Source organism: Aegilops tauschii, chromosome 4, assembly GCF_002575655.3.
Source record: "Aegilops tauschii subsp. strangulata cultivar AL8/78 chromosome 4, Aet v6.0, whole genome shotgun sequence".
NCBI lineage: Eukaryota > Viridiplantae > Streptophyta > Magnoliopsida > Poales > Poaceae > Aegilops > Aegilops tauschii.
Genome location: NC_053038.3, coordinates 76,502,376 through 76,646,554, shown reverse-complemented (window position 1 = coordinate 76,646,554; position 144,179 = coordinate 76,502,376). Strand labels below are relative to the sequence as shown.

Genomic DNA, 144,179 nt, shown 5'->3' with positions numbered 1-144,179 from the left:
CAAAGGACGACCTCGACCCGTTCACTGGAGAAGACTGGGGAGAGGGGGCGCTAGGAGCCAAAGCCTTCCAAGAACCAACGGAGAACCACAATGATAACGCCGGCAGTGGCAACTACAGGGTACCGCTAGTCTCCCAGGAACAGGCTTATGCTAACCATGGACTACAGATGAATCAGGTTGCAGCGTCGATCGACGACCCAGGCACGGCGACATCCGCCCCAACAAGGGAGACACGCTGGGGGCCACCGAGAGGGAGCCAGGAGCAAGGCCCCTCCCCGCGGCGCGCGACGCCTGACGACACCCGGAGGTAGGCCCTTTGCCGGGGAGGCCTCAACAACCTTTCCCCCAGCAGAGGACCTATGGTCGCCGAGGGAACCGCTGGCGTCCTCTTTCCCTCCTCTGTGTCGTCCTGGACCGGTCGGCTCAGAGGAGGTCAAGAGTGGCGCAAGGCGGGGCCCTTGTCTGGCGATATGAAGCAAGGCCGGTACCTGTGAAGAAGGCCCAGTGCCTGTGAAGCTCGCCGCCCGTGACACTCTCACGTAATAATTAGTTGGGGCTGTACACGCCCCGGAGTCTCAGGGGTGCCGGCCTCAGGCCCTGGGGCTCCCTCCCACGCCTAGTGGCAGCACTTAGCTCCGCGCTGGTGAGAAGACTTGAAGACCAGAAGACTAGACTAGGTGCCGGACTCGGCCTTTTGCTTTGGGTCTCTCTTTCTGTAGCTTTGCTTTCTGAATTTGGATTTGAGTTGAAGCTGAGTTTTTATCGATGCGCGCGGGGGGGGGGGGCTTTTCTCGTTTGAGCAATTTCTTGCCTTCTGGATCTCATTTTGTTTGGGACTCATGTCCGTCGCCTTTCCCCCACGAGCTCCTCGCGAACGGGACTGCGCGAAGCACGCGCACGCTCTACAACTGGCGCTCACCTCACGTGGGGCCCCTTCCAACGGGGCGACGAGCTCCCCAAGGTTCTCAGGAACTCGACAAATCGCAGCCCAGCTCAAAGCTGGCGCTGACTAAGGTAAACCAAGACAGAAAACTCGCATCAGGATTCACAAGTTCACGGGGACACAAACTCACATCGCATGGAAAAGTAAAAACTGCAGTTTGCTTACATGAGGGGCTCCCCCTCTCAAAATGCTCTCACAAGTTTTTCAAGGGCCACGCCCGAGTTTGTGCGCAGGGTGAAATGATAGGAGAACAAGGGATCAGCCAGAAATGTCGCTCGCCGCGCCACCCGTGGATGCGTCACTCGCGTCGTCATCGTCTTCATCGGCATTGTCGCCGCCATCGGCGACGCCCCCGACGCCGTCGTCAACCACGTCGCCTTCGTCTGCGGCGACCACCACCGCGTCGTCCTCGGAAGTGAAGGCCCTCACCAACGTGTCCACATTGTCCTCAACCCAACGCGCTAGGTCGCCTCGGACGGCCGTGGGTACGGGGGCGATGGCAGCGTCAAAATCAAAGTTAGGGTCGGCATTCAGGAGGTGGCTGAAGACGCGGGAGAAAGCGCGCTCGAGCAAGCCACGACCCCTTTCCTCCACGAGCTGGCGAGCTCTGGCAGATCGGGCCTCCAGGCGCGTCACCACCTCGGTGAAGAAGGTCAGGTGGCTGACATAGTCATTCGAGTGAGGGGCCGGCGCCTCGACGTCGCAGATATGGCCCAGGGCGATATTGGCCCTGTTCCGGAGATCCTGAAGCATAGGGTTATGCTCGCGCTCCAGTGTGCGTCGCTGAAGCACGTCTTCCGTGTTCTGCCTCGCGATGGCCTCAGCGTCATCAACCCGCCTTCGGAGGGAACACAGCTCGGCGTGGGCGGAGGCCAAGTCCGCCTGCGCCGTGACCAGGGCGGCGGCCGTGGCTTCCGCGCGCCTCTCAGCCTCGTCCAACCAGGGCCTGAGGGCAGCGGCCCTGCCCTCGTCCTCCACGCCCGCGAGCTTCAGCTTCAGGTCGTACCTGCCCTCCAGGTCCGCGCGAACCTCGGTCACCCGGCGGTTCACCTCCTCCTCAACTCCAGCCTCGCGAGCCCCAATGGCGTCTTCTGCTTGGGCCACTTGACGCTCCCTCGTCTCTAGTTGCTCGAGCTCGCGGCTACGCTCCATGGCCTGTAGGGCCAGTGCCTCCTCACGCTTCCGGACCTCCTCTTGCTCCACGGGCGTCCCCCTCAGCGATGCAAGAGCGGCCCTGCGCACCTCCACTTGCTGCTCAAGAGACGCGCTCCAGGCCTGGAGCTCCCACGCGCGCTTCTCCACAGCCTCACGGCGGCGATCAGCCTCGCGAGCCTCTTCCAAGGCTCGAGAGCGGGCTTCGTGGGAAACCTTGAGAGATGCCTCGGCCTTCGCGTTCTCAAAGTCACGCTGATAGCGGCCGAGGTTGATGGCCACCTTCAGCTTGCGCCGCTCCTCCGCCAGCCGGAGACCTTCAGCCTCAAGACGCGAATCAACACTCGCGAGTTCTTCACCAAGTTGGCTCATCACATTCATCGCCTCCTGGAAGAGCTCATGGCGAACCATGCTCCGCCCGCGCTCAAGCTCGAACGCCCGGCCTTCTTCGTCCTCCACCTCGGGGGCTGCGGGCGGGGCGCCAAGCGGTGCGCCACCCCTCGGCAGGGGGCTGGGGGCTGGCGCCACACCTGACACCAGCTCGTCCTCGCGAGAAGCCCAAGCCGGCTGGGGCTCGTTGCTCGAAGAGGAGCCGAAGATCGAAGCCAACAAGTTGCCGTCAAAGACCAGCGAAGGAGTCTTGGGCACGCCTGCCAAGCTCCACGCCAGACCAAGGGGGAGGAGCGACGAGGCCGCAGGTTCAGCGCGCCAGGAAGGAAGGAGTGCCCCTTCATCCAACCCTGCTCCAGGGGCAACCAGCGGACTCGGAGCGCTCGAGGCCGGCGGAAGAGTTAAGGAAGAAGGAGGCCGTTTCTCAGGAGACTCAGCAGCCTCAGTGGAAGGAGCCCTGAAAGACTGGCGTCAGAAGAAGAAAGTAGCACACAGAGAGCCACAGCGGTACAATACTTACACGTCAACGGCGATGTACTTCCTCCGCTTCAGCGGTCCAAAGATGCTGCTGCCGCTAGGGGATCCCTTCCTCTTGCGGAGCTCTTCGAAGTCCACACAAAGGCGACCGAAGCGCTGGACGTGACGGCCGGTGCGCAGCAGGGCGGAAGAAGAGCTCTGAAGAATATCTCCAGGGGTGCCCGGTTGCGGCGAACAGTCGGGCACTGTTTCACCACGACCTCCCGAGGCTCCTGGGGCCTTGGCCTCGGGAGTCGCATACAGCGTCTCCTCAGCAACCGACGCCTCAGGAGGGGAGTGGCAGGCTCCTGAGGACGATGCCCCAGGATCACCACTCGACACGTGCTCCTCAGCACTCGAGCTGCCGGCCTCCGCCTGAGCTCGCCCACCTGCACCGTCACTTGGGGCGAGCTCAGCATCAGGGACAAGGAAGGGAACCACGACGACGGGGTTCTCACGAGGCCCCTCCGGGCCGATCGGCCGCGGCCCCCATTCATCGAAGAGAGGCATGTCCTTTACAAATTCATCCTTATTCTTGCAGCGGTACAACAAACAGTTCTTCCCAGGCAGTTCGGCCGGCAGAAAGACACCCGTCAGGACCTTGAGCACTATTCGCCGTGTCCCGAGGAGGAGCCCGGACTCCTGAAACCTCATGTGGTCCTGGCTGCTGAGCAAGGTCCACATTGGGCGAGAATGGCGCTGAAGTGGAGCAACCCGGCGTTGGACGAATTCCTTCACCACCATCGGTACAGTCATGCCGCGATCCTTCAACAACCTCAACCTGAGCCAGATGCGGGCAAGGCAGGGGCTCGCGAGCCGCTGATGGCTCCAGCCGGAGTTAGGAACAGCGGGCCCCGACGGATCCTGAAGCAGAAGACTGAGCACACCGGCATCAACGAACACCCATCGTGTCTGGAATTCGCTCATGGATGAAGGAAGCTGGAAATCGATCCCCTCGCCCGCCGTCGCAGCCACGGCCTGGAAGCTCACACCCCGAGCATTGCTGAGGGTCGGCCAGATGCAATGAGAAGAAGTGACGGAGGAGAGCCATCGAAGGAGCGATGCCCACCATGGCTTCGCACACGAAGGCGAAGACAGCAAGAAGAGTCATAGACTGAGGGTCGAGATGCAGCATGTGGATCTGATAATGCTCAAGCACAACACTAAAGAAGGCGGATAGGGGAGGAATCAGGCCAGCCCAGAGGGCATCTATGAAGATTGGGACCTCGGTGGCCGTCTGAGCCGTGCGAGTGCGAGACGCGGGCCAAGCCACCGTCTCCCCCCACTCATTGAAGCTGGAAGCAAGCATCGGGCGCACCTTGTCCATGGCCTCGTCGTTGAGCACCCGAGACCGGCCGAGCGCCGGCGCAAAGGACGGAGGCGCAGCTGGAAGAGACAGAGGACTCTTCCCCTTCTCGGCTTGTTTTGGCGCCATGGCGATGGAGCAGGCGGAGCGCAAGTCAGATTGGAGAAGAGAAGCAGAGCCACAAGGAAGCAGGGGAATTGGGAAAGCAAGGCGCAGGAGGCGGAGGAATAAATGTGTAGGCCGCAGGGGCCGCAGAGCAAGGCGGATTCAAAGGCAGCATGGGGAAGCGGAGACGCCCACGTCCAATCAACCGCCACGCGTCAACCGAGGGCGCAGGCTTTTCGGGCCCGTGGTGCTCCGAACTTGACCCTTGGCTTCGCCGCGAAGCCAAGCCCGAGGGCACCTTGGGCCCGGGGGCTACTGTCGGCGTTCTGGGAACGGGGTTCCCCAGACTTGCCTGCCTGCGGCCCACAGCGTGGCTAAGCAGCAGGCCGTACGGCCCATCTTCGTCAACAAGGCACCCAAGACCCTCGCGAGGGTCCAAGCCTCGCGAGGCGGACGACGCAAGACCTCCTCTGGAGTGGCCTAGCCAAACAGGCTCACGAGGAGTGGAGATATCAAGGCGAGGCAAACCTCATGAGGCTTTCGTGACGTGAGCCATGACGAACGGTACCAGGCGGGCGCCAACGCGCGCAGCGTCCCTATTTCCTCTTTGGTGCTAAGGAGGCCAGCGCGGGCGAAGAGTACCGAGGCATCAGGCAAAGGTTGCCATATTGGTGCAACGCGACCAAGACCAGGAGGACACTAAGGCGGAGGTCATCGTGGAGCCCAAGACGGCGTCACCCTAGAGCTTTTCGCACGCGAAGACCGCTTTTGTCAGGATAGCTTGTAGTAGCTGTCCCCCTTCAAATTTGCCCGCCGTTGTTGGCTCCCTTCCCGTTCGATATTTGGGAAGAGGACCAGGGCCTCTATAAATAGGACTAGCCACCACAGTAGGAGGCAACTGATCCCGGACTAGTTCAGATCATCCTCAACTACACAAGCACAAGAACACCTCAACCTCAGGAGGCTGTTCTTCCCTTGTATTGTTCATCATCAGCCAAAGAGGCAATCCACCACCACCACACTGGAGTAGGGTATTACACCACAACGGTGGCCCGAACCAGTATAAACCCCGTGTCTCTCTGTGTTGCAAGTTCGTTGAGTTCGCCCGCAAGATCTTAGCGAGCTAGAGCGTAGATCGGTAGGAGGGAGAGACTTCGCACGCACCCCAGTGTTCGAACCTTAAGGGTTTGCCGGAACCCCACATTCGACAGGGACTTCAGAGCCCGGCCCGGGGACTGCAGCAGTTGGCCCGGGGACTTCGTCGACTCAGCCAGCGGCAGCGGACTCCAACCCGCCGCCTCCCGGCCCAACCGCCCTCGTGCAAGTAGCAGTCTTAGCAATCGAAGAAATTGCAGTGCCTTCATGGGCCAAGCCCATCCTCAACTTCCTGGCGAACAAAGAGCTGTCGACTGATAAGATCTCGGCCCGGCAAGTGCAACGCCGAGCAGCAGCTTACACCATAGTCAACAAAGAGCTTGTAAGGCGCAGTGTCACTGGTGTCTAACAGCGCTGCGTGGAGCTGGAGCAAGGCCAAGCAATCCTCAAAGATATTCATCAAGGCGAGTGTGGTCACCATGTGGCTTCAAGAGCACTCGTGGCCAAGGCTTTCCGCCACGGTTTTTTCTGGTCCAGAAATGCAAAGGGTGCCAGAAGTTCCGCTCACAGCCACACCAGCCGGCTTCTGCACTCAAGACTATCCCCATTGCCTGGCCATTTGCCGTCTGGGGCCTGGACATGGTGGGACCATTCAAGACGGCGCGCGACGGCATGACTCATATGCTTGTCACAGTGGACAAGTTCAAAAAGTGGATAGAAGCAAAGCCAATTAAAAAATTGAATGGTCCGACTGCTGTGACTTTCATCTCCGACATCACCATCTGGTACGGCATACCACACAGCATCATCACCGACAATGGCACGAACTTTGCCAAAGGTGCCTTGGCCCGTTTTTGTGCGACGCAGGGCATCCGACTGGACTTAGCATCCGTTGCCCACCCGCAGTCAAACGGCCAAGTGGAGCATGCAAACGGCCTCATTTTGTCCGGCATCAAGCCCCGACTGGTCGAGCCTCTGGAGCGTTCGGCCGGCTGCTGGCTCGACGAGCTGCCGGCCGTCCTCTGGAGCCTGCGCACAACTCCGAAAAAGTCAACCGGCTTCACGCCTTTCTTCCTCGTCTACGGTGCCAAAGCCGTCATCCCGACGGACATAGAATTTGACTCCCCTCGAGTCACCATGTACACCAAAGAGGAGGCAGAAGAAGCACGACAAGACAGCGTCGATCTGCTGGAAGAGGGCCGGCTGTTGGCACTCAGCCAGTCCACCATCTACCAGCAGAACCTGCGCCGATACTACAACCGAAAGGTCAAGCCAAGATCCTTCCAAGAGGGAGACCTTGTGCTCCGGCTGATCCAGCAAACAGCCGGCCAGCACAAGCTCTCGGCACCTTGGGAAGGCCCCTTCATCATCAGCAAGGTGTTGGGCAATGACTCCTACTACCTGATCGATGCTCAGAAGCCTCGAGCACGCAAAAGAGACGACTCCGGCAAGGAGACGGAGCGACCTTGGAATGCGAACCTCCTCCGAAGGTTTTACAGTTGATGCAGTATGTACCACGTCAACTTTTGTATTAAGTACGAAAACTCCGGGTCCCCCGAGAAGAGCTCGGGGACTGCCCTCTTTTATCTATATGATAACTATTACGCCTGTCATCTGTGTTATTTCATTTGTCCGTCTGGCACCGGGTTCGACCAGTCGACCCGGGGAATCGCCGCCTTGTACTATGTAGTGCTTCCTATAGCCGGACAAGTAATGCATTGGCACTCAAGCTTTCAGAAAGGGTGCCTGCATGAAAAATGGCTAAGGACCCAAAGCATTCACGTAGTCCAAGCCGACTTTCCACTTCGCCGACCGGCTGCTGAGTAGCCGGTCGGCCGGCTTCTACTTAACTTGCTAGAAAACTCTAAACCGGCTAAGTACTTGCCTCCCTAAAGTGGCTAAGTACTTGACCCAGCCACTGTCCGCAGAGCGGCTGTTTGGCTGGCAAGACGACAACCAAGGGAAGGCGGCAAAGGCAAAAAGCCAAAAGAGCAGAAAGCAAGGAAAGATGGAACTCGGCAAATATATTTACACACCAAAAGGCCCTTGGCCGACATTCAACATAAGTCTGAAATACACCCCGCGGGTGGAATTGTGCGAGATTAACAAAGTTTGTCGAGACTGATAGACAGGTAAAAACAAAGATAAACTGGCGGCCTAGGGAGCAGCAGACGGCTTCGGTGGAGCGGAGGAGTCGGTGGTGCCGGTTGGTGGAGCGGCCGGCTGGTCAGTCGCCGCTTGGTCGCCTTTAGTAGCAGCCGGCTCGCTCGGGCGTGGCTCGTTGCTGGAGGCGTGGTCGAGCTGAGGCTGGTCGTCCACTCCGACCTCTGGCGCCTCCTCTTAACCTTCCTCCTCCTCGTCTTCTTCCTCGCCGCTGGAGTTGATCACCTCGGCCGAGTCCTCACCATCCTCCGGGTTCAGCCCGAACCATTCTGGTGGCGCCTCGGCGCCGTTCTCGGCCCACTCCGGGATGAAGACGCTGGTGTTGGTGTACTCGGCGATTGCTGTCGCGCGCTAGACAAGGTCATCCTCTACTGCCACCAGCTCCTCCTGGGCCTCCTGCCGAAACATGGTCAACTGGGCTAGATTTAGCCCAGGGTACCACGCCTTGACAAACTCCAAGGCCCGGTGCGCTCCAGCTCGGGCCAAGGAGCCCTTCCAGGCCTAAAGACGGTCGGCCACCACCTCCAGCCAGTCGGCAGTCCGACTAGGAGTGCGCGGTGCCGGCATGTCCGGCCACAGGGCGGAGATCGCCTGGGCGCCGACACGCTGAAGACGGCACAATATCCGGTGAGTCGGCCGAAGATGGGCCTCGATGCTTAGGAGCTGCTCGCTAAGGGCCCGGGGGCATTGGCAGCAATCTGCGCACCTTCCGCCCTCCGTCCTTCGCGATCAGCTTCGATGGCCTGATTGGCGGCGTCAGAATGACCAGGGAAGAAGTCTGCCAAAACAGAAAGCAAAGAGCCAAAGTTAGAGACAAGAGGCCGGCTCGGTCAACAGCCGGCAGCTCAAAGAAGGAAAAAAGAGGGAAGCTCACTATCAACTATGTCTTCAATCTCGCCAAAGCCGGCAGTCAGCATCGCCTCCTTGTCAGTCCAGGTGGAGCGTTCGGTCGCGAACTTAGCAAGGAGGCCGGTCTCCTTATCCCCCGCCTCCTTCCGGGCCTTCGTTAGAAGCTCTGCCTATTCCGCCAGTTGCGTGACCAGGAAGACACGCTCTTCGACTAGCATGTTTCATTCCGCTTCTTTGGCACACAACGCGGTGTTGGCTTCACCCAGCTGCTGCTGAAGGGTGGTGTTGGCTTCTGCGAAAGTAGAAAAAGAAAAAGGCGTTAGTAACCAACAGAGAAGAAGTGCAGTTGCCGGGGAGATCCGGCCCGACTGCTCAGCACTCGGCCCGAATCTCGGGGACTACAGCCCGCGGGTGCGCCAGCGCGCCCCCGCGGAGAAAGTGAGAACAGTTGCCGGGGAGATCCGGCCCGACTGCTCAGCAGTCGGTCCGAATCTCGGGGACTACAGCCCGCGGGTGCGCCGGCGCGCCCCCGCAGAGAAGAAAAACAAGACTTACGTCGGCTCTCCGACAAGTCGGCGGCCCGTTGGGCTAGCTCCTGGACTTTGGAGTTGAAGACGGTCGCACGAAGGTTGTGATAATCCTGCGATGAAGATATCAGATAACGTTAGTGCTTGGAGCTTGCTAGTTAAAAGTTTCGAGCCACCTGCTCAGCAGCCGGCCCGAAACTCGGGGACTACACGCAGTGGGTGCGCTGGCGCGCCCCCACGGAGAAGCATAAAAGTCAAAAAGCAAGAAGTATACCCGGACGGCTGCTCGCGACTCCAAGAACGCATTGTTGCAATGCTTAAGAGCGACGGCTTCAGCCTGAAGCTTGGCTTGGACGTCTAGGATCTCCGTGTTCAAAGGGCCCATCCCGCCTCCCCGCACCCACCCAGTGGGCGCGGAGCTGGTCGCCTCGGCGTCCGAGATTGAGGAGCTCGCGGCGGCGGTCTCCTGTGGGCGTGGCGCCGAAGCCGCCTTTGCAAGCCGGCGACGCGTAAGGGTGCGGACCTCAGGAGTTGGGTCCGTCGCCATCTCGTCTCCGGCTTGTGGCGCCGGTGGATCAGACGGCTGCTTGTCCCACGCCTCCTCAGAGGGCGGCGGCCGGGGCACGGTCGCGTCCGACATGACGAAATCGCCGCCGTCCCTCTCCATGATCGGGTGCTCGTCGCCAGCTCCCCGAGTCAGCGCCACGAATTCTGGTGGTGGCGGCGCAGAATTCAGGGGGGTGACAAATATCGCCGACTGGCGGCGCGCAGCCTCCTCGGCCTGCTTCTTCGCCGCGGCGGCTGCCTCGGCCTCCGCCAGTTTCTTCAGGGCGGCAGCCTCCGCCTTCTCCGCTTCCACCTTCTCCGGGCGGGCGGCCTCCTGCTCCTCGCGTGCCTCCCGCGCGTTTCGCTCCGTCGCCTCCCGGAGGTCGGCGGCCGGATCGATTCGCCAGGTGGTGGCGGAGGTCTCCGCCGACCCAACGATGGAGGCGGCGGCCAACTTCTCAAGAGAGAGTGGGGCCCTAAGTCAAGAAAACAAAGCAAAGGAAACTCAGAAAGAATCAACAAGGAAAAAAGAAAAATGCGCAGGAGAAGACACTTACGCCGACACCATGGGAGGCACCTTCGGGAGCTTCCGAAATTTGGCCGCCGCAGAGCTCCCGAAATTTGGCCGCCTTTGCGGCGGCCTTCTTCCGCCGGGTTGCGGCAGTCGGGTTCTTGGCCTTCTTCGGCACGCTGCCGAACAAGACGGCGCCTTGCTTGCGTTTCCGCGTGCTGCCTCGAGCAGTCGGCTCGGCGGAGGGGCCCGCGTCTGCCTTGCCCGCGGCTCGTGATGGGCGCGGGTCGTCTTCCTCATCGTCGTCGTCGGGCCAGGTCTCGATGCCGCCTTCCTCGGAGCCTCCGGCTCCATAAACGCCGCCTGTTGCGGTGTCCTCCAAGGCGGCTTCCCCCAAGTCGGGGTCGTCCACGTCGCTCACGGCCCAGTCTGGTGCGTAATCGCCACCCGGCCCCACGACGGCAGCCGTCGCCGGAGACATGTATATCTGCCCCCAAAGTCCGACTGCTCAAGACCGCCAGACGAGATCTAGATGAAGTATTAAAGAAAGGAGAGATTGAAAGACTTACGGCGGGTGGCGGGTCCGCGCGAGAGTACGGCGGCTTGCGAACTGCTAGGACTCCTCTAGCTTGAAGCCGGAGATTTCGTTCACCAAGTTGGCCACCTCGGCAGCCGGCATCGCCTTAGTGCTCAGCCGGCATGGGTCGCGATGCCCACTCATCTGGCTGATCAGGTGAGCCCGGTCTTGGAGCGGGAGCACCCGGCGCACGACGAAGGCAACCAACAAGTCGGTCGCCTTGAGGCCCTCGGTGTTGGTCAGCTCCCGGAGTCGTTGGATGACGCCGGCCCCGTCCGCGGACACCGGCTTCGGCTTGTAGCCCCAGTTGGCCTGAGGCCCAGCCGGCGGGCCAGCTACATAAGCCGGCAGGTTGAGGAAGTCGGCAGCCGTGTCGACGTTCTCCACGTAGAAGTAAGATTGCTGCCACATCTTGACCGACTGTGGCAGCTTGACGGTGGGGAAGGCGTTCTTCGAGGACGTCCGGCGCACCGCGATGAAGGCACCGCACTGCGCAGCCACTGATGACCCACAAGTATAGGGGATCTATCGTAGTCCTTTTGATAAGTAATAGTGTCGAACCCAACCAGGAGCAGAAGGAAATGATAAGCGGTTTTCAGCAAGGTATTCTCTGCAAGCACTGAAATAATAGGTAACAGATAGTTTTGTGATAGGATAATTGGTAATGAGCAACAAGTAACAAAAGTAAATAAAGTGCAGCAAGGTGGGCCAATCCTTTTTTAGCAAAGGACATGCCTGGACAAACCCTTATATAAAGAAAAACGCTCCTGAGGAAACATGGGAATTATCATCAAGCTAGTTTTCATCACGTTCATATGATTCGCGTTCGGTACTTTGATAATTTGATATGTGGGTGGACCGGTGCTTGGGTGCTGTCCTTACTTGGACAAGCATCCCACTTATGATTAACCACTATTGCAAGCATCCACAACTACAACAAAAGTATTAAGGTAAACCTAACCATAGCATGAAACATATGGATCCAAATCAGCCCCTTATGAAGCAATGCATAAACTAGGTTTAAGCTTCTGTCACTCTAGCAACCCATCATCTACTTATTACCTCCCAATGCCTTCCTCTAGGCCCAAATAATGGTGAAGTGTTATGTAGTCGACGTTCACATAACACCACTAGAGGATAGACAACATACATCTCATCAAAATATCGAACGAATACCAAATTCACATGACTACTAATAGCAAGACTTCTCCCATGTCCTCAGGAACAAACGTAACTACTCACAAAGCATATTCATGTTCATAATCAGAGGGGTATTAATATGAATAAAGGATCTGAACATATGATCTTCCACCAATAAACCAACTAGCATCAACTACAAGGAGTAATCAACACTACTAGCAACCTACAGGTACCAATCCCAGACTTGGAGACAAGAATTGGATACAAGAGATGAACTAGGGTTTGAGAGGAGATGGTACTAGTGAAGATGTTGATGGAGATTGCCCTCTCCCGATGAGAGGAGCGTTGGTGATGACGATGGCGATGATTTCCCCCTCCCGGAGGGAAGTGTCCCCGGCAGAACAGCTCTGCCGGAGCCCTAGATTGGTTCCGCCAAGGTTCCGCCTCGTGGCGGTGGAGTCTCGTCCCGAAAGGTTGCTTATGATTTTTCTTCAGACGAAAGACTTCATATAGCAGAAGATGGGCACCGGAGGGCCAACAGGGGGCCCACGAGGCAGGGGGCGCGCCCAGGGAGGTAGGGCGCGCCCCCACCCTCGTGGCCAGGTGGGGCCCCCCTGACGTACTTCTTGCGCTCAATATTTTTTATTATTTCGAAAAATAACTTCGTGGAGTTTCAGGACTTTTGGAGTTGTGCAGAATAGGTCTCTAATAATTGCTCCTTTTCCAGCCCAGAATTCCAGCTGCCGGCATTCTCCCTCCTTATGTAAACCTTGTAAAATAAGAGAGAATAAGCATAAGTATTGTGACATAATGTGTAATAACAGCCCATAATGCAATAAATATCGATAAAAGCATGATGCAAAATGGACGTATCAACTCCCCCAAGCTTAGACCTTGCTTGTCCTCAAGCGAAAGCCGATAAAGATAAATATGTCCACATGTTTAGAGGTAGAGGTGTCGATAAAATAAAATACGGACATGAGGGCATCATGATTATTCTCATAACAGCAACATATATGGATATTGTCATATGATTTCTTATGCTCAAGTAACAACCTATTCACAATGCAAAGTATGAATCAGAAACTTTATTGAGAACCAACAAACTATAATCTCAGTCATTGAAGCAATTGCAATTTATCATAACATCAGAAAGAGTCTATGTCAGAGCTTTCTAGCAAGTCCACATACTCAACTATCATTTAGTCTTTCATAATTTCTAACACTCACGCAATACTTGTGGTTACGGAGTTTTAATCGGACACAGAGAAAGATAGGGGCTTATAGTTTCGCCTCCCAACCTTTTACCTCAAGGGTAATGTCAACAATAATAACTCATGCTACCCTACATCCAATTAGGTATATATATCAAGATCTTTCCAACACCTTGTGCTTGCCAAAGGATAAAATGTAAAAAGGAAAGGTGAAGATCACCATGACTCTTGCATAAGGTAGAAGATAATAATAAAAGATAGGCCCTTCGCAGAGGGAAGCAGAGGTTGCCATGCGCTTTCAGGGTTGGATGCACAAAATCTTAATGCGAAAGAACGTCACTTTATATTGCCACTTGTGATATGAACCTTTATTATGCAGTCCGTCGCTTTTATTTCTTCCACATCACAAGATCGTATAAAGCTTATTTCCTCCACACCAATCAATCATACATATTTAGAGAGCAATTTTTATTGCTTGCACCGATGACAACTTACTTGAAGCATCTTACTCAATCCATAGGTAGATATGGTGGACTCTCATGGCAAAATTGGTTTAAGGGTTTTTGGAAGCACAAGTAATATCTCTACTTGGTGCAAAGAATTTGGCTAGCATGAGGGGGAAAGGCAAGCTCAACATGTTGGATGATCCATGACAATGTACTTTATCTCAGATATAAGAAAACATAACCCATTACGTTGTCTTCCTTGTCCAACATCAACTCTTTAGCATGTCATATTTTAATGAGTGCTCCCAATCATAAAAGATGTCCAAGATAGTATATTTATATGTGAAACCTCTCTTTCTATATTACTTCCTATTAATTGCAACGATGACCAAAGCTATGTTTGTCAACTCTCAACAATTTTTAATCATCATACTCTTTCTATGTGAAGTCATTACACTACTAGAAAAAGGTCTACTAATGGCGCACCTAATCTGGCCATTAATGGCGCATTAGTGGTGCGCCATTAGTAGCACGCCATTAGTATATTTTACTAATGGCGCACCACTGGTGCGCCATTAGTATCTGGTATACTAATGGCGCACCCCAGATGCGCCATTAGTATATACAACAGTGCGCCATTAGTATGCCTCCCAGGGGGCCATGTATACCCAGGTGCTTTGGCATACTAATGGCGCACTACAACAGGATGCGCCATTAGTAACTTCGGCATACTAATGGCGCACTGTTTAGTGATGCGCCATTAGTATCCTTTGGCATACTAATGGCGCACTATGATGTGATGCGCCATTAGTATGAATATTAGGTTTTTTTATTTTTTATTTTTCTGTTTTTTACACGGGTTACAAAATGTATAATTGGACAAAATATAGACAGCACACATCAACAACAGATTCATCGAATACAATAGAAGATTAGTCTCTGAATACAATTCATCATTTTAGTCTCCGAATACAATTCATCATATTAGTCTCCGAATTGAAAAGACCGAACAAAGATAGAACATTATATTACAAGTCTCGAGACCGCGAGTTTGTCTTCACATTACAAGTCGATATCGATCATCTAAACTACCATCACATAGAAGAGAGCTGCGGTCATCACGATGAGCATCATCACGATGAAACTCGTCTTCATCCGGTTCCTCCAACGCTCCCTCCCCTCTCCCGCTAGATAGCGGGCGTATCTAGATTCGGCCTCGGCCCTAGTGGCGTACACTTTGTAACTGTTACCGCTGAATCGGTGAACCTGTCTCCGACACTCCTCCCAGTCGTCGTAGACTCCGGGAACCTTACCCTTGTACACGACATACCACGGCATCGCTATGCAGTAGCCAAACGAAACGTTAGTACCAATTCACAGACAATACATGAGCAATATATAAGTATGCAACAGAACGATTAGAAGAGAAAAGCAAGACATTAATAGCATCGATTACATCTAAGTTGAAGGACTCTCGAAACCAAAGAGACATACTACAAGTTCTTTAAAGTTTAATTACAACATGAGCCAATCGATGTTTCAGAACTAGACACAGCATCACTGCTTTCGACTCGACTCAAGGGACCGGAGCGTGGATGAAGCCGCCGTCTATCGTGGGAGTCATGAAACAACAGGCGTTGTTAGCCTGCATTTGTAGGATTGTGTCGATGTCATTGTTGGACGGTTGATTTCTGAGGTAGAACTGCCCCGAGGTACGAAGGACATCTTGATGGATGATTTCCGCAAACTCCGACTGGATGCGAAAGAATTCTTGTCTGATGTCCGCGTCCTGGATTGCCGACACGCTCGCGGCCCAATCTTTGAGTCTACTCGGTAGCAGTAGTTGATGATGGTCCCGTACGATCGCCCGCATGTGATGGATGGCGTAGTAGGCACCCTTCTGACCGCCAGGCGGCTGCTTGACGCAGCAGAACGTCGTATTGTGGGAGAACACGTGCTTGCCGTACTTACGAATAGGCCTGGTGAAGGTGCCTCCAGATTTGACGTAGCTGGGGAGAACATCATCAAGAACCTTCTTGATATTTGTGTAGTCTACGTTCGACTGACGGTTCGGGTCGAAATACGTGGCCATGGAATATTTGGGGCTTAGGAGGATGAGCGTGCAATGTGTGTCACTGCAGAAAACACCGAATGTTAAAAGAAAAACGATCGAAATCTAAGAATTCATATGTTACGGGGCGGTTGAGGGGAGGACTTACTCGGGAAAGTAAGGCACGAGGAAGTTATCCTTATCTTGGTTTGCCAGAATGACGCCTTCGAGGTAAGAACTCGTGACGTGCCGGTCCCCAGTGCTGCCCAAGATCTTGGCACGCATGTAGAAGGGGTGGACTATCATGATGTCCGGGGTCTTGTCGCGAATGATCCGCATCTCCATACTCAGCGAAAATAGCCGAACGAAGGTGTAGTACAGCGGATGAAGGTTCAACATAGCGTGGATGTCATCAAACCGCAGGACGATCGTACCCCCGATGGAGTTATCCACAAAGCCCTTGCCCTCTGGCACCTTGGCCGCGAAAACCGGGTATGCCACATCCTTCTCTCGGAGACGCCGCTTCTCCAAAGAAAGAACACTATCATGCAGACTCCGCATAGCACCGGTTGCAGCATCGAGCATATTTCTCGGTAGCATCGGCCTACCCGCCACATGCACCCTCCTCGAGATATCCGTAGTTGAAGGTGGCCCGTCCTGAGCACGGATCGTACTCGGTGCCGGCTGGCCCGCACCCTTGTTAGTCTTTCTTTTGCGTGCCTTCTTCTTGATCTCCTGTAATGGGACCGAGTTCTGCTCACAGACCGCCTTCTTGAGTGTGTTGGCGCTGATCATATTTGGCACCTCGCCTATCTGAGGCTCGGTGAAGTCGGCAGCTGGAGGCGTCTCCTGAGAGCTGAACTGCAGACGACGCCTGTTGCAACTTGGCTTCTCCGCGGTACCAGCTAGATCGCACACGTCTTTTGTTGGGTTGGGTTCTTGAGAAGGAGGCCCCATGAAGTCGCCACCATCCCCATGATCGGCAAAGTACTGATCGACGTTGGCAAATGTATCGTCGTCGTCGTCGTTCTGATCCTGTGCCATATGCATGTTTGGATCCAATGGCATAGGGATGTCCGGCACCGTTGCGGTGGTCTTGCCATGGGGCCGACTTGGCGCCGGCACGACTGGCGGTGTTGTCTTTGGGGTGGTGTCCCCCGCCCCCAAACGAATCTGGCTCTTCGGCCAAAGCAGGGGCCAGCTCAGGCAGGCGCTGAGGTTCATCACGTCATCATCGTCGGCCCCGATGGGTCGAATCGGAGGTAACACCTCGTCGCAGCCTGGCAGCACCCGAAACAGTTGAACCCTAAACAAGTTGGGTGGCATCTGGGTACCGTGGAACAAGGGGTTGCCCGGTTGAACGATTTTTCCCTTGGCAACATCGACCAACTCGTTGTTCACGAAGTGCGGGAGAGTGCACGGAACGTCGGCGGCGCCCTGCGAAAACATGTAGGGCGTTAGGGATGCCCAGTCAAAGGCAAGGAGATGAAGTCCTCGGCCGAGAGAGGCTTAATTAGTTACCGTGATGATGGCGTCGAGCTCGGCTAATGTCGAGGCACCGCCAACGGCGGGCGTGCAGTTGACGAAGGGGCCGCTTGCTGCAGAGGTGCCGGCCGGCGTACACCCGGGTGCATTAAGCTCCCGTGCCGGCGTCGGAGACACCAATGCCGCCTCCGCCGGAGACACCAATGGCCCCGCCATCACGTTGTGCGAGTTGCTGGCCGTGAAGCTAGGAATCGGGGGCGGCCCCTGTTGGCCGCCCGCAATCCACGCACTAATCCCCTGGATCAAGGTAGGCACAATGGCGGTGATCGTCGCTCCGAGTTGTTGTTGCACTTGCTCTTGGACAATCTCCGGAATCCGCGCCACCTGTGCCCTGAGTTCTTGAACCTCGCGCGCCTGGCTTTCCGAGCTGGTATTTTTCTCCTTTCTCCCAGCAGTGTCATAGTATGACGACCATTTTGTCGACAAGCCTTTGCCGGCCACACGACCAGCTGACGTCGGCTTACTGAGCTTATCCTTGTTCTTCATTACATTCAACGCCCTATTTAGAGTGGTGTCCCAAGGGTTGCTCTTAGTCGACCCCGCGCTACTGCTTTCAGTCGCCTGCGGAAGGAATTTGAACCATTTAGAAATTTGGCTTCATTAATTAGAATGCAACCATATGGAGCTAATTATGAGGGGGTGTATTCCTTACCAGAACAAGATCAAGCGCCCTGGTCTTCGGATCCGTGGTAAGCTCCTTTGTTTTCGGGTCCTTCTTGTACCGGGCCCTGACAAAGTTCCTGGTCTGCTTGTCACCGTATTTATCGAAGAGGGGCGGTAGGCCTTGCTCGGCACGGTCCGCCTCCTCCTTGTCCCATATAGGCTCCGCCACTCTGTAACCGCCGGGACCGAGTGTGTGTTCCCCTAAGTTCAGCTCCCGCATTTCTTTCCCCCACTTACTTGATTCGGAGTTTGCGGTGCTCGAGCAATTGATCTTGAAGTCGTTGTAGTCATCTTCGGTGATCGAAGGATTTTTCTCCTTGATCTTCTCATAACTCTCACCTTTCTCGATCATTCTCTTCACATTGCTTTTCCAAGTAGATAGGGCCTTGCTCATCTTCGTGAGGGCAGCATTGTTCACTTTATTCCCTTTGAGGCTTGTGTTTTCAAATTCAGCGGGGAACTTGTATCGTTCATGCAGCTTCGTGAAGAGGAGGTTGCGCAAATTCCCTCGGTCAGGATGCCTCAGGTTCTCGGTGTTGATCGAGACGGTGCTCCGGAGAATGCACCCGAGCTGAAGCGAGTACCCCTTGACTATTCGTTCGGGCGCCGTTGGATTCCCGTCGGAGTCCACTTCAGTAACTTCCTCCTTGAGGGTGCGGAGCACGGTCGGGCGCCGGTCCTTCCGTTGCCTCTTCGGTTGGCTGCCATTTGTGCGTGCGCCACCATCATCAGTGGTGGCATCCTCGGCGGCACCATCAGTGGTGGCATCAGTGGGGTCATCCTCGGCGGTACCATCAGTGGTCTCAGGATCAGTGGGGAAGGCGGCGTCCTCATACAAGTGAGGTTGTTCCTCCATCTCCTGGGACAGCTTCCAGAATGGCTTGACGCTCGAACCCCCGGCCTCATCGTTGTTGGCCATGTTTCTCTCTAAATAGGAACAAAGTTTGGTCAAAAAGTTGGTTATTGTCAAGGAACAAGATCATGGTCTCATCATTTAGGGTTTGTCGACACCGAGGCATCCTAAAAGCTAAGCTTTTATATTGAGGGTTTTTCGACGCCGAGGCACCCTAAAAGCCTAAGCTTTCATCATTTCGGTTTTTATCGACACCGAGGCACCCTAAAAGCCATGCATTAGTCACAAGTACGCCGGGGCACTTGATCCTACTTAATTACCTACTAAGATACCCCGGCCCATGCATTAGTCACAAGTACCCCATATGTCCTATTTTTAGCAAAGTCATGCTAAAATTCACGGAAAATTTCAGCATGACCTTTGCTGAAAATAGGACATATGGAGTACCCGAATTTGCCGGAACAGAAATTAATCGACATTCTGGCAAACTCAAGGGCCTCTCGGGTGGACAAGGCAAAAAAGGCCTCCATCACAACATGGAAAATACATTGGCATGTGAAGAGGTGAAACAATATATGCATCTCCAAGCAGTATCATATTTGTAATGACTGAAAGTATTTACTTCAGGAAATATTTACTACTGTAGTTTCTGTTACAAACAAAAAAAAGACTGAAGTTTGTCCTAGCTATATTTCAGGATGATTTTTCAGTTGCTCATGCTTTTTACAAATTGTAGCTACTGTTTTTTATACCTAAACAAAATTGCCCTAGCTATATTTGCTACTGTTTTTATACCTAATTTTTTGCTACTGTTTTTTTAATTTGCTACTTTTTTTTTATTTGCTACTGTTTTTATACCTAAACAAAATTTCCCTAGCTATATTTGCTACTGTTGATATATTTTTCTTATGGACTTGGTCAAATTTGAATAAGGACAAAGCTAGAACTTCAATTAATTTGGAATGGAGAGAGTAATCCACAATAGATAAACTGAAGCATACTAAATGAAGACAAGCTCTTGGATGCTACACCTTAGTTTTAGAATAGACAAACAGACACGTTCTAACTTCTAATGGAAAACATGGTTAGATAGATGATTACAAATTGCACATGAAAGAACAGGGGTAAATATTGTTAACAGAAGACAGCCAAACAAATATATTGCTCTTTATGAGGTTATGAGGTTACAGAGTACAAACTTAACTTGAGAATGACAGTGTTCAAAATAGTCAATGAAAAATTCATCAGTACTGAACATAATTAACATAAGTTATTTTGATGGTATATAAGAATATTTATGGAACAAACTTAACATGTCTTAGTTTTGAATTCTCTTAGTGAAAACCTACTTCAGAGCATCAACACATGTCTTAGTGACCTGGTGTTTGTAGTGATTCCATCAGGACTCATGCATAAGCTACTCATAGTGTACAAGCTGATTTCTCAGTTAGTAGCTTCAGTGGTTACAAGGAAGGATGCACCGGCTATGAAATTGTCTCAAGATGCTTTCAAGCAAGCCAATTTCTATTTCCTAATGCATAAATAATTTACTTAGTGCTTACAGGTCATCTTGCCATACTGACAGCAAATTAAATGGGTCGGAGCATATTTTATAATGCACTACAGCAGAAAATTACAACCAAAATCATAACCCCATAGGAAACGGATCACACTCCTTATTGGATGGCTACTAAATCAATGGATATATGAAAGACTAGGGTGATACTTTACATAAGAAGCTCTGGAAATGTTGTATATATACAGGCAACTGCACATAGTGAGCAGCACATGTGACAGGGGTGTGGGGATTGATCTATGATCTCCCCCCTCCCCACCTGCCCCCCCAAACCCATAGCTACACTCGATATTTGCACCCGTAGAGGTCAAGGAATCTGGCTATGCCACCGCTGAGCCGCTATGGTAGTTACTTTCAGTTAACTTGTATACTAGTCGCCAACATATGAAGCATTTTGCCTATGTTCTCATGGTAGGACTCCTCAACTTTTTTGCCAGTTATATTTTTCTTTCTTATAATTATAAGATCACACTATGGTACATATGGTACTTATAGTTGGACATTTTGTTGGCAGGTTTGTCTTGGCATTTTCATTGGGAGCAGGCCCAGTTCCAGGACTTCTTTTGCCTGAGATTTTCCCAAACAAAATTCGGGCCAAAGCTATGGCTCTGTGTATGTCAGTGCATTGGGTAAGAGTTCTATTTTCAGCATGAAGCAACAATTGGTTCAAGCTAAATGTTTTTCATCAGATCAAACGAAATCTGCCAATATGGAAAAAATGCATTTTAAATTTGTACGCTAGTTTGCCATGGGCTTCGGTAGAAAACAACAAAAATGCCTTGGTGTTCAGTAGTGCTCAAATTTGGGTAAACAGTCTAGACATGCACACCCTTTGAATGGAATAGGGAAAACAAACAGACAGACTCACGGGGGCGGTGGTGTGGACGGGGCGACGAGGTGGGGCGACGAGGTCCGGGTGGTGGTGGTGCGACGAGGTCCGGGAGGCGACGAGGTCCGGGTGGTGGTGGTGCTCCGAGGAGACGAGGAGAGCGGCGCCGAGGAGACGAGGACGACGGGGCGGCGGGGCGGCGGCGTCGGGAGAGGAGAGGGCGGCGTCGCGGCGTCGGGGCATCGGGGCGGAGACGAGGATGACGGGGCGGCGTCGAGGCGGCGGGGCAGCGCCGTCGGGAGAGGAAAGGGGAAGGGGATCGAGGGCGAGGGCGAGGGAGAGAGAGGGGATAGGTTTGGGCCGGGGATAGGCGAGGGCGAGGGCACAATACTAATGGCGCACCACCCCTCGGTGCGCCATAAGTACATCCATACTAATGGCGCACCTCACCCTGGTGCGCCATTAGTATTTTTTTTTTCATTTCTGCTCGAGCCAACAGGTTATCTTCCACCTGACATGATCCACACCAAGTTCCCTCTACTAGCTCGACTGGTCAGCATCCTGTTCTCACACCAGGAGGTCCTGGGTTCGATTCCCAGGCTCCACAATTTTTTTTATGCATTTAAAATGCTGTTTGATATTTATTTGTGTTTAAATATGTTCAAACTTGTTTAAATCATAACAGTAATATTTTTTATAAGACAGTAATAATTTTTTAAAAAATATCATCAAACAGTAATGCTGGTGGAGCGGGGGAGGGTGTGCGGGGTGCGGGGGGCCGGTGGACCGGGGGGTGCTCGGCGGCGAGGGGGACCGGATCTGGCGAGGTGGGATAGCGATCGAGATGGAGGGGGATCGAGATCGAGTGTCCATGAAATTTAAAAATATTCATGATAGTTCAAAAAGTGCCCATGAAATACAATCGAGAAATGAAGGCTACGATTTAAATACAATGGATCTTAGCTAGTTATCTGTTCACAATCTTCTTGCCCTTGTTTTTCGCAAATGGAGTTCTTCTGTGGAACGGACGTCCTTTAGGTAGGGTGGTCCTGCTTCTTCTTGTGGTGTATGCTGCTACTTCATCATCGTCGTCATGTTCGATTCTCGGGTCGCCGTACTTGTCGAAGTCTTGCTCATTGGCTACTCCATCCATTCCGATGATCTTCCTTTTGCCTCTCCTCACGACAACACGACTGGGCTTTGACGGGTCGGTAATGAAGAAGCATTGGTCCACTTGGGAAGCCAGTACCCATGGCTCATTTTTCACGGTGACGTTTGCGCCTGCGGTCTTGGATTTGGCTTCGGGTATAACCATGGTGGTGAAATACCGGTCTTCTTTTAGGACGCTCTTGGCCCATCTGACACGGAACATCGGGACCTTCTCTCCAGCGTAGCTCAGCTCCCAGATCTCCTCGATCCTTCCGTAGTATCTGTCCTTGTCGTTACCGGTGTAGGATTCCATCGTTACCCCGGAGTTCTGATAACCATCGCTCTTCATGTCCTTGGCCTCGGTGTAGAATGTGTAGCTGTTGATATCGTACGCCTCATAGGTCATCAGGTTGTGCTCGGCGCCCTGTGACAAGGCGAATATGAGTTGTTCTTCCGCGGAAGAATCCTCATGTAAAGGGTACGACAGAAGCTTCTTCTTGAACCAACGCGTGAAACATGAGTTGTGCTCTTTGAGTATATCTCCGTCCGTCCTCTGTTGGCCTCGGTCATTGTACGTCTTCTTAATAAAGGTTTTGCGCTCTACCACCCAAGGATCGACCACGTCTATGTGTTGTAGCGCGACTAGGTTTGCTCTTTCAAAGTCGGCGAGTCGACCCTCGAAGTCGACATGCATTTCGCGGCGACCCTCACGGTGACCCCATCCAGCGAGCCTGCCGAGGTGCCTGTTGACGGGCAGACCAACGGGGTTCTCGATGCCTAGATAATTCGTGTAGTAGGAGATGCACTCTTCGGTCAGAAAGCCCCTGGCTATGCTTCCCTCTGGACGTGACATGTTGCGAACGTATCCTTTGATGACACCATTCATCCTTTCGAACGGCATCATGCTGTGCAGGAACGTCGGCCCGAGTTGGATGATATCGTCCATGATATGGACCAGATGCACCATAACGTCGAAGAATGCGGGCGGGAAGTACATCTCAAGCTCGCATAGTATCACCACGATCTCTTCCTGTAGCCTTCTGAGTTGCCTCACGCCAACAGACTTCCGAGAGATGACGTCGAAAAAGTTGCATAGGCCAAATAGCGTTTCACGGACGTGCGCGTCCATGATCCCACAGATTGCAACTGGAAGTATCTGCGTCATCAGCACGTGACAGTCGTGAGACTTCATCCCGCTGAACTTCAGCTTCGCTAGGTCTAGGTATCTGCTTATCTTCCCCGCGTAACCGTAAGGAAGTTTTACTCCTACGAGGCAGGTGAAAAACTGCTCGATCTCCTCCTGACTTAGAGTGAAGCACGCGGGAGGGTAGTCATTTCCGGTCTTCTTGGCCTTTTTGCCTTTGCGACGACTTTCCGTGTCCTGCTTCGCCTCATCATCATCATCATCATCATCATCATATATAGCGTGAAGCTCCTGCCTGATGCCCATTGATTTCAAGTCTGCCCTTGCTTTCGGCCCATCTTTGGTCCTCTCTGGCATGTTGAGCAGGGTACCAAGCAGACTCTCGCACACGTTCTTCGTGATATGCATGACATCAAGGCTGTGAGGCACACGGTGGATCTTCCAGTGCGGCAAGTCCCAGAAAACAGACCTCGTTTTCCATACCTTCAGCAGCGGCTCTGGCGCCTTTCGCTTCTTTCCCGGCTCTGGCGCCTTTTGTTTCTTTCCTGGCAGTGGGCAGTCTTTCCAATTTTTCAACAGCTCGTCTATTTCCTCGCCGCTCCTCGTACGCGGGCGTCCTCGGGGTTCGGTTTCACCATCGAATAGATCCTTGCGTTTTCTCCACGGGTCATCGTCGCGAAGCCACCCTCGATGTCCCATGAACACGGTTTTCGAAGACCCGGGATCTCTATCTAGCTGGCGATATGTTGTGTCATCCATGCACCTGACGCATCCAGAAAATCCGTGGACCACCTGCCCCGCGAGATATCCGTAAACGAGATAGTCGTGCACCGTCGTGAGCAGCGCAGCTCTCATAGGGAAATATTCTTTCTCTGCGGCGTCCCACATATTGGCTGGCGTTTTCCACAGCGTGTCAAGCTCCTCTTTCAGCAGCCCCAGATACAGATTGATGTCGTTCCCTGGTTGTTTCGGTCCTTCAATTAGCATACTCATGTGAATGTACTTCCTCTTCATGCACAACCAGGGGGGAAGGTTGTACATCCACACAAACACAGGCCAGGTGCTATGTGTGCTTCTCTGGCTGCCAAACGGATTGACTCCATCAGTGCTCGTGCCCAGCACGATGTTCCTTGGATCGTTCCCAAATTCTAGGTCTTCGAAGTTCAACGCTTGCCACTGGCTCGCATCCTTAGGGTGACTCAGCATCTTGTCTTTTTTATCTATCTCCGGATCATTTGCGTCATCTTCTCGCTTCTTCTCCTCCCTATCCGCGTGCCAACGCAGGAGCTTTGCTACCTTAGGGTCCGCGAAATACCGCTGCAGACGAGGAGTGATCGGAAAGTACCACACCACTTCTCGAGGAGCTTTCTTCCTCTTCTTGTATCGAGTGACGCCGCACACCGGACATATGGTAGACTCCGCGTGCTCGTCCCGATAAATGATGCAATTGTTCATGCACACATGGTATTTCACGTGCGGTAAATCCAGAGGACACACGATTTTCTTCGCCTCCTCCAAACTGGTCGGGCACTTGTTCCCCTTGGGAAGATGTTCGTGCCAGAATGACATGTTCTCGTCGAAGCATGCGTCGGTCATTTTGTGTTTTACCTTCATCTCCAGAGCCATGAGCGTTACTTTCAGGCGGGTATCCTCGGGCCTGCATCCTTCATACAATTGAGTAACCACGTCTAACTCAAGTTGATCCATCTTGGCTTTCTCTCGGGCGGCAGCTCTTGCGTTATTCGTCTGCTTGAGAAGCAGCTCTTGAATATGAGGGTCCTGCACCCAGCCCATCGATGGTCCAGCGTCGTCTGCTCCGCCGGCATCATCATCTTCATGATCATGCCCGTCGTCTGCTCCGGCATCTTCCTCATCATCATGTCCTGCATCTTCTACATGATGACTGTGTACAGCATCACCGTCGTGATCATCTCCTGGGGATTCTTCGTCTTCTCGCCCGCCCGAGCCGCGGTGGTTGTCTTGCTGCCCTTCCTCATTTCTTGCCCGGCCCCCATGGATGACTTCGTAGTCATCTTCATCACCTTGCCACCGATAGCCATCCATGAAACCACGCAAGAGCAGGTGGTCCCGCACCTGCCAGGATTCCGGGTCCGCAATAAGGCTCTTCAGCTTGCATCTTCGACACGGACATCTTATCTCCCTCTCGTTCTTTTGAAGCATCTCGGCCTTCGCGGACCTCAAAAACCTATTCACGATGCCTTCGGTCATCATGCGGACCATGGTCGCCTGCGGGGTAGAGCAAAACGATATTTTAGAACCAAGAAAAAATTTGGCATGACTTTCCCTAAAAATAGGACAAAAAAGAATGCTTAATGCCAAAATTCTCGCCGAAACGGAAATGAATCAACATTCCGGCAAAATATTGGCAACTATCGCATTTCAAATACCGGTACACCTCCAAACACAAACACATATGCAACACCACAAACATATGCAACACCACGAACATACATAGATCTAGCTAGGCCATAAAAAGTGCATGTGCACATTGTTGTAGGGAGAATAACATAAATATAGCTTCCCCCCTTACTTACCTATCAAAACAAGGTAATTTAACCACTTAAATTGAATGAATCTATGGTGGAAATGAGGTGAAAAAGAGGAGGCACCCGAGACAAGGAGGAGGTGGAGAGAATGAAGTGGGGAGAAAGTGAGTGTGGGTAGGAGAGGCTGTCCAAAATATCTTGTTGCTGCCCACATACTAATGGCGCACCAACTCTAAATGCGCCATTAGTAATCCAGGTTACTAATGGCGCACCTTCTGGTGGTGCGCCATTAGTATGTTTGGACAGGCGCACTAGTTAAAAAAAAACTTTTGATACTAATGGCGCACCCTGGGCCAGGTGCGCCATTACTAGTTACAACTAGTAATGGCGCACTGTGTCTGGATGCGCCATTAGTATGTTTGGACAGGCGCACTAGTAAAAAAATTTTTTGATACTAATGGCACACCCTGGGACAGGTGCGCCATTACTAGTTACAACTAGTAATGGCGCACTGTGTCTGGATGCGCCATTAGTATGTTTGGACAGGCGCACTAGTTAAATTTTTTTTTATACTAATGGCGCACCCTGGGCCAGGTGCACCATTAGTATGTTTGGACAGGCGCACTAGTTAAATTTTTTTTTGATACTAATGGCGCACCCTGCGCCTGGTGCGCCATTAGTAGTTTCAACTCTAATGGCGTATCAGAAGGTGGTGCGCCATTAGTATATACTAATGGCGCACCGCTTGTCTGGTGCTCCATTAGTGTCAATCCCATCTATAGCTCTTTTTCTAGTAGTGTTACTCTCAATAAGATCAATATGATCTCTTTATTTCTTTTTATTCTTTCTCTTTTCTATTATTCACTCAAGATCATAGCAAGATAATCAAGCCCTTGACTCAACACTAATCTTTATTATATAGCTCACGGACTCGATTACATAGAGGGATCATAAAGCAAAACTCAAAACCAGATCATACTAAAAACTTTATTCTACTAGATCAAGATGTTACTAAAAAGGATCGAACCGAGAAAAATGGTAAAGATAGAGATGTGATGGTGATACGATATCGGGGCATCTCCCCCAAGCTTGGCAGTTGCCAAGGGGAGTGCCCATACCCATATGATTATGTTTCCTTTTTCGGTGATGGTGTAATATTCTTGGCGATGATGCCCCTCAGGATACGATTCTCCTCCTCGAGCTTATTGACTTGCTCCTTGAGGTCCATTATTTCCTTACGAAGCTTTCCTGTAACGGCTAAAGCTCCTTGCACCCAAGGGTGTTGCATAGCTGCGGGAGAACAAGTGACACTCTTCCTCATATTTTCATAAGAAAGAAATCTAACATTGGAAGGGATAACCGAGTTTGGAATAGCTGAGCTCTGTAGTTCCCCCATCGTGAATCCAGCCCAGAAGCAAGAAGTGACTTCTTGATCCTCCTCCATGGCATCTATCCTCATCAAATCAGCCTCCATCTCTTCTTCCGTTGCTGGCCCAAAGTGGTCAGCATCGCTGTTTGTCCTTGGTCCCGATGCCGGCTGAGACACCCAGCTCTCCCCGACTGACTCTTGAGAAGACATCTTGCTCTAATCTGCAGTAGCAACAACTCGAAACAAGAACAGAAGACAATTGCGTGATACGGTGGTCAAAACCTTTGGGAGATTATATAATGAATTTTTACCGACCAAAATATGTATCATGCAAGAAAACGAAGTCCGGAGAGCACACGAGGTGCTCACGAGGCAGGGAGGCGCGCCCTCCGCCCTCGTGGAGGCCTCGTGTCCTTCCCAGACTGCTTATTATTTTTCTATTTTTCCAAATATTCCAAAACGGAGAAATATTGCCATAAAAATGGTTTTGGAGTCGGTTTACTTACCGTACCACATACCTATTCCTTTTCGGAGTCTGAAACGTTCTGGAAAGTGTCCCTTATGTATTCCTCCGGGGTTACGGTTTCAATAACATTGGTTTCAATATTTATGGGATTACCTGAGATATAATGTTTGATTCTTTGACCGTTCACCACCTTTCGGATTTGTGCCTTCGAAGTTGTTGAATTTTATGGCACCGGAACGATAGACCTCGATAACGTAAGGGCCTTCCCATTTAGAGAGAAGTTTTCCTACAAAAAATCTTAAACGAGACTTGTATAGCAATACATAATCACCTACATTAAACTCACGCTTTTGTATTCTTTTGTCATGCCATCTTTTAACTTTTTCTTTAAACAATTTGGCATTCTCAGAAGCTTGGGTTCTCCATTCATCAAGTGAGCTAAGGTCAAATAACCTCTTCTCACCGGCAAGTTTGAAATCATAGTTGAGCTCTTTAATAGCCCAATAAGCCTTATGTTCTAGTTCGAGAGCTAGTGACATGCTTTTCAAATAACCTCTTCTCACCGGCAAGTTTTCATATGCAGTTCTGTAGGCCCATAATGCATCATCAAGTTTCTTGGACCAATTCTTTCTAGATCTATTGACAGTCTTTTGCAAAATTAATTTGAGCTCTCTGTTGCTCAATTCTACTTGACCACTAGACTGTGGGTGATAAGGAGATGCAATTCTATGATTAACATCATATTTAGCAAGCATTTTACGGAAAGCACCATGAATAAAATGTGAACCACCATCAGTCATTAAATATCTAGGGACTCCAAACCTCGGGAAAATAACTTCTTTAAGCATTTTAATAGAAGTGTTAGGATCAGCACTACTAGTTGGAATAGCTTCTACCCACTTAGTAACGTAATCAACAGCAACTAAAATATGTGTGTATCCATTAGAGGCAGGAAAAGGTCCCATATAATCGAAGCCCCAAACATCAAATGGTTCAATAACAAGTGAATAGTTCATAGGAATTTCTTGACGTCTACTAATATTACCAATTATTTGACATTCATCACAAGACAAGACAAACTTACAGGCATCCTTGAAGAGATTAGGCCAATAAAAACCGGATTGCAATAACTTATGTGCAGTTCTATCTCCAGCGTGGTGTCCTCCATAAGCCTCGGAGTGACACTTGCGTAGGATCTGTTCTTGTTCATGCTCAGGTACACAACATCTAATAACACCGTCTACTCCTTTATAAAGATGTGGGTCATCCCAAAAGTAATGTCTCAAATCATAGAAAAACTTTTTCTTTTGCTGGTATGTGAAACTAGGTGGTATAAATTTAGCAACAATGTAATTAGCATAATCAGCATACCATGGAGCAGTACGAGAAGTATTTATGACATTTAATTGTTCATCAAGAAAGCTATCATCAATAGGTAGTGGGTCATCAAGAACATTTTCTAACCTAGACAAGTTGTCTGCAACGGGGTTCTCAGCTCCCTTTCTATCAATGATATGCAAATCAAATTCTTGTAGTAAGAGAACCCATCTAATAAGTCTAGGTTTAGCATCTTTCTTTTCCATAAGATATTTAATAGCAGCATGATCAGTGTGAATAGTTACTTTAGAATCAACAATATAAGGTCTGAACTTATCACATGCAAATACAACTGCTAAGAATTCTTTTTCAGTAGTAGCATAATTTCTTTGAGCATTGTCTAGAGTTTTGCTAGCATATTGGGTAACATTTAATTTCTTATCAACTCTTTGCCCTAGAACAGCACCTACAACATAATCACTAGCATCACACATAATTTCAAAGGGTAAATTCCAATCAGGTGGCTGAACAATAGGTGCAGAGATCAATGCTTTCTTAAGTATTTCAAATGCTTCTACACACTCATCATCAAATACAAATGGTATATCTTTTTGTAATAAATTAGTCAGAGGCCGAGAAATTTTTGAGAAGTCCTTAATGAACCTCCTATAAAAACCGGCTTGACCAAGGAAACTTCTTATACCTTTGATGTCCTTGGGACATGGCATCTTTTCAATAGCATCAACCTTGGCTTTATCAACTTCAATACCTCTTTCAGAAACTTTATGCCCTAAGACAATACCTTCATTAACCATAAAGTGGCACTTTTCCCAATTTAAGACAAGGTTAGTTTCTTCACATCTCTGCAAAACTCGATCAAGGTTGCTCAAGCAATCATCAAAAGAGGATCCATAGACGGAGAAATCGTCCATGAAAACCTCACAAATCTTTTCACAAAAGTCAGAGAATATAGGCATCATGCATCTTTGAAAGGTAGCAGGTGCATTACATAAACCAAAAGGCATACGTCTATAAGCAAAAGTACCGAAAGGGCAAGTAAAAGTAGTCTTTGATTGATCATTGGCTGACACAGGTATTTGAGAGAAACCAGAATAACCATCTAGAAAGCAAAAATGTGTATGTTTGGATAATCTTTCTAGCATTTGATCGATAAAAGGTAAGGGGTAATGATCTTTTTAGTAGCCTTATTTAATTTGCGGAAATCAATTACCATCCTATAACCTGTAATAATTCTTTGCGGGATCAACTCATCTTTATCATTACGAACGAAGGTAATACCTCCCTTCTTAGGGACACAATGGACAGGACTTACCCACTAACTATCAGCAACGGGATAAATTATATCTGCCTCATGGAGCTTTAGTATTTCTTTTCTTACCACTTCCTTCATCTTATGATTCAGCCGTCATTGGTGATCACGAACTGGTTTGGCATCTTCCTCCAAATTTATTTTATGTTGACATAGAGTGGGACTGATGCCCTTAAGATCATCAAGAGTATATCCAATAGCAGCACGGTGCTTCTTCAGAGTTTTCAATAATCTCTCTTCTTCATGCTCTGAAAGGTTAGCGCTAATAATAACAGGATATATCTTTTTCTCATCAAGATAAGCATATTTAAGAGTATCAGGTAAAGGTTTGAGCTCAAACACGGGATCACCCTTGGGTGGAGGAGGACCCCCTAGGATTTCAACAGGCAAATTGTGTTTCAGGATGGGTTCCTGTTTAAAGAATACTTCATCTATTTCCCTTCTTTCATTCATAAACATATCATTTTCATGGTCTAGCAAATATTGTTCTAAAGGATCACTGGGAGGTACGGCAATAGAAGCAAGACCAATAATTTCATCCTTACTAGGTAATTCCTCTTCACGGTGTTGTCTACTAAATTTAGAGAAATTAAACTCATGAGACATATCACCCAAACCAATAGTAACGACATCATTTTTGCAGTCTATCTTAGCATTAACAGTGTTCAAGAAGGGTCTACCAAATATAATGGGACAAAAGCTATCTTGTGGGGAGCCAACAACAAGAAAATCTGCAGGATATTTAGTTTTCCCACACAAGACTTCAACATCTCTAACAATTCCCATTGGCGAGATAGTATCTCAATTGGCAAGTTTAATTGTAACATCAATATCTTCTAACTTAGCAGGTGCAATATCATGCTTAATTTCTTTGTATAAGTCAATAGGTATTGCACTGGCACTAGCACCCATGTCACATAAGCCATGATAACAATGATCTCCTATTTTAACAGAAATAACAGGCATGCCTACCACAGGTCTATGTTTATCTTTAGCACAAGGTTTGGCAATTCTAGCAGTTTCATCACAGAAATGAATAACACGCCCATCAATATTATCAGACAAGAGATCTTTAACAATAGCAACATTAGGTTCAACTTTGATTTGCTCAGGAGGTGTATAAGTTCTAATATTGCTTTTATGAACCACAGTTGAAGCTTTAGCATGATCCTTTATTCTAACAGGGAAAGGTGGTTTCTCAACATAAGAAGTAGGAACAATAGGATCATTATAAGTGATAGTCTTTTCTTCAACTTTAATAGGTGCAGCTACTTTTACTTCTATAGGAGGATGATATTTAAACCACTTCTCCTTAGGGAGATCAATATGAGCAGCAAAAGATTCACAGAAAGAAGCTACTATCTGAGAGTCAAGTCCATATTTAGTGCTAAATTTATGGAAAACATCGGTATCCATAAAAGATTTAACACAATCAAACTTAGGTGTCATACCTAACTCCTTACCTTCGTCGAGATCCCAATCTTCAGAGTTGCGTTTAATTCTATCCAATAAATCCCATTTGAATTCAATATTCTTCATCATAAAAGAGCCAGCACAAGAAGTATCGAGCATGGTGCGATTGTTATCAGAAAGCCGAGCATAAAAACTTTGAATAATTATTTCTCTTGGAAGCTCATGATTGGAACATGAATATAACATTGATTTAAGCCTCCCCCAAGCTTGAGCGATGCTTTCTCCTTCGCGAGGCCAAAAATTATATATATAATTGCGATCACGATGAACAAGATGCATAGGATAAAATTTCTTATGAAATTCCAATTTCAATAGTTTGTAGTTCCATGATCCCGTATCATCACATAGCCTATACCATGTCAATGCATCTTCCTTCACAGATAAAGGGAAGACCTTCTTCTTAATAAAATCACCGGGTATACCTGCAAGATTAAATAATCCACAAACTTCATCCACATATATTAGGTGCTCATCAGGATGCTTTGTTCCGTCTCCTGCAAAAGGATTAGCTAGCAGTTTTTCTAACATACCCGAAGGAATCTCAAAGTGGACATTTTCATTTTCATTTTCAGTAGGTTCAGTAGGTTGAGGAGCAACTCTTTGCTCTACTGGTCGGGGTGAAGATACCCCGAACAAGCCCCTCAGAGGATTACTTTCCATAGTAACAAGTGATAGTAAATTTTAGCGCACTATATAAATTTTTCCGTACCAAATTCCACCTACCAAAGGCGCTTCACTCCCCGGCAACGGCGCCAGAAAAGAGTCTTGATGACCCACAAGTATAGGGGATCTATCGTAGTCCTTTCGATAAGTAAGAGTGTCGAACCCAACGAGGAGCAGAAGGAAATGATAAGCGGTTTTCAGCAAGGTATTCACTGCAAGCACTGAAATAATAGGTAACAGATAGTTTTGTGATAGGATAATTTGTAACGAGCAACAAGTAACAAAAGTAAATAAAGTGCAGAAAGGTGGCCCAATCCTTTTTGTAGCAAAGGACAAGCCTGGACAAACTCTTATATAAACAAAAACGCTCCCGAGGACACATGGGAATTATCGTCAAGTTAGTTTTCATCACGTTCATATGATTCACGTTCGGTACTTTGATAATTTGATATGTGGGTGGACCGGTGCTTGGGTGCTGTCCTTACTTGGACAAGCATCCCACTTATGATTAACCTCTATTGCAAGCATCCGCAACTACAACAAAAGTATTAAGGTAAACCTAACCATAGCATGAAACATATGGATCCAAATCAGCCCCTTACGAAGCAACGCATAAACTAGGGTTTAAGCTTCTGTCACTCTAGCAAACCATCATCTACTTATTACTTCCCAATGCCTTCCTCCAGGCCCAAATAATGGTGAAGTGTTATGTAGTCGACGTTCACATAACACCACTAGAGGATAGACAACATACATCTCATCAAAATATCGAATGAATACCAAATTCACATGACTACTAATAGCAAGACTTCTCCCATGTCCTCAGGAACAAACGTAACTACTCACAAAGCATATTCATGTTCATAATCAGAGGGGTATTAATATGCATAAAGGATCTGAACATATGATCTTCCACCAAATAAACCAACTAGCATCAACTACAAGGAGTAATCAACACTACTAGCAACCTACAGGTACCAATCCCAGACTTGGAGACAAGAATTGGATACAAGAGATGAACTAGGGTTTGAGAGGAGATGGTACTAGTGTTGCTGCATCACCCATTCCTCTTCAAGGGAAAAGCAACGCATGCTCAAGAGGTAGCAGTGACCCACCCCGGGAAGTGGTGCCAGCAAAGCACACCAAGGACCTGGTTGGGCCTGCGGACACCATCGGCGTGTATCCAACCCCTGGAGTATGAAAAGGGGCCAACACATTAGATATTAATTTGAAGAAACATGAAGGACAAAGGTTAAAAAGAGTAAATGCACTTACTTCTCCCCGTTAGGCTGAATCAACCACCTCTGATCGCGGGTCGCCGGCACGGCCGGAAGCTTCGTACCACCATCCTGGTAGACCTTCTTGCCCTGCTCAACCAGCTCGCCCTCGCTAAAAATATCATCAGACCAGGTCTCCTCGCCATCAGCATGGCCACTAGTCTCCGGAGTCACGTGGGACGAAGACTCGGGGACCGGAGTCTCGTGGGACGAAGACTCTGGGGCCCGAGTCTCGTGGGACGAAGGCTCGGCGACCCGAGGCTCGTTGACCGGAGTCCAAGACGGGTCCAAGTATGACGGGTCCACCTGAGACGGAGCACTCCGGTGGTTCAGAGAATCAGCTGGGGGTGGCGGCGAGGAAGGCACAGCAGCCTTCCTACCTCTCCCGCCACCACGTCCACCTCTAGCTACACCCCTCTTCGTCTACCCCCGACCTCTCCCGACCGAAGAAGGAGCACCCGTCAGTGTCTGCATGCTGTCTACCAGCGCTCTTCGAAGGTGCTGGAGTGGAATAACAGCACCCCTCCTAGCATGCGCCGAGGACGAACGAGGCTCGGAGCGCTCTCGACCCGCGCCCACCATCTGTCAATACCTGCAATGACAAAGAGTAAACGAAACTAGTAAAACATAAACATAATAAAAAAAATTAAGTGTGTATCATCATTATGAACATAATAAAAAATTGAATACCTAATCCTTGAAGGGTCGAGATGGCAAATCCTCGACCCTCGACCCCTTGGCGACCCTCGACCCCTCGACACCTTGATCCTTGAACCCTAGACTCTCGACTCCTTTTCCCCTCGACCCTCCACCTGTCGACACCTCGATCCTCGACCCCTAGACCCTCGACTAATTTTCCCCTCGATCCTCGACCCCTCAACCCCTTTTCCCCTTGACTCTCAACCCCTCGGGACCTCGATCCTCGACCCCTAGACCCTCGACTCCTTTTCCCCTTAATCGTCGACCCCTCGACCACTCGGCGACCCTCTTTTCCCTCGGCGACCCTCGACTGTGTTGTGCTAAAAAACTGTGGTTGGTTTTCTTGTGTGGCATGACTCTCTAAGTGATTGTTGTCTAACTAGCAAGGTGTAGAATGAATGAACACCGATGAGATGAGATTACTACTTAGCATGATGATGTGGTGATGATGCACTCATTTTAGTTTGACACTTTTAACGAAGCTTAGCTTTCTTGAATCATTTCATTCTTGTTATTGTGCTACTGCTGCTATTATTTTTTCCTTTTGTAGAGAAGAGAAGAAAGATGAGTGCAATAATAGGTGTCATGATTATTATTGGCTAGTTAGTGTCTACTGCTACTACAAGTGTTGCTGCTGCTAGTTAAGATGGATGGCCATAATGTTGTATCTAGACTAGAAGGTTTCATCATCATAGGCAAAAGAAAAGAAGAAAAAAAAAGCTAGAGGCCAACAAAACAAAACAAACATGATAGTACTAGTTTCTTCTGAGGAACAAAATTAGTGCAAAGGAGAAGAAGCTAGGTATTGATGAAGCCAAGTTTGTTCCAGGTCATAAGAAATGTTGCTCATTATCAACTCTTGTGATGGTGATATGCTAAAATTACTAGCATCAATGTCGGATTCCTTGCAAGGTGGATGGGGACTTGCGATTCAACATGCTTCTTTAGGGTGTTTTGTTTAAAGAGATAAAAATGCCTTTCTTGTTTTACATTTTTCTGTTTTAAGGTTGCACATGCTTTGATCTACCAGCATTCGATTCAGTGAAACATGGACTCGGTCCCCAAGCCGTATGGTCCAAGACTTGGTGCACTCAGGTTAATGGAAGAATAAAGATGTTCCATGTCAAAAATAAATAAAAGTGCTAGTAGTTTCCATAACTTTGGAGAAGAAATAATGTTACTACATTGATTCATTCATTCATGTTTATAATCAAAGACAAGCCCATTGCCTTGCATCCTCTTTAAGTAGAGTACTGTAGTTGTTAGTCTCGGGCTACATGCAAGTTTGATTTGATGAATCAACAACACTAAACATTCCATACATACACCACCAATCTCAGTCTATCAAACCAAAAAAATACCAAAACAAGCAAACTAGCAGCAACACAATGGCCATCACCATTTACAGCAATGAATAGTAGAAAAAATCTCACCTTGGAGGATGGTCGGAGGGAGGGTGGAGGGGCCGCCGCGGGAAGGGAGGCGGTGGCGCGGCCTGGCTCCAGCGGCGGGGCAGGTGGAGGGGCCACCGTGGGAAGGGTGGCGGCGGCACGGCCTAGCTCCAGTGGTGGGGCGGGTGCAGGGGACGCCACAGGGACACCGTGGCCTGGCTCCAGCGATGGGGCGGGGCGGGTCAGGGCGGGCTCCACGGCCTTGTTCCGGGGGGTGGGGCGGTGGGGCGATGGGGTGGTGGGACGACGGGGCGGCGGTGGGTGGTTGGGGCGATGAGGCGGTGGGGCGACAGGGCAGCGATGGGTGGGGCGACGGGGCGGTCGGGCGACGGGGCGACAAAGGGGTGGGGCGGCAGGGCGGTGTGGCGACGGTGGGTGGGGCAGCGGGGCGGTGGGGCGACGTGGCGGCGGCGGTGGTCGTCGGGGAGGAAAAGGGAGAGAAAGAGAGAGACAGGGCGACGGTGGGGCCATGACCCGTTAGTTAAATTGAACCTTTGCCGTTAGCTGCACCTTTGCCATCCGCCTTCTTGCTCTTTGTCGTCCGCTAGCAGACTGCAAAGAGGGGGGCCATTAGGGTTTACCAGCCAGTGGGCCAACCCCCCTCTTTGTCGTCTGCTAGCAGACGGTAAAGCTTCATTGCCGTCTGCTAGCAGACGACAAAGAGGTGGCTGATGGCAAAGCCATCCTTTGCTGTCAGGCATCTCTTTGCTGTCTGTTTTTTGGTAGCTGACGGCAAAGCAATCCTTTGCCGTCTGCTAGCGGATGGCAAAGAAGTGGTTGACGGCAAATCTTCTAATTCCACTAGTGGTTCTATGTATCTATGTACTTTACATCAAACGATCTCGATCCGTACTGCAAAACGTTGTCTTAACCGGCCATCGGCTTCTGCCTCCCCGACCAATGATCGGGGAGTGTTCCCTACTACGTGACCTGAGGTAAGCAGGAAATCACTTCCGTAACCAGGCAATCCGGCCTTTTGGTACGAACAGAAAAAATGCGTGTGGAGAGTTATGTTATATTACTTTTTTAACTTAAGAAACATCTTCTGAAGAAAAAAGTTCCTCCATGGGTTCCTTTCTTCAGGTTCGTAATGCTAAACGGAGACGTCGTATTCAGATACCAGAAGTAGGAGAATACGAATCGGCGCAGGGGCCGATTCCCCAAGTGTTGCTGACGAGCATGTAAATTAGTATGGTCACCCTCATCGCCGACCCATCATGTTCTTAAGAATGCTAGCTTTCGCCTTCACCAGTCTGAGGTACGTACATGGCTGACCCGGTCATAGCAATCGCAGAGGTGCTCCCTTTACCCCCTAGCCGAACAATCAGGAACGTAGGGGGTAAGCACAGGAGCCAGGCAACCCAGCTTGGCAAAAACATAAGTCAAATCGGTGCATATGATGGATGAAAAAGTATTCGGGAGAATGCAAACACGACAAAGACAATTATGTGCATGGAAAATATATTAATTGGCTGCTTTAAAGGAGCCCCAGGTAAAATTTTGGTAGAACATTTGAAAATCTGCAATACAAAGTGCCTAAACATAGTTTGGTTTATCCGGACAGGGCCCGGGAGATGCTAACTCCCCAAGAGTAAAGACAAGAAATTTACGATGAGAAAAAGGATAATGGACTGATGTGGCCGCACTAGCCATAGAAGCGTCGGAGCCGAGCTGCATTCCAGGGGTTTGGTTCGAGGCGGTCATCGACCGGGTTGCGAATACGATACGCTCCTCCAGCTAATACTTCATCGATTATGAAAGGGCCATCCCATTTGGGTGAGAGTTTGTTCTTTTGCTTCTCAGGGAGACGGAGGTCGAGTTCCGCAACGTTGTTTTGCTTCACCCGAACTTCCTTGCTCTGGTAGCGTCGAGCCTGCTGCTGGTAAAATGTAGAGCGAGCTCGAGCTACATCCCGCTCTTCTTCCAAGGCGTCCAAGTCATCCAGCCGATCCAACTCAGTTTTCTTTTCCTCATACATGCGTACTCGAGGTGCGTCGTGAATAACATCACAAGGGAGGATTGCTTCTGCGCCGTACACCATAAAGAAGGGTGTGTATCCCGTTGATAGGTTGGGGATAATGCGCAGTCCCCATAGTATGGAGTCAAGCTCCTCCACCCAGTGACAAACAGATTGTTTCAAGGGATGGACCACGCAATGTTTTATGCCGCTCATGATTAGTCTGTTTGCCCGCTCAACTTGTCCGTTGGTCTGCGGGTGGTACACCGAAGCGTAGTCGAGCTTGATGCCCATAGTAGCGCACCAGTCGTTGACTTCCTGGGCCGTGAAATTGGATCCATTATCCGTGATGATACTGTGAGGGACACCGTAACAGTGTACCAAGCTGGATATAAAGTCGACAACTGGTCCAGACTTTGCTGAGGTTACTGGCTTTGCTTTAATCCATTTAGTGAATTTATCGACAATAACCAGTAGGTATTTCTTTTTCTTGGTTCCCCCTTTAAGTGGTCCAACCATGTCCAGCCCCCAGACTGCGAAAGGCCAGCTAATTGGTATAGTCCGAAGAGCCGGGGGGCATATGGCTTTGATTTGCAAAAAGCTGGCATCCAACACAATGTTGGACTAAAGTATGGGCGTCCGTGCGGGTAGTGGGCCAGAAAAACCCTACTCTTAAGGCATTGCTTACCAGGGCCCGAGCTGCCGCATGGTGGCCGCCCATGACAGCGTGTATCTTTGCCGACAGTTGTTGCCCCTCTGCTTCCGAAATGCACCGCTGTAGAACTCCGGTAGTTCTTTCTTGTATAGCTCACCCTCGTGGACCTTGTAGGCTTTAGAGCGCTGGATTATGCGTCGTGCCTCGGCCTGATCGTAAGGGAGATCCTGCTGTAGAAGGTAGGCAAGGAAGGGATCAGTCCATGGTACGATTACGGCCATGACCTCGTGAGCCGAGGCGGTTTCATCAACTGTCGAGCCACCGATGATGTCGACGTCTAGCTCAATGGCCGCATGGACGATTTGTTCGGGTCCATTGGTTGCTGCATCTTGATCCCCGTTCGACCACACCACAGATGGCTTAAACAGCCGTTCTAGAAAGGTGTTTTTAGGGGCAGGGTCGCATTTAGCGCCCATACGAGCGAGGATATCCACAGCTTGGTTACTGTCTCTGGAGACATGGTGGGATTCTAACCCTTTGAACCGGGATAATATTCTTAAGACGACATTTCGGTATGCCTCCATTTTTCAGTCTTTGGCGTCAAACTCGCCATTGATTTGGGAGGTGGCGAGGTTGGAATCTCCACGCACCTCGAGCCGCTGAACACCCATTGACGTTGCCATCCGAAGACCATGCAACAGGGCTTCATATTCGGCTGCGTTGTTGGAGTCTGTGTACATTATCTGTAGTACGTACCGGATGGTGTGGCCTGTGGGGGACGTAAGGATTACCCCAGCACCTAGTCCGGCCAACATCTTGGAGCCGTCAAAATACATTGTCCATTGTGAGTACGTACTTTATTCCTGGGGAAGCTCATCTTCCATCGATTCGTCCAGAAAATCGGCCAGTACCTATGACTAGATAGCCCGGTGCGGCTTGTACACAATTTCTAAGGGAAGGAGCTCTATGGCCCATTTGTCTATGTGTCCTGTGGCATCCCTGTTGTTGATTATATCATTGATGGGTACTTCTGATGCAACTATGACCGCGCACTCTTGAAAGTAGTGTTGGAGCTTGCGGGATGCCATAAAAACTGTGTAGGCTATCTTCTAATAGTGCGAATACCTGGATTTGCAAGGGGTGAGCACTTCTGATACATAGTAGACAGGTCTTTGCACTCAGAACTTGTGTCCTTCTGCCTCTCATTCTACCACGAGTAGAACGCTCATGACCTGGTTCATGGCTGAGATGTATAGCAACATTGGTTCGCCTATGCCAGGTGCTGTCAAAATAGGGTTGCCTGCTAGTAGAGTTTTTATCTCCTCTAGTGCGGCAGTTGCCTCATCGGTCCATTCAAAGTTTTTGGTCTTTTTGAGTAATTTATAGAGCGGCAGGGCCTTTTCGCTGAGGCGAGAGATGAAACGACTCAAGGTTGCAACGCAACCGGCCAGCTTCTAGACGTGTTTGAGCTTTGTGGGTATTGCTAGCTGGGACAGTGCTCGGATTTGAGCCGGATCGGCTCCTATCCCTCTATGGGAGACAATGAATCCGAGCAGTTTTCCTGCAGGGACACCAAAAACACATCCGGGTTAAGCCGTATATCATATGTTCTCAAGTTTTCAAAGGTCAAACGGATGTCGTTGACTAACTGGCTGACATGTTTGGTCTTAATGGCCACATCATCCACATATGCTTCAACTGTTTTACCAATTTGGGTTTCCAAGCATGCTTGAATCATGCGCTGATATGTTGCACCTATGTTTTTCAATCCGAAGGGCATTGTGTTGAAGCAGAATGGTCCGTGGGGTGTAATAAACGCGGTTTCTGGTTGATCGAACTCTTTCATTTTCATTTGGTGATACCCCGAGTAGCTAGCATCAAGGAAGCATAAAGAGTCGTGTCCGGCGGTGGCGTCGATGATCTGGTCTATTCGGGCAGAGGAAAGGGATCCTTGGGGCAAGCCTTGTTGAGGTCCTTGAAGTCGACACACAACCGACAGGATTTGTCTTTTTAGGTACCATGGCTAGATTTGCCAGCCACTCGGGATGTTTGATTTCTCTGATGAATCTGGCTTCGATTAATTTAGCTAATTCTTCCCCCATGGCTTGACGCTTGGGTTCAAAAAATCGGCGCAATGTTTGTTTAACAGGCTTGAAGCCCTTAATTATGTTTAGACTGTGCTCAGCCAACTTGCATGAGATTCCTAGCATGTCCGAAGGGTGCCAGGCGAATATGTCCCAATTTTTGTGCAGCGCCTCATCGACCACTAGATCTAGTTGGGTTCCGATGGTTGCTGTTTTTTTAGGGTCCGTCGGATGCACTTGGAACTTGTAGGATCGAAAGTATGTCTAGAGGGGGTGATTAGACTACTTGACCAAATAAAAATCTAGCCTTTTCCCAATTTTAGTTCTTGGCAGATTTTAGCAACTTAGCACAAGTCAAGCAATCAACCTACACATGCAATTCTAAGAGTATAGCAGCGGAATGTAAGACAATTGCATATGAAGGTAAAGGGAGGAGTTTGAGGGAGCAAACGCAATGTTGACACGAAGATTTTTTATCCGTGGTTCCGATAGGTGGTGCTATCGTACATCCACGTTGATGGAGACTTCAACCCACGAAGGGTAACGGTTGCACGAGTCCACGGAGGGCTCCACCCATGAAGGCTCCACGAAGAAGCAACCTTGTCTATCCCACCATGGTCGTCGCCCACGATGGACTTGCCTCACTAGGGTAGATCTTCACGAAGTACGCGATCTCCTTGCCCTTACAAACTCCTTGGTTCAACTCCACAATCTTGACGGAGGCTCACAAGTGACACCTAGCCAATCTAGGAGACACCACTCTCCAAGAACTAACAAATGGTGTGTTGATGATGAACTCCTTGCTCTTGTGCTTCAAATGATAGTCTCCCCAACACTCAACTCTCTCTCACAGGATCTGGATTTGGTGGAAAGAAGATTTGAGTGGAAAGCAACTACTTGGGGAAGGCTAGAGATCAAGATTTATGTGGTTGGAAGGAATATCTTGACCTCAACACAAGTGTAGGTGGTTCTCTCTCAAAAAATATGTGTTGGAAGTGTAGGCATGTTCTAATGGGTCTCTCTCCACGAATGAAGAGTGGGTGGAGGGGTATATATAGCCTCCACACAAAATCTAACCGTTACACACAAATCACCAAACTCGGTGGGACCGATTCAAAGAACTCGGACAGACCGATTTGGTTCATAATGTGACCGTTAGGCATTTCGGTGGGACCGACACGTCAACTCGGTGGGACCGATTTCGTTAGGGTTAGGGCATAACGTAATCTCGGTGAGACCGATTACGCAAACTCGGTGGGACCGATTTTGGTAATAGACTAACAGAGAGTTGGTCAAGCAAATTCGGTGGGACCGATTCGCTCATCTCGGTTGGACCGAAATGTTACGAAAAGGAAACAGAGTGTTTGCATTGCAATCTCGGTGGGACCGATCGCTCATCTCCGTTTGACCAAAAAGTTACGAAGGGAAACAAAGAGATTACAATCCCATCTCGGCGAGACCGAGATCCCTATCGGTGAGACCGAAAAGACTAGGGTTTCTGGCAGTGGCTATGTCAACTGAACTCGGTGGCGCCGGATAGAAAGAATCGGTGGGGCCGAGTTGGACTTTTGGTTCGGGACATATGTGGATGTGAGAAAGTAGTGGAGGGTTTTGGAGCATATCAATAAGAATTTTGAGCAAGAACCTCATTAAGAAACACCTCATCCCTTCTTAATAGTATTGGCTTTTCCTATAGACTCAATGTGATCTTGGATCACTAAAATAGAAAATGTAGAGTCTTGTGCTTTGAGCTTGAGCTAATCTTTTGTCCTTAGCATTTTGAAGGGTCCACTTTCTAATCCATGCCAATCATTGAGCTTTCCTGAAATATTTGTCTTGGAATAGCATTAGCTCAATGAGCTATATGTTGTTAGGAATTACCAAAACCACCCAGGGATAGTTGCACTTTCAGAACTTGACGGTTTCGTCAGCTGGTTTGAAAGATGTAGACTTGGGTCTTTTGCTGAGGGTGACATCATCCCTATCCACTATTGTACGTAGTGTGGTCAACTCCTCGGTTGCGAGAGCCTCGGATAGTGCCTCGAGGGCCAGGGATGCTGTTTTGTTTTTGGCTCAGAGGGCTATGTCCGGGTCACTCGCTATTGTGATCACACCGTTGGGCCCTGGCATTGTGAGTTTTATGTAGCTATAATGGGGTATGGCTTGGAACCTTGAAAATGTGTCATCTATGGAAGGGCACAATGTGGAAAAGTATTTCCTCGGTTCTATAGTTCTCCGGAGTACCGAAAACTACGTCTAGGGTGACTCGTTTGGAGTAGCGCGCCTCTTTGCCGGGGATGATACCCCGAAATGTGGTATAGCTTTGTTCGACTCGAGATTTGTCGAATTGCATTTTGTCGAGGGTATCCTCGTAAATAAGGTTGAGGCCGCTGCCTCCATCCATAAGCACCTTGGTTAGTCTAAAGCCGTCCATGATGGGGTCGAGGACTAGTGCGGCAGGTGCTCGGATGGGGCGGGCCCTTGGTTCATCCTCCTGATCGAAGGTGATTGGGGTGTCCATCCAGGAGCTTGCTAATGTGGCCTGGTGGAATTGGCTGAGCTCTCGAAGGGCTCTTTTCCTCTGATTATTTGAGGAGAAAGTTTCATAGGTAGTTAGGACATTATTGTCACTAAACGAGGGTGTTTCTGATCCTATATTGGGGGATTGAAGGCGGAGGATGGCTTCGCCGCTCTTGGCAACCCCTCTGACAACCCAACAAGCTCGAAGCCTATGAGTTGGATTTGTGTTTAGCAGGGCCAAGTGTATGGGGCATGGTTTATCCAGTAGCTCATCCAGGACTGTTCTGGGTCCGGCGAGGGATCTGTTCCTCTTATCGATGGGTTCGTGTTTGGGCGTCCGCCGTGCATATGCGCACTTTTCCTGAGTTTTACCTGACTGTTCGGCGTGGTTTGAATCCACGCTTATTTGTTGTTCTTGCCAAGTGCTTTCCATGGCATAGTATTTGCATACCAGGTCCGATAGCTCAGTGAAACTTTGCACGTGGCGATGGGCGAGGGCATTCAAAATCCCTTCATCTAGGCAGTTGGACGGGAAGGTCACAATTATGTCTTGGTCACAGTGACTTGTGATTCTTTCTTTTACCAAGAGGAATCTAGCCCAGTAATGGTGGACCGTTTCTCCAGGCTGTTCTTTTATGTACATCGGATCCCAGATGTCCAGAGGTCCCAAATTGTCTGGGAGTACGCGACATGGGGGTGGGTGGGAGAAACTTTTGTAGTGCCCTAGGTTGTATGTCCGGAACTCTAGCGGCGGTATCTGCGATCCCTGAAGCACTTGGCATATTGGATCTGGCATCCGCATTATTAGCGGATGGCGGCAGGGACTCAAAGTCGTGTTTTAGGTCAGAGTTTGGCTCCGGACTCTCTTCGGGATGATCGCCGGGTTCTGGGCTCGACGCTTGCTCATTGATCCGAACATAACTTGTGTTTGAGCTATGGTGATTGCGAAACCTCAGCCAATTCTTCGACGGTGGCAAGGAGGTGCGTGATGGGCAGGGTGTAAATCCCCCTACTGTCGGGCTCGAGCCCAATCCGGTCGCAGACCAAGGATTGGCCGTTGGAGACTCCCATGGCCTGAATCCTACCTTGCAGGTCATTTACGGACGAGAGGTCTGCCGGGTCCATGCTACCCGAATATTCGGGGATGTCCGGCAGTGTGGCCGCTCCGGGGTTGTGTCCGGGCGGTGTTCGGCTAGCGTCTCCCCGATTATTCTGATAGAATCCGGATATAGGGCCAGGTTCCGCATATCATCGGTCTCTATCCTCAAAGTCAAAACATTGGGATTAGCGAGTTTCCTGAGGGGAACTGCTGGCTTAGCTGGAGTAAGATCTTGATACATCTCCATCGTATCTACTTTTCCTAATGCTTTTGCTCTTGTTTTGGACTCGAATTTGCATGATTTGAATGAAACTAACCCGGACTGATGCTGTTTTCAGCATGAAGTACCATGGTGTTATTTTTGTGCAGAAATAAAAGTTCTCGAAATGGAACGAAACTTTTTGGAAAATTATTTCAGAATATATAAAAAATACTGGGACAAAGAACCACCAGAGGGGGTGCACTGGCTGGGCACGATACACCAGGGCGCGCCACACCCCCAGGCGCGCCCTGGTGGGTTGTGGTCACCTCGTGGCCCCCCTGACCCTGATCTCGACTCCATAAATACCTATTTCCAGAGAAAAAATAAGAGAGGAAGTTTTATCGCATTTCACAATACGGAGCCGCCGCTACCTCCTGTTCTTCATCGGGAGGCCAGATCTAGAGTCTGTTTAGGGCTCCGGAGAGGGGGATCTTCGGTCTTCATCATCACCAACCCTCCTTCATCGCCAATTCCATGATAATCCCCATCGGGAGTGAGTAACTCCTTCGTAGGCTCGTTGGTCGGTGAGGAGTTGGATGAGATTCATCATGTAATCGAGTCAGTTTTGTTAGGGCTTGATCCCTACTATCCACTATGTTCTGAGATTGATGTTGCTATGACTTTGCCATGCTTAATGCTTGTCACTAGGGCCCGAGTGGCATGATTTCAGATCTGAACCATTTATGTTATCACCATTATATATATGTTCTTGATCCGATCTTGCTAGTCGGATGCACCCCGGGGTGACAATAATCAAGATACTTTCTGGTGATGACCGTAGTTTGAGGAGTTCATGTATTCGCTATGTGTTAATGCTTTGTTCCGGTTATCTATTCAAAGGAGGCCTTAATATCCCTTAGTTTTCTTATGGACCCCGCTGCCACGGGAGGGTAGGACAAAAGATGTCGTGCAAGTTCTTTTCCACAAGCACATATGACTATTTCCGGAATGCATGCCTACATTATATTTATGAACTGGAGCTAGTTCTGTATCGCCCTAGGTAATGACTGTTATATGATGAATATCATCCAACAAATCCACCGATCCAATGTCTACGAGTTTTTCACATATTGTTCTTGCTAAGTAACTATTGCTTTTGCTACTATTACAACTGCTACAAAATCATTGCTATCATCGTTACCATTACTATTATTGTTACCACTTCTATCAAAACTATCATATTACCATGCGACTAATTATCTTGCTGAAGATATTTAATCTCCAGGTGTGGTTTGATTGACAACTCAACTGCTAGTACTTGCAAATATTATTTGGCTCCCCTTTTGTCGAATCTATAAACTTGGGTTGAATACTCTACCCTCAAAAACGGTTGCGATCCCCTATACTTGTGGGTCATCAAGACCTTTTTCTGGCGCTGTTGCTAGGGAGCATATTGGGCCGAAAAAAAGACACATCCGTGACATTTTGGGCCGAACAAATTTTTTTCTGTCATGTTTATGACAATTATTTGACGATAATTGTGACAAAACCTGTTATCATCATAGATGTGGTGGGCTCCTACTTCTAAGACAAAAATTCGTGACAGAAAATGGGCATTTTGTCCTGGGCGGGCCGAAGACGCAGCTGCATGACATTCTTTGGGCCGTCCATGACGGTAAAAACTGTGGTAGAAGTGAGGGCGAGGAAAATATCGGGGACTTCCCGGTTACGGTGGGTGGTCGGGGCCGAGCGATGCACGGAGGTTTTCGCGTTTCTCTCATACACGTACGCGCGTGTGTGTGAGGCGGTGCGCTCTAACTGAACCCGAGCGAGGCGTTGGGCTCTAACTGAACCTGAGCGATTGCACTAGCTATGTTACTGAACCTGAGCGATCTATCCCTTGCTGTTAACTGAACCCGAGTGATTCGTTTGCTACTGCTGCTAACTGAAGCCGATCGAACCCTGCTGCCTCCTTCCCTTGATGAACAGTGAGCGTTGTTGGGGGGGTTTGGATGAACAGTTCCCAGTGGGCGGTTGGATGAACAGGACCCCGTGGTAGTAGAGGCCATTGCCGCTGGATGAACAGGACCCCGATCGATCGAGCCGGTGGAGGGCTGGATAAACAGGACCCTGTGGAGTGCTGGATGAACAAGACGACCCCGTGGAGGGTTGGTTGAATAGTAGCCGGTGGAGGGCTGGATGAATAGTGGCCCGTGGAGGGGTTGTTGAACAGGACCCCGTGGAGAGGGCTGGTTGAACAGTAGCCGGTGGAGGGGCGGTGGAGGCTGGATGAATAGGAGTCCGTGGATGAACAGTCGCATGTGGAGGCTGGAGGAGGTCGATGGTGGATGAACAGTAGCCCGTGGAGGCTGGAGGAGGTCGACGGTGGAGATAAACAGTATCCCGTGTAGTCCCGTTTTTGCGGTACGCCACACCCCTCCCAATGAACAGGACCCCCGTTTTGACCGTAGCGCTCCAACACAAGTCCGTTTCCTCCGTTTTGCGGTATGCCACACCCCTCCCGATCAACAGGACCCCGTTTCGACCGTAGGAGGTCCAAGAGAAGTCCGTTTCCTCCGTTTTGCGGTACACCAGACCCCTCTCGATGAACAGGATCCCGTTTCAACCGTGGCTGGTCGATCACAAGGCCGTTTCCTCCGTTCTGCGGTACGCCAGGTCTCGTTTCGATCGGCTGTTCCGTCCAAGCCGGTTGGCTCCCGATGAACATGACATATTTCGTTGCCTCCCGATGAACATGACGCATTCCGTTGCCTCCCCATGAACACGACGACGATGCAGTTTCTCCGTTCCGACCCAGCCATGTACATGAGCCCTGGGCGTACGTATGCGCAAGTAGGCATTCGAGACCCCGCCCGTATGTATGTACGTGGCCGTATTTACTTTCTTGCACCCTGGCCGCTGTATGTACGTGTACATGCTACGTGCGCGCCTCTACTACGACACGTGCCCTTCCTTACTCGGCCACGGTTTATCGCTGCAGCCTGCAGACAGATCGATCATATGTATGTACACGTTCGCGACCAGAATGACAACACTACGTATGCTTCGACCAGGTGGGTCCTGACTGTCAGGCACTTCCTTGCGTGCTAAGATGTAACTGGTGGGTCCCAGCAGTTAGGGGGCGAATCATTTTTTTCCCATAATATGGACGCACTTCCTTGCATGCCAGTTGTAGCTCGTGGGTCCCACCAGTCAGGGGGAAACGTTTTTTTGCAAAATACGGTGGCCCGTCCGGTGGGTCCCTGCTGTCAGGTGGAGGAATAATTATTTTCCGCGTAATAGGGAGGCACTTCCTTGCTGTGGCCGTGAACCCAGCTGTCAGCCTCTCCACATACAGTGCTCATCTGACAGAAGTCATTCGTTGACCACATTGACCATGCCGCCCCAAGAGCAAAAAGGACGACGCGGGGCCAGGGAAGACGCGGCAGTGGATGCCCACGCGGAGAGGGGTACGAGGGTTCACTGGTTCGGCTGCGGTGTGAAGCTGTCGTCGCCGCAGAATAACAGGGGGTGTGGGTGAGTAGAGGGATGGCCTGGCCAGCGGTGGGAGTAGTAGGGGGTGGTGAGGCCTCCGCGGCAGCACAGCCGGCCACGGGAGGCAGGAGCAGGCCGCACGACTGGTGCTGCTTTGGGCGGCAGGAGCAAGAAGACCAGAGGTTGAAGAAGAACTACAGCCGTTGGATGGACATTGTACGGTCACTTGAGCTAGAATCGTTCATATTGACTAAGTTTACAAAGCCCTCCGTCTGCGTCAAGTTAGTAGGCCCACAAGTTAGCCTCCCACTATGCTAGGTCCTAGCTAGCAGGGGGAGTATTCATTTATTTGTGCGTAATAAGGTGGCACTTCCTTGCGTGCGAAGATATAGCTGGTGGGTTCGACCTGTCAGCGGCGGGGGGGGGGGGGGACGTTTTTATCGCGAAATACAGAGGCCCTTCCAGTGGGTCCTAGATGTCAGGTGGAGCAATCAAAAAATTTGCGCGTAATAAGGAGGCATTTCCTTGTGTGCGGCCATGGACCCAGGTGTCAGCCTCTCCACGTACAGTCCACGTCCGATGGATGTCGTTTGTTGACCACGTTCACCACGTCGTGCCGAGAGCACAGGGCGGTGGACGACGGCGAGGCCTAGGAAGGGAACGACACGAAGCCGGGGAAGACTCGGCAGTGGTTCCCCACACGGTGGGGAGTACGAGGGTTTACTGGTCTGGCTACCGTCGCCAGAAAATAACAGGAGGTGTGGGTGAGTAGAGGAATGGCCTGGCCAGCAATTGAGTAGGGTGGGGCGGTGCAGCCTGTGCGGCAGCACAGCCGGCCACGGGAGGCGGGAGTAGGCAGTCCCACACCGGCCATGGTTTGGGCGGCTGGAGCAAGAAGATCACATATTGAAGAAGCAGCATGGCCATTGGATTAACATCCAACGGTCACTGCTGCTAGAATCGTTTGTGGACTAAGTTGACAAAGCCTTTTGTACACGTCGACCTAGTAGACCCACAAGTCAGCCTCCAAATCTGTCCCAAACAGCATACAGCCCGAAATTTCAAGCCAGATTCAAATTAATTTAAACACTAAACATACCTTAATTTAAACCCAATGAAATTTTACCCGCACAAAAACAATGTAATTTCAAATATCAAAATCTGAAAGAAAAAGTATTTTGGAACTAATTGCCTGTTTGCTATATTTTTTAATTTTACAGCCGATTTATTATTACTTATAGCCCATTTCTTATTACTTATAGCCCATTTTCTGGGCAAAATGCATCCCTCCTTGTCTTGAAAGATTTCCGGGCCAGCAAGGCGTAGAAAAGCAAGTAGGCCTACATTGGTTATTCTGCAAAAAAACAAAATAGCTGGGCTAGCCATTTTCAGAAAGGAAAAACAATAAACTAGGCTGGTCATGTGCTAAACATATGAAATAAAAGCTTGGGTTAGACAGGCCACAGGACCCGAACAACCCAGTTGATACCCTTCTCAGTCCCGAAAAAACAAAATTACTGCGCGCGCTGCTGGGTCCCTACTGTCATCCTCACCATGTACAATCATCTCCTTATTCCTCTCGGTTGTTGACCATGTTGACAACACCGGAGGGCGGCGCTGCGGCGAGCGAACCAAGGCAGAGGATGATGGTGAGGCCTCAGACGGGAACGGACAGGAGCCAGGGAAGATGCGCAGAGTTTTAGGGTGCGATGTGGACATGATGCGTGCGCGGCAGCTTACCCAGCCGTGGGAGGCAGGAGCAGGCAGCTCGCCGGCACTGGTTTGGCTTTGGTGGCTGGAGGAAGAAGAGACTGAAGAAACACGACAGACGTTGAATGTCAATCCAACGGTCAAGGTTGGCATAATCGTTTGTTGACTAAGCTGACACCAAGTAGCATACTTTTTTATATATAGGGAGAAAAGAAAAACTGGGATCGTTCACCTGATAACATTCCTGAAACTGCGACCGTTCGATCTTGCGTCGCAACTAAAACTGCGAGGAAAATGCGTTCGTCTGCCGTCCTCCTCCCAGGGAACGTTCGCCACATAAGTGACTAGCACCCTTGGTTTTCAACCAAAAGGTCTTGGGTTCGAGTCCCAGGAACTCTCAATTTTGACCTCCTTCCTTCCTCGCAAAAAAAGAAAGAAAATCAAAGACTTGAGAAGGCGTATAGAACAAGCTAGTGTACCAGTAAAGAGACATTGCTGAGTTTTATAAAAAAGAGAGACGTGCTCCTGTAGCTGGTTCAAATCCAAACCTAGAATATGACAATATATGGTGCTATGCTACTTCGCAAGTAATGAAACTGACATATCCAACGTTCGCTTCTCCTCTTCTCTACTTACTCTGCCTAGCATCAGAAGCTCTGGCCGCAGCAACCATGTCCGCTGGCTGCTCGTCCACCTGCTCTTCAGCAAGCAACAACCAGATATGCGCCAAGTCGCCACCCGTACCATTGCCTGTGAGTCTCATCACACCCCCGCCGGCACACGCACCGCAGCCGGTGATGTCTACTACGCAACCATCTTCTAGTAGACGTTGTTGGGCCTCCAAGTGCAGAGGTTTCTAGGACAGTAGCAAATTTCCCTCAAGTGGATGACCTAAGGTTTATCAATCCGTGGGAGGCGTAGGTTGAAGATGGTGTCTCTCAAACAACCCTGCAACCAAATAACAAAGAGTCTCTTGTGTCCCCAACACACCCAATACAATGGTAAATTGTATAGGTGCACTAGTTCGGCAAAGAGATGGTGATACAAGTGCAATATGGATGGTAGATATAGGTTTTTGTAATCTGAAAATATAAAAACAGCAAGGTAACTAATGATAAAAGTGAGCACAAACGGTATTGCAATGCGTTGAAACAAGGCCTAGGGTTCATAATTTCACTAGTGCAAGTTCTCTCAACAATAATAACATAATTGGATCATATAACTATCCCTCAACATGCAACCAAAGAGTCACTCCAAAGTCACTAATAGCGGAGAACAAACGAAGAGATTATGGTAGGGTACGAAACCACCTCAAAGTTATTCTTTCGGATCGATCTATTCAAGAGTTCGTACTAGAATAACACCTTAAGATACACATCAACTAAAACCCTAATGTCACCTAGATACTCCAATGTCACCTCAAGTATCCGTGGGTATGATTATACGATATGCATCACACAATCTCAAATTCATCTATTCAACCAACACATAGAACCTCAAAGAGTGCCCCCAAAGTTTCTACCAGAGAGTCAAGACAAAAACGCGTGCCAAGCCCTATGCATAGGTTCATGGGCGGAATCCGCAAGTTGATCACCAAAACATACATCAAGTGGGTCAATAGAATACCCCATTGTCACCACGGGTATCCCACGCAAGACATACATCAAGTGTTCTCAAATCCTTAAAGACTCAATCCGATAAGATAACTCAAAAGGGGAAACTCAATCCATTACAAGAGAGTAGAGGGGGAGAAAAATCATAAGATCCAACTACAATAGCAAAGCTCGCGATACATCAAGATCGTATCACCTCAAGAACACGAGAGAGAGAGATCAAACACATAGCTACTGGTACATACCCTCAGCCCCGAGGGTGAACTACGTCCTCCTCGTCATGGAGAGCGCCGGGATGATGAAGATGGCCACCGGTGAGGGATCCCCCCTCCGGCAGGGTGCCGGAACAGGGTCCTGATTGGTTTTTGGTGGCTACAGAGGCTTGCGGCGGCGGAACTCCTGATCTATTCTGTTCCCCGATGTTTTTAGGGTATATTGGTATATATAGGAGGAAGAAATACATCAGGGGAGCCACGAGGGGCCCATGAGGGTGGAGGGCGCGCCCGGGGGGGTGGGCGCGCCCCCTGCCTCGTGCCTTTCTCGTTGATCCCTTGACGTGCACTCCAAGTCTCCCGGATTGCTTTCTTTCCAAAAATAACTTTCCCGAAGGTTTCATGCCGTTTGGACTCCGTTTGATATTCCTTTTCTTTGAAACATTGAAACAAGGGAAAAAACATAAACTGGCACTGGGCTCTGGGTCAATAGGTTAGTCCCAAAAGTAATACAAAAGTGCATAATAAAGCCCATAAACATCCAAGACGGATAATATAATAGCATGAATACTTCATAAATTATAGATACGTTGGAGACGTATCAGCCGGTTGCTCATCGCAACCCGCTGCCGTTGGTGTGGTGCCACTGCTGCAAATCACGCAAAGTCATCCGTCGCGTCTCAACCACAATCCTCAACCCTGGTCGAGTCTTCTACAAATGCCCGAATTATGGGGTAATAATATGTTTAAGTGTTGTTCTGCTGCTTTCAGTTGCTAAATTTTTTAATAGTTTGGTTGATGATCTTCCAAGTTGATTCGTGCAGAAAAGGGAAGATTCGTGTGATTTGTATTTCTGGGAAGTTGCTGATGTGGGGGAATGCAACTATGTTGATTATTTGGTTAGCCGAGGAATACCAATACCAGCAGGTTGGGGTGTTGGACAAGTAACTGAAGGAACGACAGAAGAGGAAGATGCGGAGCAGAAGGTTAAAATGCAGTTCCTCTGATCATGGACAAGCAACAGCTGCTGAGCGGCCTTGACAACAATGAGGAGACGAAAGAGCTTGTGAAGATAATGGGCAAAATCGATGTGCTCTGTAGGATGTTTGTCTCTTTATTTGTAGTGTATGTAGCCCTCGTGATGTATTCAGTGGCTATGACATGAGCACTTTGTTGAAACTAGTAATGAATGAATCCTGTGTAGCAGGCTAGGCGTAGTGTTGTGAACATCTAATGATTTCTATTAACGGAAATTGGGGGGTATCCCCTTTTGCTCATAAATAAATAAATAGCAGAGGCCCTTTTGGTAATAAATAAATAAATTAGCAGAGGCCCTGTCGGGTCAGCTTTGTTCCCATTTGAAGACGTCGAGCAAATTGCAGTCCAACAGCAAACTATGTCATCAAATTCAAGTTTCACAGCCAAATATGAGTACAACTAAACAACTATGTCATCATGTTTTAGTCTTCATACAATCACCAAACACAAATCAACATACATAAGAAGTGATGTTCTCACAGCAAAATACTAAACAACATGTTCATCAGGTTTCAGTTGTCATAGCATGCACAATTTCACATTGTAGATAAAAAATGTCTTCTGACAGGCAAATACGACAAAAGAAATCTAATCATCATCCGCAGTAGCAGCGTCAACATCTTCGCCATGTGTATCAGTCTAAATCGTAATTCCCCACAGTGTCATCTTCTTCTTCATCCTCAATGTGCTCGAACGCTGGCTTCTTCTTGATCAACTCTTGTATGTCCACAGCACGATAGGCAATCTTTTCGCCAGTGTCGTTGACGTGATGGTTCTCAAAGATATTAGAAACATCTGTGGAATATTGTACATCAGGAGCACTGTAAGCATCATCTTGTTGTGCAACTTCATTAAACGAATTCCTCTGCTCAAACCTTGGAAATACTCTCCAGTCATCGCTACGTGCAAATTTGTCTTCCAAGAAAATACATGTGTTGCTTGATTTGCCAAAATAAAAAGCCTCGTTGGTCTAGTACGCCGCGTTGACATTGATGGGTTTGAAATAATCATCAGCTCTGGGTTTTGCGATCCTGGAAAACAGGTTATACCAACGACAGCACAACAAAACCACACACCGATGATCCTTGAAACTGGAGATATACTACAACTGAACAATGACTATTATGTTAGCATACATTCCAGTTGTCTCTCTGTCGTACGTATCCATGCTCATGATGGCACTGTTTTGTGTCTTCCTGCCTTCGTCGCGTCCAAGAGTGTTGTAGCGCACATCTCCAACAACGCAAGATTCATAATGTCTTACCCGAGTATCAGGACCCATTGCTAGTGCGTAAAGGGCATCATCAACTACCTGCCCATCCTCCTGCATCTTCTTAACCTATGGTTAGAAAATAGACAAGCTGATCATCTGATGTACTCAATATATTAAAAAAACTGACAGTGCAATTCAAAAGCTTACATGGCTCTTGAACCATTTCGCAAATCCTGCCATAACCAGTTTGTCAATGTTACTTGAATTTTGCGGCAGTAACTCCTTTTTGTAGATGTTGCACAACATTGTGATCGCGTCAAACATCTAAATATATAAGAATGTGCTGCAAGTTTAGTAGATTAATGTATAAGCTGTAGTACTTAGCACTTACTTGATATAAGGTAGTATCTTAGGATAGTTATTCAACACATACCAAACCATTTTGTCCAAATCTTTAGGTTTGTCCTCTTGTCGACTCTTCCCTGTAACTCGAACAGAATAATCGAAAACATTGAGCCCGGGATTGTCTTCACCCACCTCTTTGCTAAGTTGATCAGCTGTTTCAATGTATTTCGAGCAGAATGTCAACGCTTCTATAGTGTAGGCCTCTGCAATGGAACCCTCGGGTCTAGCTCTGTTCCTAACATAGCCCTTGAAAGTGCCTAGCCGCCTTTCAATAGGGTACATCCAGCCATACTGTACTGGACCTCTAAGTAGTGCCTCGTCAGGTAGATGAACAGCCAAATGCACCATCACATCAAAGAAGGCTGGAGGATATATCTTCTCAAGGTCGCATAGGATAGTTGGTATCTTGTCTCTAAGATGCTCCAAAGCATCTACCCTGATATTTCTACTGCAGAGTTCCCTGAAGAATTGTCCCAACTTTGTAACTGCTCTGTATAAGTCAGGGCGGCCCAATCCTCTAAGGATAACAGGTAAAACCCTTTGAAGTAGGATGTGGCAGGCATGAGTTTTCAACCCTTGTACCTTGTTTTCATCTGCATTGACTCTCCTTTCAGGGTTGGAAGCAAATCCATGTGGGAATCTCACACGTGACAGGACCTCGTAAAATTCTTTTCTTCTTACCTTGTCCAAGACGTACACAGCTGGTGCCATATCCCATGGTTTACCTTCATCTTGCACCTGTAAATCCTGTCTGATACCTAGGTGTGTCAAATCAATACTAGATTTTAAGGTATCTTTCGTCTTGCCTTCAATATTAAGAAGTGTGCCGATAATGCTGTCACATATATTTTTCTCGATGTCCATCACATCAGGATTATGCCGCAGATCCAAATTTTTCCAATACTCCAAGTCCCACAAAGTGGACCTGCGGGTAAACAATAATCTCTCTTCTGCCCTGCCACGCTTCCTTTTCCCTCTACCATTACCAGGATGGTTTCCTGGTGTAATATGCCTGACCTTCTCTAATTCCACTTGCAACTCATCGGCGGTGAGCCTCTTTGGCCATCACGATTTTCATGCTTTGCATTGAACACATGTCTTCAGTATTTTGTAGGACGCGGCTTGTCCTTGGCAAGGAAATGGTGGTGTCCAATGTAACAGCTCTTGCTAAGTATTGCGTATGACAGCGGATTCCTGTCACAGCGAACACATGCATTGTAACCATGTGTCGTTCGCCCTGACAAAGCGCCCAAAGCCGGATAATCATGGATGCAGCAAATTATAACAGCACGCAGAAAGAAATCAGCTGGTGGGCTGCTATATAGGTCTCGAGTGAGAACACCCTTCCATAGCTGTTGAAGTTCCTCCACAAGAGGCTCCATGAATAAATAAAAATCCTTTCCAGGACTTTTTGGACCTGGGATGAGGAAGGCCATCATGTAGTTTGATTCTTTGGTGCAGACATTTGGAGGCATGTTGTAAGGCATAACAAGCATTGGCCACATGCTATATGTGGAGCTCTGGTGGCCAAATGGGTTAAATCCATCTGAAGCTAAGCCAAGTCTAATGTTTCTCGGGTCAGCAACAAACTTTTTGTGTTTATCATTGAAGCTTTTCCACTCACTACCATGAGATGGATGGCTCATTACATTCTGATCTCTCTACTCCTGGTTCTTAGAATTCCACAATACATTCTCTCTTTTTTCAGCATCATGTAACAACCTCTGCAATCTTGGTATAATTGGAAGATGTCTCAGAACATTATGAGGAATCCTCTTCACAGCATCGCCATCTTTCCATCTTGATGATTTTCACTTTGGGTATTCACTTAAGTTGGCATAATCCTTCCGGAACTGAACACAATTATTCTCACAAACATGGATCATATCATATCCAATTCCAACTGCATGAAGGAAATTCTTCATTTTACTGTAGGTGTGTGGCAACTCAGACACATCTGGGAAAGATTTGCGAAAAGCAGCCAACATCACATCGAATGATTTGTTGGTCATCCGCTCAGATGTCTTCACGTGTAGAAAGGTGACCATAGCTGAGAATACTGACATCTTATTTCCTGGGGTGACAGCCACGTTGCATTGTTCCAACAAGCGGGCCCACCATTTTTCTTCTGCTGGTGAAAGTTCATGAAATGCACGAGCATTTCGTAGAATTGTTTCAATGTTGGTCAAACTCACTGGCTCCACCACCACCTCCTCCTCCTCCTCCTCTTCCACCCAATCATCAGGCAGAACAAGATGGTGATCTGCTGCTCCCAGGTAGTCAGTAACATTGACGTTCACAGCTTCACCATGATGAATCCACCTAGTATATGTGACCGACATCCCATCCAAGTGTAGATGATTTTGCACAGTTGACTAGGGTCTTGTAACTGAATTCATACAACTACTACACGGGCAGAGCACATCTGATTTTGGACCATCGTACTCAGCACTGATAAAGTTCATTAAGTTTTCAACCCCCCATCGTACTCAGCAGAGAATCTTTGAGCAGAAGTTATCCAAGTCCTGTCCATCTGTTAGACATACAAATTAGTTATTCTACTAGATATTATAGGAAAAACATATATGCTTTTTTATGAAGTCTAGCAAATAATACCTAGGTCGATGTCTAAAGCTATGGCAAGATATTTGGACGAGCAGATCTAAGTAACGAAATATATTTAAAGCTAATTCAGCAAACAGATCTGAGTGCTAAATTATGGCAGGCTGTTTCAGCAGTCAATGAGGCCGAGCACACAGCCATCGAACTATTGAAAGCCGTCGCAGGAACAAAGAACGAGTATAAAACGGTGTAGAGCTATTTCACCTAACAGATTGGCTCCCAGAGACAATGGCAATCTACGTCACAATAAATATATGGCAGGATATTTTAGCAACTAATCAGGCTTGGCATGCCATCTAAGCTAAGCAAATTGAGTGCAGAACAGGGCAAGGAAGCTTCTTAAGCAGAGCATATTGACTATAAACTACTTCGGCAAATAGTGAGATTAACATCGTCTATCAGCTAACATTCAGCGCTACACTGACATGCACAGGGCCTCTGTCCAGAATGCGCGTACCATGGGAGAAGCTGACCTTCATGCGTCTCCACACAAACATCACCAGTGGTGGCGGCGCTGACCGTCGTGCGCCTCCACAAGAACGTCGCCAGCGGTGGCGGCACGGCTAGAGGACGGCAGCCTACGAGAGCGTACTGTGGGAGCGAGAGGGTCACCATGCGTCCCCTCTACGAACCGCGGCGCCGACGTATCGGCGCGATGGGGAGGGCGGCTTTGGCGGAGCGAATGCAGTGGAGGGGGTCGGAGGGAGGGGGTTTGGGAAATATTATTGGCTAGTTGGCCGAAGGGCGGTTGAATTTGGGATTTGGGGGGAATTTTTTTGGGGGGAGGGGATTTCGCGCGGTGGGCGGGCGGAGTTTGGCGCATGGTCGGTTCTCCAAGTGCAGTCCGACGTGTCAGTGAAGAAGCAAGCCGAAGCGTGTTTCGTTTGCGTGAGCCGTGTGCAGGACCAAACATGTGTGGGGTGCAATGCGACCGCGACAGGGGTGCTGTGAGTGTACCGCCTTTTTTTCTTTTAAACTAGGTGCTTCGCCCCCTAAAAAAAACTTGGTGCTTCACGCGATCCATCGATACTACTACTAGTAATCCAGTAATCCCGACTAAAACGGTGTGGCCGGGTCTTTTCCCGCGCGATATGTTGGGAGGTTGGCTTAGTTGGGTTTTTTAGGATGAGTAATGCAACACCTACGTAATACCAGTTACGTAATTATCGTAATGTGAAACGTGTGAGCTATTGATTGTAGATTAGGAGGGAGGAAGGGGCCCACCACCATGAAAATCAGGGAGGAGAGAGAGAGGCAATTTACGTTAACCCTTTCGTAGGTTCCCATAGATGTAGAAAGATGTGAAATGCGTGAATGTGTAGTGGACGTACTATTGGAGTGCCTAAGATAAATTGTGTATATAGACCCTATGTGTTTATTTACTTCGCATGTTAGCTTTCTCTCGGTTCAATAAAAAGTAGAGTTGGTGATGATGGTGTGCCTGCCATCGTGCAATATAGGCCGTCCGATCTATATCTAACGGATAGGAAGGAAACTATGACAATTTACCCGCACTCCTCTCCACATTCGCAGATAAGGCCTTCCCTCGTTCATCCTTTTCTTCCACAAGATCTTGATGTTTCGTGCAACGCACGTGCATCTTGCTAGTACTCCTACAATATACTATATTATTGTGAAAGTTCATATATATATATATATATATATATATATATATATATATACACCGGCCGAGATTAATGCAAACACGGCAGATGTTCATTACATTTCAAACTTTTATAGGACAGAAAAATAAAAGAAACCCGACCCTAAACTTATTCTACGGCGGCGACGGACGTCCTCCATCTGCGATCTCCATGTACGGGAACGGGGTTCATGACCCGTGAAGTGAAGGTGCGGTCTCCGGCGAGGAAGAGTAGAACACAGGAGACGGACCAGCCAGTTGGCACACCATGCCCTGCCGCCTCCCATGCCCTACTCATCCTCGGAGGAGTCCCCGACCTCGGCGGTGCCGAACGACGGACGGCGGCAAGTAGGGCGCGTGGCTGACGGTGCTCCCGTCGTCGGCCGCCAACATGGACACCGCTTGTGTGGTCATGTCCGCGTCCGGCTACGCCGCTATTGCGTCGCGAGCGGTGACTTGAGCGAGCGCGGCGACCTCGAGCTTCATCCCCGAAGACAAGCTCTCCCGCAGAGCGTTCGCGCTCACGGTCATGGCGGATGTGGTGCCAGGTAGCCGGATGATGCGCTATGGTGTGGAGGTTAGCTGGGCATTGCCGCTTTAAGTAGCGCATTCCGGTGAGGCCAAGCGTCCGGGTGCGTCATTAAGTCAACGGAGTTGGTTCCTCAGGAACCGAGCCTCTTAACGACGGCACACGGACGGACGGCATGAATGCGGGCAGCTGGCGCCGATTGGGAATGCAACGCGCGACGACGCGAGGGGCGAGGGTTTTTGGTGTGCTAGGGTAGTCAGCTGCGGTCGTGGCAACGTTGGAGATGACCTTTGCTCACATGCGACCCCACATGTCATTGAGAAAGCAAGATGACCCGGCATGGTCTCAGGTCCTGGGGATGCAGTTGGCCGCGCTACACCACTCGGCGGAGGCGTTGCGGCGCGCGCGCACTTCGGCGCCCCATGCATCCTTGACGAGCCGGGTGTTGATCTGCTGGTCGTGCCACAGTGCTAACGCCACCCACGGCACACTGAAACCGACCGTGTCTAGCGACGATGAGCGTGTCACTCACCGCGGTTGTCGTGTCCAGAGGCGGTGCTGGAGCTACGCCACGTTGGCTGCCCCCACGACCCACATGAACGGTTGCCGGTGGCGAGGAGGTCGTGGGCCAGCTCTCCATTGGACTAGTCTGCGCCATGTCGTCCCGACAGGTGTGCCCCACATGTCGGTTTCCCTGTTTTTCCCGGCCATATTCGAGTGTTAGTGCTCTGCATTGCGACGGTTGCCGGTGGCGAGGAGGTCGTGGGCCAGCTCTCCATTGGACTAGTCTGCGCCATGTCGTCCCGACAGGTGTGCCCCACATGTCGATTTCCCTGTTTTTCCTGGCCATATTCGAGTGTTAGTGCTCTGCATTGCGCATTAGGCGCAGAACAGGTGGTTTTTGTGCCCTGGTTCAAATGTGGTACAGTACCAAGTTGTTACCCTAGCCCCAAGTGTGGTGATTTTGGGTATGGTACCACGCTTTTCCTATTCAAGTAGTGAAGCGTAACACTTGATTAAGTAGCCGGATGGTGTGCTAAATGTAGGTGTCCGACCGTTTGAAAGAATAATTGAGGTGTGCCCGGTCCGTGCGCGCATTTAGGGGTCCAACTTACCATGTTCCGGCAGTAGTAACTATACTAGTCCTTGCGTACTCCCTCTGTTTTTATTTACTCCGCATTTTAGCTTTGCTCAAACTCAAACTTTGTAAACTTTGACAAAGTTTATAGACAGAAATGATAACATATACAATAGCAAATCAATACCATTAGATTCATTATTGAATATAATTTCACATCATATAGATTTGCTATTGTAAATGTTCATATTTCTACTCTTACTAGCAAGATGCCCGTGCGTTGCACGTAACATCAAGATGCATTTGTATGACTAGTTTATCTTGTGAGAGAAAAGGATGAACGAGGGAAGGCCTTATTTGCAAATGTGGAGAGGTGTGTAGGTACCTTTTTGCAAAATTGCCATAGTTTCCTTCCTATCCGTCAGATCTAAATCGGACGGCCTATATTGTAGGATGGCAGGCACACGATCATCACCAACTCTGTTTTTTATAGGAGTCCGTCTGATTTATATCTGACAGATAGGAAAGAAACTATGGTAATTTTGCAAAAAGATACCCACACCCCTCTCCACATTTGTAAATAAGGCCTTCCCTCATTCATCCTTTTCTCCCACAATATAAACTAGGGACAATTGCATTTTTGCCCCTAGTTGGTTGCTACCCACGGGTTTTGCCCTTACTTTTCGAGCTTGCTCAATTTTGCCCTTAATTTTTCTGTCGTGGTCCCTCGAATGCCCTTTGACCATTTGGCCAAAACTTTGAAAATTCATAATTAATTCATATGAACTCAGAAAAATTCAAATAAGATATCAAAATGTTCAGATAAACATTACCTTTATGTGCATATCATTTGCATTCAGGACAAAAGCACCCTTTAAACTACCTGAGGTAATTAATGTTATTAACATTATTAAAAATAAAAAGGTATAAACAATAATTTTTTCATAAGTAAAAATTACATGCAAATGTAGGTGATGTTTCCTGAACATCCTGATATCTTATTTGCATTTTTCTGAGTTCATATCAATTTGTTATGAAGTTTCCAAATAATGGTCAAAGTCGTTAGAACATTCATAACAAGATGATACGAACTCAGAAAAATGCAAATAAGATATCTGGATGTTCAAAAAACATCACCTACATTTGCATGTAATTTTTATTCATGAAAAATATATTGTTTATACCTTTTTATTTTTAATAATGTTAATAACATTAATTACCTCAGGTAGTTTAAAGGGTGCTTTTGTCCTGAATGCAAATGATATGCACATAAAGGTAATGTTTATCTGAACATTTTGGTATCTCATTTGCATTTTTCTGAGTTCATATGAATTAGTAATGAATTTTCAAAGTTTTGGTCAAACGGTCAAAGGGCATTCGAGGGACCACGATGGAAAAAGTAAGGGCAAAACTGAGCAAGCTCGAAAAGTAAGGGCAAAACTCATGGGTAGGAACCAACTAGGGGTAAAAATGCAATTGTCCCTATAAAGTACTCATACAAATGCATCTTGATGTTCCGTGCAACGCACGGGCATCTTGCTAGTGTAGATAAAAAGCAGAGTTGGTGATGATGGTGTGCCTGCCATCCTGCAATATAGGCCGTCCGTTCTATATCTAACGGATAGGAAGGAAACTATGACAATTTACCCGCACTCCTCTCCACATTTGCAGATTAGGCCTTCCCTCGTTCATCCTTTTCTCGCACAAGATCTTGATGTTTCGTGCAACGCACGGGCATCTTGCTAGTTTTCTATAAATTTGGTCAAATTTTATGAAGTTTGACTTCACTCAAACCTAATATGCAGAGTAAATAAAAATAGAGGGAGTATCTTACTCCGTGACCAAGAATGAAGGGAAAACGAGACAACTTATTGTTTATTTGAGCCGTTCAAGTATAATCATGTGGCGTTGCTTATTTATCATTCCTCTCCAACCCTCTTCTCCATCAATCATGTCGCCCTCCGGTCGAGTCCATCCTCCCGCATGCCTCATTTGAACATTCCACCGAGTATCATTCGCATGTGGGCCTAGACCATGCTTGTATTTCCAATGTTGTAATTTGTCTGACATGCATACAAACAAACGGTTCGTTTAAAGTTTCACTTTGCCTCCACTATGTGTCTCTTCCCGTCTTAGTTTTGACATCCCATTCGGTTCATGCCCCGACACATCTTTATGAGATCGATTGATGTTGAGAGATCAATTGCGTGTCGTGCAAGGAGATAAAGGTTTGGTCTGTTTCTATGATAGAAATGACCCGCCGGGGGGGGGGGGGGTTTGTGGGGATCAGAGGGAGTATATTTTATGTTCATAAGCGAGACGAAGGTACTGTACCCACCCTAGTCCTCTTTCAATCGATCTCCAGACCCCGAGATGAAATCGAGAGAGAACGAGTGGGTGCATGTGTGATACCTAAGACGGATTTAAATTTTTGAACCGGTGATCATAGCATCCGCAAATCATATATAAAGGGTATTCAATGTTCGTTTCGCTTTTGAACGTACAATATACTCCCTCCGATCCTTTCTAGTTTACATATATAAGTTTTATGTGTAGTCAAAGTATCTCTACTTTGATCAAACTTACAGAAAAAAGTATCAACATTCGACAACGCCCAATCAATATTGTTAGATTCGTACGTACTCCTAGATTTGTATTCAAACAGAGATGGTTTCCAATTTGTTTCCAACCACGTGGATGTGCTTGTTCTCGCGCATGCTCTTCCTACTAGGATTTCGCCACGTATAGCCAGTCCAATAGTAACATTTTTAAGCTCCCTGTCCAATAGTACTAGTGGAGTACTGACAACATCTATAGTAGAGTATGCAGTGCTCATAGTACTCCCTCCTTCCATTTATATAGGGCCTAAGAGCAAGTACAATAGTGGGCTTATAGCCCGCTTACATGGCACTTTTGCCTAGGTGGAGGAGAGAGATGTGAAAAAGTAAGGGGAGTGAGCTCTCATGCAAGAGCCTAGCTATATACGCATTCCTAGGTAAATACAATAAATATGAAGAACGAGATAGAGAGGAGATGGAAAAAAGTACTAATACAATAGCCAATCTTATTTTTTGCGGGAAATAGCCAACCTTATAGCCCACACTATTGTATGAGTGCATATAGATGATTGCTATAGATGACATGGAAGTTCCTTATAGCCATTGGCTAGCTATATTATTAACCATGCTCTAATGCGTTTTTCAAAACCGCCTTTGACTATTGACAAGATTAATAGTACATGAGATGTATAATGTGAAAATTATATCATTGGAAGCTCCTTTCACATACGAATTTGGCCGTATGCTTTGTGTAAGTTGCATGTCATATATTATTACTCTAACATTTGGTCAAAGTTAGCCTCGAAAAACGCATTAGCCCTGTATAGTAGATGGAAGGAGGGAGTAGTAGTGGAAGTGGATCCTCTGACGTAGGTATCCCTGCCTTACCCTTCCTTTCGGTCACTTACTGGTGGACCCCATGCTTGCTAGGCCTCGCATGTTAGTTACTCAATGGGTTTGGCCACGTCAGGGGATCCTCATCCGTGGTAGTATACTCCCTTGGTTTTTATTTACTCCGCATAAAACAGAGGGAGTGGTAGTATAAGTGACGCGGGCGGGGGAGGGGGAGGGACGTCGGTTTGCTCTCAACTGCGGTCCCACAAGCGAGCGAAAACGCAAGACGAAGCACGTTCCATTAGATGAGCGACGTGGAGGGTCCAGTGTGCCGGGGTGCAACGCGAACGCAACAAGAGTGATGTACGGTCAAAACCGATTGACTGGTCGTCACCGAAACCACTATTCACACCAGAACCTTCGCTGCTCGGCCTACGCCGGCTACTGCCCCAAAAGCACACCTCCTCTCCAGCCCATTCCCCCACCTTTCGATCCCCTAGCCTACATCAAGTGTCCCCTAGTTCGCCGGAAAGCCATGGTCCACCGCAGGATCACGTACTACAAGATGCTGACGACGGAGCGCCGTGCAGAAATCGTGGCGGCGGTCGGCGCCACAGACCTCCGTTCCCGAGCTCGCTTTGTGGCGGGCCAGTCCCCGAGTTCTCTGGAGCCAAGCTACGAGGAGGAGGAAGTCGATGCAATGTTCATAGGTCACGGCGCAGAAGGCCCCCGATGGGTATGAGACGATGGACGTCGACCTCGTGTCGGTGTCCGGGACCCCATGGTGCAGGCGGACCAGTGGTTCAACCTGGCAATACTAAAGGAGGACCGGGAGGCAGAGGCTCAACTCGATGCAGAGCGCGCGCATGCTGCTGCCATCGAGGCTCTCCTCCAGGCGGAACCGGATGTCGTGGATGTGAACCGGGCAGCGGAGACTCAACTTGACGCAGAGCGCGCGGATGCCGCTGCCATCGAGGCCCTCCTGCAGGCGGAACCGGATGTCCTGGACTTGAACCGGGCGGTGGAGGCTCAACTCGGCGCGGAGCGCACGGATGTCGCTGCCATCGAGGCCCTCCTGCAGGTGGAACCGGATGTCCTGGACTTGAACCGGGCGGCGGAGGCTCAACTCGACGCAGAGCGCGTGGATGCCGCTGCCATCGACGCCCTCCTGCAGGCGGAACCGGACGTCCTAGACTTGAACCGGGCGGTGCTCTCGTCCGTGTAGAGCGCCCGCACGCTCCGTGTGAACAAGTAGCTGGAGGCTGAGGACAACCACGGTGCGGAGACACACGTCGGCAGCTACGGCTGGTTCGCACCGGCAGCAAAAGACGACGAGGTCGTCTCGTTCTGCGAGCAGTGATAGTTTTTCTTTATGTTGTTGTTTTTAGGGATCTTTTGCTGTGTAAAAACATATATTGTTATGCTAGTCGTCTGACTTTCATCATTTGGGTCAGTCTACCATTTCAGGCGGTTGGATGAATATCATACGTCTCCTAACCCTTCTTCCTCATCTCTTCTTCTTCCCCAACAGACCACCGCACGGGCCATACGGATCCTCCCCAACATGCGGTTGGATAAACATATTGTCTCTACTCTTATAAAAAACCGAGTTGGTGATGATGGTGTGCCTGCCATCTTGTAATATAGACCGTCCGATCTATATCTGACAGATAGAAAGCAAACTATGACAATTTTACAAAAGATACCCGCACCTCTCTCCACATTTACAGATAAGGCCTTGCCTCGTTCATCCTTATCTCCCACAACCTCATTGCTGAGCAATTAAAAAATGAAGTCTCTGGAACAATCTAGCATGGTGGCCGCTGCCGCCTGCCAGCGCCGTCCATCCCCATGCCTCCTCCCAGTCCGACCACCAGTCACCACCATGCTCCACTCCTCCTCACCTTATCTCTCATCTTTTATTTTTTAGATGCTCGAGATATCATTTTTCCGATAAAATTATCAAGATTTCATTAGTTTTTACACATGGGATTACTCCTGCATGGGTCAATCACAACAGGTGTTCTGTAAAAAAATGCATCTTGATGTTCCCTGCAATGCACGGGCTAGTATGAACAAAAATTATGTGCCAGCGGTAGGATGGCTGAGTTTGGTTTGTTCACATGCGGTACCACGTGTGAGTGAGGGTGCATTCCCTTGGTTGGGTTTGCGGCGTGCAGGAGCGACAGTGTGAGGGTGCGGTGCGACCGCGGCGTGCAGGAGCGACTGTGTGAAGGTGCAATGTGACCGCGAGAGCCGTGCGCAAGTGTAGCTCCTTTTCATTTTGAAAACTTTAGGCAAGCTTGGAAAAAATGTGTGGCGGAGTATGGCAATGCAAGGCCTAGACCCAAACAGGATACAAGTACGTACGTACTAGGAGTACTAGTGTTAAAAAAGAAATGCGGGGTTTTCCTTCGCGGGATTAATCGACACAAATCCTCGTTTGACGTGTCAATTAATGCGTATTTTTTTCTCCAAAGCCCAAAGAGCTAACCATCTCACTCCTCATCGCTTGATTAATGCAGCACCATGCAAACCAACCTTCTCACTTCCGCATGCATGCAAGGGTATATTAATGTCCTTGGTTGCTAGTACGAGGCAAACCCCATCAATTTTGCCTCGATTTGTGTTAGTGGCCTCTTGCGAATTGTTTTGATATACTGGCCTTGTGTACAAAAAAATAGAGGTAGTAACTATTTGTCTTCCTTCCCCATTGCGGTGACGTCGACGATATCTCGAACGTTGTGGTTTGGCGAAGTGCGTTCGACGGAGAACACCATTGAGGGAGACCACGGTAAGTTGTTCGCAAGTGCCGCCTGCAAGACGAGACAACCGCCTTATTTGCATCCAGGAAGTCCATTGAACCAAAGGACGCGTAAATGTACTAGTACTACTAGTACACAATAGCGTCGTCCGTCCAGCTTAGTGCAGTGAGGTGGTTTCACGAAGAAGACGATGGAGAAGCGGAGTCAGCAAAGAGTGAAATGATGGTTGCTTCGTCCGTGCTTTGTGATTTGACGTCTCACTTCTTTGTGATTTGTGATAGAAGGGACAGGGGAGTAGACTCTGTGCTCTATACTGTACATGCGTCCAAGCACGGGAGAAAGAGGAGAGACGTTGCATTTTTCTATTCCTTCAATCAATCAATCAGGGAGCTTCAGTTCCATCTTTTTGGCTTTGGCAGCACCGTCCACAATGGTTTCCATCGATGCTAAAAGCTATTTTCACATTTGGCTACACATTGTGGATGCCCTTAACCGTACCACTTGGTTTTGCTCCTATGTGCTATCTATACAAATCTCAATTATATTGATCTAAAAAATTATAGAATCAAGATTAGTAAAAAGGAGCTGATTTTGCCGCGCGGATGACGGGGGAGGTTTCTTATTTTTAGAGGACGTTGGCCTGACAGTTTGCTAACATGCGGTCCCACGTGTCAGTGCTTTACCAAGCCGATCCGCGTCCCACATGAGGCAGAACAACGACAGAAGCAACACGTGGTTAACTTGAAGAAGATGAGGGAGAAGCAGATTCAGCAACAAGTGAAATGATGGTTGCTTCGTCCCTCCAACTTCTTTTTTAGCATTATTACTTTGTCCATCCAACTTAACTGCGGGAAAGGTGCAGCTTTGTGATTTGACGCCTCACTGCTTATTACTACGTCGGCGCCATGACTGGGGTGCTTCACCCCTGCTGCTCTGCACTGTATTTCGGTATGGCACGTGGACCCGGTAGCTTGATGTCCCACATGTCGGCGAAAGGGACTAGAACATTTATGAAAGCGAGCGCTCCAGTCTTACGACGGAGGAGTACACGACACGGTGGCCCAGGGAACTGTTACTTGTACTGTATAGTACTATAGTACTATAGTTTTGCTGTTTCGCACGATCCATCGATACAAACCCGATTAAACAGGAAAGGGCGGGATTTTTCCCGCACAGTAGATGATACTGGCCATACATTTCAAAGGCAATTTTAATGTATGCAAACTGAATAATTAATTAACAATATGATATCTAGTAAAACTAAAAACAAATATGATTTATTGTGTTAGAGTGTAGTAGTAGTGCTGTATTGCATAGTTGTTAGATGTAACATGCAAGAACGTGCAGAGATGTAGTTTTGGAGGGTCTACGGAGAGAAAATCGTAATACGGTCACCGGACTTCAGAATACGCTCATAACGGTCACTATATATGTTTTGCGGTGATTATACGGTCACTTGCTCACCGTTCAGCATCGGATTGCACTCTATTGGCCGGCCAAATAGTCTGTGTGGCACCATGTTGACTATTTAAATTGACCACATTCCTTGTGGATCCCACCTATCAGTTTGCATAGGAAAAAGGTCAGATAAACACAAATTTACGCAGGCGCTACAAGACTCCAACCCGTGCATGGGAACCACCTGGTTGTGTATGTGTCTGTCAGGGCCTGATGTGTGCGCATGCACGTGTAGGTTGAGCACTTGAGCGTGAGAGTGTGTGTTGGTCGTGTGGTGTGTGCATGCATGCATGCGAGTGAGTGTTGCGTGCGTGCGTGGCTGCATGTGTACGTGTGAGTGTTGCGTGCGTGCGTGGCTGCATGTGTTCGTGTGAGTGTTGCGTGCATGCAGTTCGTGTGCATGCGTGTGTGTGTGTGTGTGTGTATAATAACCACACCAGCTCCTGTGTGTTAAAACAAACGGCTCAACATACCAATACAAGGCCACCTTGTCCACTATGCCCACGGTCATGACTTCGAACCACCGTCCAATATTTTTTTGTTTTTTTCTTTCTTACTAGCAAGATGCCCGTGTGTTGGACGTAACATCAAGATGCATTTGTATGACTAGTTCATCTTGTGAGAGAAAAGGATGAACGAGGGAAGGCCTTATTTGCAAATGTGGAGAGGTGTGTGGGTACCTTTTGCAAAATTGCCATAGTTTCCTTCCTATCCGTCAGATATAAATCGGACGACCTATATTGCAGGATGGCAGGCACACCATCATCACCAACTCGGTTTTTTATAAGAGTGTAGAGTAGATACAAGCTGACAGGTGGGCCCAATGGTAGTGAGATAATGTGATGCAACACTAGATGTGCCACGTGGAGCGTTTAACTGGTCAACTAGTCGTGTCTTGAGCAAATACAGAGCTGTATGGTGAGCCCGTGACTGTATAATAACCACAAAACATAAATGGTGACCGTAATGAGTGGATTCTGAAGTCCAATGTACGTATCATGCTTTTGCTTCAAATACATGATCGTCATTGTATATATCACGAGAGAAAGATGAAACATGCGTGAATGTGCTGGGGGCGTACTTTTAGAGGACGTGGAGATAGTTTGTGTGCGTACGTGAAAGGGGCGTAGAGGGGGTGTATGCGATGGAGAGAGAGATGCTCTTCGTTTCTCTTTATTATTACTAACTTTATATATAGTATAAAAATATAAAAATTCACAGTGCGGAATAAATATCATTGTGGGCACCATGCAATGCAAATTAACGTTGATACTCCTCCCTATAACTTTGTAATCTCCACTCTTATAAAAAACAGAGTTGGTGATGATGGTGTGCCTGCCATCCTACAATATAGGCCGTCCAATTTATATCTGACGGATAGGAAGGAAACTATGGCAATTTTGCGAAAAGATACCCACACCCCTCTCCACATTTGCAAATAAGGACTTCTCTTGTTCATCCTTTTCTCCCACAACTTAAACTACTCATACAAATGCATCTTGATTTTTCGTGCAACGCATGGGAATCTTGCTAGTGTTGTATATATGTAGATATTCTAAAATAATTTTTTGGCCACACTTTATTCAAAAGGAATGTTGTATGCGAAATAAACGTGAAGAGAGGGCTTTTTAGATCAATGGGCTACGTGATGTAACATGTGTGAATGTGTAGTTGATGTATTTGGCAGGGCCTAGAGAGGTATGTGTGTGTATTACGTATTCGAGAGAGGCATGGATAGAGGGCCGGCGGGGGGAAGGAGGGCGTGGGAGAGATAGCACGAAAAATGAGAGAGGTCTAGAGAGAGAGACAAATATGATGTCACGGCGAGAGATTCCCTTGAGTGTGTATATGCAAGGGGGAGGGGATAGAGGCATGAGGAGAATTTTTTTTGTGTGGTGTCTGTGTTGGTATGTGTGTGTGTGAGAAGATAACGAGACCTGGGGGCAGAGGGTGTGTCATCGCGTGAGGTCCGGTGGGCTGAGGTGAGGCCCTTGGTTCGGTTCCGTCCTGCACCATGTTGGTCGGCCCGTGACGCATTTAGGGAGACCCATGGATGACTAGTCATACAAGAAAAAAAAGCAGAATCGTGAAGGACTCTGTGTCCACTGACAAAGCCAGCTAGGATTTGTAACCCTAGGTCCTCGGACTAAGGTAACCCCTTATCTCTGATATTACTATTCATCCAACCTAACTTTAAGGGGCATCCTACATAATGCTCTACTAGAATCATACTCGTCGATTAGGAAGAGAGGTGTGAGACAATGCGTGAGAGAGAGGCCTAAAGATAATGTGCGTACAGGAGACATGTAGGCAGGTCTATGTATATAGAAATGGGTTGATGGGGATTGTGCGTGTGTATGCTTGTGATAGGAAGAGTGCTTGTGATAAAGGTTAGAGAAAGTGGTTACGAGAGGGGGGAGGGTTATATTGAGAGCATGTCTGCGATAAAGACACCTTGGGAGAGAATGTGTGAGCATGTGTGAGAGACCACCGATGGAGAGTGAAACTACACGTAAAAGACTGATGTACACACTGATTAAAGATATACATTGTATCCAAATATTAGGATGAGATCATGATATTTGCAATTCGCGTAAGGAATGGTCATTGATCCATCAGACGTCTAGATTCTATTGAATTTGAGCATGTCAATGTTATCATTCAACATAATTAATCCACGTAGTTAGTATTTTGAACTCCAGACAATGCATCGCTTTAGCAATCGAATATAAACGTGAGTATAGTTCATGTTGTGTGTGTAAAGCACATTATACATACGGAAGTTACACAATGAACATTATAAATAGCTAGCTATGAACTAGCATACATTTGAATTCAACTTAAGGTGGTTTAAAAAATTCGAATTCAACATGAAGTCCATTCAATTATTTGAATTCAATATTATGGCATTTGTAAATCATACCTAAATTATGGGGGCACCAATCTTTGCTCTACTTCCGTACATAATAGCATATATAGTCGTGTACAAAATATATTCAAATTTAGCTCCTCCATTCCAAAATAATCGTAGTTATAGGATTTTCAAGTGTCCAAATTTCAAAAAGAAGCGGATAATTTAATGAGGTTTTCAAACATACAAGGTCAAATTTAAAGTTGTCTATTTAGGTCAATCCTCATAGTTCAAGAGTACTCTAAACGTGAATGCTTCTGTTTAAAAATTTCGAACGAAGCGCCAAAAGAGCCTGTACTCGCCCGAAGCCACGTGAGACTGTTTAGTAGTAGAAGGAAATTACTTTTCTAACTCCGACCCATAAACCTACCGGCCCGACGTCCAAAGGTCTAAAGTAGGGTAGGTTTGTAGCTTCATCTAGACACCACGCAACCGCCTCCGAAAAACATTCATACACAATGGCCGCCTAAGCACACATGCGCGCGGCCGAAATCGCTCCCGCCCACTATTCGGGACACCTGGGATTACCATCCTACCCCCGACCCGCAGTAGGTCTGAAATTGAAGAGGGGGGCAAAGTTTGTACTTTCCCCAAATTTCAAACAAGCACGTCCCATCTATTCAAAAAAGCCGAAAACAAGCGCGTCCCAGACCGAAACATGGTTCTCCCTTAGCTCCCCCCGCCCCCTGTCGGTGTCAAAACCGTCAGATCTCGGGTAGGGGGTCCCGAACTGTGCGTCTTAGGATCAAAGGTAACAGGAGACAGGGACACGATGTTTACCCAGGTTGGGGCCCTCTTAATGGAGGTAATGCCCTACTTCCTGCTTGATTGACTTTGATGAATATAGGGGTTACAAGAGTTGATCTACCTCGAGATCGTAATGGCTAAACCCTAGATGTCTAGCCTGATTGATTATGATTGCCTCTACGGACTAAGCCCTCCGGTTTATATAGACACCGGAGGGGGCTAGGGTTGTAAAGATTTGGTTTACAGAGAGAGAGAGACAGAGGAATCTTCGTATCCGAACGCCAAGCTTGCCTTCCATGCCAAGGAGAGTCCCATCCGGACACGGAGGGAAGCCTTCTATCTTGTATTTTCATGGCCCACCAGTCCGGCCCACGTCACATAGCCCGGACGCCCGGGGACCCCCTAATCCAGGACTCCCTCAGTAGCCCCTGAACCAGGCTTCAATGACGATGTGTCCGGCACGCAGATTGTCTTCGGCATTGCAAGGCGGGTTCCTCCTCCGAACACTTCAAAGTTGTTGATCAACAAGAACTATATCCGGCTCTGCTTAACAGCTACAACCCCCTCCTGCAAGGGTATAATACATAATCAAAGGATCATGTTATGTTTTTTCTGACAGATTTGCTGATGGGACGTTACGTCTAGCCACTTCATTATTTCGAATCATTTTTTGACCTCCCGTTTCGCGTTTCGAGACGCAGCCTTCGGTGACACGTCTTGTCAAAGCAGAGATCATGTCCCTTTATTACGGGATTGTCATCAACACGGGTTTGGGAAACCCAACCATGTTGTTCGCATGACCCCTTGGGAATAGGCGAGCTTTAAGGCTTGTGGGTGACGCTTGATATTCACTGCCCTTATAAGGAGATAAGGATCCACCTTTTTACCCCACGCCTTCTTCTTCCTCAGCCCATCCGCCCCCGAGCTCCAGCGCCCAAGCTTCAATCCTTTCCATCCCCCGCAAACATTCCAGCCATGTCCGGATCTGGAGCGTAGGGTAAATGGATGGCCTCCTCCGTCACAGAGGGGAACATCCAGGAGCTCCGGGAAGCAGGGTACCTAGCCAAGGAAATCGCCCACCGGCTTCCTGCCAAAAAGCAGATCGTCCCCACTCCGGAGCCCAATGAGAGGGTAGTATTCATCCCCCATTTCCTTCGTGGACTAGGATTTCCCTTTCATCCTTTCGTCCGCGGTCTCACGTTTTACTACAGACTAGATTTCCATGATCTAGCCCCGAATTCCTTCCTCAGCATTTTGGCGTTCATCGTTGTATGCGAGGCATTCCTCCGCATCCCCCCCCCCCCCACTTCGGCCTATGGCTCAAGGTTTTCAATGTGAAGCCGAAAGTGGTGGATGGCCAACACGCGGAGTGTGGAGGCGGCATGGTGAGCAAGCTCCCCAATATCACCTGGCCCAAGGGTACCTTTGTGGAGACCGTGAAGGGATGGCAGCAGGAGTGGTTCTATGTCACGGAACCTCGTGACTCCACTTGGGCCGCTCCTTCCGAGTTCAAGTCCGGGGCTCCACTGCGGCTGATATCCTGGCTCAACAAGGGCCTGGACTGGGCGTCATCCGACAAGGTGATGACGCTGCAGAAGCGCGTCAAGAGTATGGTAGACAAGAATACCAGTCTTGCCAGCGTGATCCAGGTAATGCTCTTTCACCAGATTCTCCCCTGCCAACGCCGGACTCAGTATATGTGGGAGTTCGACCCGGCCAGTCCCAAAAGACGTGGCCGAAGACGTCCAAAGACCTCGGCCTCGACTGTACTCACGCAATGACTCCCGTAAGTTTTCTGATAACCTTATTCCGTAAATCCAAGGATCATACTAAGCTTCCTATTCTTCCCACAGGGCTGGACGAAGAAGGCGGAGCGGATTCATTGTCCGGCTCCGCTACCCGAGGACCCAGCCATTCCTCTGTTAACGAGGATGCTGGTCCCGGCGCCGTATCAGGCGCCGGAGAAGAAGGTCAAGAAGAAGAGCAAGGAGGCCAAGGGTGGCCTCCGCCGCAAAGGCACTTCGGACGTAGTGTCCGAAGACACCGAAACTCTCTCTTCGCATGACGAAGATGAAGAGGAGGAAGACAGCAATTCCCCCCTTAAGGGGGGAAACAAGAAGAGGGCGGCTTCCGTAGATCTAGATGCGGAGGCGTCCAAGAAAGGGAGAATCTCCCTTACGGATGATTCCCAGACGGACGCCGATTTCATCCACGAGTGGCGCCCCAGGCCGAAGCCCCTGGCCGGATCGTAAGTATTCAAAGGTACTGTATAACATGTGGTTTTTCGCCTTGTGGTTTTAACATGTTGAATTGCGTGCTGCAGTCCGGCCCGTAACCTTCCCCGGCGATCCTCATATTCTGGGAATTCGCTGGGTCCGCACATGATGGAGACCGAGTCACGTCCGCCCGCCTCCCTCCCCCCACTGCTACGGATAACACAGAGGTATTGTCCCGAAGGACCCTTCCAGGTCAGGGAGAGGTGAGGGAGGCTGCCAAAGGGTGATACCCCTGCTGCCGAGAACATGGGGAAACCGACCCACATGGAGACTGGAGACGGGGGCCATATCGAATTTGGCCCCCAACCAAATATCATTCCGGAGACCCACATGGCTCCGGAATCATATGAGTAGCCTCCTTCAAAAGAAGGGGGCGCCCACTCCACCGGCGACCTCTGTCAATCCGGAGGCGCCAGACACTCTAGTGGGAGCGCTTTAGAGGGCCGCCATTGTGGAAGAACATCGTACCCTTATGGGTACGGTGGTTGAAAAGGTTCGGTCCGCTAAAAGCGGATTGAACGAGGCCTACACTAGCCTTCTAAGAGGCTTTGAGGTATGTGATATAATGCCTTTTAGCTATAGAAGAGGAATGCCTGTGTATAGATAGTAGCCCCTAAGACTCTGTGCGGTGTTCGCAAAGAAAGGCCGAACAGAGGATCTAATAACTCGCGCAAGAGATTAACGTACATATCTATTTGAACAAACAGGCTACGATGTAGGCGTCAGTTTCCCATGCCGCCAAAGCGTCCGAGCTGAGGCGGAAGTTAGAGGCAAAGCAAGGTATGTGATATCAAAACACGTTTGAAATGATATCAGCTCTGATTTGTTATCTGAATGAGTTTTATAATTATGCTCATAGCTGACGCGTCTGAGGTCGAGACCCTCAAGAGCGCGCTTGCCGAAGCCAAGAAGGAGGCGGAGGAGGAACGAGCCGCCCGCCTGAAAAATGAATCAAGGGTGGAGGAAGTCCAGCAAGAGCTCAAGGATGCTATAAGCAAATGTGAGTCCTTAGAGCGCAAGATTTCGGATCAAAATTCCGAACTTGCTAAGGCCCTCCAAAGTACACAGGAGGCCCGAGTTGAAGCCCAAGGCACCCTCCGGGAGATCCAAGAGGCAAAACAGATCGCGGCTGGTAAGGCCTTTAATATGCAGAGCAAATTTGTCAGGAGAATGTACATCTTACTGACCCGGGTTTGGAGTTCTCCAGGAGCGTTTGCGGATCTACCCCGGAGTGTTGCTGACGCTGCGGAGTTCTTCCGAGACGAAGAGGGGAGCTCAACGGAGAAGTTGTTCTGGTCGCAGTACCTTGCACCAGAGCATCCAGTGCCCCTCAGCGATCAGCTGAAACAGTTGACCGAACTGCATAGGATGGCCGGATTGGCGATGAAGGATTTTATAACCCGTCTTTGGCCTACCGAACCCATACCTAGCAGTTACTTCGGGCTCGTGAAGCGGCTGGTCAATGCCTACCCCTGGCTTGATGCCGTAAAGCGGTCGGTCTGTATCGAAGGTGCGCGGGTGGCCTTCACCCCTGTCAAAGTGTAGTGGGCGAAGATGAATGTTGTGAAGCTCGCAATCGATGGACCGCCTGCAGGCAAAGAGCACCGCATGCTGGAGCGGTATTTCGATGATGTCCTGGAGGGATCCCGCATTGTAGAGGGCCAGTGTTTGAAGGACATCATTTTTGAATGAATGTATCCATGTTGTCCAATCTTTGTATTATGAAACAAGGCTTATGTATGATATGTTGCTTGTATTACTTTAAAATGTTTCCTCCTGTGCGGCCGTTTATGGTATCCGAGAGTTGGCCAGTCGTCGGCTTCAGCCCCTATGTAGGTAGTACGAGGGTGTTCAGGATAGCATCTAAACACACTTGACCCAACGACTTGGTCCTTGAAGGAGGTGTTAGTGCGGCGAACCAGGAAATCAGACTATGCGGCCTTATCACTCTCACTTAGCCATAGGAGTTTGACAATGGGAGTGTAGGCACAACCCCTAGTATTATTCGATTATCCGAACTTGGGTGCTGTAAATGCCCGACCCGATGAAGGCCGGTCTGTCGCGTGATGCGTAAAAAATCACAAAACATTTATACTTAGCCACCGAATAGCTGACCAGCTCTTGCCCCATCATGACAGTCAGTTTTTGGCTTTATCAACTGAGGTGTTTACCCGGATGAACCAGACACACAATTGCAGTAGTTCTCCCTTTACTACCTTAGCCGAACAAGCGGAACATAAGGCAGTAACCACAGGAGCCGGGAAACCCAACTATTGACCAAAGACATGATTCGGAGCCGATGCATATAATGCTATATTCGAGATGCCGAATTGTACTATAAAAGTGTTCGGTCTTTATGTTTAAGAAATGTACGTAATGTACGTGGCTCAATAGAGCCCATGGCGATTTAAGTCATACGGAGGTGTACATGACAATCAGACGGACAAAAGGGAAATTCAGATTAAGAAATAAGCCAGTGCCGTATAGGTTGGGCTAGAAACTGTTTCCATTATAGTCTGATTGATACATCAAAACATATTTGTACAAAATAATGCAATAAGCAACAAGACTATTTTACATGCTGAGTACAAGGAAAAGTTGTGTATGGGTCCTGAAAATAGATGAGGTGATCTTGAAAGACCCTTTAGGTACTCTGCCACGTGTCTACGCTGCTTTTCTCCTTGGTGTATTAACCTTCGATAGGATCAATGAGTGGGTTTTCATGATGGGCCCCGAAAAGGGCCCTTGGTAACGTCGAAAGGTGATGTGGTTTGCAAAGAACCTGGAAAAATAAAATATAAGAGGAAAAGGAAATATGAGGGTCCGGATAGGGTCTAGCCGTATTGTGGACTTTATCTTTTACTATGCCTCCATCTTTGCCCATGGTATCTTTAGCGCGTAGTTATGTACGTGTGGTACATATGCCGCAATTCGGTTGGGGCTGAGACGGAGGCCGAATTGCTAATCGAGCTCCGGGCGAGCTAGACTGTCGTGTTGCGGGGTAGTCCGGACTCGTTTAATAGTGTCCGGGGGCTTGTCCGCCGATATAATAGCTGGCTTGATAAGGCTGCCTTGTACCTCCGCTGCCAGGGCCGCGGTGTGCTCCTCAGTACGGAGGGAGCGTTCCATGTTTCCATTGACTGTTATGACACCGCGTGGTCCACGCATCTTGAGTTTGAGATAGGCATAGTGTGGGACCGCATTGAAGCGAGCGAACACGGTTCGTCTGAGCAGTGACTAGTAGCCACTGCGGAAAGGGACGATGTCGAAGATTAAGTCTTCACTTCGGAAGTTGTCCGGCGAACCGAAGACGACCTCCAATGTGAGTGAGCCCGTGCAGCGGGCCTCTACACCAGGTATTACTCCTTTAAAGGTAGTCTTGGTGGGTTTGATTCTTGAAGGATCAATACCCATCTTGCGGACTGTGTCCTGATAGAGCAAGTTAAGGCTGCTGCCGCCGTCCATGAGGACTCGCGTAAGGTGGAATCCATCAATAATTGGGTCGAGGACCAGTGCGGTCGAACCTCCGTGACGGATGCTGGTCGGATGGTCTCTGCGATAGAAAGTGACCAGACAGGCAGACCATGGGTTGAATTTTGGGGCGACTGGCTCTATTGCATAGACGTCCCTTAGCGCGCGCTTGCGCTCCCGCTTGGGGATGTGTGTAACGTATATCATATTCACCGTTTTGACCTCGGGGGGAAATTTGTTATGTCCCCCTGTGTTTGGTGGACGAGGCTCCTCATCGTCGTCCTCGCTGGGCGACCCTTTTTCCCTATGTTCGGCATTTAACTTACCGGCATGTTTAAAGACCCAACAACTTCTATTGGTATGATTGGCAGGCTTGTCGGGGGTGCTGTGAATTTGGCAGGGTCGATCGAGTATTCTGTCCAAGCTAGATGGACCATCTTTGTTTCTTTTGAATGGCCTCTTCCACTGACCGGACTTGGGGCCACTGAATCTGGCGTTGACCGCTATATCTTCGTCATTGTCATTGCTGCTTCGACGCTTGTGCTTGTTGAGTTGGGTACGACCGTTGCCGCTTCTGACTTCGGAAGTGCTAGGGTCGCTGGTACTGTTACTGCTACGAGCTAGCCAGCTATCTTCGCCCGTGCAAAAGAGAGTCATGAGTGCTGTAAGGGCTGCCATGGACTTCAGCTTTTATTGGCCGAGGCGTCGGGCGAGCCATTCGTCTCGGATGCTCTGTTTAAAGGCCGCTAGGGCATCGGCTTCCGGACAGTGGACAATCTGGTTCTTTTTTATTAGGAACCTGGTCCATAATTTCCTGGCCGACTCTCCGGGCTACTGGACTATTTGACTGAGGTCATCGGCATCCGGAGGCCGGATATACGTGCCTTGGAAGTTGTCTCTAAAGGCGTCTTCCATGTCTTCCCAGCTTTCGATAGAGTTTTCTGGGAGGCTGTTTAACCAGTGCCGAGCTGGTCCCTTAAGTTTTAGTGGGAGGTATTTGATGGCATGTAGATCATCACCGCGAGCCATGTGAATGTGGAGAACAAAATCTTTGATCCATACTACAGGATCTGTTGTGCTGTCGTATGATTCGATGTTCACGGGTTTAAACCCTTCTGGGAACTGTTGCTCCATTACCTCATCGGTGAAGCATAGGGGGTGTGCGGTACCTCTGTAGCGGGCCATGTCACGACGTAGTTCGGATGAACTCTATATGCGGTTTTTGGCCCTGGCATGGTTATGCTTGTTGCGCCAGGCTTGATAGCCGTCTTCTTGTGCCGGGGCACGCCCCCGTGATCCGTAGATTGATCTGGTCTGACGGGCTCTATTTTCGAGGTCCTGTCGTAGGTCATAGGTGTATCCCCGAGCTGTTGTTTCTCTGCCTTTACGGCGAGGTGGCACGTGCTAGTGTTCGGCTTGAGTTGCCGTTCTGTCCCGGCCACGTGGAGGTCGGTCAGGTCCTTCAGTAGGGTTACACGCTGGTGGTATGGGCTCCAGCGCCTCATCGTCGAATTGGGGTACCAGCTTGCGCTGCGGGTCACTCTTAGTTGGGGGTTCGAGGCCGTATTCCTCGGCTGCCAGGTGATGTCTACTACACAACCTTCTTCTTGTAGACATTGTTGGGCCTCCAAGTGCAGAGGTTTGTAGGACAGTAGCAAATTTCCCTCAAGTGGATGACCTAAGGTTTATCAATCCGTGGGAGGCGTAGGATGAAGATGGTCTCTCTCAAACAACCCTGCAACCAAATAACAAAGAGTCTCTTGTGTCCCCAACACACCAAATACAATGGTAAATTGTATAGGTGCACTAGTTCGGCGAAGATATGGTAATACAAGTGCAATATGGATGATAGATATGAGTATTTGTAATCTGAAAATATAAAAACAGCAAGGTAGCAAGCGATAAAAGTGAGCGTAAACGGTATTGCAATGCTAGGAAACAAGGCCTAAGGTTCATACTTTCACTAGTGCAAGTTCTCTCAACAATAATAACATAACTTGATCATATAACTATCCCCCAACATGCAACAAAGAGTAACTCCAAAGTCACTAATAGCGGAGAACAAACGAGGAGATTATTGTAGGGTACGAAACCACCTCAAAGTTATCCTTTCTGATCGATCTATTCAAGAGTTTGTACTAGAATAACACCTTAAGATACAAATCAACCAAAACCCTAATGTCACATAGACACTCCAATGTCACCTCAAGTATCCGTGGGTACGATTATACGATATGCATCACACAATCTCAGATTCATCTACTCAACCAACACAAAGTACTTCAAAGTGTGCCCCAAAGTTTCTACCGGAGAGTCAAGACGAAAACGTGTGCCAACCCCTACGGATAAGTTCACAAGGTCACTGAATCCGCAAGTTGACTACCAAAACATAAATCAAGTAGATCACGTGAATATCCCATTGTCACCATAGATAAGCACATGCAAGACATACATCAAGTGTTCTCAAATCCTTAAATACTCAATCCGATAAGATAACTTCAAGGGGAAAACTCAATCCATTACAAGAGAGTAGAGGGGGAGAAACATCATAAGATCCAACTATAATAGCAAAGCTCGCGATACATCAAGATCGTGCCAAATCAAGAACACGAGAGAGAGAGAGAGATCAAACACATAGCTACTGGTACATACCCTCAGCCCCGAGGGTGAACTACTCCCTCCTCGTCATGGAGAGCGACGGGATGATCAAGATGGCCACTGGTGAGGGATCACCCCTCCGGCAGGGCGCCGGAACAGGGTCCCAATTTGTTTTTGGTGGCTACAGAGGCTTGCGGCGGCGGAACTCCCGATCTAGGTTATTTTCTGGAGGTTTCTGTATTTATAGGAATTTTTGGCGTAGATCTCACGTCAGGGGGGTCTCCGAGCCATCCACGAGATAGGGGGGCGCGCCCAGGGGTGTAGGGCGTGCCCCCCACCCTCGTGGGCAGTCCGGGACTCTTCTGACCCAACTCTTTTACTCAGGGGGCTTCTTTTGGTCCATAAAAAATCATCAAAAATTGGCACGTCAATTGGACTCCGTTTGTTATTCCTTTTCTGTAATACTCAAAAACAAGGAAAAAACAGAAACTGGCACAGGGCTCTAGGTTAATAGGTTAGTCCCAAAAATCATATAAAATAGCATATAAATGCATATGAAACATCCAAGGTTGATAATATAATAGAATGGAACAATCAAAAATTATAGATACGTTGGAGATGTATCAAGCATCCCCAAGCTTAATTCCTGCTCGTCCTCGGGTAGGTAAATGATAAAAATAGAATTTTTGATGTGGAATGCTACCTAACATATTTATCAATGTAATCTTCGTTGTTGTAGCAAGAATATTCAGATCCATAAGATTCAAGACAAAAGTTTAATTTTGACATGAAAACAATAATACTTCAAGCATACTGACAAAGCAATCATGTCTTCTCAAAATAACATGGCCAAAGCAAGCTATCCCTACAAAATCATATAGTCTGGCTATGCTCTATCTTCATCACACAAAATATTTAAATAATGCACAACCATGATGACAAGCCAAGCAATTGTTTCATACTTTTGATGTTCTCAAAATTTTTCAATCTTCACGCAATACATGAGCGTGAGCCATGGACATAGCACTATAGGTGGAATAGAATGGTGGTTGTGGAGAAGACAAAAAGGAGAAGATAGTCTCACATCAAATAGGCATATCAACGGGCTATGGAGATGCCCATCAATAGATATTAATGTGAGTGAGTAGGGATTGCCATGCAACGGATGCACTAGAGCTATAAGTGTATGAAAGCTCAACAAAAGAAACTAAGTGGGTGTGCATCTAACTCGCTTGCTCACGAACACCTAGGGCATTTTGAGGAAGCCCATCATTGGAATATACAAGCCAAGTTCTATAATGTAAAATTCCCACTAGTATTTGAAAGTGACAACATAGGAGACTCTCTATCATGAAGATCATGGTGCTACTTTGAAGCACAAGTGTGGTAAAAGGATAGTAACATTGTCCCTTCTCTCCTTTTCTCTTATCTTTTTTTGGGCCTTCTCCCTTTTTTATGGCCTCTTTTTCTCTCTTTTTCCGTCCGGAGTCTCATCCCAAAATTCTAAATTTTGGAATGTTATAATAAATAGATAGATTTGATTGATTTTGTGAAATTGAGTGACATTCGAAACTTTTTGAAAGTTAAATGAGAAGGAATAAAAGGACTTTCCCAAACTTTCATTTTTGCTTTTATGATCTCCAAGAATTCAAATGCTTTTCAACACAAAACCCTGGAGAAAAGATGACATGACTTCTTCCATTTATTTAAATGGCAAGGGGTGTTGAAAATATTTGAATTTCATTTCAAAATATTTCCAATTCTGAAACTTTATGCAACTCAGTGATTTTCACGAGAGAAGATAAAATGACTTCTTCAAATTATATGAAATATGAGTTGGAAGTTAAGAAGATCAAATTCAAAGTCCTTTTGAAATTATTTTCAATTTGGAGTTATTTGGGTTTTATTCAAATTATTTTTCTCCAAAAATAAAATATATGGAAAATAGGGTAACATGATTCCCTACATCAGAAAATTGGAGATAAATAAGTTTGAAATCATTTTGGTTTTTTTAAATGATTTTTTAATAGGGCAGTAGCACTGTTTGAATTATTTGTATTTGTGTGGATTTTATTTAATGCTAGGAAAATGTTCAAGTTGTAGAAAATCTTTTTCTGAAAATTTTCGTATACTATATGCCTATATAATATTTTTATTTATTTCGTTTTTATTATTTTTCTTTCTCTGGAAAAATGTTTAAAAAAACTCTTCGAACAGTGCCAGGCCGAAGCCCAGCACTGCTTTCTCTCTCCTCTCTCACCCCGTCGCCGACTGGGCCAGCCCCGCGCCCGAGCCAGGCCGTGGCCCAACAGCCCGCGCCCGCACCGCCTTCCTCCTCCCGACCGGACTCCGCCTCCCGCACGGCATCGCCGCCGCCGTACGCCGCCCGGATTCCCCTCGCCGTTGTGCCCCTTCCTCGCGCAAGCCGCCGCCCCTCCTCTTTAAATACCGAGGCCCCGGGCCCCAGACCCCCTCTCTCCTCGCCGCCGTCGCATCTCGCCGCAACTGTCGCGTCGCCGCCGCAGATCCCGCAGCCGCCGCTGCAAAGCCGCGCCGCCTCCGCCGCCCCGCGTAGCCACCGCCTGTGCAGCTAGCTGCTGCTACCGTCGCCGCCCGACGCCGCCGTCGCTGCAGTCGCCGGAGCTCGCCTCCGCCGCCGTAACCGCCGCCGCCGACGACCAGCCGGCCGATCCGCCCGAACCGGCCGAACCGGTATAACCCGCCGACCCGATCCAGTTATTTTTTATGGGTTTCGGTTTTCGTTTAAAAAACCCATTTTTTTATTTGGTTAGTTAAACAGTGAGCGTTCGCTAGTTTTGGTTCTGGAGCGAACGAATTCATTAGATTAGGTTCTGTTAGCAAGCGTTCGCTCGATAGATTTTTTCTTTTCTTTTTAATTTCGGCCAGGGACCTATCTGTGATGATTTTATTTACAGATTAGCCCCTCATTTTGAAACAATCACTACTTTTTACTCGTTTATCCAAATCCAACGAAACCAACGCCCACTTCTTCGTTATGATCCCCTCTATCCAGTTAATCAACTTAAACATGTTTTTCAAAGTTTAAAATTTGATTTCAAATAGATTTGAATTTGAATCTTCTTTTGATTGTAACTTGAGTTTCGTAGCTCCGTTTGAGTTGATTCTTTTTGCAAATCGAAGCTCTTGACCTAAACTTTCTGATAAGGCCAAATTCAAATAATTTTGGTACTGTTAGAAATTGTTTTATGATGCAAGAGTTATTTGCTTGGTTTTGATGTTTTTCTGAATCGTCTTCTTCGATCTTTCTGATCTTTTGAGTGATTGCTTATGTGTAGTTACTATTGCTTGCTTACGGTAGATTGACCGGAGTGTGACGAGTAGAACTATCAAGAGTTTTGAGTGCGAATCATCTTCATCAACAGTACATGCAAGTTCACACTTTGATCATATCCCTTTCATACCCAGTTTTTATGCATTAGTTTCACCCTCAAACATTGCATGGTTAGGAATTGATAACATGTGGGTATTGGGAAGTAGTTGATGAGGTAGGAACCTATTGTCCTGCATTCAAACCTTGGGAGTTACTTCTACGTTATGCTTATACTGCTATGTTATGCTCGTAGATGTGGATTGGGTTTGAGTGTATCCATGACAGATGAGAGATTATTATTTAATGGTTAACTTAAGGTGGCTACTTTAATACTCATCTGGGTGGAATGGTTGGGGCACCCTGGAGCACCCAGTGGTTTGCCCGGGCACCTGGAGAACCCAGTGCTTGCCCAAGGGGATCCCGGAGGACCCGTGTGATCACCCTATGGAATGCCACCCAGGCTCAAAGGGATCATAATATTATTCATGCTAGAAACTTCCGTGTGCAGCCACAAGCCATTATGGGCTCTGGCACAGTTGAGTAAGTTGCGTGAGCTCTTGAAGAGGTGGACTAGCAGATGTAGGGGGATTGTAGGTGTAACGGTCTGCCCGGAGTAGAGAGTAAATGCTTCTGAATGATTGTGTCTCGATCATCCGTTTCTCAAACACCATGTAGTGCGAGAAATCCAGCGGAGGAGATCGAGTCTTGTGGGGAAAAGTGCGCAAACCTCTGCAGAGTGTACAAACTAATCATGATTAGCCGTGTCCCCAGTTATGGACATCTTGAGTATCTAGTTCTTGGATTATCATGTGAATCTCATCATCATGTTACTTAATTTAATTTGATTGGGTTAATCACGTTCTTAATTGGGATTGAGTTGGAGGTACCTTCTCAATGTTTAACAACCACCATGATAGTTAAATAAAATTTATTCCTTTGTTGTTGGGAAAAATTGGCTTTTCGCAAAAACTTGATAACCATAGAGCTTTTCCACCAGCCAAATATGCATGTAGTGATAGTTATTATTCATCATTATCCTATGGTGTGAATTTGCCAGTACATTCAATGTACTGACCCTTTGTGGCTGCAACGTCTCATGTTGAAGGATATCTTATGACGAGTAAGTGATACGTTAGGGTTACGATTTCTACACTCAACTTTGCCATTGGTGTTGATGGGAATCCACAACCTTATTGTTACTTCCACTATTTGGATTGAGGTATATTTTACGTTACTTTATACATGTGATTTACCTCTGTTATAAATCCTCGAGTACTGTGTGTGTCAGCATACTGATCCAGGGATGACACTTAAGCACAGAGACATGACCGTCTGAGGTCGGGTCGCTACAAGATGGTATCAGAGCACATGTTGACTGTAGGATGTGGCCCTAGAAACTGGCAAGCCCATAGGAAAGATTTTCCTCTATAACTTCTTTTTTCAAAAGATCCTTTACCTCTCTTCTCCTCTGAGCTTATTCAAATATTCCCTTTTAGTGAGACCATACCCTTTTCCCTTTTGACCACGAAGATTCGACTAATGAGACCACTCCAAGAAATACAAGATATCGGAAAACCAAGACCACTTTGGAATGAAGAGGATTTTACGGAGCATTATAATAATGGAAACTACAACGGTTGAAGACTCCGAAGACTAGGAGAATTTGAAAGCTCTGAAGAATTTCCAGATTGGTATTGGAAGGATACCGTTACGGATTTTGTCAGACTATGGAAACCGTCAATACCCGAGATCAAGGTGTATCGGAGAAAGACTGGAACATGGAGCATTAGAACTCAAAGTTTTGTCAAGGAAACCCGAAGGCAGGAGATATCAACTATGGAATGATAGCTCATGGCAATGACAAGGGAAGAAACACGGCTATCCATGATGTTATCGCCCGCTTATGCTATTGTCACCGTGCTGAGTTAAGCATGCATATGCATGGAAGGATTGGATGGTAGAAGGCTGATGGAGCACCTATCAGCAAGATGAAGTTTTAACCTTAGCCGGTGTATCACCAGGATCTGGACTGTTACATCAAGAAGTTAAGATGGACCTACAAGAAGCAGTATTTGATAAGGAAGCGTTTCGTGAAGAACTCATGATCCAGAAGCTGAAAGTAGCCAAGCTAGAGGAGCAAAACCTTGAGACATCAAAGATTTGTCAGGAATTGAAGGACAGTAGGATCATGGTTCATGCCAAGGATGTTGAAACCCAGAAGTTTGGAACGCAACTCCAGAAATATTAAAGGACGTCACGATAGAATTTGCGACAACAGAGATGATCTGGCAAAAGAACTTGAGAAGGTCAAGCACGATCAGAAGAAGCCATCGGAGACATGAACAAGACTTGAAGAGTTTGATGACTTTGAAGATTTATTGACCCTTAGAGGACCAAACCCCTGTTTTATACCTATGTTAGATGTGACATTTGTGAGCTATCATTTGTTTGATGTTTTCCTGACAACCACAAATAAAATCTGCCTACTTTTGTTTGTATTGTGTGCATCCCTCTCTCTCTTATCCCACCCCAAAACCCATGGACCCAATAGAGGATGAATGGAGATGAACCCATATTTTTATGGACCGATGGATTCAGAACATGGAGGATCACATGGAGAATAACCCTATAGCCGGAAAGGATATGGCCCAGCATGCTCTTCAGTGCTTTGTAAGAGTTGCTGCTACTTGGTGGAGGATGTACCAAACCATCAACGAATGGCAAGGAGTAACCACTTGGAAAGAATTTAAGTTGACTTTGCCAAAGTCTTGGCTTGTGTCCCAGAAATTGAGGCCTTATGGAAAGGATATGAAGAAACCTTGTGCATACAAGCTTCGGTTGGAGATTGTTCCCAAAGGTGTTGTTGCAGCAATGGAAGTTCAGTCTACATTGTTGGGAAAGATCCGTGAAGCTAAGAAGGATGGCAAAGAGATTGCTGAGGTAAAAGAGAGGATGAGCAAAGGAAAGGCCAAAGGTTTTCGTAGGGATGAGAACGACACCTTATGGTTCGAGGACCGTGTATACGTGCCCAATAATGCAAAGATCAGGAAGTTAATACTTCAGGAGGCTCATGACTCACCATACTCGATTCGCCCTGGAAACACCTAAGATGTATTTGGATTTGAAGGAGCATTTCTGGTGGACAGGTATGAAGATGGATATTGCCGAGTACGTAGCAGTATGTGATGTATGTCAGAGAGTGAAAGCAGAGCATCAGAAGCCAGCAGGATTACTACAGCCTATGCCGATACCCGAATGGAAGTGGGATAAGCTTGGCATGGATTTCATTACCGGATTTCCCAGAACCCGATTGGGATATGATTCTATCTGGGTAGTAGTTGATTCGCTTGACCAAAGTGGCTCACTTTATCCCAGTGAAAGCAACATATACAAGTGCGAAGTTGGCCAAGATATATATGACCAGAATCGTATGTCTGGATGGAGTTCCGAGGACCATCGTATCAGATAGAGGAACACAGTTTACCTCAAAGTTTTGGAATCAGCTGCACCAGACTTTGGGTACTAGGCTAGAGTTCAGTACAGCCTTTCATCCGCAGACAGATGGATAGACCGAGAGAGTCAATCAGATTCTGGAGGACATGTTGAGATCGTGTGCACTAGATTATGGATCTAGTAGGGATGATAATCTACCTTACGCGGAGTTCTCATACAACAATAGTTACCAAGCCAGTTTGAAGATGGCCCCTTTTGAAGCTTTGTATGGGAGAAAGAGCTAGACACTGTCGATGTGGGATGAAGTTGGAGACCGTCAGTTGCTTGGACCAAATGTGATCAAGGAGTCAGAAGAGAATGTTAAGTTGATTCGAGAATAGACTGAAGGTAGCTCAGTCTAGGCAGAAGAGTTATGCAGACTCAAAATGCAAGGAGGTAGTCTATGAAATCGGAGACAGAGCATATCTTCGTGTGCCACCTCTGCGAGGAGTTAAACGATTTGGAGTTAAGGAAAAGTTAGCCCCGAGATTTGTAGGACCATACCGAGTTTTGGAGCGTATGAGAGAAGTGGCCTACAAGTTGGAGTTACCCAAAGGACTGTCAGGAGTTCATGATGTGTTTCACGTTTCCCAGTTGAAGAAGTGTCATGCAGAGATGGCCAATATCCCCCCTGTAAGGACGCTTGACCCTGGAAAGGATAATGATGTTCCACGAAGTGGAGTATGGACTACATAAGTATAAGTTTTTATCTCATTATGTGGGATATCCCACGAGGATAAAGAGATGAATTACTATTGGATATAAAGGAGGTATGATGTTGGAAATATGGATCAATGGAAATTCCATGATGAGTCTGAGTAATCATGTCCTAGTTTGGTGCCAATAGAAGGAAGGAAGACAGTACAATTGGATGGATTTAAGAATACTAGGAAGTTGGATGTTGGATTAAGGACCAGTTTCCCCGATGATCAGTTCAAGGTTTACAAGTGATGAGATGGGCCATATCCCACAGGCCCCAGGACCTGCCAAGAAGCAAGCACACTCTTGCTGAAGGAAAAAAAAACCCTGGAAGAAGTTACGATTTTATCGATAGACGATCTATTAGGAGTAACGCAAAACCTGAGAGTTGTGAAGAAACGATAGATGTTTGTTTGGCTTGCAAAATCAATGGATTTATCCGAACCTTGTTCGTTGACAAGAGAAATTCTGCAATGCTTGTGAGGATGACCGAGTGTTAGAATGCGAGATTCGCTAAACCGTATACAAGGTAATGATTTGGGTGCGGGATGGATTGATCACCATACCGACTTACTCTTATTATTCGCCTTGCTATGTGGGATGGTAAATCTGAGTGACTTACCTATAGTAGAGAGACGACGATCAAAACCTTGTTTAAACCGTAGAATGGTATAGCAATTTTCCCTTGTACAAGGCAGCTTTTGCCAAACGTAGGTTATACGGTGAGGATGAACCAGACCCATTTCCTGCAGGAGAAACCATAAATTGATGACCACCATGAGATATCGATAGTTGTTTAGTTTTGGCGCCAGACCCGTCAGCTAAGAAGACCCAATCTCGGAATAACCTTACCAAGTTGAAAGGACAGAAGAATTGCGGTAAAGGTTATGCCACTACCGGAAGAGCCCAGAGAAGGAATTTCCCGGGATATGAGAAGACCGACACTGTCAACAATAAGGATGGAGTATATGAGTTTTGATGGAACCGTAACAATGCTTCTAAGGGTGGTAGCACCCCAGACCCCCTGTGATGATCGATGGATTTTCAGAAGACCCCCAAACCAAACCTACTTCTTGCTAGCCTCTCCGAATCTCGAGGACGAGATTCATTTAAGGGTGGTAGGTTTGTAACATCCCAAAATTCTAAATTTTGGAATGTTATAATAAATAGATAGATTTGATTGATTGTGTGAAATTGAGTGAAATTCGAAACTTTTTGAAAGTTAAATGAGAGGGAATAAAAGGACTTTCCAAAACTTTCATTTTTTGCTTTTATGATCTCCATGAATTCAAATGCTTTTCAACACAAAACCCTGGAGAGAAGATGACATAACTTCTTCCATTTATTTAAATGACAAGGGGTGTTGAAAATATTTGAATTTCATTTGAAAATATTTCCAATTCTGAAACTTTATGCAAGTCAATGATTTTCACAAGAGAAGATAAAATGACTTCTTCAAATTATATGAAATACGAGTTGGAAGTTAAGAGGATCAAATTCAAAGTCCTTTTGAAATTATTTTCAATTTGGAGTTATTTGGGTTTTATTCAAATTATTTTTCTCCAAAAACAAAATATATGGAAAATAGGGTAACATGATTCCCTACATCAGAAAATTGGAGATAAATAAGTTTGAAATCATTTTGGTCTTTTTAAAACGATTTTTTTAATAGGGCAGTAGCACTGTTTGAATTATTTGTATTTGTGTGGATTTTATTTAATGCTAGGAAAATGTTCAAGTTGTAGAAAATCTTTTTCTGAAAATTTTGGTACATTATATGCCTATATAATATTTTTATTTATTTCGTTTTTATTATTTTTCTTTGTCTGGAAAAATGTTTAAAAAAACTCTTCGAACAGTGCCAGGCTGAAGCCCAGCACTGCTCTCTCTCTCCTCTATCTCCCCGTCGCCGACTGGGCCAGCCCAGCGCCCGCACTGCCTTCCTCCTCTCGACCGGACTCCGCCGCCCGCACGTCATCGCCGCCGCTGTACGCCGCACGGATTCCCCTCGCCGCTGTGCCCCTTCCTCACGCAAGCCGCCGCCCCTCCTCTATAAATACCGAGGCCCCGGACCCCCTCTCTCTTCTCTCTCCTCACCGCCGCCGCTTCTCGCCGCAACTGTCGCGCCGCCGCCGCAGATCCCGCCGCCGCCGCTGCAAAGCCGCGCCGCCTTGCCGCGCCTCGCCGCCGCCCCGCGTAGCCACCGCCTGCGCCGCTAGCTGCTGCTACCGTCGCCGCCCGACGCCGCCGTCGCTGCAGTCGCCGGAGCTCGCCGCCGTAACCTCCGTCGCCGACGACCCGCCGGCCGATCCGCCCAAACCGGCCGAACCGGTATAACCCGCCGACCCGATCCGGTTAAATTTTTTTTGGGTTTCGGTTTTCGTTTAAAACAAACCCGTTTTTTATTTGGTTAGTTAAGTAGTGAGCGTTCGCTAGTTTAGGTTCTGGAGCGAACGAATTCATTAGATTAGGTTCTGTTAGAGAGCGTTCGCTCGATAGATTTTTTTCTTTTCTTTTTAATTTCGGCCAGGGATCTATCTGTGATGATTTTATTTACAGATTAGCCCCTGATTCTCAAACGATCACTACTTTTTACTCGTTTATCCAAATCCAACGAAACCAATGCCCACTTCTTCGTTATGATCCCCTCTATCCAGTTAATCAACTTAACCATGTTTTTGAAAGTTTAAAATTTGATTTCAAATAGATTTGAATTTGAATCTTCTTTTGATCGTAACTTGAGTTTCGTAGCTCCGTTTGAGTTGATTCTTTTTGCAAATCGAAGCTCTTGACCTAAACTTTCTGATAAGGCCAAATTCACATAATTTTGGTATTGTTAGAAATTGTTTTATGTTGCAAGAGTTATTTGCTTGGTTTTGATGTTTTTCCGAATCGTCTTCTTCGATCTTTCTGATCTTTTGAGTGATTGCTTATGTGTGGTTACTATTGCTTGCTTACGATAGATTGACCGGAGTGTGACGAGTAGAACTATCAAGAGTTTTGAGTGCGAATCGTCTTCATCAACAGTACAGGCAAGTTCACACTTTGATCATATCCCTTTCATACCCAGTTTTTATGCATTAGTTTCACCCTCAAACATTGCATGGTTAGGAATTGATAACATGTGGGTATTGGGAAGTAGTTGATGAGGTAGGAACCTATTGTCCTGCATTCAAACCTTGGGAGTTACTTCTACGTTATGCTTATACTGCTATGCTATGATCGTAGACGTGGATTGGGTTTGAGTGTATCCATGACAGATGAGAGATTATTATTTAATGGTTAACTTAAGGTGGCTACTTTAATACACATCTTGGTGGAATGGTTGTGGCACCCTGGAGCACCCAGTGGTTTGCCCGGGCACCTGGAGAACCCAGTTCTTGCCCAAGGGGATCCCGGAGGACCCGTGTGATCACCCTATGGAATGCCACCCAGGCTCAAAGGGATCATAAGATTATTCATGCTAGAAACTTCCGTGTGCAGCCACAAGCCATTATGGGCTCTGGCATAGTTGAGTAATTTGTGTGAGCTCTTGAAGAGGTGGACTAGCAGATGTAGGGGGATTGTAGGTGCAATGGTCTGCCCGGAGTAGAGAGTAAATGCTTCTGAAAGATTGTGTCTCGATCATCCGTTTCACAAACACCATGTAGTGCGAGAAATCCAACGGAGGAGATTGAGTCTTGTGGGGAAAAGTGCGCAAACCTCTGCAGAGTGTACAAACTAATCATGATTAGTCGTGTCCCCGGTTATGGACATCTTGAGTATCTAGTTCTTGGATTATCATGTGAATCTCATCATCATGTTACTTAATTTAATTTGATTGGGTTAATCACGTTCTTAATTGGGATTGAGTTGGAGGTACCTTCTCAATGTTTAACAACCACCATGATAGTTAAATAAAATGTATTCCTTTGTTGTAGGGGAAAATTGGCTTTTCGTAAAAACTTGATAACCATAGAGCTTTTCCACCAGCCAAATATGCATGTAGTGATAGTTATTATTCATCATTATCCTATGGTGTGAATTTGCCAGTACATTCAATGTACTGACCCTTTGTGGCTGCAACGTCTCATGTTGCAGGATATCTTACGACGAGTAAGTGATACGTTAGGGTTACGATTTCTACACTCAACTTTGCCGTTGGTGTTGATGGGAATCCACAACCTTGTTGTTACTTCCGCTATTTGGATTGAGGTAATATTTTATGTTACTTTATACATGTGATTTACCTCTGTTATAAATCCTTGAGTACTGTGTGTGTCAGCATACCGATCCAGGGATGACACTTAAGCATAGCGACTTGACCGTCTGAGGTCGGGTCGCTACATAGTCTCCATCATCCTTTCCTCACTGGGACAATGCTCTAATAATGATGATCATGACACTTTTATTTACTTACAACTCAAGAATTACAACTTGATACTTAGAACAAAATATGACTCTATGTGAATGCCTTCGGCGGTGTACCGAGATAACCAATGAATCAAGAGTGACATGTATGAAAGAATTAAGAAGGTGGCTTTGCCACAAATACGATGTCAACTACATGATCATGCAAAGCAATATGACAATGATGGAGCGCGTCATAATAAATGGAACGGTGGAAAGTTGCATGGCAATATATCTCGGAATGGATATGGAAATGCCATAATAGGTAGGTATGGTGGCTGTTTTGAGGAAGGTATATGGTGGGTGTATGATACCAGCGAAAGGTGCGCGACACAAGAGAGGCTAGCAACGGTGGAAGGGTGAGAGTGCGTATAATCCATGGACTCAACATTAGTCATAAACAACTCATATACTTATTGCAAAAATCTATTAGTTATCAAAACAAAGTACTATGCGCATGCTCCTAGAGGGGTAGATTGGTAGGAAAAGACCATCGCTCGTCCCCGACCGCCACTCATAAGGAAGACAATCAATAAATAAATCATGCTCCGACTTCATCACATAACGGTTCACCATACGTGAATGCTACGGGAATCACAAACTTTAACACAAGTATCTATTACATTCACAACTACTCAACTAGCATGACTCTAATATCGCCATCTTCATATCTCAAAACAATCATAAGGAATCAAACTTCTCATAGTATTCAATGCACATTATATGAAAGTTTTTATTATACCTATCTTGGATGTTCATCATATTAGGACTAATTTTATAGCCAAAGCAAATTACCATGATGTTTAAGACTCTCAAAATAATATAAGTGAAGCATGATAGTTCATCTATTTCTTCAAAATAAAACCACCGCCGTGCTCTAAAAGGATATAAGTGAAGCACTAGAGCAAATGACAAACTACTCCGAAAGATATAAGTGAAGATCAATGAGTAGTCGAATAATTATGTAACTATGTGAAGACTCTCTAACATTTAAGAATTTAAGATCTTGGGATTTTATTCAAACAGCAAGCAAAACAAAATAAAATAAAATGACGCTCCAAGCAAAACACATATCATGTGGTGAATAAAAATATAGCTCCAAGTAAAGTTACCGATGAACGAAGACGAAAGAGGGGATGCCATCCGGGGCATCCCCAAGCTTAGGCTCTTGGTTGTCCTTGAATATTACCTTGGTGTGCCTTGGGCATCCCCAAGCTTAGGCTCTTGCCACTCCTTATTCCATAGTTCATCGAATCTTTACCCAAAACTAGAAAACTTCACAACACAAAACTCAACAGAAAACTCGTAAGCTCCGTTAGTATAAGAAAATAAATCACCACTTAGGTACTGTTTTGAACTCATTCTAAATTCATATTGGTATCTACTGTATTCCAACTTCTCTATGGTTCATACCCTCCGATACTACTCATACAATCATCAAAATAAGCAAACAACACAATGAAAACAGAATCTGTCAAAAACAGAACAGTCTGTAGTAATCTGTATCAAACGTATACTTATGGAACTCCAACAATTCTGAAATAAATTGGTGGATGTGAGGAATTTATCTATTAATCATCTTCAAAAAGAATCCACATAAAAGCACTCTCCAGTAAAACATGGCAGCTAATCTTGTGAGCGCAAAAGTTTCTGCTTTTTACAGCAAGATCGCATAGACTTCACCCAAGTCCTCCCAAAGGTCCTACTTGGCACAAACACTAATTAAAACATAACATCACATCTAAATAGAGGCTAGATGAATTATTTATTACTAAACAGAAGCAAAAGGCAAAGAATAAAAATAAAATTGGGTTGCCTCCCAACAAGCGCTATTGTTTAACGCCCCTAGCTAGGCATGATGATTTCAATGATGCTCTCATAAAAGATAAGAATTGAAACATAAAGAGAGCATCATGAAGAATATGACTAGAACATTTAAGCCTAACCCACTTCCTATGCATAGGGATTTTGTGAGCAAACAACTTATGGGAACAATAATCTACTAGCATAGGAAGGCAAAACAAGCATAACTTCAAAACTTTAAGCACATAGAGAGGAAACTTGATATTATTGCAATTCCTACAAGCATATGTTCCTCCCTCATAATAATTTTCAGTAGCATCATGAATGAATTCAACAATATAACTATCACATAAAGCATTCTTTTCATGATCTACTTGCATAGAAATTTTACTACTCTCCACATAAGCAAATTTATTCTCATCAATAGTAGTGGGAGCAAACTCAACAAAATAACTATCATGTGAGGCATAATCCAATTGAAAATTAAAATCATGATGATAAGTTTCATGTATTTATTCTTTATAGCATACGTGTCATCAAAATAATCATCATAAATAGGAGGCATGCTTTCATCATAATAAATTTGCTCATCAAAACTTGGGGGACTAAACATATCATCTTCATCAAACATAGCATCCTCAAGCTTGTGGCTTTGCATATCATTAGCATCATGGGTATTCAAAGAATTCATACTAACAACATTGCAATCATGCTCATCATTCACATATTTTATGTCAAGCATTCTATGTAATTCTTCTTCTAGTACTTGAGCACAATTTTCCTTCCCATCATTTTCACGAAAGACATTAAAAAGATGAAGCATATGAGGCACCCTTAATTCCATTTTTTGTAGTTTTATTTTATAGACTAAACTAGTGATAAAACAAGAAACTAAAAGATTCGATTGCAAGATCTAAAGATATACCATCAAGCACTCACCTCCCCGGCAACGGCGCCAGAAAAGAGCTTGATGTCTACAACAGAACCTTCTTCTTGTAGACGTTGTTGGGCCTCCAAGTGCAGAGGTTTGTAGGACAGTAGCAAATTTCCCTCAAGTGGATGACCTAAGGTTTATCAATCCGTCGGAGGCATAGGATGAAGATGGCCTCTCTCAAACAACCCTGTAACCAAATAACAAAGAGTCTCTTGTGTCCCCAACACACCCAATACAATGGTAAATTGTATAGGTGCACCAGTTCGGCGAAGAGATGGTGATACAAGTGCAATATGGATGATAGATATGAGTATTTGTAATCTGAAAATATGAAAACAGCAAGGTAGCAAGCGATAAAAGTGAGTGTAAACGGTATTTCACTGCTAGGAAACAAGGCCTAAGGTTCATACTTTCATTAGTGCAATTTCTCTCAACAATAATAACATAAATGGATCATATAACTATCCCTCAACATGCAACAAAGAGTCACTCCAAAGTCACTAATAGTGGAGAACAAACGAGGAGATTATTGTAGGGTACGAAACCACCTCAAAGTTATCCTTTCTAATCGATCTATTCAAGAGTTCGTACTATAATAACACCTTAAGATACAAATCAACCAAAACCCTAATGTCACCTAGATACTCCAATGTCACCTCAAGTATCCGTGGGTATGATTATACGATATGCATCACACAATCTCAGATTCATCTATTCAACCAACACAAAGTACTTCAAAGAGTGCCCCAAAGTTTCTACCGGAGAGTCAAGACGAAAACGTGTGCCAACCCCTATGCATAAGTTCACAAGGTCACTGAACCCGCAAGTTGATCACCAAAACATACATCAAGTAGATCACGTGAATATCCAATTGTCACCACAGATAAGCACATGCAAGACACACATCAAGTGTTCTCAAATCCTTAAAGACTCAATCCGACAAGATAACTTCAAGGGGAAAACTCAATCAATTACAAGAGAGTAGAGGGGGCGAAACATCATAAGATCCAACTATAATAGCAAAGCTCGCGATACATCAAGATCGTGCCAAATCAAGAACACGAGAGAGAGAGAGAGAGAGATCATACACATAGCTACTGGTACATACCCTCAGCCCCGAGGGTGAACTACTCCCTCCTCGTCATGGAGAGCGTCGGGATGATGAAGATGGCCACCGTTGAGGGACCCCCCTCTGGTAGGGCGCCGGAACAGGGTCCTGATTAGTTTTTGGTGGCTACAGAGGCTTGCGGCGGCGGAACTCCCGATCTAGGTTATTTTCTGGAGGTTTCTGTATTTATAGGAATTTTTGGCGTAGGTCTCACGTCAGGGGGGGTCTCCGAGCCGTCCACGAGATAGGGGGCATGCCCAGGGGGGTAGGGCGCACCCCCCACCCTCGTGGGCAACCCGGGACTCTTCTGTCCCAACTCTTTTACTCCGGGGGCTTCTTTGGTCCATAAAAAATCATCAAAAATTGGCACGTCAGTTGGACTCCCTTTGGTATTCCATTTCTGTAAAACTCAAAAACAAGGAAAAAACAGAAACTGGCACTAGGCTCTAGGTTAATAGGTAAGTCTCAAAAATCATATAAAATAGCATATCAATGCATATAAAACATCCAAGATTGATAATATAATACCATGGAACAATCAAAAATTATGGATACGTTGGAGACGTACCACCATGACATTAGTCCATCTATCATTGAGAAGATCTTGATTAGCTTGAAGCTGCTGCTGCTTCTTTTTCAGGCTTCTTGCAGTGGCTATTAGCCGGCGCTTAAAGCGCTCTTGTTCGAGGGGTTCCTCTAGCACGATGAAATCTTCGTCGCCGAGGCTCACATCGTCCTCGGAGAGTTGTAGATAGTTTCTATCCTCCGAGTCCTTGTTCCCTTCTGGCTCGTCAGGGTAAACTTGCCCGTGCTCCCTATCATTTTGCTTGGATGTTGGTTCGATGGGGGCTTCTTGGTCTTCGGCGTTCTCCGGAGTATTACTGTCTCCGGTGCCGGTATTGCTATCTTTTCAGCGGCACGATTTAGAGCGGCGCTGCTGACGTCGATGCTTTGGTGGTATCGCAGGTGGTTCGTCCTCGACTGGGTCCTTCCCATCATCGCTGTCACCGTCTTTAGGTGTGTCCACCATGTACACATCGAATGAGAAAGTGTCCGTCCAGCGTCCGGTGAACGGCGGGATTTGGGTCTGCTCATCTCCGGCATCGTCGTCCATACCGTCAATGTCTTTGCAGGTGTAATCGAGCATGTCGGTTAAATCTTAGACAGTGGCTATGAAGTGGGTGGTGGGTGGGAAGAAAAATTCCCTGCCCTCAGCCCCTAGTCCGGGCTGGGCGCAATTTGGAAGCGATTCCTCTGTGATAGCGAGGGATCGCATTAAGTCCAAAACCTCGTTTAAGAGCGAGGTTTGGACGGGGAAGCGAGAGTCCGTGGAGTTGGGCGGGACAGAAGTTCCCTGGCCAAGCTCACATGACGCAGACTTTGAGGGTTCGGAACAGTAGCCCCTTCCTGATTGATTATGATTGCCTCTACGGACTAAGCCCTCCGGTTTATATAGACACCGGAAGGGGCTACTGTTGTACAGAGTCGGTTTATAGAGAGAGAGAGAGGAATCTTCATATCTGAACGCCAAGCTTGCCTTCCACGCCAAGGAGAGTCCCATCCGGACACGGGGGGAAGCCTTCTATCTTGTATTTTCTTGGCCCACCAGTCCGGCCCACGTCACATAGCCCGGACACCCAGGGACCCCCTAATCCAGGACTCCCTCACCCCCCCCCCCCCGTCCAATTCCCCATTCGTACTCCGTGGCCGCCAAAACTACCTCTCCACCAGCCGCGAAACCCCGGTGTTCTCCGTCCGCCACCCACCCACCCATCAACCGCCACCCTCCTCCATCACGCCGGAGCCGATACCTCGATGTTGTCGTCCACCGCAACCTCAACTGCAACGCCCTCCACAACTAGTAGTTGAAGCCGAGGCCAAGCTGTCCGTACCCGAGCTAGTTCAACCATGCCATCCTGCGCCTCACCGCTGCCGCTCGAACTTCGCCACCGTCCACCGCACCGGAGCTGTTCCTTCTACGCCGTCCTTCGCCACCTCGGATCTGCTTCCCCTTTGCCGACATACGGCCATGGCAACACTGTCAACAATTTGGCCATGGGTTCATCCAAGGCTGCACCCTCCTCCAAAACATCGGTTCCCCCGGCAAAAATAAGAAAATCGCCGCGACATATGAAGGACACAACACTGACAACCGGAAATGGTACTCCTCTTCCCTTATTCATGAAAATCTTACGTGTCTGCTTGCATGGTATTCATCCCACAGAAGACACTAGTTGACCGCTTCTTCTTGATACTAGATGTTCCTAGTAACTCGTGATGCACAAGGTTTCTCCTCATATACTATTTCACCTTAGCTAGAGGTCTGTCGCCCCCTAGATTTCAATTCCTGGTCAGTTGATTCCCAATTAACGGAAGCATTCCCCGCCGTAACAGGCGCTAGTCCGCCTATTATGCCGCCGAAGCAGCGCCTCTGTGTTTATCTTAGGGGCGTGTGGGGCCTAGAGTTGCTGGCGCCCGATCTGGAGGTCGGGCGGGATTAAAGGGATGGCCTGGGGGCGCTGCCAAGCACGGCGGTGGTGTGAGGTTGAGGGGTGGGCGGGGCGGTGGAGGCAGGGATCTAGGCGGATGGTCGATGATGGTTCGAGAAAGATCGTCAACAGTGACTTGCGGGAGGTAGACGAAGGCCATCTGCCCGTTCCTTATAGATCGGACGGTTCATACAAAAATTGACTGACCTATTTATTTTCAGTCGACTGTTATTTTGATAGGACCACATGTGGTGGTGTGCTGGAGGAGTACCTGCATTTCCCAGCCACCCCTGTGCTAATATATTACAAAAGCATACGGAGTAGAATCTAATTTTGTTTGCCATGCAATGTTGTAGAGCATCATATGTCTCATGTCATTTATTTTTCACCCACCTGCTATCTGCTACTTTTACAGTGCACTAGTTCTGCACACACTTCACCCATACTCTCACTTTGTATTTTTATGCAAGGGTATTTCAGACTCTGGCTCGACAGAAGTAGAAAATAAAAGAGAGAAGTCGCTCCAGCTTTGTACGCGGCTAGGCCCGACATGTTTCAGCACTTTAAAGGGTGTAGTGTCAGCAGATGGAGACGGTAAACGTAGCTCTGGAGTTGATGATCTTGCTCTCCGTAAACCACCATCCCAGGTGCTTGCTTTAACTTCATGGTGTCATATGTGGTTGCATGTTGCATATGGTGTCTAGCTTGTATTCGAAAGGCCGAAGTCGGTCTTTATTAAGATAAGGAAAGATATTTTTTACATGAAACACCATCCCGGGAGCACCAGAAGACAAATAGCTAGTCAGGGCACTGGCCGAGCCAGTGACAAGCCCAGCACAGACATGCATCACCTGGAAGCCAACTAAAAAGCCACGATGGTGGTGAAGCAGCCCGCCTCCCACCAAGCTCTCGGGTCCTCGATGATCATGCTCACCACTCCAGCCGGATGTCTAGCTTGTATTGCTTCCAATTTGGTTAAATTGCATCTTCTTAGCTTACACATTATACCTTTGAATATGACATGCCTTCTTGTTTTTGGTACATACTAGTACATTTGTCTATTAACCATGTTCTTACATCAAACTAATGTTCTTGTGTATCCCTCATCAATCACTTATGATGAGACAGTCACCCCCGTGGGTTACTTTGAGAAAAGATTCTGTTTTGAAGAATGCAGTGTCAGCCTCCCCACATGATTCTCAAGAAACAGCAAGGCTAGATGAAGATAGTGAACGTAGCTCTGTAGTTGATGACCGCATTTCCCCTACACCAGCATCGCAGTTGCTTTCTCTAACTTGGCAGCGTGATATGTGGTGGCATGTTGCATATGGTGTCTAGACTGTAATTCTTCCAATCTGGTTAAATTGCATGTGCTATTCTGCTTAGTTTATACATTATACCTGTTAATGTGACATGCCTTCCTGTTTTTTGTACATAGTACATCTGTCTATTAAGCATGTCCTTACATAAAACTATTTTTTTGTATCCCGCATGAAACAATATGACGAGACACCTTTAGTATATGCAGTGTGATATTAGATGCATCTTTCATATGATTTATAGCATGCGCTGCTTCTAATTTGTTGAAACGCCATTTATGATGGGACGCTTTTAACTTGGCAGAGTCATATTGGTTGCATCTTTAATGTGGTGTCTAGCTTGCATTGCTTCTTATTTGTTGAAATGGCTTATGCTTAGTTTACACAAACAGTTGTGAATATGCCATGCCGTCCTATTTTTCGTACATATTCCTTCCTAGTATCATGTGTTTGCCTTACATCAAAGTAGGGATTGTCAGTACCATGCAAGAATGAGTTCTAAAGAGTGAATTTTATTGCTTTTTCTTGTCAGTTTTACTTGACAATTCAAAATCAATAAAGCGGAAGGAAAGTAGCAAGGCATCAGATATAGGTGCTCCTTCCAAACGGAGGGCCTCTACAGATTCTACTCCGCCACCCCCCCCCCCCCAAGAAGATTTGCAAGACAGCGCATCCATCGACACTCAACGTAGCTCTGTTGATGATGAGAACGTCTCCCCTAGTGCACCATCACAGGTGCTCCCTCTAACTTGGCACTGTTATATGTGGTTGCATGTTATGTATGATGTCTAGCTTGTATTGCTTCTAATTTTGTTGATTCCATCTGCTTACTTTACACATTATACTTGTGAATAAGACACGTGTTCCTGTTTCTAGAACATACAATATTTGTCTATCACACCATGTTCTTACATCAAAGTACTAATGTTGTGTAACCTACAACAATCACTTATCATAAGACACGTTTGACTTGGGAGTGTGATATAGGTTACATCTCGCATTCTTTTCTAGCTTGTACTACTTCTAATTTGTTGAAATGGCACTTATGACGAGACAGTTTTAACTTGGTAGAGTGATATTCGTTGCATCTTTCATATGGTGTCTAGCTTTCATTGCTTCTAATTTGTTGAAATGCCTTCTCCTTAGTTTACACATCATAAGCTATGAATATGCAATGCTGTGAATATGCAATGGCACTAATGACGAGAGACCTTTAACTTGGTAGTGTGATGTTGTTTGCATCTTGCATATGATTTATTTCTTGTACTGCTTCACATTTGTTTAAACGCCATTTATGACGAGACACTGTTAACTTGGCAGAGCAATATTTGTAGAATCTTTCATATGGTGTCTACCTTCCATTGCATTGCTTCTAATTTAGTGAAATGTCTTCTTCTTAGTTTACACATCATAGTTATGGTTATCTCATGCCGTCCTGTTTTCGTACATATTACATCCTCCTATCATGTGGTTGTCTAACATCAAAGTTCACTTCGTCTGTATCATGCATCAACTTGTTCTGAAGAACTAAATTTTTATTCATTTTCCTTGTCGGCTTGACTTAACATGGCACAGAGAAAGAGGAAGGAACACAAAATGACAGGGAAAAGGAAGCGGAAGAATCGTGCAGATTATGCTGGTACTGATGGTGCAATGGAAGGTCAAAGTCTAGCAAAAAATTGTACAAAGGGTATCCCGTGCTACGCAAGCTGCATAACAAGCCAAACAGAAACCAATAGCTGCCACCAAACAAGCAGAGACAGCCCTAGTTGTTGCAACACCTTCCACAGTACCACCAGCTGCACAAGTTACTCGTTGGTCAACTCAGCTAGCAGCACGTTCCCAAGCTCCCTTGCCACCTGACACTACTTCCGAAGCACTCTTGACACAAGACGAGTTGGCAAGATCAGATGAACTTTGTGAGCTTCAACACCAAGAAGGTAGTTGCTAGAGTCAAGTTACAGTTGCATGCTTCTTTATATGTAGTCTCACAGTTTGATGTACACTAACACTTCCTATGTTCATTGTTGGACTAGCACCTAGGCGCAAGAGGAAATAAATATCAGGGATAATGCTTGATAGGTTAACTAAATCTAGAGGAGGAAGAATGGAGATCGGTTTTGAGGCAGGTTTAAAAAGGCCACGTGATGCTACAGAGTCAGCCAAGTTAGTATCTGAGGCAGCGGTTGCCGTTAGATGTCATGTATCCTCCCAACAAGAATTCAGTACAGGAATGACAAAGATGAAACCCAGTTCAACACCTTCCTCGACCATTTATCTGTAAGTATGGTTATGTATGGAAACTAGTAATATCGTCTTGTTCTATCCCATACTTTCTAGGTTGCTGATAATGAGACTCCCATAATTTTCAACAGATGAGGTTCAAGTTGGATAGCCAAGATGATGCAACCAGACAAGCTTGCACCCATGTTTTCAAGTCTGCTCTGCGACAGTATCGGTATAACTTGAGGAAAACTCACTTTGAAGGCAAGGCTAACAGTGAACTTGCCCAAACATCTCCAGTGGAAAATATATCGGATGAAGACTGGAGAGGCCTCGTTAAACGCTGGTCTGATCGAAAGTATCAGGTACATTATATATATATATATATATATATATATATGTGATCAGATCACATGTTGAAGTCCTATTTACGCATGTGCCTCACAAATCTATCTTCTTGTAGGTGAACTGTTCAAAGAACAAGGCCAATCGTACGAAAGTGAAATTCCAACAGACGACAGGATCTCGTAGCTATATTGCACACTGCGAGGCTCTTGTAATTAGCTGTTGTTTCACTCTTTTCGCTGTACCATATTATCAGATCTATATTGACTTGTTCCAAATGCAGAGGAAAGCCCGCAAGGACCAAAAAGTACATGAATCAAATGCTGTGGAAATCTTCAAGGACTGTCACACTAGCAAGACGAAGGGCATGACTACACCAGTCAAAGCCGCTGTTGTAAGTCCTTAATCCTCATGCCTTTTAACTACTACTTACTCTGACTTGTGCCTTGAACTGCATGGTTTGCAGCTAGTGTCTATTACTCTTTTCAATTTTATACACAATTGTCTTAGCATATCATTGCACCTTACAAGGTTTAAAAGAGAGGAGTGATGTTCCTTTGATATTGATCTGTAATCTAGTTCCGTGCTGGACTTGCCCACACAACGTTACAATTTCCTGTTTGTCTGTTCTCAGTTGTTTTGTGATATGAATGATGTCATACTATGCTTACCGTATCATAAACTTTCTCTCTTTATCCTTAGCTGTCAATACAATGTGAAGAAATAGACAATACTTTAGCCATGATACATGGTCATATGTTTGGAACCTGGTTTTATTATGTACTTTGCAGTAAAATACAACTAATATTTTACATGGGTTCACCACAATAAGTTCTGTATATAGACCAAAGCTATTTTGTTTGGTTTTGCTGCCTCCTTAATATCTTCTGTTCTGGTACTACTAATGTAAAAACTCAACTTTTCAGCAAGCTGCGGAAAAAATGGTGGAACCGCCAAGTGGCGAGGCAACTATAACTGCAATGTCAGCTCTTGCTGCAGTGGGTCAGTACCTGTCCACTAACAGTGCCAAAAGCACGTTCCTGCATAATACTGGGTTGGTTGTTAAGGAAATCTCGTCCAAACTGCCTCATGATCAAGATATGAAAGCTCAAAACAATGTTATATCTGCGCTCCAGACACAAGTCCATTCCCTAACAGAGACCATTTGTGAAACAAGGACACACATTGTTCGATGTCGTCAAGATATGCATGGTTTTGAAACCAGACTATCAGACATTTGCTATGTTATTCAAGAGCCTAGGAGAAATGAAGGCAAAGGTTATGGTGCTCCATTGGACAATACATCATGAAAACGTAACAGTCAGGTCAAATGACATGAGCTTCTGAACTTCTGGTGGTGCATTTATCTGCCAGACTGTTAACTTTTATGCCAACCTTTTGTTTTATAGTTGTAATTTGTTTTGTTGCGATACAAAATTTGTTCTTAACGGGCAGCCAACGACTGAATAAAACAGCAAGCCATTTTTGTATAGTGTAGGGTGTTCCCTATATTTGTACTGGTGGCGATCTTTGATGCCCATTGGATGTAATCTGTGCAATTGTCTTAATAGCCTAGCGTTAGTTTTGGGCTTATTTATTTCCTAGTATTCTTTTTCCCTGGTTTGCTAGTGGCCGCAACAACCATGGGCCATATACGGACCGTGGTAACCTTGACCCTGCTACAGGCCATAGGATCCAAGGGCCTCCTACGGGTCGTCGATAAATGGGCCTCCAACAGGGCCGTAGAATCGGTGGGCCTCGGGCTGTCAGATAAATGGGTCTACATGGGCCGTAAATGGGCGTAATTGGTATCGTCCCAACACGGTAACGGGCCGTTAACAGGCCGGATGACAGCGAAGGCTTAATTCTGTTAACAGGCATAACGGGTCGTTAATGGGCCAGAATATAGGACGGGATGGAAATGACGCAACGGATTAGCAGGCCACAAACGGGCCAACTCTGGCCACATGCCGAATTTGGCCCATTAGGGGAACAGGCCAGTAACGGGACGGAAGTAATCGAGGGCTGGAAAGGAGCCCAATAACATATGGGCCGTCAGTAGGCAAAAAGCTAACACGGGCTGGAAACGACCCATGTGAATCATGGTCCATTAATGGGTACAAACAAATTTACTATTCATTATGGGTTAGAGTCGCCGTGGGCCTATCTTTACCTAATAATAAAAGGGCTACCGCTTCTTCCCACCGAATTTTGGTCCGTTTTTCGTCTGTCCACCCCCACCAGTTTCATACGTCCTCCATGTTTTTTTTTGCAGTTTTCGTTTTTTTGCAGTTTTCGTTATTTTTTCAATAGGCTGAGCACAGCTGCTAGCAAAAGGAAAAAAATTATGGCAAATTGGGAAATACTGGAATCGAGCACACAACCAACCGCATCAAGGCAACAAGCTCTAGCCACGCGGCCAAACAACTGTTCTATAGAGATTGTAGAGGAAGATTTTAGATATCTATATATATGCGTGAGAAAATAAAATAGAAAATAAACCCACCTCGCCCCCCTATATTGAATCACATCGGTTTAAACATGTTCGCGAGTGGCCTAGGTAACAAGCTTGTTCGGGAGCAATGGTGTGGGGTGGCTCGGATTTATTCCCATGGAAACATATGATTACTAGAAAGGAAGGAATAAGTCGGGAACGGAAGGCCTTGATTCATGGGCTAACTAAACGAGATTTAAGAAAGGAAGGAATAAGTCAGGAACCAAAGGCATTGATTCATGGGCTAATTAAACGGGATTTAAGCAAGCGAGGCCACAAAATGAGCCCGGGAGGAATTAAAGCATGAGGATGTTGGGGGACGGCCTGGATTAATTGAGCGTGATTTAAGGAGGCGAGGTCACATAAAAGAGCAAGGAAGGAATTAATCCATGAGCTTGAAAGTGGGGCTAAATGAGATTTAACATGCAAGATGCATGTTTAAAATTAGGCCACTGCTAGGCGTAAGCCGGCTGATCCTGGGAAAGGATCAGTCGCCTCGCCAACCGTAGATTCATCCCGATTAGGACCGTTTGATCTCCCGTGGAATTGACCACGCCCTTGCTCCAACCCCGCCTATTCATTCTTTCCGCAACGCCTCCGCAACAGCTCCGGCTCCCAGCGCATGCTCGCGCGTAGCTCCGGCCAGGGCACCAGCTCGCCGTCCCGTAGCACCCGCGCCGGGAAAGCTTGCCGCGACAGGGCATATGCTTCAACGTAACATCCCATGAAACTCCGGCGAGCAGCCGTGCCGGCAAGCTGCGACAGAGCATGCTGCAACGCAGCATCTCATGAAACTCCGGCGAGCAGTCGCGCCGGTAAGCTTGCCGCGACAGAGCATGCTGCAATGCAGCATCCCGTGAAACTCCGGCGAGCAGCCGCGCCTGGCAAACTATTAGCAAAACACCGATGAGCTCGCCACGCCATATCATGCTGCAACGCAGCACCCCCTGACTCCGGCGAGCTCACCACGCCAGAGCATGCTGCAACGCAGCATGAAGGTGGTCAGCGGGTCGCGATGCTCCATCGCAGCGGCGCCGGCCGCACGCGATGCTGCATGGCAACGCCTCTCTCCCCGCTCGCCATGGGATATCCAGCTTGCAGCACCGGACCGAGCTCTGTTGTAGTGCCACCATGATTGCATCCTCGACGAGCTCTGGTTGGAGCATCGGCTGCGGCTACGGCACCGACGAGCTCCACGGTTGCAGCACAACGACTGTTGTAACCAATACCTTTGCAGCACCCACATGTGGCTTGCGACAAACCAAACCGTTAAAACGTCGGCGAGGTTGCTGCTAGTTGCGGCACCGTCGTACGAGCGCGGCCTTGTAACATTCGCGGTTAGCAACGGTGGATTGCAGCAACCATGGCGGTTGCGACCACTGGTTATGGTGCCATAGATCGATTGCAGCACCCCTTTGAGGCTCTGAGGTTCTAGCACCAGCGAGTGCTGCCGCGAGCGGCGCTCCTCCAGCGAGATCGAGGAGATGGTACAGGGAAGGGGGAAGCTATGGTCAACGCACGGAGTAGTGGGAAAATGGGTGGAGAATGCTTCGTCAGTTGGGATAAGGATAGAGAGGGAGCTGCGGTTCGTAGGCTCCAGAGGGACGCGTGGCTTGCGGAGGACGCGGCTTACGTCCATGGTTTGATCAGCCGGTTTATTATAAGGATTTCCCTTAAAATTAGCATTAACATGCAACGTTCATGTTTATAACAAGATTTATAACATCCTCAATTTGGCATTAATCTAATTGTGGGGGGTGTGAAGTCCGAAGGGAGATGGAAGTCCCTTGGATTGAAGGTTGTCACCTATGCGCAAGTGCGTACTTGATCAACTACAAAATAGAAAAGATTTACCTAATATTTTTACGATGAATTAACAAGATTTTGTTTTGATATTGTAACCATATGTTTATTCATGTCCAAAATGCGTCATGCAATTGACTGGAGATCAACTACAAAACTAAAAGATTTACCTGATATTTATTCTAAAATTTGAACTCTGAATGAAAATTGATTCAAACGATGTTCCCTATTTTGTTTTGATATCGTAAGCATATGTTTAGTCATGTACAAGATTATTTTAAGACAATTAATTCACACTTTCTTGATTTCTTTGAGAAGCTTCATGAAAATGTTTGAACCTGAATTTATTCATAAACTTACATTTAATGTTAGACCCAATATCCTTAAATTTAATGTTAACTATGCAGCGGCACAGTTCCTTGACCCGACCAATTGTGTGGATCATACGAACCGGTGTTTTCTCCGTCGCAAAGCACGCACGTTATGGTAGGGAGCATGGGTGTGGTGATGGTGCATGCATCAAGTGCAGTTGAGACAAGAACCCACCATCATTACAAGTCCGCAAAATTACAAGTCGGCAAGGGAAGGGGCTCTCGATACGACGTGCTAGAGTATGATGACCAAGCTCATCGCGCCTTGGATTGATCATGTTCCTTATGAATATGCGCACAACAAGACCATCATCAACAATGGTGGCGAAGGGAAGAAGTGGTAATGCATCTAGTTTAGTAGGGACGTGCAAGTATCTATTTCTCCCGTTGCAACGCACGGGCATGTTTGCTAGTAAAAGGCCTAAAGATACGAAAGGCCTCATATGGGCCGAAAGACGTCGTGGGCCATACATGGGCCGAAAGTGAAATGGGCTGGTGTTATATTTGACAGCCCACATGACGTTGTTGGGCCAATTTCGGGTAGGCCCTAATGGGCCATGAGTTACCGGGCCGTAAAATGGGCTATTTGCGAAGAGACCGTTAACAGGCTTTTCATGGGCCAGCCCGTGAACTTTTGACCAAGTCAAACGGGCCGGCCTTTGTAAGCTAAATGGGCCAGTGGTGGGCCATCGCACGTGTCGACATATCATAGGTGCCTATCTGACCCACTGACGAGCCGACACGTGTTTCCTCCGGCCAATCAGAATTTTACACATGGAAAATTCCCATTGGTCCGAGCTGTTAACGGGTTATCGGATCCAAAACCGGACCCGATAGCTTAACGGCGACCCGTTATGGTGGATGCCACGTGTCGGTCACCCTTGACGAAAGCACTTCTGTGACGCGCGATTTATCGTCATGGAAGTGGACACTTCTGTGATGATAATTTTGATAATGTCATGGAACACTTCTACGACAGCATAGGTATGACTATCTTGATTCTGTCATAAAATCGTCATGGATGTACATGCATGACAAAAAACGTGACCTACTGTGACAAACACGTATCATCACGGAAGTGTGTTTTTTTGTAGTTATTTGTTGAGTCATTGGGGATTATTATCTATTTATCACTATGAAGAATATGAAGGATACCAAAACCAAGATCATTCCCTCTAAGACAAGGGGAGGTAATGATTTGCCATCACACTCTGCACTTGATTCTCCTTCAGTTTTGAGTAAACTTGCGACGCCACCACACGCTATTAATCCTGATATGTCGCAAGTTATTGATGATGCTACTTCTGCTATGAATGATGATGCTAGTACCTTGCTTGATGATGGTGTGCCATTAGGTGAATTTCTTGATGAACAAATTGCTAGCGCTAAAGATATTGAGCATGCTGAAAATGATGAAATTACTGAAACTGATGAAGTCTTTGAAACTGAGAATTATGAAACACCTATTTGAACTAGCTCCCCTAGAGTTGAATTTCCTATGATACATGAGGGTTATGTTATGGATGAAGAGATAGCTAGAGACTTTATTGTCTGCAATGATAGGGATGATCTTAAGAAATTATTATGCAAACTGAAAGAAAAATCTTTGAATGCTAGAATGAAATGTGATCCTAAGTTTGCTACTTCACCCATCTTTGTTACTTATAAGGATTATGAATTCTCTGTCGACCCAGAGTTAATTACTTTGGTTGAATCTAATCCTTTTCATGGCTATGAAACTGAAACTATAGTGGCACATCTCACTAAACTGAATGATATAGCCACCCTTTTTGCTCATGATGAGAAAATTCGCTACTACTATATTCTGAAATTATTTTCGTTCTCATTAAAAGGTGATGCTAAAATATGGTACAACACTCTTGCTCCTAGTTGTGTGCGTAGTCCCCAGGATATGATTTACTACTTCTCTGCAAAATATTTTCCTGCTCATAAGAAACAAGCTGCTTTACAGGAAATATTTAACTTTGTGCAAATTGAAGAAGAGAGTCTCCCACAAGCTTGGGGAGGCTTCTCCAATTGCTTAATGCTTTGCCTGATCATCCTCTTATGAAAAATGAAATACTTGATATCTTCTATAATGGACTAACAGATGCTTCTAGGGACTTCCTAGATAGTTGTGCTGGTTGTATTTTCAGGGAACGAACTGTTGAACAAGCCAAGGAATTATTGAATAATATATTGAAAATTTATTATGATTGGACTCTTCCTGAACCACCGGCTAAACCCACTCCAAAGAAGAGGGGTATCTTATATCTCAGTCCCGAAGATATGCAAGAGGTAAGGAAATGCATGAAGGAAAAAGATATTAAAGTTGAGGATGTTAAGAATTGACCACCTATTGAAGAAATACATGGTCTTGACACACCAACACCACCACCGCAGGTGTTGAAGGTAAATTCTTTGACATCCCTTATAATAAACATCCTAGCCAATGCTTATATGAGTTTGACAACTACATTATGAAACAAGATCACTTCAATGCAAATGTTATGAAGAAATTGAAATACAACTCTGATATGATTGCTCGCTTGAGTGACTTGTTATTTAGAATCACTAATGATGTTATAGGTGTAGGAAAGCATGCCTCTATGGTTCAAACTTAGTTAGAACAAGTTGCTCAATCTAAAAAAGAATTGCTAAATGAAATGAACAACAATATGAATGATTTTGCTGTTAGAGTAGCAACGAGAGGAGGTAAAATGACTCAGGAACCACTTTATCCTGAAGTACACCCTAAAAGAATTGAACAAGACTCCCAAAGAATTAACACTAATGCACATAGTCCTTCTAAAAGGAATAAGAAAAATGATAGGACTTTGCATACCTCTAGTGAACCTTAGATAGAAGAACCTCCTGAAGATAACAATGATGTCTCTATTTCTGATGCTGAAACTCAATTTGGTAATGAACATTCACCTAGTGATAATGAAAAAGATAATACTGATGTTCATGAAGATACCCAACCAGACAATGATAAAGAACCAGATAATGATGTTGAAATAGAGCCTGGTGTTGATCTTCATAACCCACAACCTAAAAATAAATGATATGATAAAAGAGACTTTGTGGCTCGAAAACATGGCAAAGAAAGAGAGTGATGGGTTCTAAAACCCATGCCCTTTCCACCTAAGCAATCTAAGAAAAAGATTATGAAGAATTTGAACGCTTTGCTGAAATGATTAGGCCAGTCTTTTTGTGTACCCACTTAACTGATATTTTAAAGATGGCCCCTTATGCAAAATACATGAAAGAGATCATCACTAATAAAAGGAAAATACCTGAAGCTGAAATCTCCACCATGCTTGATAATTATTCTTTTAAGGATGGAGTACCTAAAAAACATGGAGATCCAGGAATACCAACTATACCTTGCTCCATCAAAAGAAACTATGTCAAAACTGCTTTATGTGATTTAGGAGCTAGTGTTAGTGTTATGCCTTTCTCTTTGTATAAAAGACTTGATTTGAGTAAACCCACACCTACTGAAATATCTTTGCAAATGGCTGACAAGTCAACTGTCATACCTATCGGCATTTGTGAGGTTGTGCCCGTTGTTGTTGCAAATGTTACTATCTTAACAGACGTTGTTATACTTGATATGCCCGAGGACGACAACATGTCGATTATCCTTAGTAGACCTTTCTGAATACTGCGGGGGCTGTTATTGATTGACATAAAGCAAGGTCAATTTTCATATCAATGGCAATGAGCATATGGTGCATTTTCCAAAGAAACAATTCCAAGTGAATGGTATTAATGTTATTGAAAAATCTCCGACACTCACTATTGGAAGTTTTCAACTACCTCTACCTACTGCTAAAAAGAAATATGACATACTTATTGTTGGGGATATGCATATCCCCGTTGAGGTAACCTAGTGTTTTACGAAAGTTCTTCGGTTTCATGCTAATCGAAAGTGGTTGTTAATAAGACTTGATCAACCTTCTTAATGGATCATTTTTGAGAGGTATTAAATTGATGAATTTAGTAGGCACAACCTTCTTCTCCCACCTTTTTGTTTTCTGTTTTTCTTAGTTAAATAAAATAAAATGCCATGTTTAGCCTGTTTTCTAATTTCTCCGTGCAATAAAAAAGTGGTCGAAAATAAAAGTTCTCAGAATGACGTGGAAATTTAACATGACTTTTTTCTGAATATTTGATATTTTTTTGTGCAAATAACATCAGGGGGTGCACCTGGTGTCCACAAGACACCAAGGCGTGCCAGTGATATGTCTCCGTCGTATATACTTTTCCTAACACTTTTTCTCTTGTTTTGGACTCTAATTTGCATGATTTGAATGAAACTAACCCGGACTGACGCTGTTTTCAGCAGAACTACCATGGTGTTGTTTTTGTGCAGAAATGAAAGTTCTCAGAATGGAACAAAACTTTTTGGAGATTTATTTTACAATAAAAGAAAAATACTAGAGCCAAGAACCACTGGAGGGGACCCCCTGGTTGAGCACAAGCCACCAGGGCGCGCCAGCCCCTCCAGGCGCGCCCAGGTGAGTTGTGCCCATCTGGTGGCCCCGCAGACCCTGATCACGACTCCTTAAATACCTTTTTTTGGAGAGAAAACTCAGGGAGGAAGAATTATCGCATTTCACACGACAGAGCTGCCGCCACCTTGTGTTCTTCATCGGGAGGCCAGATCTGGAGTCCGTTCTGGGCTCCAGAGAGGGGAATCTTCGATCTTCATCGTCACCAACCCTCCTTCATCGCCAATTCCATGATGCTCCCCACCAGGAGTGAGTAATTCCTTCGTAGGCTCACTGGTCGGTGAGGAGTTGGATGAGATTCATCATGTAATCGAGTTAGTTTTATTCCCTAATATCCACTATGCTCTAAGATTGATGTTGTTATGACTTTGTCATGCTTAATGCTTGTCACTAGGGCCCGAGTGGCATGATTTCACATCTAAACCGTTTATGTTATCACCATTATATCTATGTTTTTGATCCGATCTTGCTAGTCATATGCACCTGCTATGTGTTATGATCTGTAAACCCAGGGTGACAATAATCGGGATACTTTCCGGTGATGACCGTAGTTTGAGGAGTTCATGTATTCACTATGTGTTAATGCTTTGTTCCTGTTCTCTATTAAAAGGAGGCCTTAATATCCCTTAGTTTCCTTATGGACCCCGCTACCACGGGAGGGTAGGACAAAAGATGTCATGCAAGTTCTTTTCCATAAGCACGTATGACTATTTACGGAATACATGCCTACATTATATTAATGAACTGGAGCTAGTTCTGTATCGCCCTCGGCTATGAATGTTATATGATGAATATCATCCAAAGAATTCACCGATCCAATACCTACATGTTTTCCACATGTTGTTTCTGCTAAGTTATTGTTGCTTTTGTACTGTTACACTTGCTACAAAATCATTGCTATCATTGTTACTGCTACTGTTACCACTGCTATGAAAATTATCATACCACTGTGCTATTGATTATCTTGTTGTACATATTTAATCTCCAGGTGTGGTTGAATTGACAACTCAACTGCTAATACTTGCAAATATTCTTTGGCTCCCCTTGTGTCGAATATATAAATTTGGTTTGAATACTCTACCATCGAAAACTGTTGCAATCCCCTATACTTGTGGGTTATCAGCCAGCAACCCCAGGCGCGCCCTGGTGGGTTGTGGTCCCCATGTGGGTCCCCTAACTTATCTCTTCAGCCCATACCATCTCCTACCTCCAGAAAAAATGCACCTTAGTTCTCTCTCTCGTGTTCTTGCTGTCAAACCCGCGGACTTCGATCTCTTTGCTCGAAGCTCTGTTTCCTAAACTTTTTTGCGGGATTGCTACTTGGTATGTGACTCCCTCATTGCTCCAATTAGTTTTTGATTTAGTGGTTTATATTTTGAATAATTGGCTACTCTTGGTGCTACTGTAAATGGGCTTTCATGTTGAATTCTTAGATTGAATGGTTGATATGGCCTCTTGGCATCCTTATGAGTAGTTGCTATCAATCTTGCGAAGTTTTGTTGACAAAATGTTGTGACAAAAAATTTGAGAATTTTGAACGCGAATAAAATGTACCTTTTTGGAAGAAGTTCTTTGAGGAGGAGATCCTTGGAGGCGTCATCGTGTAGTGGCTCAATACGACGGTCTTATGTTGAGCCAAGTGAAAACTCTATGTGGGATGCCGCTACCAAATCATGCTTATGGCCATGTAATGAATTAATGGTAGGTGCAGGTATTAAGGAGGAATTCGAGTAATTTATCCACAACACTGAACTCGCTCCCTTCATCGCAGATGAGTGCATTCAGCATCTTGACCTCGCAGAAACTTTCACAAATAAATTTAAATCTTTTCCTCGTGAGTCTAGAGATTCATTTAGCCTTTATGATTAGATCTTTACCATGCCTTTGGGAGCGTTCTGTGATGCGTGGAAAATTCCATATTGGGGTTCGCTAGATGAACCAACAAAATCTGAGTATGTGTCCTTTTTTATTAATCTTTGCTACGGTGAAGATAGTGGAGTGACACAAGGTAGAATAAAAAAATATTCATTTTCCATATAAACATTACTTTGCACTCTTTAATGGCAAATGCATCATGGGCAAGCAGGATTGCAGCATGCTTTGTGCCCCTGACTTGAGCCTCATACACACCGCTATGATAGGAATCAAATGTTATAATCTTGGAGCAATCGTTGCACGAAGATTGCAACACAACGCTGGTAGTGGTCACTTTTATGGTGGAATTTATGCTTCCCATGTAGCTAAGGAGTTGGGTGTGTCACCTAGGCCTAACGATCCCATTCTACTTACCTAGTACTTAGACTTTGAGGCCATGAAGCGCCATAAGTTCCTTCAGGGAAAAATCACTAATTATACTTACAACTTGAGGTTCCATAAAGAATCCATTGTACCTGTTGCTTCGGCTGCACCTATTCAGTTTGATTATCACAACAAAAGAAGATAGTACGTTCTCCAGAGCGAGGCCCACGCGTACAATGCGGAGTTTGAGGTTGCCAGACGGACTAAGGAGGCTCCACCAAGAGCCTCCGTGGGCTATCACTCAGATTATTATCCAGGCCGCGGATGGTGATTACCAAGCTAGGCCAAAAGCCTAAGCTTGGGGGAGTACCTATCCCCACCGAGATTATATTCATGTTTACACTTTTCATTCGAGTTGTCGGTGTCCACACTTTTTCATTGTATTATCCATGCTAGATTTTTTTCTTGTTTTCTTTTTGTGTCTTTGAAAAAGTTTGAGAAAACCCAAAAATATTTATTTCTTCTTTTCGTTTTTTCTTTCTAGTTTAATTAGTTGTAGTATTGAAAGAAAACCCAAAAAGATTTCTCTATTATTATTTTGCTTCTTGGGAGCTTTCCCGTGTAGATAGTTTTTCTCGTTTTTGTTTTCCCTTCTTTAATATGCTTCCTTCAAGAAAAACTAAAAACTCCAAAAATATTTTGGTGTGTTTCTCTGGAATTCTTTTGTTTTTAGTTGAGTCATACCAAGGGGAAAACCATGATGAAAATATTGATTGGCTCTCATATGCATTATTGTTGATCTTACAAAGAGCCAAGTTACTTTGTCTTCTCCTTTTGAGTAAAATGTTTGCAGATTCCAGCTTTGTCCACGGCACTCTTGCACTATTATTATTTTCATATCATTCGGCCGTGCAAGTGAAAGGCAATAATGACGATATTTTATGAATTGATTGTGGCAAAGAGAAGTGGGTATGAACTGAACTTGTTTTTGTCTTTGTAAATATTTTAACCTAGTATCCATGATTCAGCATATTATGATCAAACATGTTTGCAATGTCAATTAGAGATTATGGTTGCTCATGCCATGCTTAAGTAGCTAGGAGTGAATAATGATTTATCTTGCGTGTCAATATGCATTAAAGTGATTGTGATGTAGTATGATGACATGGTATCCTCCTCTGAATGTTTCAAGTGGCTTGACTTGGCACATGTTCACGCATGTAGTTGAATCAAAACCAACATGCCCTCTACGATATTTATGTTCATGGTGTTCATATCCTACTCAACCTAGTATTCAATGTTGATTATTCATAATGCATGCTCATGACCGTTTTCACTTTCTAGCTGGCCGCTTCTCAACCTATTTGCTAGTTTTCGCCTGTACTAAGCGGGAATACTACTTGTGCATCAAAATCCTTAAACCAAAGTTATTCCAAATGAGTCCACCATATCTACCTATATGTGGTAATACCCTGCCGTTCTAAGTAAATTTGCATGTGCCACCTCTAAAATTTCAAATAAACATCTGTTTTGTGTGCCTGTACCGCTCATGGAGCGATAGGGGCGGTTAGTATCTTCCATGCTAAGCGGGTTATTCTCATGATGAGTGTTTATTCACTCGTCCTTGCACGAGAGGGGAAGTAATAGGGATGCCCAGTCTCGAAATCAAAATTCACAAATAACTACACAAAACTCTCCCAGGAATGTTGTTAGTATGGATGGTACCTATTGATTCGGCTAGCTGTGGAGTGTGTTTGTTGGTGGAGGGGGAGTAAAACTTTACTTTTGCCGCTTGGGAACCGCCGCTAATTTGTTTCGCATGGAAGATATTGATAACTCTTGGTCGTAACGTTGACAGCAAGGGTGCAGCTCCCAAAATTAAATTTATCTATGATTTAAGTTTTGAGCTCTGGCGCCTCTGCAAATCCCTGCTTCCCTCTGCGAAGGGACTATCTATTTACTTTTATGTTGAGTCATCACCTTCTCAAACAAGCGCCAGACCTGAGAGCACTATTGTCATCATCATGCATTGTGTATAGTTAATGTTGAATGCATCATGACTGGATCTTTTCTACCATGAATTACAATTTTTAGTCGTTGCTTGAACTTTGGAGGTGCTTTGCATTTATGTTTTGCGGTCTCAGAAAGGGCTAGCGAGATACCACAGTTGTCATATTATATCATGATTGTTTTGACAAAGTGTTGGCATTTGACATATTTTATTATTTCTCGCTAGTTGATTATGTCATTAATATGAGTTAATATATTTTCTAAGAGTTATTGTTGACATGATCAGTCATAATCTTTGCTGAAAACCTGGGTGCTACTTAAGCATATTTATGTAAACAAGCACAAAAGAGTTCGTAAAAGTTTTTCTTTATCACTTTCAGTTTTTCAACTGAATTGCTTGAGGACAAGCAATGAGTTAAGCTTGGGGGAGTTGATACGTCTCCATCATATCTACTTTTCCTAACACTTTTGCTCTTGTTTTGGACTCTAATTTGCATGATTTGAATGAAACTAACCCGGACTGGCGCTGTTTTTAGCAGAACTACCATGGTGTTGCTTTTGTGCAGAAATAGAAGTTCTCTGAATGGAACGAAATTTGTTGGAAAATTATTTTAGAATATATAAAAATACTGGGACCAAGAACCACCAGAGGGGGGCCCTGGTTGGGCGGGCACACCCTAGTGGGTTGCGGTCACCTCGTGGCCCTCCTGACCCTAATCTCGACTCCATAAATACCTACTTTTAGAGAGAAAAATAAGAGAGGAAGTTTTATCGCGTTTCACAATATGGAGCCGCCGCCACCTCCTGTTCTTCATCGGGAGGCCAGATCTGGAGTCTGTTTGGGGCTCTGGAGAGGGGGATCTTCGGTCTTTTTCATCACCAACCCTCCTTCATCGCCAATTCCATGATGCTCCCCACCGGGAGTGAGTAATATTCCTTCGTAGGCTCGCTGGTTGGTGAGGAGTTGGATGAGATTCATCATGTAATTGAGTTAGTTTTGTTAGGGCTTGATCCCTAGTATCCACTATGTTCTGAGATTGATGTTGCTATGACTTTGCCATGCTTAATGCTTGTCACTAGGGCCTGAGTAGCATGATTTCATATCTGAACCGTTTATGTTATCACCATTATATCTATGTTTTTTATCCGATCTTGCTAGTCATATGCACATGCTATGTGTTATGATCCGTAAACCCAGGGTGACAATAATCGGAATACTTTCCGGTGATGACCGTAGTTTGAGGAGTTCATGTATTCACTGTGTGTTAATGCTTTGTTCTGATTCTCTAGTAAAAGGAGGCCTTAATATCCCTTAGTTTCCTTATGGACCCCACTGCCACTTGAGGGTAGGACAAAAGATGGCATGCATGTTCTTTTCCATAAGCATGTAGGACTATTTACGGAATACATGCCTACATTATCTTTATGAACTGGAGCTAGTTCTGTATCGCCCTAGGTTATGACTATTATATGATGAGTGCTACCTCTTGAGCTTGCGTTGGTTTTTCCCTTAAAGAGGAAAGGGTGATGCAGCAAAGTAGCGTAAGAATTTCCCTCAGTTTTTGAGAACCAAGGTATCAATCAAGTAGGAGACTACACACAAGTCGCCTCGTACCTACACAAATAAATAAGAACCTTGCAACCAACGCGATAAAGGGGTTGTCAATCCCTTCACGGCCACTTGCAAAAGTGAGATCTGATAGAGATAATAAGATAAATATTTTTGTTATTTTTATGATATAGATTGAAAGTAAATATTGCAAAGTAAAAATAGATTGGAAACTTATATGATGGAAAATAGACCAGGGGGCCATAGGTTTCACTAGTGGCTTCTCTCAAGATAGCATAAGCATTACGGTGGGTGAACAAATTACTGTCGAGCAATTGATAGAAAAGTGCATAGTTATGAGAATATCTAGGCATGATCATGTATATAGGCATCACGTCCGCGACAAGTAGACCGAAATGATTCTGCATCTACTACTATTACTCCACACATCGACCGCTATCCAGCATGCATCTAGAGTATTAAGTTCATAAGAATAGAGTCACGCATTAGGCGAGATGACATGAAGTGGAGGGATAAACTCAAGAAATTATGATATAAACCTCATCTTTTTATCCTTGATGGCAACAATACAATACGTGCCTTGCTGCCCCTGCTGTCACTGGGAAAGGACACCGCAAGATTGAACCCAAAGCTAAGCACATCTCCCATTGCAAGAAAGATCAATCTAGTAGGCCAACCCAAACTGATAATTTGAACAGACTTGCAAAGATAACCAATCATACATAAAAGAATTCATAGGAGATTCAAATATTGTTCATAGATAATCTTGATCATAAACCCACAATTCATCGGATGTCGACAAACACAGTGCAAAAAGAATTACATCGAATAGATCTCCAAGAAGATCGAGGAGAACTTTGTATTGAGATCCAAAGAGAGAGAAGAAGCTATCTAGCTAATAACTATGGACCCGAAGGTCTGTGGTAAACTACTCACACATCATCGGACAGGCTATGGTGTTTATGTAGAAGCCCTCCATGATCGATTCCCCCTCCGACGGAGCGCCGGAAAAGGCCCCAAGATGGGATCTCACGGGTACAGAAGGTTGCGGCGGTGGAAATAGGGTTTCGTGGTGCTCCTAGATGTTTTCGGGGTATGTGGGTATATATAGGAGGAAGAAGTAGGTCGGTGGAGCTGCGAGGGGCCCACGAGGGTGGGGGCGCGCCTCCCTGCCTCGGGGCCTCCTCGCTTCTTTCTTGACGTCCACTCCAAGTCCTCTGGATCATGTTTGTTCCAAAAATAACTCTCCTGAAGGTTTCATTCCGTTTGGACTTCGTTTGATATTCCTTTTCTGCGAAACACTGAAATAGGCAAAAACAGCAATTTGCACTGGGCCTTCGGTTAATAGGTTTGTCCCAAAAAATAATATAAAAGTGCTTAGTAAAGCCCATTAAACATCCAAAACAGATAATATAATAGCATGGAACAATCAAAAATTATAGATACGGGTGAGACGTATCAAGCATCCCCAAGCTTAATTCCTGCTCGTCCTCGAGTAGGTAAATGATAAAAATAGAATTTTTGATGTAGAATGCTACCTAGCATATTTCTCAATGTAATTTCCTTTATTGTGGCATGAATGTTCAGATCTGAAAGATTCAAGACAAAAGTTTAATATTGACATGAAAATAATAATACTTCAAGCATACTAACAAAGCAATCATGTCTTCTCAAAATAACATGGCCAAAGAAAGTTATCCCTACAAAATCATATAGTCTGGCTATGTTCTATCTTCATCACACAAAGTATTTAATCATGCACAACCCCGATGACAAGCCAAGCAATTGTTTCATACTTTTGATGTTCTCAAACTTTTTCAATCTTCACGCAATACATGAGCGTGAGCCATGGACATAGCACTATATGTGGAATAGAATGTGGTTGTGGAGAAGACAAAAAAGGAGAAGATAGTCTCACATCAACTAGGCATATCAACGGGCTATGGTGATGCCCATTAATAGATATCAATGTGAGTGAGTTGGGATTGCCATGCAACGGATGCACTAGAGCTATAAGTGTATGAAATCTCAACAAAAGGATATACAAGCCAAGTTCTATAATGTAAAATTCCCACTAGTATATGAAAGTGACAACATAGGAGACTCTCTATCATGAAGAACATGGTGCTACTTTGAAGCACAAGTGTGGCAAAAGGATAGTAACATTGTCCCTTCTCTCTTTTTCTCTCATCTTTTTTTCCCTTTTTTTGTTTGGGCCTTTTTCTCATTTTAATGGCCTCTTTTTTCTCTTTTTTTCGTCCGGAGTCTCATCCCGACTTGTGGGGGAATCATAGTCTCCATCATCCTTTTCTCACTTGGGACAATGCTCTAATAATGATGATCATCACACTTTTATTTACTTACAACTCAATACTTAGAACAAAATATGACCTATGTGAATGCCTCCGACGGTGTACCGGGATATGCAATGAATCAAGAGTGACATGTGAAAGAATTATGAACGGTGGCTTTGCCACCAATACGATGTCAACTACATGATCATGCAAAGCAATATGACAATAATGAAGCGTGTCATAATAAACGGAACGGTGGTAAGTTGCATGGCAATATATCTCAGAATGGCTATGGAAATGCCATAATAGGTAGGTATGGTGGCTGTTTTGAGGAAGGTATATGGTGGGTGTATGATACCGGCGAAAGGTGCGCAGTATTAGAGAGGCTAGCAATGGTGGAAGGGTGAGAGTGCGTATAATCCATGGACACAACATTAGTCATAAAGAACTCACATACTTATTGCAAAAATCTATTAGTTATCGAAACGAAGTACTACGCGCATGCTCCTAGGGGGATAGGTTGGTAGGAAAAGACCATCGCTCGTCCCCGACCGCCACTCATAAGGAAGAAAATCAATAAATAAATCATGCTCCGACTTCATCACATAACGTTTCACCATACGTGCATGCTACGGGAATCACAAAATTTAGAACAAGTATTTCTCAAATTCATAACTACTCAACTAGCATGACTCTAATATCACCATCTTCATATCTCAAAACAATCATCAAGTATCAAACTTCTCATAGTGTTCAATGCACTTTATGTGATTATTTTTATTATACCCATCTTGGATGTTCATCATATTAGGACCAATTTTATAGCCAAAGCAAACTACCATGCTGTTCTAAAATACTCTCAAAATAATATAAGTGAAGCATGAGAGATCAATAATTTCTATAAATCAAACCACCACCGTGCTCTAAAAGATATAAGTGAAGCACTAGAGCAAAATTATCTTGCTCAAAAGATATAAGTGAAGCACATAGAGTATTCTAATAAATTCTGATTCATGTGTATCTCTCCCAAAAGGTGTGTACAGCAAGGATGGTGGTGGTAAACTAAAAAGCAAAGACTCAAATCATACAAGACGCTCCAAGCGAAACACATATCATGTGGTGAATAAAAATATAGCCTCAAGTAAAGTTACCGATAGACAAAGACGAAAGAGGGGATGCCTTCCGGGGCATCCCCAAGCTTAGGCTTTTGTTTGTCCTTTAATTTTACCTTGGGGTTCCTTGGGCATCCCCAAGCTTAGGCTCCTGCCACTCCTTATTCCATAATCCATCAAATCTTTACCCAAAACTTGAAAACTTCACAACACAAAACTCAACAGAAAATCTCATGAGCTCCGTTAGTATAAGAAAACAAATCACCAACATAAGGTAATGTAATGAACTCATTATTTATTTATATTGGTCTTAAACCTAACTTATTCCAACTTCTCATAGTTTATACCCTCTGATACTAGCCATAGATTCATCAAAATAAGCAAACAACACACGAAAAACAGAATCTGTCAAAAACAGAACAGTCTGTAGTAATCTGGATCAAACGTATACTTCTGGAACTCCAAAAATTCTTAAATAAATTGCTCGACGTGAGGAATTTTTCTATTAATCATCTTCAAAAAGAATCAACCTAAAATCACTCTCCAGTAAAAAATGGCAGCTAATCTCGTGAGCGCTAAAGTTTCTGTTTTTTACAGAAAGATCATAAAGACTTCACCCAAGTCTTCCCAAAGGTTCTACTTGGCACAAAAACTAATTAAAACATGAAAACAAATCTAAACAGAGGCTAGATGAATTATTTATTACTGAACAGAACCAAAAAGCAAGAAACAAAAATAAAATTGGGTTGCCTCCCAACAAGCGCTATCGTTTAACGCCCCTAGCTAGGCATTGATAATTTTAATGATGCTCACATCAAAGATAGCAATTGAAACACGAAGAGAGCATCATGAAACATGTGAGAAACACATCTAAGTCTAACATACTTCCTATGCATAGGCATTTTATAGGCAAACAAATTATCAAGGCAAGCAAAAACTAGCATATGCAAAGAAGCGGAAAGAAACAATAGCAATCTCAACATAACGAGAGGTAATTTAGTATCATGAAAATTTCTACAACCATATTTTCCTCTCTCATAATAATTACATGTAGGATCATAAGAAAATTCAACAATATAGCTATCACAAAACATATTATTAACACGAGCCACATGTATGCAAAGTTGACACTCTTCCAAAATAGTGGGATTAACATTAACTAAAGTCATGACCTCTCCAAACCCACTTTTATCAAAAACTTCATAAGATTGAACATTCTCCAAATATGTGGGATCTAAAGTTGACACTCTTCCAAACCCACTTTCAATAATATTGCAAACATTATTATCAACCTCATATTCATCATGGGGCTTAGATAAATTTTCAAGACCATAAAAAGAAGCACCACAATCATGATCATTGCAACAAATAGTAGACATAGCAAAACTAGCATCCCCAAGCTTAGAGTTTTGCATATTATTAGCACAATTGACATCAAGAGAATTTATAGTAACATCATTGCAATCATGCTTTTCAATGATGGAACTACCAAGTATGGGTGCAATAGCAACGATCTCATGTTTAACATAAGGCACTACTGGAATCTGGCATTTTGCCGTCTGCCTCCTCTTTGCCGTCCGCCAGCTGACGGCAAAGAGCCTCTTTGCCGTCTGCTTCCACAAAGCGGACGGCAAAGAAAGGGCTGATGGCAAAAACGGTATTTGCTATCAGCCAACTCTTTGCCGTCCGAGAACCACCTAACGGACACTTTCTTTGCCGTCCGCTAACAGACGGCAAAGAAAGTGGCCAAGCTAACGTCCATTAGCTAGGATCTTTGCAGTCTGCTGGCGGACGGCAAAGAACCGTGTCGTAACTAAAATCCATTGACGCCCGCCCGCGCCCCATCTCTCTGTGCCCTCTCTCTCTGCCCGCGTCCGAGCCGCCGCCGCCCCGCGCCACCCCGCCCCCGTGCTGCCGCCACCCCCGTCGCCGCGCCTCCCCAGCAGCCCCGGTGACCCCCTTCCCCGCCCCGCGCCATCCCCGTCGTCGTGCCGCGCCGCCCCGTGCCCGAGGCGCCGCCGCCCCACGCCACCCACGTCGCCGCGGCACCCCCTCCTCCACCCCGACAGCCTCGGCGCCCCTCTGCTCCACCACCGCGGCCGCCCTGCCGCTTCGGCGCTCCCTCCTCCACCCGGCGGCCCTGGCCCCCCTCTGCTCCACCACCGCGGCCGCCCCGCCGCTCCGGCGCCCCCTCCTCCACCCGGCCGCCCCGGTGCCCCTCTCCTCCACCACCGCGGCCGCCCCACCCCTCCGGCGCCCCCTCCTCCACCCGGTGAGACCTCTTGTATTTTTTTTCTGTTTTTGTTTCTGTATTTTAAGTTTAGTTTAGGTTTGGTTTAGTTTAGGTTTACTTTAGTTTAGGTTTAGAGCAGAGAGCCTTATATTGCAGTGCAAGATTTGATTATGATAGCTCATCCAGACTTGGAAGTTCTTAGGGTCCGTGCGAATAGAACCTGATAGCTTGCTGATACACACCAGTAGCTCAAGATGCGTAGCCTGCTACTGAAATGCGGTGCTGGTGCACTGATGTGAAGCATGGTGTACAATCCAGCTGCTGTTCACACCTGAGTATGCAGTGCTACTTTTTTCAGGAGATAGCATCTCAGCGATATTAATATAACTAGATAAGTTCCCTATAATATGATAATTCTGCCCCCTACAAGAACAACACATAATAAAGCATTTTTAAAAATATTGAAATAATTAAGCATGAACCTGTGGAAGTAATCAGCAACACTCGAATTAGTTATATTTGAGAAAAGGACAAGGCATGCATATTGCTTATGGAATCTGTCATAAGAGGCAACCTATACCCATCTTTTTCTTTTCTTTTTTGTGGAAAGGCAAACTATACCTTCAGCAAGCCAAAGGAAAGTCTAGCGTGTCTTTCTCACTAGCATAGGCATGAAAGCATAATCTCAGTCTAAACAGAAGGCCGTGTTGATCGGAGTGACTACGACGGTCACAGTCCTGGCAAGTGGCAACATCATTGTTGAGGTGTGTGTGCCTCAAACTCGTATGTTAGTTGCGTCTCCTGTGATCATAGTTGAGAAAGTATAATATTGCAGTATGGTTATAATGTCTTACCCCAGCTTGCATTTACATACCTTTTCTGTAATAGGATCCTATGGTAATGAGATGTGGTACTTGTTCTGATTTGCATACAAAGTAAATTGATTTTAGGACACTAGCCTTAGTTTCTGATTTGAGGTATGTTTGTTTGCTTGGTGTGTGGCACCTAGAGCCACCTAAAATATGGTGCAACTATGATTGTTGCCACAAGTATTCCAATGTGATCACACCACAAGGAACTTTAGGTTTAGTTTTTGTTAAGAAGAAAGAAGAAAGATGAAAGATGAAAAAAATAAGAAGAAGAAGATAAAGAGGAGGAAGAAGAAGTGTATTTTTTCCCTATTTTTAGATTACTATGCTCTTTTTTCAACATTTTCAGTTTTCTTTCACGTATAAAGAAATTCCTAGTTTTGAAGGGTGCCAATTGCCATTGCCAACTAACCTACCAAATTAATTAAGTGTTGTTGATGTTGTTGAGCACAAGTGCATTGCTTTTTTTTCTCAGTTTTCTTTCATGTCTAGAAACTTGGCTCTATGTTTATAGATATGCTTCTAGCTAGATACTAATTGGTCTCTTCTGCTGCTTATTAGAGATGGGGGGAGGCCGTCACCGCAGGCTCCGCTCTGCCACACCGGAGTACGAGTTGGATGCTTTCGAGTTCTTCAGTATCATACTTGGGACTTCCTCCAAGAGGCAGGTATATAAAAGGAGAGATCTCCCCTTCACCCATCTCGTTATGATAACTCTGTTGTTTCCTACATCACTCCTTGTCCCAAACTGCAGAGGCTGCCTGACACTTTCATGACGATGCTGGACGGCCATCGGCCAAAGAATGTGAAGCTGCGATAGGCCGGCAGCGGGCTTCGTAGGCTTTGGGACGTGGAGTTGGTGATCAGGTACGGCCACATGTACCTGTGTCATGGTTGGGAGCAGTTCTACCGTGCCTACGACCTGCGGCATGGGTACTTCCTTCTCTTCAGGTACGACGGCGACGCCATGCTCACCGTGAAGGTGTTCAACATGACTATGTGTCGCATGCGCTACCAGGACGACGATGATGCTAGTACGTTCTGCCTCTACTTCCTCTACATTTTTCTTTGTCTCACATCGATTGTTAACGGTCATTGTTACATTTGGTCAGGCAATGGGAGCAGCAGCAGCGACTCTGGCTACAGCCAAAGCAGCAGCGACTCTGGCTGCAGCAAAAGCAGCAGCGAGGATGATCCGGAATGGAGTGGGGAAGAAGAGGAGCAGAGAAGAGGAGCAGAGTGGGGATGAGGAGGTGCAGGCTAACGATGGGCAACAGATGGTGGTGGCTGAGGATGACGTAGCGATGGTGGTGGCTGATGATGGGCAAGAGATGGTGGTGGCTGAGGATGACCTAGCGATGGTGCTGCCTGGAGATGGCCACGCGATGGTGGTGGTGCCTGACAATGACCTCGCGATGGTGGTGGCGCTGGCGATCCCACAGCCGGGCGACATGACCATGCCAATTGTGGTAGAAGACTACAACCCACTGCCTCCACCGCCTCGCCACTCTTGGCGCATCAGGATGAGGAAGGAGAAGGAGAAGAAGAATGAGGAGTGAACTATGTTAGGTATGTCAGATCTCGAGAATGATCTATATATACTTAGCTTTGTTTCGTCCGAAATGACATAAGTTAGCTCTAATATGCTAAGTTATCTCTAATATGCTTAGTTTCCTAGGTTTGCTCAATAATGACATACACTTGGCTTACTTGTGTAAAAAATGGCATAATTATGCTTAGTTAACTCAAAAATGGCATAACTAGTTAAGTTAGCTCCAAAATGACCCATTTAACCTAGGTTAGCTCCAATAAGATTCATTTTACCTAGGTTAGCTCCAAAATGACCAAGTTTACCTAGGTTAGCTCCAATATGATCCATTTTAGCTAGGTTAGCTCCAAAATGACCAAGTTTACCTAGGTTAGCTCCAATATGATCCATTTTTGCTAGGTTAGCTCCAAAATGACCAAGTTTACCTAGGTTAGCTCCAAAATGAGCTAGTTTACCTAGGTTAGCTCCAAAATGACCAAGTTTACCTAGGTTAGCTCCAAAATGACCTAGTTTATCTAGGTTAGCTCCAAAATGGCCAAGATGGCATAATATGCTTAGTTCACTCAAAGATGGCATAATTAGCTAGGTTAGCTCCATTTTACCTAAGTATGCTTACTTCTTATTCTAGTCTTCTTCTTCTTCTTCTTCTAACTTTCTTGTTTCCCATTTTGTAGATCTCATTTAATTCACGGAAGCTTGCATGGATGGAGTGCTTCTTTTCCCTTTCTGCTTTTATTTTGTATCGATGAACTTGCATGGATGGAACTTGTTATACGGATGGATGGATAACGGTGTTGGATGTACAATGTGAAACTTTTGTAATATGTATGGATGGAACTATGTGTTGGTTATGTATGTATATATGATGAAACTTGTGTGTTGGATATGCCTTTGTGAAATTTGTGTGTTGAAATTTGTGCGTTGAAACTTGTGTGTTCAAATTGAATGAATTTAAGAAAAAACACAAAAAACAGGGGCTATACAGGATCTTTGCCGTTCGCTGGCCGACGGCAAAGAAATTTGCCGTCCGCCAGCGGACGGCAAAGATGCCACATGGCAGCTCCCTGTACAACCTGGGGCTGTCCTATTTGGCTACTTTGCCGTCTGCTAGGTGACGGTAAAGGTGCAATGGTCTTTGTCATCCGCTAGCTGATGGCAAAGCTAACCGTTAGCCCCCTAACAGCCAGACGTCGTCACGTGTACCGTCCAGGACCTTTGCCGTCAGCCGGCTGACGGCAAAGACCGTTTCATCTTTGCCGTCCGCCAGCTGACGGCAAAGAAGCCTTTGCCATAGCCTATTCAGCCGGACCGGTTGCCATCAGCTGGCAGACGACAAAGAACTTTGCCGTCCGCCATGTATGCCTTTGCCGTCCGCCATGGTGGATGGCAAAGTGCCTGATTCCTGTAGTGAGGAACTATAGCAAATTCATCTTCATAAATATTGGCATCATGGCCACAAGAATAGCAAGCATCATGTTCATCAAGGGATATTTCAATCAAATCATCGGAATCATCATTATGTATAGATTCATGCATATCATTATTTTCTTCCAAAGCAACGGTCATACTCTCAATAAATTCCTTAACATAGGCATTATGAGCATAGTTTTCATAGCAATATTTAAGTATGTCGGAATTTTCAGATTTGTAGAGAGTAATATCATACTTTTCAATCAAAGAAGCAACTTCATGAGCACCCTCAAAAACGACAAATTCTTCAATTTGTTCGATATCATAGTAACTATAAACACCCTTTCCATAAGAAGACAAGATTTCATTATCATTAAACTCACATAGGTAGGGAAGGTGTTTTTTAGGGTTCTTAGAGCAACAAGTAAAATCATAAATTTCACAAAGATTCCAAGCATAGCATAGCAAACTATTTATTTGATACCATAAGAGCTTCCCCTTTTCAGACAAACGATGACGCACAAAATGAGCATGCTCATCTAATGATTTTCCCTCAACTAAACTAGTTGGGGTTCCAGCACTAGCACATATAGATCGAAGATGATCCAAGTAGAACACTTTAAGTGGATCCATATCAATAGATTTTTAGCAAGCAAAGATGCAAGCAAATAGAAGGCACATGGAAACACAAACAAAAAGACATACGGGAAGAAGGCGAAGAAAAGGCAAAGTTGAAGTGGGGGAGAGGAAAACGAGAGGCAAATGGCAAATAATGTAATGCGAGGGATAAGAGTTTGTGATGGGTACTTGGTATGTCTTGACTTGACTTCGCGTACATCTCCCCCGCAACGGCGCCAGAAATCGCACGTTGGCGGGAGATCAAATCTTGACTTGACTTGGTGTAAGCCTCCCCGGCAACGGCGCCAGAAATCCTTCTTGTTACCTCTTCAGCTTGCGTTGGTTTTTCCTTTGAAGAGGAAAGGGTGATGGAGCAAAGTAGCATAAGTATTTCCCTCAGTTTTTGAGAACCAAGGTATCAATCCAGTAGGAGACTACACACAAGTCTCCTCGTACCTACACAAACAAATAAGAACCTTGCAACCAACGCGATAAAGGGGTTGTCAATCCCTTCACGGCCACTTGCAAAAGTGAGATCTGATAGAGATAATAAGATAAATATTTTTGGTATTTTTATGATATAGATTGAAAGTAAAGATTGCAAAGTAAAAATAGATTGGAAACTTATATGATGGAAAATAGACCCGGGGGCCATAGGTTTCACTAGTGGCTTCTCTCAAGATAGCATAAGTATTACGGTGGGTGAACAAATTACTGTCGAGCCATTGATAGAAAAGTGCATAGTTATGAGAATGTCTAGGCATGATCATGTATATAGGCATCACGTTTGCGACAAGTAGACCAAAACGATTCTGCATCTACTACTATTACTCCACACATCGACTGCTATCCAGCATGCATCTAGAGTATTAAGTTCATAAGAATAGAGTAATGCATTAGGAAAGATGACATGATGTAGAGGGATAAACTCAAGCAATTATGATATAAACCCCATCTTTTTATCCTCGATGGCAACAATACAATACGTGCCTTGCTGCCCCTGCTGTCACTGGGAAAGGACACCGCAAGATTGAACCCAAAGCTAAGCACATCTCCCATTGCAAGAAAGATCAATCTAGTAGGCCAAACCAAACTGATAATTCGAATAGACTTGCAAAGATAACCAATCATACATAAAAGAATTCAGAGGAGATTCAAATATTGTTCATAGATAATCTTGATCATAAACCCACAATTCATCAGATCTCGACAAACACACCGCAAAAAGAATTACATCGAATAGATCCCCATGAAGATCGAGGAGAACTTTGTATTGAGACCCAAAGAGAGAGAAGAAGCCATCTAGCTAATAACTATGGACCCGAAGGTCTGTGGTAAACTACTCACACATCCTCGGAGAGGCTATGGTGTTGATGTAGAAGCCCTCCATGATCTACTCCCCCTCCGGCGGAGCGCCGGAAAAGGCCCCAAGATGGGATCTCACGAGTACAGAAGGTTGCAGCGGTGGAAATAGGGTTTCGTGGTGCTCCTGGATGTTTTCGGGGTATATGGGTATATATAGGAGGAAGAAGTAGGTCGGTGGAGCTGCGAGGGGCCCACGAGGGTGGGGGGCACGCCCAGGGGGGCAGGCGCGCCTCCCTGCCTCGTGGCCTCCTCGCTTCTTTCTTGACGTCCACTCCAAGTCCTCTGGATCACGTTTGTTCCAAAAATAACTCCCCCGAAGGTTTCATTCCGTTTGGACTTCGTTTGATATTCCTTTTCTGCGAAACACTGAAATAGGCAAAAAAACAGCAATTTGCACTGGACCTTCGGTTAATAGGTTAGTCCCAAAAATAATATAAAAGTGCTTAGTAAAGCCCATTGAACATCCAAAACCGATAATATAATAGCATGGAATAAAAAATTATAGATACGTTGGAGATGTATCAATGAGTATCATCCAACAAATCCACTGATCCAATGCCTACGAGTTTTTCACATATTGTTCTTGCTAAGTTACTGTTGCTTTTGCTACTGTTACAACTACTACAAAGTCATTGCTATCACTGTTACCGTTACTATTACTATTACCACTACTATCAAAACTATCATATTACTGTGCTACTAATTATCTTGCTACTGATATTTAATCTCCAGGTGTGGTTGAATTGACAACTCAATTGCTAATACTTGCAAATATTCTTTGGCTCCCCTTGTCTCAAATCTATAAATTTGGGTTGAATACTCTACCCTCAAAAACTGTTGCGATCCCCTATACTTGTGGGTTATCACATCTCCCCGTGAATCAGACTCTAGGCTCCCAAACCTGATTTCCTGACCGAGGGTGAAACTTCCATCCCGGCCTAGGAGGCTGGACGGATCAGTATGCGTTTTGATGCCGCCGGGCACAAGAGCCCGGCCAGGGGCTGAGACATCCCTGGCATAGGTGGCCATCGATCCTTCTAGCGATCCAACAATGGAACTCTCAATGAAAGCACCAATGTCGGTGTCAAAACCGGCGGTCTCGGGTAGAGGGTCCCGAACTGTGGATCTAAGATAGATGGGGAACAGGTGATGCGGGACATGGTATTTACCCAGGTTTGGGCCCTCTCTAAGAGGTAAAACCCTACGTCCTGCTTCATTATATTGCTTGTGTATACGTGGATTATAGAGTGGATCTACCACGAGATCAAATGAGCTAAACCATAGGCTATTGGGTTTATGGATGTTCTCTTAGCCTCCACAGACTAAACCCTCTGGTTTATATAGACACCAGGGGTACTAGGGTTTACACATAGTCGGTTACATCAAAGGAAACAAGGATGCCGAATCTTCCATCATGACTTGGGGTGCACGTCAAGGCACAGAAAGGTCTTCGGTCCGGATATAGTGCGGCCCAACTGTCCGGCCCATGAGATATGGGCCGGTGACCCGAGGACCCCCTGATCCAGGATTCCCTCACACATCAATAACATGTATATCAAATATACCTTCGTTGACATTGCCAGCCTTCTTATCTTCCAAGTACTTAGGGTGGTTATGCTTCAAATGGCCATTCTCCTTGCAATAGAAGCACTCAATCTTAGGTTTGGGTCCAGCCTTAGGTTTCTTCATGGGAATTGCAACTGGCTTGCCATTCTTCTAGAAGTTCCCTTTCTTTCCCTTGCCCTTTTTGAAATTGATGGTCTTGTTGACCATCAACACTTGATGCTCTTTCTTGATTTTTACCTCCATGGCCTTAATCATCGCAAAAGGCTCAGGGGTCATCTTCTCCATCCCTTGCATTTTATAGTTCATCACGAAGCCCTTGTAGCTTGGCGGAAGTGACTGGAGAACACAATCAATTGCTACGTCATCTGGAAGAATTAACTCCCAACTGATTCAAGCAATTGTAGTACCCAGACATTTTGAGTACGTGCTCACTAATGGAGCTGATCTCCTCCATCTTACAGCTAAAGACCTTGTCAGAGGTGTCATACCTCTCAATCTGGGCAGGAGCCTGAAATACCAATTTCAGCTCCTGGAACATCTCATATCCTCCGTGGTGCTCAAAATGTCTTTGGAGCCCCGGTTCTAAGTGTAAAGCATGGCACACGGAACTATCGTGTAGTCATCATTTCTTTCCTGCAAGACGTTCATAACGTCTAGCTTGGCGGAAGCGGGTGGAACACCTAGAGGTGCATCAAGGACATAAGCCTTCTGTGCAGCAGTGAGGATAATCCTCAGATTATGGACCCAGCACGCATAGTTTCTTCCATCATCTTTCAACTTCCTTCTCTAGGAACGCATTAAAATTCTGGGGAGCTACAGCGCGAGCCATTAATCTACAAGATAATTCGCAAAGACATTAAGACTATGTTCATGATAATTGGTTCAATTAATCATGTTACTAATGAACTCCCACAGTCATCATCCCTCAAGTTGTCTAAGTGATACATGATCCAAATTCACTAACCTCACTAACCCATGTCTGATCACCACGTGAGATGGGGTAGTTTCAATGGTGAACATCTATATATGTTGACCATATCATCCATATGACTCATGTTTAACCTTTCAGTTCTCCGTATTTCAAGGCCATGTTTGTACATGCTAGGCTCATCAAGTTAACCAAATCATTTCCGCATGTTTACAACTGGCTTACAACCGTTGTATGCGAACGAAGAGTCTATCACACCCGATCATCACGACGTGCTTCAAAATGTCAAACTTTCGCAACGGTGCATACTAAGGGAGAACACTTTTATCTCAATATTAAGTGAAGGGATCATCTTATAATGCTACTGTCGTCCTAAGCAAAATAAGATGCATAATAAGTTAAACATCACGTGCAACCAGTATGTGACATGATATGGTCATTATTATCGCGTGCTTTTGATCTCCATCTCCAAAGCACCAACATGATCTCCATCATCACCGGCATAGCACCATGATCTCCATCATCTACGAGGTGCCGTCATGTGGTTGTCTCTGCCAACTATTATTGCTTCTACAACTATTGCTAACTCATGGCGGTAAAGTAAAGCAATTACATGGCATTTTCATAATTGACACGCAGGTCACACAATAAATTAAGACAACCCTATGGCTCCTACCGGTTGTCGTACTCATCGACATGCAAGTCGTGAACCTATTACAAAACATGATTATCTCATACATTAACATATATCAAGTCACATCTTGGCCATACCACGTCACATCACATGCCCTACAAAAACAAGTTAGACGTCCTCTACATTGTTCTTGCAATTTTTTACGTGGGTGCTAGGCAAACTATAAGAACCTTGGGGCTGGTGGAACCCACTGGTATACTTCTGGACCCCTCAGGAACCTTCTGGAAGTTTCCCAGTACAATACCCGAAAAACCGAACTTCTTTCGGAACCCCGACAACAACTTTCCATATATAGATCTTTACCTCCGAGCCATTCTAGAGCTCCTCGTGATGTCCCAGATCCCATCCGGGACACCAAACTACTTTCAGACTTCACCATATCAATATCTCAGCACCCAACGCTACCGAACGTTAAGCGTGTGACCCTACGGGTTTGAGAACATGCAGACATGACAGAGACTCCTCTTCGATCAATAATTAATAGCGGGACCTGGATGCCCATATTGATTCCCACATATTCAGTGAAGATCTTTATTGGTTGAACCACGATGTCGAGGATTCAGTTAATCCCGTGTATAATTCCCTTTGTCCGACGATATGTTACTTGCCCGAGATTCGATCATCCGTATCTCCATACCTAGTTCAATCTCGTTACCCGCAAGTCTCTTTACTCGTTCCGCAATACAAGATATCGTGACTAAACTCATTAGTCACATGCTTGCAAGCTTCTTGTGATGTTGTATTACTGAGAGGGACCAGAGATATCTCTCCTTCACACGGAGCGACAAATCCCAGTCTCGATCCATGCAACCCAACAAACACTTTCCGAAATACCTTAGAGCACCTTTATGGTCACCCGGTTAAAAAGTGACGTTAGATAACCCACAAAGCATTCTTTCGGTTTGGGAGTAGCATGATCTCATGGTCTAGGGAACACATACTTGACATGAAGAAAGCTATAGCAAATAAACTAAGTGATACGATCTGATGCTAAGCTTACGGCTGGGTCTGTCAATCATATCATTCCCCTAATTGTGTGATCCCGTTATCAAATGACAAGTCATGTCTATGGTTAGGAAACCTTAACCATCTTTAGTCAACGAGCTAGTCAAGTAGAGACTCACTAGGGATACGGTGTTGTTTATGTATCCACACATGTATTTAAGTTTTCGGTCAATGCAATTCCAGTATGGATAATAAACATTTATCATGAAGGGGAAATATCATAATAATATCTTTATTATTGCCACTAGGGCATATTTCCAACATATCACGACCGCGGGTTGGGCGTTGCGAGCATTAGCACCCAATGACTCCTGGGAGGGGCGGCTGTTGGCGATGCCGCAGCTTGCCCTGTCGCCTGGCCGGGAATGGCAGGAAGCGCGTAGGGCGGCGTCGAGGCTAGAGGAGTGTGGTTTGACCGGGGTTTATTAGGTTTTTGTGGGGGCTGTGGTGGGGAGGGAGTGGGCCATAGCGGTCGGTCCGACGTGGCAGCGGTGTTCGGTCGGATCCGGGCCTCCCTTCGCCCCACATATGGGCTGGATATGAGGGTTGCCGGATTCCCCGGGTGCTTGGGCTGCGTGTGCGGAGCCGGGCTGGGTGCTATTTTTTCATCCGAACCGTGACCGAGCAGCATGCCCGGGCGTTTGGGGGCGGATATAGGGCGCCCGGTCATGAAGAGAAATGTTGCTGAGGGGGAGAGGACAAACCTGCAGCGCACACTTTGAATCAGATGGCTACAAATAATTAAGGTGACGTGGAAGATATGGACGCAGCAAAATACTCCCTCCTTTCTAAAATAGATGACCCTGATAGACTTTGGATCGGAGTAGGCTAGTGGATCCGGTGAGCCTACCTTGTGCAGCAGCAGATGAACTCGAGCTGGAGGCCATCGTGGTGCTGGGCGCACGGCGATGGCAGAGAGTAGGCTAGGTGGAGGTGGAGCTTCCCGTGAGCACCGCGCTAACCCTAGATCGGTAGGGATTGTAGGTGAGGATTGTGGCAGCGATTAACCTCGTAAGTCGTGCCCCGGCCCCCACCTCTGTTTATATAGCGCGGATCACAGGGGCCCACCAACCATGGCTTGGTTGGGCGCCCCCGATCAGGGCGCGAGTCAGGGGCCCGTTCGACCCGTTGGGTTCGAACGGGAGAGAGATCAACCTAACATTCTCCCCCTTGATCTCAACTTTACTTTTAACTTTATACTTTCTAGTTTATCTGTTTCATCACATATTGGTACATAGAGCATGTTTCATCGTCACGGCTTAATTGCCGTTAGAATCATACAGCTACAACATACGTTAATTTCAGAAACAAATTCTGTTCCTTTTGGGCCTATCCAGGAATCATAAGGCTTTCCTTTAAACCCATGCTGGCTAAGTGTTCCTTGAACACATTGGGTGGTAAGCCTTTCGTTAGCGGATCCGCAAGCATATCTTTTGTCCTTATATGCTCGAGACTTATAGTTTGATCCTGGATTTTATCTTTCACAACATAATACCTTATCTCTATTGTTTTGGCAGCATTACTCGACTTGTTGTTGTGAGCGTAAAATACTGCGGGCTGGTTGTCACAGTACATCTTTAGTGGTTTGTGAATACAATCTACCACTTTCAAGTCGGGTACAAATTTCTTTAGCCATATCGCCTGCCCCGTGGCTTCGAAACATGCTATGAATTCTGCATACATCGTGGATGATGCAACTATCGACTGTTTGGAGCTTTTCCACAAAATAGCTCCCCCAGCGAGGGTGAATACGTATCCTAACGTGGATTTTCTATCATCTCTGTCCCCCGCAAAATCTGCGTCTGAATACCCTTTTATCTCTAGGGAATCACTTCTCCTATATATTATCATGTAGTCCTTCGTGCCTTGCGCATAACGCAATGCTTTCTTTACCATCTTCCAGTGCTCTAGGCCTGGATTCTCTTGATATCTACCGAGTACCCCGGTGATAAAAGCTAAGTCAGGGCGAGTGCACACTTGTGCATACTGTAAGCTGCCAACTGCCGAAGCATATGGTACTGCTTTCATTTGATCGATCTCATACTGGTTCTTGGGACATTGAAATTTCCCAAAACTATCGCCCTTGACTATTGGAGCAGGTGTGGCTTTACTCGCATGCATATTATACTTTTTAAGAACCTTTTCTAAATATGCTTGCTGAGATAGTCCTAAGACTCCATTGTTCCTATCTCGGTGAATTTCTATGCCCAAAACATACGATGCTTCACCAAGATCTGTTATGTCAAAATTTGAGGATAAGTATTTCTTTGTTTCTTGTAGTAGACTAACATCACTACTAGCAAGCAGGATATCATCCACATACAAGATTAGGAAAATATATTTCCCATTTTTAAACATTGCATAAATGCAATTATCCTCAATATTTTCTTTAAATCCAAAACTTTTAATCGTTTGATTAAACTTTAGATACCACTGCCGAGAGGCTTGTCTTAATCCATAAATGGACTTCTTCAGGCGGCATCCCATATTTTCCTTGCCTTGCATGATAAAACCCTTGGGTTGTTTCATGTAGACCTTTTCTTTTAAATCACCATTCAGAAATGCCGTCTTAACATCCATTTGATGTAACTCCAAATCAAAATGAGCAACTAATGCCATTATGATTCTGAAGGAATCCTTACATGAGACTGGAGAAAATGTCTCATTGTAATCTATCCCTTTTCTTTGTGTAAATCCTTTTGCCACGAGTCATGCTTTATACTTTTCTATATTCCCTTTAGAGTCATACTTAATTTTGTAGACCCATTTACAGCCTACTGTTTTGCTCCTTTGGGAATTTCCTCTAAGTCCCAAACATCTTTGGAACTCATCGATTTCATCTCGTCTTCCATTGCCTTCATCCACTTCTATGAATGAGGGCTTCTCATGGCTTCTTCATATGAGGTGGCATCTTTTTCCATATGAACCATTTTTGTGTTATAAACTTTAAAGTCAGTAGAAATAGCTGACTTTCTTGGGCTTGTAGACCTTCTAAGGGCCTCAGTTTCTGGCACATTTTGTGCCTCAACTTCTGGCACTTCTTCTAAATTTTGCTGTTGCACCTCCCTTTCATGCTCAACAACGGGTTCAGTCGGCTCCTGACGGACAGGTTCCGGGTCTTCCCCCATAGCTGTCATGGGTGGAGTTGCAACTGGTAGTGAGAAAAATGGCTCTTGAATCATCGGATTAGGTGCATGCACCCTCTTCTCCTCAAGATCAATTTTCCGAGCTACCAAGCTCCCCCTCGTCATTTCGTCCTCTAAGAAGACTGCATGTCTCGTTTCTACAAACTTCGTATATCTGTCAGGGCAGTAGAAACGAAAACCTTTTGATCTGTCTGGATAGCCAATGAAGTGGCAACTTACTGTTTTGGGATCTAAGTTTGCAATGTTTGGATTAAACATTTTGGCCTCAGCAGGGCACCCCCACACACTGAAGTGTTGTAGGGAGGGCAGCCTTCCTGTCCATAGCTCGTACGGTGTTTTGGGCACCGACTTGCTTGGTACTCTATTGAGAATGTGAATGGCGGTTTTAAGCGCCTCCATCCATAATCCCAATGGCAAGTTGGAATAACTCATCATGCTGCGCACCATATTCATAAGTGTACGGTTGCGCCTTTCAGCTACTCCATTCTTTTCTCCGAGAGTGGGATACATTAAAAGCACATGAGTTATCATATCTTTCTCTTGCGAGAATTTCTCCCGCCATACGGGATTTTTGACATAATATTATGTCAGCTTTACTCCGTAACGCAGGTATTTTCCCAGACCTTTCCCGCCATGCAGGTTTTATCATAATCATCTTTTCCCATTACCTACGTTGGTAAGGGAACATAAATGCCAGAATTGGCTCTTTTGACTGCATATTCAATCATTAAATTTAGGAATAAATCTGAATGCTCTTTGACACACATGTTTGATCCGATGTTGGTCAAATTAAACACGCATGTTGCTTGTTTCATCTCAAATCATGTTGACTGAAAAATCTTCTTCATAGAGAGTACATGAAAGACATTCATCAACCATGACTCTCAATGATCTATCTCTTTTCTTTTGATGCTATTCTTTAGAGAGAACATACTCCCTCACGTTATGACCTTTCTTAGTCATCTTTCGGGGCACAAGTACCCAGCCATTCGCTTTCACGAATGAAAGCACGAAAAACTTTTAGTCTGAGAAAACATAACCAATAATCAACAATAATTGGCTAAAAATAACCCTACGTTGGTCTGGTTAAAAAAATGCACATTAAACTTTTGAAACTTTCTTTTATATTCTAAATCACCGTTGTGGCAGAATTAGAATAAACATCATCCTTCTACATTAATTCCATATCACTGTTGGGCGGAAATGGAAATAATGCATATAACTCATAAACAATGTGATGATAGTATTTTTATTAAACAACTTTGCTAAGAATTAATCATCATCATCAACTTTATTGCAGCGGGAACAAGTAATATACATTTCTCTAGTTCAAGAGCATTTCTTGATCTTTATCCGTTCTCTAAAAAATTGATCACTTTGATACCAAATTTATCAGAGATTTAAACTTTGAACATAAGACTCATAGAATTATAGCACTGTTATCATCAACGTTGGTCAGAAAATAACAATACCATATTTTTAACTTTAAAACAAATATCTTTTCCTTTGTCATAGCGGAAACTATCTGCATCTTATTTCACCCACAGGGGAAAAACATTGCTTAGAGCATTTCTTCCAATTAAACTTTCCCGTTGGTTCCAATTTAAATGGAGGATAAAACTTTTACTTTGCAGCGGAAACTTTACAATATTCTACTCAAAAAACAATCTGTACTCTTTTACTCTTTAAGCAATTTTAACCGGTTGGTTAAAAAATGCATTACAGAAGCAACAATTTAATCTTTTACTTTAGTTCTATTCACTTTTAAAAGAGCACTTTTATTTTCAATAATAAACATGATCATGTTATTAACAACGTTGGTCATAAAAATAACATAACCATATTCATTTTAATAATCACTTTAACATGCTCTTAAAAACTTAATTCTGTCTACACTTTTATTTTCTTCGTAAAAGAGCACTATTAATTATTTACGCAGTGGAAAACATGAATAAAAATTCACGAACTTTTTAAGCTTTACAGAAACTTTTCTTTGACCGAATAAGAAATCATGAACTTTTTTAATTTTCTAGATAAAATTCATGAACATTTATTTTCTGAAAATTTTCTTTTTGCATTTCCAGAGACTTTTTCTGTCACTTTTCTATTTTCTAGACAAAATTTTCGTTGGAAAAAATTGCATAGGAAAACTATTTAAAATCTGCCCAGAAACTGGACTAGAACTATATAAAAAAAACTTCAAGGAAAACTGCTGCACAGCCGGCCTCGGCCCAGTTCGCGCGGCTGCTGACCTTCGCCCAGCGCGCGCGGCGGCGCCCGCAGCTGGCGGCCTCGGCCCAGCTCGCGCGGCTGCTGGCCTTGGCCCAGCGCGCGCGGCGGCGCCCGCACCTGGCGGCCTCGGCCCAGCTCGCGCCTCCCTTTCGGCCCAGTGGCCCGCAGCCGCTTTAGGGTTTAGATCTGGGGCGTCCATCGCGATCCGACGATCATCCGCAGTTCTAGCTGGATCAAAACCGGCGCCCGGTCGCCCCGATCGAACCCTAGGGTTATTCTCTTCCCGCACGCGCCGCTCTAGCTCTCTCCGCTCCCGCTGGCGTGAGCACGGGGCTGCGCCCCGACCGCCCTGTCCGGCCGCCGGCGGCAGCGGCTGAAGCCACCGCGCCGCGCGCCTCCTCTCCGTTTCTTTCCTCCCTGTTCTTTCTCCTGTGGCAGAGAGAGCAGCGTGGTTGAGCCCTCCTCTTCCCCACTGCGCGCGACGGCGGTCGAGTGGCGGTGAGGTTGGAGCTGCGCCGGCCGCCGGCGACGCCGTGGATCTACCACCGCGCCGGAGCCCCTCCCCTATCCTTTCCCCCTCCTTTGTATGTACTGTCTCCATCCACCACCTCCCCACAGAGAGAAAGAGAGGCAACTGCCGCACGACGGCAACCTAGATGGACGGAGCAGCTGCGCCCCTGCCGACCCCTTCGCCGGTCGCGCGTTCCCCTTGCGGTGAGCGCGCCGCCGTCGAATGGGTCGGTGGTGGTGTTCTTTGCCCCTGAAAAAGGGGTGGTGTTCTTCTTCTCGATGCCTCGGCTTGCCGATGCGCATCGAGATCGAGAGGAACGGCGCGGCCTTGCGGCGGCACAACTTTTCTTCTTTGCCCTTCTAGGGTTCTTTGGGGGAGGGAAACTTTTTTTTCTATTTCTGTTGTTGTTTCTTTGTACTGAAATCAACTAGCCCGATCTGGCTGATACCATTGATAGACTTTGGATCGGAGTAGGCTAGTGGATCCGGTGAGCCTACCTTGTGCAGCAGCAGATGAACTCGAGCTGGAGGCCATCGTGGTGCTGGGCGCACGGCGATGGCAGAGAGTAGGCTAGGTGGAGGTGGAGCTTCCCGTGAGCACCGCGCTAACCCTAGATCGGTAGGGATTGTAGGTGAGGATTGTGGCAGCGATTAACCTCGTAAGTCGTGTCCCGGCCCCCACCTCTGTTTATATAGCGCGGGTCACAGGGGCCCACCAACCATGGTTTGGTTGGGCGCCCCCGATCAGGGCGCGAGTCAGGGGCCCGTTCGACCCGTTGGGTTCGAACGGGAGAGAGATCAACCTAACAGACCCAACTTTGTAGTAACTTTAGTATAAAGTTAGTACAAAATTGGGTCATCTATTACTAAAGTTAGTATAAAGTTGGGTCATCTATTTTAGAACGGAGGGAGTAACAATTAATGATTATTGGTGGGGTTCCTCTATATAAGATACTGATAAGCCGTAGTCTCATCCATATCTGGCCACTCTCGCACATGGGATTGAAAAATGTAGTATTCAGCACTCAAGGAATTGTGTGTCCCTTTCAGCCGTGCATACAGGTCATCCATCCACAACTTTCACACCTAACTGGCCACAATTGCAATACAACCAGGTGGTTTGTTATTTAACTAACAGTGCTCCAATTGCCTACACCATGCGTTTAACTAAAGACCATTTGTCTCGCAATCCTATAAATTAGCACCAAGAGATGCCCCCGGCTATGTCACAACCATTCCACATCGCTATTCCTGCAACTAGGAAAAAGGGGCAATATCATACGGGTACATCAAATATGAACTTAATTTTTTCTGTGGGGAAAATATGAACTTACTTACGAAGTGATTTGGGGAACTTCACCTATCAACAATGCAAGAGTCAAGTAGGCTTACAATTTAGAAGCCATGGCACACAGATCATCACTCCCAATTGAAGCAAGCTAACACAAAAATTATGTACTCAGTGGATAACCATCAAGCAGCTGTAGCCATCCATCCACACGCTTCCAAGAAGACAAGCCGATGAAGCAAACACCTATGCAGCAGCTAACTACCTCAAGCCATACCGGCAGCTCCGCGGTGGCGCACGCATGCTATACCGGGCTCTCCAGGACCGGCTCCCGTCCGGCCGTCTCCGCCCTCCTGGAGCCGTCCTTCGCTGCCGGAACCGGGAGAGCAGGGCGCGCGCGGCAGACGGGACAGGTGGCGCGCGCGCACAGCCAGACGTCGACGCAGCCGACATGGAACGCGTGCCTGCACCCGGGCAGGGCGCGCACCGCGTCGCCGTCCTGCATGGCGCTCAGGCACACCGCGCACTCCTCCCTTACCTCGCTGCCGTCGCCACGCGCCTCCGCCTTGAATCTGACCACCGGCATGGCTGCCAGCGCCGCCTTGTCGAGCCCCCCTCCGCCGGCCCTCTTCCTCGCCGGCCCGGCTGCCGTGCTGGATCCCGTCCGATGCACGCCGTCCCGCCCGCTCCACCGTACGTATAGGTAGTTGAGGTACAGTATCACCCCGTAGAGTGCGAGGCACACCGCCGTGAACGCCGCCACGAGCTCCAGCGTCCCGCTGGAGCTGCAGCACCCCCCGCCGCCGCCCCCGTGCTGCGACACCGTCGTCCCCGCCGGGCCTCCCGCCGTCGACATGCCGATCTATGGACACCACTTCAAGCAGGGAACTGGCAGTGGCGTGCCGTGCGGTTTCTTGCTTTGCTCTGTGTGTTGGGTGGGTTGGTGCGAACAATGATGGTTTTCTTGGTTTGTAGTGTAACGGCCGGTGGTGCTGGCGCCTGGTGGAGGGCATGGATTTTAGTGGCTGGGGATGACCTGGCGGTCATGCGGGGCTGCTCTGTGTTCCACCTTATAAGAGATTTTAGTGATAATTTATTAAGTGATAAGACTTTGCTTTTCTGTATCAGTCCAGTGACGATCAGTGTAGTTGTGGTGCTAGGATCGGCACGGCTGTACGCTGCAAACGGCGACGAAAAATATTGTGATGGTATTGCAAGCAACGAGAACATATACTATAATCGTCCTGACTAAAATGCTACATCCGTCAATGGAGAATGTTACAACTGGTGAGATGACGTGCTACAATCGACGTGGGACACGACAGAAGGAAATATACTCTAGAGTCAATAATAAAGTTGTTAATTTATAGTATTTGCTTATATCATGATAAATGTTTATTATTCATGACAGCGGTCAACAACATCCTGAAGTATCTGAAAAGGACTAAGGATATGTTTCTCATTTATGAAGGCGACAAAGAGCTCGTCGTAAATGGTTACTTCGATGCTAGCTTTGACACTGATCCGTATGACTCTAAGTGACAAACCGGATACGTATTTTTATTGAGTGGTGGAGCTGTCAGTTGGTGCAGTTCCAAGCAGAGCGTCGTGGCGGGATCTACGTGTGAAGCGGAGTACATAGCTGCTTCGGAAGCAGCAAATGAAGAAGTCTGAATGCAGGAGTTCATATCCGATCTAGGTGTAATACCTAGTGCATTAGGTCCAATGAAAATCTTTTATGACAATACTTGAGCAATTGCCATGGCGAAGGAATCCAGATTTCACAAAAGAACCAAACACATGAAGAGACGCTTCAACTCCATCCGTGATCAAGTCAAGGAGGGAGACATAGAGATTTGCAAAATACATACGGATCTGAATGTGGCAGACCTGTTGACTAAGCCTGTTCCACGAGCAAAACATGACCAGCACCAAGACTCCATGGGTGTTAGAAGCATTACAATGTAATCTAGATTATTGACTCTAGTGCAAATGGAAAACTAAAGAAATATGCCCTAGAGGCAATAATAAAATTGTTATTTTATATTTCCTTATATCATGATAAATGTTTATTATTCATGCTAGAATTGTATTAACCGGAAACTTGATACATGTGTGGATACATAGACAAAACACCCTGTCCCTAGTAAGCCTCTACTAGACTAGCTCGTTAATCAAAGATGGTTAAGTTTCCTAATCATAGACATGTGTCGTCATTTGATGAACGGGATCACATCATTAGGAGAATGATGTGATGGACAAGACCCATCCATTAGCTTAGCATATTGATCGTTTAATTTTATTGCTATTGTTTTCTTCATGTCAAATACATATTCCTTCGACTATGAGATTATGCAACTCCCGGATACCGGAGGAATACCTGTGTGCTACCAAACGTCACAACGTAACTGGGTGATTATAAAGATGCTCTACAGGTATCTCCGAAGGTGTTTGCTGGGTTGGCATAGATCGAGATTAGGATTTGTCACTCCGAGTATCGGAGAGGTATCTCTGGGCCCTCTCGGTAATGCACATCATAAGAAGCCTTGCAAGCAATGTGACTAATGAGTTAGTTGCGGGATGATGTATTACGGAACGAGTAAAGTGACTTGCCGGTAACGAGATTGAACTAGGTAGGAAGATACCGACGATCTAATCTCGGGCAAGTAACATACCGATGACAAAGGGAATAACGTATGTTGTCATTACGGTTCGACCGATAAAGATCTTCATAGAATATGTAGGAATCAATATTAGCATGCAGGTTCCGCTATAGGTTATTGACCGGAGAGGTGTCTCGGTCATGTCTACATAGTTCTCGAACCCGTAGGGTCCGGACGCTTAACGTTCGATGATGATTTTGTATTATGTGAGTTATGTGATTTGGTGACCGAATGTTGTTCGGAGTCCCAGATGAGATCACATACATGAAAAGGAGTCTCGAAATGGTCGAGAGGTAAAGATTGATATATAGGACGACAGTATTCGGACACCGGAAGTGTTTCAGAGGGTACCAGTTACATATCGGGTCACCGTAAGAGGTTCCGAGCACCCCCCCCCCCCCCCGGCAAAGATATGGGCCTAATGGGCCGCAACAAAGGGAAAGGAAAGAGGGGAAGAGAGAAGGAAGGGGAGGGATTCAACCTCCCCCTTCCTTCCCTCCTCCCTCCTCTTTCCTTCCACCTCCGGTGAAAAATGAAAGGGGGGCCGAATTGGGGAGGAACCCCAAGTAGGATTCGGCCTACTTGGGGCGCCCCCCTTGGCTGCTCTCTCTCCCTCCCACCTATATATATGAGGGGGGAGGCGCCTAGAACACACAACAACATCTGTCAGCCATGTGCGGCACCTCCCTCCACAGATTACACCCTCGGTCATATTCTCCTAGTGCCTAGGCGAAGGCCTGCGCGAATCACTTCACCATCACCGTCACCACGTCGTCGTGCTAACGGAACTCATCTACTTCCTCGACACATTGCTGGATCAAGAGTTCAAGGGACGTTATCGAGCTGAACGTGTGCAGAACTCGGAGGTGTCGTAACGTTTGGTGCTTGATCGGTCGGAACGAGAAGAAGTTCGACTACATCAACCGCGTTGTCAAACGCTTCTTCTTTCGGTCTCTGAGGGTACGTAGACGCACTCCCCCCCTCTCGTTACTATGCATCTCCTAGATAGATTTTGCGTGAGCGTAGGAATTTTTTTGAAATTGCATGCTATGTTTCCCAACAGTGCCATCCGAGCCAGGTCTATGCGTAGATGATATGCACGAGTAGAACACAAAGAGTTGTGGGCGGTGATCGTCATACTGCTTACCCCCAATGTCTTATTTTGATTCGGCGGTATTGTTGGATGAAGCGGCCCGGACCAACCTTACGTGACCACGTTCATGAGACCGGTTCAACCGACAGACATGCAACTAGTTTTGCATAAAGGTGGCTGGCAGGTGTCTGTTTCTCCTACTTTAATTGAATCGAATTTGACTGCGGCTGGTCCTTGTTGAAGGTTAAAACAGCAAACTTGATAAATCACCATTGTGGTTTGATGCGTAGGTAAGAACGGTTCTTGCTAGTAGCCCGTAGCAGCCACGTAAAACTTGCAACAACAAAGTAGAGGACGTCTAACTTGTTTTTGCAGGGCATGTTATGATGTGATATGGTCAAGACATGATGTGATAAATGTTAGTGTATGAGATGATCATGTCTTGTAAGATATCTGACAACCGGCATGAGCCTTATGGTAGTCTCTTTATTGTATGAAATGCAAACGCCATGTAATTGCTTTACTTTATCACTATGCGTTAGCGATAGTTGTAGAAGCAATAGTTGGCGAGACGACCATGATGCTACGATGGAGATCAAGGTGTCGAGCCGGTGACGATGGAGATCATGACGATCACTACTACAGGATGCTGCTAACGCGACACTACGATTAGAGACCCTTCGACGAAACTGTGTGTGATGCAATAATCGCAAACAGTGGTGTAAAAAACCGTCAAAAAGGTGCAAAACATTTGCAATGACGGATGCATCAAACACGGTTCAGATTTTGGTTGCGTGTGCGATTCAGGGCATACGGTTCAGTTAAATTAACTTTTTGCGATGAGGAGGAACAAAAGAAATGGGCTGTCAGATGAAGGTGTGTGCGATATGCAGCATACGTTTCACTCGGATG

The 144,179-nt window shown here is 46.2% G+C and overlaps 1 protein-coding gene across 1 annotated transcript; it reads right to left on the bottom strand.

Moving 5' to 3' along the window:
• Nucleotides 1–139,508: 139,508 nt before the first annotated feature.
• On the bottom strand, nt 139,509–140,552 carry LOC109735125 (RING-H2 finger protein ATL66). Its single transcript, XM_040386698.3, has one exon. It carries the CDS (start codon nt 140,365–140,367, stop codon nt 139,816–139,818), a length of 552 nt encoding a protein of 183 aa, XP_040242632.1. The 5' UTR covers nt 140,368–140,552; the 3' UTR covers nt 139,509–139,815.
• Nucleotides 140,553–144,179: the final 3,627 nt, after the last annotated feature.

What these genes read in the sequence shown, in the direction of transcription:
- LOC109735125 (XM_040386698.3), bottom strand. Translation starts at nt 140,367, where the DNA reads ATGTCGACGGCGGGAGGCCCGGCGGGGACGACGGTGTCGCAGCACGGG.